General features: G+C 42.1%; 5 protein-coding genes and 1 non-coding gene across 13 annotated transcripts in view; 3 read left to right on the top strand and 3 right to left on the bottom strand.

Moving 5' to 3' along the window:
• nat10 (N-acetyltransferase 10) overlaps positions 1–8,680 on the top strand; it is a 14,109-nt gene extending 5,429 nt beyond the window's left edge. Inside the window, exons 11-29 of the mRNA XM_028958239.1 lie at positions 55–153; positions 515–651; positions 820–944; positions 1,847–1,997; positions 3,104–3,200; positions 3,291–3,407; positions 3,738–3,839; positions 3,927–4,001; positions 4,097–4,213; positions 4,311–4,444; positions 4,560–4,608; positions 4,754–4,850; positions 5,373–5,483; positions 5,566–5,738; positions 5,829–5,948; positions 7,156–7,254; positions 7,334–7,407; positions 7,567–7,647; positions 7,733–8,680. Coding sequence (XP_028814072.1) covers positions 55–153; positions 515–651; positions 820–944; positions 1,847–1,997; positions 3,104–3,200; positions 3,291–3,407; positions 3,738–3,839; positions 3,927–4,001; positions 4,097–4,213; positions 4,311–4,444; positions 4,560–4,608; positions 4,754–4,850; positions 5,373–5,483; positions 5,566–5,738; positions 5,829–5,948; positions 7,156–7,254; positions 7,334–7,407; positions 7,567–7,647; positions 7,733–7,835 — 2,061 coding nt within the window. The 3' untranslated portion in view covers positions 7,836–8,680. The remainder of the gene's footprint in view (positions 1–54; positions 154–514; positions 652–819; positions 945–1,846; positions 1,998–3,103; positions 3,201–3,290; positions 3,408–3,737; positions 3,840–3,926; positions 4,002–4,096; positions 4,214–4,310; positions 4,445–4,559; positions 4,609–4,753; positions 4,851–5,372; positions 5,484–5,565; positions 5,739–5,828; positions 5,949–7,155; positions 7,255–7,333; positions 7,408–7,566; positions 7,648–7,732) is intronic.
• Positions 3,609–3,680, bottom strand: trnaa-ugc (transfer RNA alanine (anticodon UGC)). Its single transcript has one exon. It is a non-coding gene; the product is annotated as a tRNA-Ala (tRNA).
• Positions 8,681–39,498: 30,818 nt separating the features above from the next.
• On the top strand, positions 39,499–41,425 carry LOC114767226 (homeobox protein DBX1-B-like). Its single transcript, XM_028958810.1, has 4 exons — positions 39,499–39,754; positions 39,844–39,945; positions 40,581–40,783; positions 40,879–41,425. The coding sequence occupies exons 1-4, from the start codon at positions 39,499–39,501 to the stop codon at positions 41,113–41,115; spliced, it is 798 nt and encodes a 265-aa protein (XP_028814643.1). The 3' UTR covers positions 41,116–41,425.
• A 437-nt stretch (positions 41,426–41,862) lies between these two features.
• On the bottom strand, positions 41,863–126,102 carry LOC114766573 (neuron navigator 2-like). Of its 5 annotated transcripts, none has more exons than XM_028957445.1 (40): positions 126,064–126,102; positions 124,614–124,893; positions 103,292–103,409; positions 102,357–102,409; positions 101,222–101,294; positions 100,072–100,291; positions 99,702–99,767; positions 99,160–99,290; positions 94,434–95,403; positions 94,250–94,350; positions 91,691–91,802; positions 90,545–90,895; positions 82,173–82,283; positions 69,126–69,255; positions 66,159–66,453; positions 65,267–65,840; positions 64,374–64,613; positions 63,318–63,371; positions 62,891–63,051; positions 60,893–61,060; positions 58,935–58,987; positions 58,148–58,171; positions 57,979–58,053; positions 56,599–56,682; positions 56,405–56,516; positions 56,137–56,294; positions 53,917–54,089; positions 53,480–53,560; positions 52,181–52,334; positions 50,175–50,316; positions 49,959–50,056; positions 49,781–49,876; positions 49,427–49,595; positions 48,916–49,151; positions 47,937–48,088; positions 47,720–47,791; positions 47,356–47,552; positions 46,250–46,368; positions 45,960–46,163; positions 41,863–43,652 (listed from the first exon to the last, which is right to left on the bottom strand). In XM_028957445.1, the coding sequence occupies exons 2-40, from the start codon at positions 124,644–124,646 to the stop codon at positions 43,539–43,541; spliced, it is 6,474 nt and encodes a 2,157-aa protein (XP_028813278.1). In that variant the 5' UTR covers positions 124,647–124,893; positions 126,064–126,102; the 3' UTR covers positions 41,863–43,538. The 5 variants fall into 5 exon arrangements, with proteins under 5 accessions (XP_028813278.1, XP_028813279.1, XP_028813283.1 ...); XM_028957446.1 differs by having other exon boundaries at positions 45,960–46,160; XM_028957450.1 differs by lacking the exon at positions 53,480–53,560.
• A 4,322-nt stretch (positions 126,103–130,424) lies between these two features.
• On the top strand, positions 130,425–133,961 carry sh2d7 (SH2 domain containing 7). Of its 2 annotated transcripts, XM_028958886.1 has the most exons (8): positions 130,425–130,593; positions 130,787–130,926; positions 131,397–131,539; positions 132,142–132,231; positions 132,324–132,489; positions 132,576–132,740; positions 132,826–133,443; positions 133,657–133,961. In XM_028958886.1, exons 1-8 carry the CDS (start codon positions 130,440–130,442, stop codon positions 133,699–133,701), a joined length of 1,521 nt encoding a protein of 506 aa, XP_028814719.1. In that variant the 5' UTR covers positions 130,425–130,439; the 3' UTR covers positions 133,702–133,961. The 2 variants fall into 2 exon arrangements, with proteins under 2 accessions (XP_028814719.1, XP_028814718.1); XM_028958885.1 differs by having other exon boundaries at positions 132,826–133,752.
• A 5,360-nt stretch (positions 133,962–139,321) lies between these two features.
• Positions 139,322–144,179, bottom strand: part of cib2 (calcium and integrin binding family member 2) — a 25,260-nt gene continuing 20,402 nt past the window's right edge. For all 3 annotated transcript variants that reach the window (XM_028959180.1, XM_028959179.1, XM_028959181.1), the window contains 3 exons: positions 143,842–143,989; positions 143,205–143,400; positions 139,322–140,235 (listed from right to left, as the gene is read on the bottom strand). In XM_028959180.1, the coding sequence (XP_028815013.1) occupies positions 140,214–140,235; positions 143,205–143,400; positions 143,842–143,989 (366 nt within the window). In that variant the 3' untranslated portion in view covers positions 139,322–140,213. The remainder of the gene's footprint in view (positions 140,236–143,204; positions 143,401–143,841; positions 143,990–144,179) is intronic.

Here is a 144,179-nt window from a genome sequence, read left to right as displayed (position 1 = left end):
TTTTTTTTTTTTTATTCATGGGTCTTCTGCTGTCGTCTGGCTCACTCATTACAGGAACATTTGGATTATGAAATCATTCAGTCTCTCAACCCAGAGTTTAATAAAGCTGTTGTCCGAGTCAACATCTTTAAAGAACACAGACAGACCATTCAGGTGAGTCGAGCTCAAAACCTTTTAATACAAATACTTTCATGAAGATGTCCGAAATTTGAATACTTTAATTAGAAGGGTTTTCTGGCTTGTTCATCTTATATTTGTATTACACTGTGTTTCGATAATGTTCGAATCAATGTTTGTGCAAAATGTCTGTTTATGCTATTTAGATTATTGGATTGTTGTTAAAATATTGAAGATTTTTGAAGCTGTAGTAGACAGTGTGCAACCATCATGGTTATAAATGAAACAATGACTTTATTTTATTTTAAAGCAGGAAGTAAAGAATGAAACTGATAAAAAATGCCTTAACTGCTGCACCTAAATGAACATATAAGAAAAATCCCCTCTTATTCTGTAGTATATCCACCCTGCTGATGCTGTGAAGTTGGGCCAGGCGGAGCTGTTGGTGATCGATGAAGCTGCAGCTATCCCCCTACCCCTGGTGAAGAACCTGTTGGGTCCCTATCTCGTATTCATGGCTTCCACTATTAATGGGTCAGTAGATGCCAAATGCCTCATAATTTCCCACAAATCTCTTTACAGGAATATGTTTAACAAAGCGCTACACAAGTTGATCAGTTGTGTGTATTATTTACAAGTGTGTAAATCGCAATTTTCGAGATTTTTCCTCTTACCCTTCACTTATTCTCTGTGTCTGTGCAGGTATGAAGGCACGGGTCGCTCTCTGTCCCTCAAACTCATCCAGCAGCTGAGGCAGCAGAGTGCTGACAGTCAGCAGAAGCTCTCAGCAGAGAACAGGAGCACCACCACAGCCAGGTTGGCAGCAGGTATTGTCATGGGGGACGCTGAAGATTTGTTCAGTCAAAAACTTACACAGCAGGAAGTAAAAAATTTATTTTATTTCATTTCTCCTATCTTGGTATATATGAAACCTAACTAGGCGTACATATTCCAGCATTATGTCTCATAATCCAGTATCATGTCTCAAAATCGAATTCTGTATTGCCAAGGTGCTTTTCATGTCTGCCCACTGCTCACCAAGGGTGATTGGTTGAAGACCAAAGACACTATTCGTTGTGTCACCGTGTGCTTTGCTGCAGTGACATAGTGACAATTACTTCACTTTCACTAGCGCAGAGGTTAAATTTATACTTCAATATGCATTTTAGGCCATATTGCAGGGCCACATAGATAATATGCATGTAAGTGTGTGTGTGTGTGTGTGTATATATGTACATATGTGTGTGGTCAGAGGCTGAGTGTTGAAAATTGCTTTTATCTGCTGACAAATTCTGGCAGATGCATAATTGAAATTTATTTTAGTTTGTTGTTTTGAAAGATGGGTTTGTGGGTGGGTGGGTGTGTGTGTATATGTACATATGTGTGTGTGGTCAGAGGCTGAGTGTTGAAAATTGCTTTTATCTGCTGACAAATTCTGGCAGATGCATAATTGAAATTTATTTTAGTTTGTTGTTTTGAAAGATGGGTTTGTGGGTGGGTGGGTGTGTGTGTATATGTACATATGTGTGTGTGGTCAGAGGCTGAGTGTTGAAAATTGCTTTTATCTGCTGACAAATTCTGGCAGATGCATAATTGAAATTTATTTTAGTTTGTTGTTTTGAAAGATGGGTTTGTATTATTCTGGGCTCAGAAAGGTAATTCATGATTAATTGTTTAAATCATACTCTTTTATGTACAGTGACAGCCGTTCTTTCTTTTCCCAATAAAGCCCGTACACTTCACGAGGTGTCCTTACATGAGTCCATCCGCTACGCTCCTGGTGATCCTGTGGAGAAGTGGCTGAATGACCTTCTGTGCCTGGACTGTTTGAGCATCCCACGCCTCATTTCCGGCTGCCCCCTGCCTCAGACATGTGACCTGTATCCTCACCTTTATCTACAGCAAATGATCACATTCAGTCATTCAAAAGGAACGACTGTGTTTACCTGCATTTCATTTGCACACCATTATATCAACACCTGAAACGTCCCTTATCATGACGATAAGATAAGATGATCCTGAGGGAATTTTGTGAGATTATGTACTATTAACATGAGTTCACCTAGCCTGCCTATGGTCCTGCAGTGGCCAGAAATGCCGAAAGGTGTAAAGTGCTTTGGTCATTCTACTTCGTCCTTCAGAGAGCATCACATCTTTTGATTCTGCAGAATTATGCATAAAGCGTGTCTCTCACCTAAACGTTGGGTCCTCCTGGTAGCCGGGGGAGAGGCTTCCCGCTGCAATTCCTGTTGAAAATTGTTGTAGTCTGCCGACAAATTGCGTGAACCAACGGAAGCAAAACTGGAATTTAAGTGTCAATACCAGTGCTAATTGATTTCGAGATTGTTAATAAATTACAATCCAAAACTGCCAAGATAAATCATGTACACTAGTGTCTGTCATTTCAAAATAATTTTTCCATGGAAAATAACTAAGTTGATTTGAATCGGGAAAAACTACACCAGTCATAATAAATATTCCTTTATGAAGTTTGAAATAATGATGTAGTTGAACCCACATTGAATTACACATTAAATTCAACCAGCGTGAAGGTCAGTTCTTTCAATCAGTGCAACTGTTTTCAACTGTACTAAAAAAAAATTCAAAATTGTTTTCCAATAAGGAATGAAGCTTTTGAAGATAAGACACCGATTGTCATTTCTAAATGACCCTAAACTTTTGAACAGTATTGTATTGCTAATCTGAATATTGTAAAAAGATCCTTGCTTCATTGTCTTTTTGTTCTCCTCCAAAACAACTTGGTGGATGGACTCCATTTTCTTTAGGGTTTTGCAACATGTGTTTTTAAGTTAAACCAGTTCATTTTGAGAAACCCTTTCATGGTGTGCATGTGGGTTACATTTGGATGAGATGAATGAATCAGCAGTTGCTGGACGTTTCTACACCCGAATCTCAGTAGAGTGTCTGGAATTGGCTCGTGCAGTGGCCTTCTTTTCCTGTTTTTCCTCAGCCTTGACCTCTGCAGATATTATGTGAATAGAGATACGCTGTTCTGCTACCACAAGGCTTCTGAGGCCTTCCTTCAGAGACTGATGGCGCTTTATGTGGCCTCCCACTATAAGGTGAAAGCAGAGAGCCTATGTTGCTTTGTTAATGTAGTAAGGATCTTTGAATCTGCATGTTAAACTTTTTGTTCTTTATTCCCCCTTCAGAATTCACCCAATGATCTTCAGATGCTGTCAGATGCCCCTGCCCACCACCTCTTCTGCCTACTCCCTCCTATGCCCCCTTCTCAGAATTCCCTGCCCGAGGTGCTAGCAGTAGTTCAGGTAAATTGAAGAACGTTTAAAGTGAAGTGATTGTCACATGTGATACACAGCAGCACAGCACAAGGTGCCCACAGTGAAATTTGTCCTGCATTTATCCCATCACCCTGAGTGAGCAGTGGGCAGCCATGACAGGTGCCCGAGGAGCAGTGTGTGGGGACGGTGCTTTGCTCAGGCCACCACTGCCCAAAAGAGAAATCACCATGGAGATGCTGGGGATTGAACCCGGGACCTCATACATGCAAAGCATGCGCTCTACCACTGAGCTACATGCCCACACGCCGCTTGTCTTGGTTTTCGCATGACATTTCTGTCTCGCTCACCTGTCCTCAGGTGTGTTTGGAGGGGGAAATCTCCCGCCAGTCCATTCTCAGCAGCCTGTCCCGTGGGAAGAAAGCCTCAGGGGACCTCATTCCCTGGACTGTGTCAGAACAGGTGAGGAAACACCACTGCCACTAGGTGGCACCCTGTGCAAAATGTGAGCTTGTGTGGCATCATGCGTCTCCTGCTGTCTTCCTCCAGTTCCAAGATCCTGATTTTGGTGGCCTTTCTGGATGCAGAGTTGTACGAATTGCAGTGAACCCAGACTATCAGGGGGTGAGCTGAATGAAAAAAATAATTAATAATATTATACATCGCATGCAGTACAGTGGCCTTATTCCACCCCCACCCTCCTCGTCTATTTGCTAAAGATGGGCTACGGGTCACGGGCTCTGCAGCTGCTCCAGCAGTATTACGAAGGACAGTTTCCCTTGCTGGACGAGGAGCAGCACAACAAAAGCCATGAGATCACCACAGTCAGCAGTGAGGTAAAAACTGCGCACACAATCACACACTTATAAAAGACAAGCTGTTAAAGAGAACGGCATCAGGAACGTGCGCTTGTGGCCGGATCTGGATGTGTAGGCTGTCGGTCTGCTCGAGGAAGCGGTCTCTCCTCGAAAAGACCTGCCGCCACTGCTGCTGAAGCCCAGTGAGAGACGAGCCGAGAGGCTGGACTACCTGGGGGTGTCCTATGGCCTCACCCCACAGCTGCTCAAGTGAGTCCTCTACCTTTTTTTCCCCCCTCTTTAACCCCATCTTTTATTCAGCATTTCATGCCTGGAAGCATGAATTCTAACGCTCCCAACAACTTAGTGTTCTCCTTCCTTTCAGATTCTGGAAGAAAGCTGGATTTGTTCCTGTTTACCTGAGACAAACGCCTGTAAGTTCAGACACTTTTTATGTTGCAATATCTGAAGGATGATCACATTCAGAATGAAAACACAATAATTAAGATACTATCAAATAGTTGTATTATATGGTCTGCTTGACATCTGTCTGATGTTGAGCCATGCTGTCATTCCTAGAACGACCTGACGGGGGAGCACTCCTGTGTGATGCTTAAGCAACTGCACGCAGAAGAGGAAACCGAGCAGAACCAGTGGCTTTTGGCATTTTGGAAAGGTGAGAATTATTGGCAAGGCTTCTAAAATCTGGACTTTTTGGAAAACCTGGAAAAGTCATTGAAATCACTAATGTATAATATGAAGTACATAGTTCCCATAAGACTGGCCAAGAAACGTTTTTTTCTATGTTTACAACTACAACATTTAAAACTGTCGCAGGTCTGTAGTATCTTTGCTGGCTTTATGTAGTGAACCACATCACGTTGCTTCCATATTCCAGCGCCTCCGCAGCCGCGTGTCTCCTTTTTATAAGTCGTGTAAATTACAGCTGATGGTCTTTGCCTGAAGATGATGGCTCCATCTTACTCGGCCTTTGGCTGCGCGAACTTGGAGGAAGAAACACTGTCGTTTAATTTAAGCTTTTCAGGCGTTTTGACTACTTCTTTTCACAGACATTTCAGAGTACATATGGTCATGACATTGAGTGTTGATCGGCACATCTTGTAATTTCTATTTTTCAGTCATATTTGACTGTCAGGGTCAGACATTATGAAAGAATGACACCCTTCATTCTGTGCAGACTTTCGGCGCCGCTTCGTGTCGTTGCTCTCGTACCAGTTCCACAACTTCTCCCCAGCTCTGGCTCTCAACATCCTCCAGAACAAGAGCGTCAAAGATGGACGGCCCCCCAGTACGCTTCTTCAATCATCTCCTGACATGTAGATATGCTGCTTGTATAGGAGTCACTGATGCTAACGTGCCACCATCTGTAGCCCTCAGCAGCGCTGAGCTGTCCGCACAGTTCAGCCCGTACGACCTGAAGCGCCTGGAGATGTACTCCTGCAGCATGGTGGACTACCACCTCATCATGGACCTGGTCCCGGCAGCGGCCCGCATGTACTTCCTCCAACAGCTGGGCGAGGTTTCTCTTTCAGCTGCTCAGTGTGTGAGTGTTTATAACGCACCTTCTGTCCCGCTTTCTATCGGGTTAGATGTTTGAGTTTACTTTCTTTTTTGTACCTTTTTGTTTCTCCAGGCTCTCTTGTTGGGTATTGGTCTGCAGCATAAGTCTGTGGACGAACTGGAGAAGGAAATTGAGCTGCCGAGCTCTCAGCTCATGGGTTTGTTTAACCGTCTGATCCGCAAGGTGGTGCAGGTGAGGGATTCTGTGCATGTCTTTTGTTTTTTTGAGGACTGGATTTTGTGTAAATGGGATAATCTTCTACCCGATCCAAATGCAAAATAAGCACATTGTGTTGAAGTCCCACAAAATAGTCTCATTGTCATATGACTATTACTGAATACAACGTACACATGCAGTATGTCTTTATGGGCTTTACTGCAAGTACAGATGTCGCCCCTCCAACTTAGACCCTCTTTGGACACAAAAGCAACTCCCTAGAAAACTCCCATGGAGGAAAAAAATGGAGGAAACCATGGGAAGGAGTGACTTTGCACGCTAGGAAGAATACTTTATTCTTCAGAAGCTTAGGTTAATTTAAAAAAAATCTTCTGCAGAAATGGCTGCTGTTGAATGGAATATCTGCAATAGTACGGAGGGGCCAGTTATCAACAAAAATTTGATAAAAATGGTTGAAATGTGTAATCGTTGATTTAATTCTTGTACTCGTATTGCAAGCTGTTATTGATTTGGTTTTTGAATATTTAACTTACTATAATGAGACTGTATTGTAGAAAGAAGGATATATAAAGCACAAGGAAAGTTCCTTGCATTTGATAATGCATAACAGCTCAACATTATTTGCTGGACAACTTAATATTTGGAAACCGCACATGGTTCTAAAAATCAATTCTGTTCTTTACATTTACAACATTTATCAGATGGCCTTATCCAGAGTGACTTGCAGTCAGTAGTTACAGGGACAGTCCCCCCTTGGAGACACTCAGGGTTAAGTGTCTTGCTCAGGAACACAATGGTAGTAAGTGGGTTTTGAACCTGTGACTGCTGGTTCATAGGCGAGTGTGTTACCCACTAGGCTACAACCACCCGTTACCTATAACAAGTGCAGTATCAGTAATCACAAGCTGTTTTGTGAGAGGGTGGTAGTAGCTTAGCATGTGACACACTCACCTATGAACCAGAAGTCACAGGTTCAAAACCCACTTACTACCAATGTGTCCCTGAGCAAGACAAACCTGAGTGTCCCTGGGGACTGTCCCTATAACTACTGATTGTAAGGCACTCTGGATAAGGGCTGATAAATGCTGTAAATGTAAATAGAAGGTGACTTTCTAAGTCGTGTTATAATGAAATTGGCAGTCTTTTTTTTTTTTTATAAAAATATTTGTATTTTGTGATATTAACATCAATTTTATTTTAAACCTTTTCTTCCATTATCTAGTTTTTTAACAGCCTGCAGGAGAAGGCTGTTGAGCAAGATATGATTGCTTCTAAAGAAGTTACCATGGAGCCAACTTCTCTGACATTAAAGGAAGATTTGGTATAAAACCTTCTGCACTAATGCGTGTATTTGTACGAGTGTAATGATGATAATTGTAAAAACTGAAATGTGTCCTCAGGATGAAGCTGCTAAAGAGTTCCAGGAAAGACACAAACAGGACATGGAGAAGATAAAGGGCATGGATCTCTCAGAGTACGTTTGAGGTGTAAAATGAGAACTGTGTGTGTAAAATATATGTGTATAACACCGTATTTTCGCGGTTGCATTTTTAGTTTATCCTATTCTGTAAATATGAAAATACCATTTGAACTCTTCAGATTCATTGTACTCAGCACTGACTGTGTTCTACAGATACATGATCCGGGGTGGTGATGAGGAATGGGACAATGTGCTGAAGAAAGCCGGTCACACAGCCATTGTGAGCATCAAGAGGTGAGAGAAAAAGGCTCAACGGTGATTGAATGATACCTGGTTTTAATTTTTTTTGATTTGCAACTGGTCATTTCTGTTCCCACAGTGACAAGAAAAGGAAACTTGATGGCACGAAGGAGCAACGCCCGGAGGGCAAGAAGTTCAAAAAGAACAAAGGCAAACATGGCAAATTTGGGAAGAAACCATAACAGCCCCTCATCAGTTTTGGCTTTTTTTATTGTCAGTTGTCCAAACACCTTTACATTAAAACATCTGTAAATGTTTCAGAATATTCTTTAGTTTTGCATTTTATGATATTTTTACCTCTGCTACATTATGTTAATCAAATAGAGAAAGAAGTGTCATTTATTTAAACTGGGGAACAACTCTCACATGATTTTTGTTTTTGGTCTTACCGGATTAACATATTACATATTAAAAGCTGTTCATGCATCTGCTTTTACTCTGTTTACTGTATGCTCGTGTTTGAATGCGGTTATGTCCACTTTTGTCCCACTCTGCCTGTTCTGTTCAGTGTAAACAGCGTCTGTATTTTTGTTGTCTAAGGCAGTAGGGTTGACTGTGATTTAAATATGGATTGTGTTATATTTTCTAATATCATTTTAGAATTGCTGTAATAGATACAGGGTTTTGTTGAAATAGTTCCGCCTCTCAGAGCTACAGATATTCTAACTACCCAACTGTCCTTTTCTTGGCATGAACTTATTTCTGACACCCAGGAAATTCAATTCAGTTTTGATCAGTGGCACCTTGGCAGCTTGGGATTCAAACCGGCAACTTTATGATTACGGGGCCGCTTCCTTAACCACTAGGCCACCCCTGCCATTAAATAATTTATACTCAATTGTAACTTCAACTATAGTATTCAACTATTTCAGGACATTTTTGAAGGTTCACTTCATTTCATTGCTGCTCACCATGAAATGCACTGACATAATTAAATTACATATTTAAATGAATTAGACCTTCATGTGACACCAGTGTCATTCTTATGGGAACAGCTCAAATACGTGAAATAAAAAAAAATAAATTATATGACTGAACAGTGAAATTCATTTGATTGTTTAGTGCAATTTGCAGAGTTCTGAAAATGCTATTTCAGGGTAAATCGACAAAGTAAACCTGTAAATCCAAAACTGTTACCTCATATTAAGACAAAATTAAAAGCACATAAGTGTAAAATCTAATAAATGTTGACAGCAAGGATATGAAATTCTACACTTTAAAATAAGTGGGGATGGTTCTAAAGTCTGATGGACTCATAAAAGAAGATGGCTTACGGATGGAGTTTTAAATTTGGAAAATCTCCACTGAAGAAGATCAGATGATTCACTTTTTTTTCCGTCCATTTGGATACAGGGAATAAATCTTATCATGTTTCAAATTAGTTCATGGTATTTTCAGTCTAGAACATGGTGTTTCCCCTGAGGAAAATATATCATGTCAGGTTAATCATTTTTTCCTTAAAAAATAAACACTTAACAGAATGTTCTATTTCTTGGCTGTGATTGGCCCATTCAAAAGTGTAGGACATTGTGGACTGCTCACAGAAGAACGTTGCCTTATTGTAATGTTCTTCACGGCAGCTACGCCGAGGGGAGAGGATTAGGAGTAGGCCCCTAATTATTTTGGCTTTAGTTCTGGATTAACCCTCTGTACTGTCGACTTCAATTCACACTAGCCATTTGATGAAATGTGAACTGACATAAATACCACGGCTCACTTTCAATCCGATTATGCAGTTAAATCACCCCGATCCTAACCCAAGCATAGGACGCAGCCCGCTCCCCTTTCTGCCACTCCTTCGAACAACTGACAGCCCCTCCCTGGAACACAGGGACCCACGCTACCTCCCCATAGACCCACGCTACACCCTTCACCCCACATGAATGGGCTCTATTCAGGGAGGTGACGCTCCCATTGCAACGTCTCAACCTAAATATTGTTTTATGAGCAACAAATAGGTGCCACAAAGGGAGGCGAAGAATGCTCTGCACCCCTTTTGCCGCTGGAATTTGCACAGCTCTCAGGGTAGGCTGAGAATGGGCTGCTGCCACAATGCTACAATGACTAGTCCCAGGTTCCGCCCCATTTAAAATATATATACAGAAGTGAAGCAGTAACAAGGGGAACACATTGGAAAGCGATTTGGGGGCATTACAAACTTCAAATGCATTTAGATCTGCATTAGGTCGTAGTTTGCAGCGCACAATAGCTTTTCAGTGGGGTGAAGCGTACAGCGTGTGACGTTAGTTTGATTTACATTCATAGAAAAAGAATTTCCTACTGAATGTGATCTATCCTTGGCCATTGCTTTTTTTAATTCAGAGTTGTCATGACACCGCATTTAAATATTTAATTCACGAACTAAAAATTCATCACCGAAGCTAAGAAGAAAGCTTTGTTTGATGCTCTGCTTTTAATGTTATTTAATTGGGGGGGTCGCAATAGGCCTTTCATTGTTCATTTAGGTGAACTCAGACTAATTTAGGCCTTCAGAGGAATGTGGGAAATTTGGGGACCAAGATGGTTTAAAATGATAAATGTTTCTTTAGAAATTCTGTATCTGTTATATGACAAAAAGTTATTCTATATGTTATTCTATAAATTGATTATGAAATATAAAATGTTATTTTGTGCAAATATAAAACAAAGGGGCTGTGCGAAAAGCAATACTTTATCAAAGTTGAAATGTAATACATAATTTAATGTTCTACAGCCAGCAGAGGGTGTTGTGGGGCTGTTTTACAACCTCCAGAAATTGCTCTATATTTATGCTAAATATTTGCTGAATTTATAAGGTCAGTGTTTCAAATGGGGTGGTCTCTGCTATGAACTTGCCTCTATGTTTATGTTCAAGATTTCTGAACTTCCCAGACACTTTATTGTGGCAGTGACACCACTTTTTTTTTTTTTTTCTTACAGGGACACAGCAAACCCCCCAACTATAACTTTAACACACAGCTGTATGGCCTGATGTTTAAAACGCCAACTCAACTCCAAAAGTGCTGCGATCAGGCCGTCATCCTAATCATATACGCTCCACCATGATCCTAACAAACAATTATGGCAAAAATGCCATAATTGTATTTGATGTACAAATATTTCAAACAACAAGGAATAAGCAAATCCCTAACAGCTGGAGGACGGAAGAAATGGAGGATATCCTTTTTAAAAACCTTTTAATCATTAGCATCGACACCAGGCATACTTTTAGAAATGGCGGTACTCAGCTTCCCCCTCCTGGTCACGGTGCAGACTCGGGCAGTGTTGCTGCCTCCCTCTAATTTCCCTCGTCCAGAAAAAGGAAAATGTCAGCCTATTGTTCTTGCCAGCAGGCATTAATTGCTGTGAGCGGTGGGGAAGAAGCTGTCAGCTGAGCTCCAATCGTTTGCCATGTTGCTTTTTTGTCAATCATTGATTACCGCATGGGACGTTCATGGCCTGTGAAGCTGACTGGTTGCTGATTGGGCCATGGTACTGATCTTTTCTGAGCTAAAAGGTCCAGTGTCCTTTGGGACACCTATACTTGTATATTTAATTTAACCTACATTTGTATGGCTTCATATAAATAAAATGATGATGTCTGGTGTTGTCACATCTGAGAGAAAATCATAATGCAATACATCATAATAAATAGGACTAAATGGGCACAGCCAACTGAAATCACTCTCAGGCGAGGTCTGAACTGAAAAAGGACCAGCAGAGACATACACATGAGACGAGTGAGAAGGGCATGTCAAGCCATGGGAGCTTATAATCAGAAACACGAGAATAGTTAGGACCCTCACATGAGGAGAGGTTTAGGGCTGACAGAAAAACAAAACCAGGATATGGTGCCACCTGGTGGGCCAGGGGTATTACAGGACTATGGTCTGGGAGGAGGAGCCTGCACTGAAGAGCAGATTATACAGGGTGGGCCATTTATATGGATACACCTTAATAAAATGGGAATGGTTGGTGATATTAACGTCCTGTTTGTGGCACATTAGTATATGTGAGGGGGCAAACTTTTCAAGATGGGTGGTGACCATAGTGACCATTTTGAAGTCGGCCATCTTGGATCCAACTTTTGTTTTTTCAATAGGAAGAGGGTCATGTGACACATCAAATTTATTGGTAATTTCACAAGAAAAACAATTGTGTGCTTGGTTTTAACATAACTTTATTCTTTCATGAGTTATTTACAAGTTTCTGACCACTTATGAAATGTGTTCAATGTCACCAACCATGCGGTGTATCCATATAAATGGCCCACCCTGTAGTTGTGGGTGGGAGGGTGGTTTAGCAAAGAGTCTATGTCTGGAGATTTCTTACTAGCATGAATACTCCTGGTTTAGTGGAGTCCCTGCCTCAGCAGGTCACGGCTGCTTTTTCACACACTGAAATGTGTCTTCTGCATTTAACCATGAAAGACGCCCGGGGAGCAGTGAGTGGGGATGGTACCTTAATCAAGGGGACCTTGGCATTTTAATTTTGAACCTGCTACATTTAAATTACAGGTCCGCTTCCTTTCCCGCTAGGTCACCACTGATCCAGTGGTGATTTATTCACTGCCTCTGTGAATAAAACGATTTATTCATATGTAGCGGTTCTTCCTCTGCGTTGTGTAATTTTTTTTATTTCTTTTCTTGAACCGTAATGACGAGACGAGACCCACGAGATTTTCCGTGCAAACTGTATTCTGTATAAAAGCAAGGTCACGCCAGAACATTGCGTCACAACTCGCGTCTCTCTGCACCTCTCTCTCTCACAGCTCATGCCATGTGTCTAAGAGGACTAAACATTAACATAAAGTATTTACAATATTGCATACCTGTATAAAAGCAAGGTCACGCCAGAACATCGCGTCATAACTCGCGTCTCTCTGCACCTCTCTCTACAATATACAGTAATAACAGAACATAAAAAAATATTCCCAAAATAACACACATGCAAAATATTCCGAATATGTACATAAATTAAAATAGAAGAAATAACTTTTTACACACAAACCCCACGCACCTCTCACAGCTCATGCCATGTGTCTAAGAGGACTAAACCGGGTCTCCAACCCACTAACCCAAGGGCACGGCCGCATCCAACCACTTTTCGGGGGGTGATCAAAGTTTTAGAACCCACATAACTTTTTATAATAATCATAAATTGAACAAACAAAAATACAGAAACATATTTGACATAACCAGAAACATTAACACATTTTAACATTCTACAATTAAACAAACACCCTGATTGTCGTTATAATTCCCTCACCCACATCAGAATACAGGTAAACAAAATAAAAGTCTTTAGAAAATAAGAAAATAAAAGACACAAAAAAAGAAATACACTTATAAATCTAGTGTAACCATTTAACTCCGGCACACACCTAGTGAACCAGAACTGATTACTTCATTGATGGTAACATGAAAGCATCACTCTGGATAAGTATAAATATTCAAAGTTTGAATTAAATTTCCCTTGTTTGTTTGTTTGTTTGTTTGTTTATTTATTTATCTATCTATCTCTGTTTTGTCCTGAATATATTTGCTTCTGTCATTGCCCAAGTTTGGTGACGCATTCGCAGACTTGCTTGGAGACTGAAGGTGAGGGGGAATGGATGCATCTTGGATATCATGGCTGGAAGAAGGGGTCGATAACATTTGGTCCGTAGAAGTACAAAAGTACAAAATAGTCTATAAAGATATTTCTTTCTGGGACTTGTCTGGGTTACTTTGGTCAATCCTCTAGGATCTGAACTGAAATGCATCCCTCCATTTATATGAGAAGATCTGTAATAAACTCCATTACTTTCACCTCAGCATGTTGATAGCGTGAGATGCTTCTTGGTAAATAGATTAATCAAATAATACCAGCTACATTATCAGGACAGAGAAAATGATTAATCTCCAAATTGCTATGAAGCACACCACCTCGCTAAAGTCTCTTAAACTGCGTCTCCACTGTTTGCCGATTCTAATTGTTCTTTTGTTCGTGTTGTGGATTGTCATAATGACGTCTTTGACTTTTTGAAATATTCTATGTTGCAAAATTGCACACAACAGTTTCCTGCAGACCCACCTCAGTGAGAATTCTGGATCTGTAGGTATCTGTAAGTGTGCATGCCAATCCTTGTCCATGTAAGTGTACGTGTACAGTAAAATTATACACTGTTCCAATGTGAGACGCTTTGTGTCAAAGGTGACAGGGGCAAGGAATCACTCCCTGAAAAGAGAGAAAACTTGAGAGGAAAGAGGAACAAACCCACCTCTGGTCAGCACAGGAAATAAGCAAGTCTTCCCCCACAGAATGAAGGGATCATGGTGGGTTATGGGTGACTAGTAGCTTACTACTACAAGTCTGGACCATTACCACGTAATGCTTTATAAAATTCATAGCTACATGTGTAGGTAGGTTTTTATTCTTATTCAGTGAAACAGCAGACCAAACAGAAAACAGTTACAGTAGTCCAGTCTGGATTTTCTGAATCCATTTTCTAATTCGTCTGCATCAGAGATGGAGAGAAAGTTCCTAACCCTAGCAATATTTCTTAGGTGGAAGTACGCCATCCTGAAAACATTTTGACTGTGACAGTCAACATTAAAGATCACAACCAAAAAGGTGACACGTTATCTGCATAAAAGTGAAAGTTTACCCCATGGCTACTAATTAATTGTTCAAGAGGCAATATGTACAATGAGGATAGCAAAGGGCCCAACACTGACTCCATATGAGTGATAAATAGGATTTGGGGGAGTGGTGGCCTAGCGGTTAAGGAAGCGGCCCTGTAATCAGAAGGTTACCAGCTCAAATCCCGATCCGCCAAGGTGCCACTGAGGTGCCACTGAGCAAAGCACCGTCCCCACACACTGCTCCCCGGGCGCCTGTCATGGCTGCCCACTGCTCACTCAGGGTGATGGGTTAAATGCAGAGGACAATTTTCACTGTGTGCACTGTGTGCTGTGCTGCTGTGTATCACAACTGAATTTGATTTGATTCAGGCTGATTTAACAGGATGTGATGAGCTATGGTGTCAAAAAGTACACTAAGGTCCACGAGAGCTAGAACAGAGATAAAATGAGATTATATAATAACCAACCTACACCTTTCACATATAAATGGGACACTAGTGCTGATTACGGTGGTGGCGTAACTAGCAACAGTAAATATTCGGAGTATATGAGAGTGTGTACCTATCTACGTATGTTATGTGGTCCCACAGCACAAAACAGCCTCCTCACAAGGCAGCAAACAAAACTACAAATGACAGTGTACAGCAAACAATCCCAGTGAGAATTGCCCAACATGAGTTTACCTCTTAATGCCAGTTCTTGAACACCTGTATTAGAGCACCAGCAGGGTTGGAGGGCTACTGTCAGACAAGGGCTAATCCCATAAGCCCCCCTCTGCATTTCCATATTCTTCATTAGCGCATTTAGACTTGAAGGAGGCAGTTTTTCTCACAGCTGGTGGTGGCCATTCCTGCACCTCAGCTGCCTGGGTGGCAGCAGAATGAGATGGGGGTCCAGAATGTGAGGTTTGTATGTATGTAAGGGATTAAAAGAATTAGTACTGGCAAGGAGCAATGCATTAATGTTCTCAACACAGGCTCAGGGTAATTGGAGTGGTTGAGAAGATGGCCGATCCATTGGATGGGTGTGTTTGCAGAATCGACTTGACCAGCTCTGCAACCCCCCTTCCTTCACCCACATGGACTTTTGTTAAAGTGTGTATGATGAGGGTGGCAGTGGTGATGTGAGTTCTCAGACACTTCATATACTTACCCAGCTAAAGCAAATTTCACTACAAAGTCAGCATGGCCAACTTAGAGAAGGGGGAGGTCCAGAGAAAACGTTCCTGATATTTTCAAGTGACACTTCAGCCAACTGCCCAATCAGACCACACAATTTGTTCTCAACAAGAGAGAGATATTTGAAATCAATAAAAAAAACCTCCAAAGCCCCATTCATGTTTTATTAAATCCCCACTTTTCAGAGCTCTGCATCAAATGAGCCAAAATCTGATACAAAGGCAATGGAAATGTCAGGAATTCTGAACAAGGACTGTAGATGCGAATGGGCTGTACAAAGATTCCCCGTTTACTTCTGTTTGGACAGCTGAGTGAGACCGTTACAACTGTGCTGCCACAATTCTTCAGATGTCATTACTCCACCTATCTTTTACAGCTTTTAAATAGCTTGTTTGGGTCAGATTGCTTTGTTCTTGTTAATTAATACTTTGTACTTGTTAATACAGAAGAAGAAAGTGGAACTTCACTGAAATCCCTGTGACCGTGACAGAATCTTCTAAACCTGTGATTGATATGAAATATATTAGTGTGCGGAGAAATTATACAGCAATAGGGTGAAAAACACAATAACCCAATGAGGACTAGACAAATAAGGCTACATTTATACACTTAATATCAGGTGAACACAATAAAGGCATCGGGAACACAAACTGTCAACACCAAATCCCTGGTCGGGAACACTATAATACACTATGTACACCTCTTTTTTTACACAACTGCTTGTCCAGATGGGACACTGGTTCCCCAGCCCCTTCAACCTTCTTTCTTCTGGTTTCTTCTCTGGCCTTCTGCCTTGTCCAGGCTAAAAGAAGTTGGGTTTGCCACACTATCTAAGTTTAAAAGTTAAGTGATTTTCACTTGTGATACACAGCAGCACACAGCACACACAGTGAAATTTGTCCTCTGCATTTAACCCATCACCATGCATGAGCAGTGGGCAGCCATGACAGGCGCCCACCCACAGGGGAGCAGTGGATGGGGACGGTGGGGACGGGATTCGAACCGGCAACCTTCTGATTACCGGGCCGCTTCCTTAACCGCTAGGCCACCACTGCTCTTGCATCAGGCATCGGGGCTGGGTCCTCTACCCCATTTAACACTCCATTAGCCCCATGAGAGTTCAGGCAGGGCACAGGAACACCCATCAACAACAACCCATCACCCTGCATGAGCAGTGGGCAGCCATGACAGGCACCCACCCATAGGGGAGCAGTGGATGGGGACGGTGCTTTGCTCAGTGGCACCTCACTGGATCGGGATTCGAACCGGCAACCTTCTGCCACCATTGCTCTTGCATCAGGCATCCGGGCTGGGTCCTCTACCCCATTTAACACTCCGTTAGCCCCATGAGAGCTCAAGCAGGGCAACCCAACTAGAAGGATTTGGATTTGCCTATACAAAATATAATTGGTATATTTAATTGCTTGTTAATGCATTGCCATCTGTAGACAATGCCCAACTGGAATGCTGGGTTCCAATACCTAATTTTCTGAAATTGTATTAAAAGATTTTAATGTTTTTCATGATTCCACTAGGCAGCAGGTCTATTCAGAACCACTGATTTGATCTGCACTGTGCTGATCTATTTTTTTCACAGACCTCCTGAATCCCTGTCAGCTTGCAACTCAGAAGGGGAAACATGACTGAGGAATCCATCTCTTCAATCCATCAGTAGGAGTGACGATGTGGATGCAGAACAGCAGGTGGTGTGACTGACTGGGCCTTGTTAGGATGCAGAGATGGAAGCTGGAGGAGGGCAGGGGGTATATGGGGGTGGTGGAAAGGGGTGGAGCTGTGACGGATGAAGGCATCAGCAGCAGCAGGCACCATCCAAAACAGTGAACCCCTCACATTTTTTTTTACGTTCACTCCAACTGTTCCCATTTATTGCCGTGCCGGTCCTTTCTTTCCTTACAATGCGCTGTTAACAAAACCGTTTACTAATCATGGGTGATACATTATCCACATGGGCTCGTCCCCAGTTTGCAGTCAGTCAGCCTTACAAAGGGCCATATGGACCACAGTGGGCACCTCTATTGTGTGACGTTTAACTCACAAAGACAAACTTGCGTTTTATACGCAAGATGGACTCATCTCAGGACATAGAAAATGATGCCAATATCATAAAGATGATCAAATCATTGCACGTTAAGACAAATTAGTATATAAGTCTCACTTACAATTGATGGTCTATGAGCTGACATACTTACTTAGTTAAAGCACCTTTGGTTTAATAACGGCATTTAGTTTTCCTAGCTAGGAGTCTATCATCATAGCATGTCTTATCTTTTCCTGCTGGGCCATTCCATAATTGTAGTTTTCTTCTGGTATAATTTTTTGTTGATTTAGATGTTTGCTTTGGGTCACTGTCATGTTGGAAGGTGAAACTTCTTTTCAAATTCAGCTTTCAATCAGATGTCTAAAGGCTTTGGGCCAAAATGGATTGGTATTTAGAACTGTTCATAATTCCCTCCACCTTGACTGCAGCCCCATTTCTAGTTGAAAAAGGAAAACCCAAGAGATACTGCCACCACCATGCTTCACTGTGGGTATAATGTCCTTTTGGTGATATGCGGTTTTTACACACAACATATCTTTTGGAATTTGGCCCAATGATTGAGGTGATGATACTCAGCCAGTAAATACAGTAAAAAAGAATTTCTCAGCAGTGTAAAGTGAAGAAATCTAAAAGCTCTTGCATACTTTCCAAAGGAAGAAGGAATGAAGGAAAAAGGAGACTTGATCATATTTTCCCCTTTTTTCAGAGCCAGAGACCTCAGCACCCTCACAATGGGGGCTTTGAGAAAGGAGGGAGCCTGGTGCTGGCCAAAGGTTAAACAGGGCTTCCCCTCATGATAAATCACTGCTTAATGAGGTGGCCATTGTTCCGCATTGTCGCTGTTCACTTTCAGGCCGTTACCTTCTGGTTGTAAAGCTGACACAGCTAATGAACTGGCATGCTTTGAACTGCGCCACAATATTGACTGGTTGCATGGAGCAGATGTCCCCTCAACTGGGGCAACTAGTAAATGTACATTTGATTAAGAAAGACAGTTTGGCACCCTGGAGGAGGAGGAAAGTGGACAGGGACAGGGCAAGTCTGGGGGTGTGTGGGCAGGGCACTCCAGAATTAATGGTGTCACTCGGGAAGTTCATTTTTAAACAAAACCCTGCTCAAAAAGACGGAGGTGCCAGTGGGGTCGCTTCTGCTTCATTCTAAGAAATCTGAAAATGAGTGAAAATGCACACATTGCCACTTGCAAACCAATGATTAGAATAAAATGAAATTAATACTGGTAAAATGAGATATACATATATAATAATAAAAAATATTTCACTGCAGTAGTAAATAGTACATAAAATCACAGACCTAAGCAGTTGAATCAGTCGTAAAGAGAATTTTGGTTTTTATTTGCTCAGATTTTAGTACTTCACCAGGAATCTGGATCACTGCATTATGTTTCTAATTTAAAATTCTTGTCCCAATTCAGGTTCATATAGAAAGATGGTTGTTAAAAATGATATAATGATTGTCCAGTTAAACAGCTGTGCGCGTATGTTTGTTTCACGGCTGAATGAAGTTGAGGATGTTCGTCAGCAGGGCGGCCTGGTGTCGAGCCAAAGCCCTGTGACCACCAGCGCAGGCTAATGCTGAGTCACACTGATTAGCATATAATTGGCCCTTTTGTATTTCACACAGGGAATTAGTCCAGTGTTTGCTCACATGTAAGCGGCTGGTCGACCAGTCATTCAAACATGACGTTTATGAATATTACTCTGGGGAGCCCATTTTATGCTTTTACTATTTTATCTTCAGGTGAGTCTTATCTTAAAAAGATCTTAATATAGATCTTTATTAAATTACATAATGACATATTTTATAAAATACAGTTTACTGTTAGGACTTTATTTACAAGTATATTTGCACATCTTGACCAGGATGATGGGCCTTTTTCTACCAGTAGAACTAAGAATAGCAGTCAACAGTGAAATATCAATGATTAAATATAAATAATATAAGATATATATGCTATACATCAAATTCATGCTAGCATGTTAATAAAAAACAAGAAATGATATTTTTTCCTTATAAGAGTAAAAATATAAAGAAGGAAATCTATTTTGATTATGATGTTTGGAGAAGATCCTCATTACCAGAGATCAGCTCACAAGTCAGTTATATTCATTAGCGGTTATATTAATTAGCAGTGTAGTGTGGTGTGATGAGAGGTCAGGCTGCACAGTGTGAAGCCACATGTTCATTAAATGAAGACACTTTGTAAAGACGGGTCATGTCTATTGGCCTGGTAGTTTCAGGAAAGAATGCACCATTCTGACCACTTGGTACACAATGACTTTCACTATTAACAGCAGCAGACAAGAATCCATCCCTTGGATCACCTATCTTATTATATTATAGTAAAAATTTTATTTAAAAAGAATTAATAAATTCAAAATATATTTTCTTTAATCAAATAACACATTTTTGGGCTTAAGCAATTCTAGTGCCGTGATAAACGTCATCCTAGCATCACGATAACATGATAGTTCCCAAATAAGTTCTCTAACTAAAATTCACAATATAGTACAATGACATACAAGGGTCCCCAAAAAATGCATTATTCCTTCACTGCTTCTCAATTAGTCATCATATATTGACCCAGCCATTTCCATGGTCAGCCTGTTGTAAATTTGTTGTTACATGGTGCGTCTGCCACGGTTCACACCACATTTGTTGCTTGCACTGCATTTGTGGGAGAGAGAGAGAGTGTGTGTGTGTGTGTGTGTGTGTGTGTGTGTGTGTGTGTTGGGTGGCTGGGGTGTGGATGGGTGGTGGTGGGGTTCTGATAAATGGTCAACAGGACCTATGCCAATTACAGCTCATTGTGCTGAACGACTTCGTGATTGACACTGGGACTTCCCTCTCCCCATAGTCCCCACTGAAGAGCGATGGCCACTGACAGCCAGCCGTCTTTCTACTAGCCCTTTCTACATACCTATATACACACACAAATATATATACTGGGGTTAATAAAAAAATGGCTGCCAGTCAGCGGCTGGCCATCACTCTACAGTATACAGGGTGGTAGAAGCATAGTGGGTAATACACTTGCCTGTGAACCAGAAAACCACAAAGTTCCAGGTTACTATCCCACTTACTACCATGGTGTCCCAGAGCAAGATGCTTAACCCTGAGTGTCTCCAGTGGTACTGTCCTTATAACTACTAATTGTAAGTCACTCTGGATAGTGGCGTTGCCATAAATGTTTGTGTGTGTGTATGTGTGTGTGTGTGTGTGTGTGTATATACTTTATAAACTTTTTTTTTTTAACTAAAGTAGACTAATCTACTTTACTAACAAAAGAAGCATATTAAGTGACGAACTCACAACAATTCTAACTAAATGACCTTTTAATGTCTCTTTCAGAAAAAAGTCATTTTATATGGAAGCTGCACTCTTTCCCCTCATCTGCACTCAATGAGCTATTCCTTCAGTCCTTTATTTTCCTCCAAGTGACGGCTGAATAAGCTCGCAAGGGAACGTGAGCATAATGACCCAGCAAAGCTGACAAAACCTAATTGGTCACGGAGGCCAGTGGCTAATGAGCTGAAAAAATGAGCCGAGGAGGTGTGTAATAACTGTATTTTTCTCCATTTCTTCCCCTTTCGTCACAGCCCTGTGTGGCATTTTTAACCAACTAAAATGGCACCAGATGCAACAGGGCTCAGACATTTTGACTTGAATTGGGAAACCATATGTTCAGATAAGTCATGGTTTCCCCTTTCCCACAGAATCTGTGAGGCAGAGCACCGGTGGCCGCAGGAAATGGCACTTTACTGCTGAGATGAGAATCAGTTTCACAAAAATAAATAATGCTTTTGATAAAAGCATTATTTTGATTTTTTTTTTTTTCATAACTTCCATTATTCCTTTTTGGTAATATCATTTTATGTATTGTTTATTACAAGTAAATAATTTCAATAAATTAATCTTAATTAAATTAAGTTAATTTAGTCCAGTACTACAATAACAGCTCCATATAAAATATAGCTAATTCCTATAATAGAGCTATATTTCAAAACAAAATAATAAAATATATGCTAAATATAATGTGGTTAGTGTGCAAGTGGTTAGTGAATTATTCCTGACTTGAAAAATGTGAATTTTAAGATTGAGATTTTTTTTTTGCAGTAAGTCTTTTGTAACCGAGTGACAAAATCTTAAAAAAAAAAAAAAAAAGGAGGTCTCAACAAAAGCATTGTTTTTGTAAGCCTGGCTGCTCAGCTCACAGTGATGTTGCCTCCAGTCAAGTGAAGTTATTATGCTCTCCTTCTTTAATATACTGCACTTCTTGCCCTCGTGAACCTGTTGAGAGGCACTGAAAGGGACAAGAAGAGTAACAGTGGCTTCTAAAAACAGTGGCTGACTACAGGGCCGAAAAGAGGAACTGTGGCTGTATTCAGTGCCTAAGATAACACCGCACAGAATGATAGACTCCTCGGGATTGTTTGTTCCCCTCAACCCATTGTTCTTTCTCCAGCCTGAAAGAGGCTCTTAGCTGCACTTGAGGGGGCTGTCACAGGTAGGAGAGCGAGAGAGATAATTCCCAGCCCATGCTTGATTGCCCCCTTATAGACACTCGCTCCCGGGGCCGTGAAAGGCCTTAGACGGCTGCGAATCAATGAGTTCCTACTCGCTTCCATAAACTTTTTCTCCCGCTGAATTTTCCGGGGATGTGAGCAGCTCCCAGGCTGGGTTCAGGCCTGGCTCTGAAAGAGAGCCTGTGCAAAATCAAAGCCCACCATCCCCCTGCCTTCCTCAGCCACTCCACCCCTCCCTGCATATATACAAAGAGCAAGAGCCTCAGATCTGAGTGCCGAGGCCCAGCACCCATCTCTGCAATTCTTCACCAGAACAGGTACACGAACATTTGCAGAGGACAAAATAGCACTAGAAAAAATATTAACAAATATTTCAATCAATAAATTGAGATGCAACAGTTACCAGTCATGACCAACTTCCCACAAAAGAGCAAGGACTTGATGTAACACTGGGTACATAAATAAGAGTGGAAATTTTCCTTGCATGTACATGCATTATCCATAACTGACCAGAAGAAAAACGAGCCTGGAATTTTCTTGTTTTGCTTCCTGTGAAACGTCACTTTCCTTCGTTTTCATTGTTGACACTTGTCCCCCTAGACACAGGACCATGCTGAGCTACAGATCGAGAGTGTCTCACAGCATTCTCTGGTCGAGGTTAACGATTAGCTTAGTGGAATAAAAGGTTAGTAGGCAGCACCAGGAATCCCCAGGCTAGTCAGCTTCAAAAGCAGTGGATCGACCAACAAAGCCAGACCAAACAAAAGAAAATTAATAGAATTCGCTTTTCTTTATGACATTCTGAGGATTGGTTTCTTGAAAATGCATGAGTGGTTATTTGTATCACTTCTTTATTATTCACTCATTAGTGAATACTCAATGGTTACACTCAATGGTAACATTGAGCACCAGAGAAGAAACAACGGCAGGACATTTTGGTTTAATGCTTCATTTAGACCATTGCAGATGGTAGAAAGCTCCACCTGTGCTCATATTTCGGTCCCTTCTGTGTCCTTGTAGCCAACAGAGCCTACACAGGCTCACGTCGAGACCCAGATGATGGACAGATTAGCCGGGACAGATGGAGGGGGTCACACTCCAACAACTCTACACACAACACATAAAAACAGTGTTTAAGTGGAGTTCATTCCTTCTGACAGACACTGCCAATCAAATGGGCCCTTGGTGCGCAACGACTAGCTGGTCCTCCCTTTCAAAACCAGCAGGAGAGAGAAAAGGCATTGTCTGATGAGGCAAACTCACCCTGGTTGGTGCACGCATGCCTTTAAAAAAAAAAAGACAGATATCAGTCACGCTCTTGTTTTTTGCTCTCACTTCTCACGTCATGAAGTCATTTTGGGATTTCAGCTGAGAGTAGGTCTTCACTTCTCCAAAGTTGGGAGTTTGGCTCTGTGTGAGTTGATCATGATGAATCACTATTAAAAGACTAAAGCTTGCTATAATGCTCATTTAAAACTTGTGGGACAAAGGCTCCAATTTTTTTTTAAAGATGCATAAATGGAAGGAAAATGCTTTACATGCTTTATATCCTCCTTGACTCTGTGAATTAATGTAGGGTTGTCATTGGTCAGATATAACAATAACAATGAACTTAAAATATTTACAAATCAATCACAGCAATTAACCAACTCATTTTTACAGCACTAAATGTAATCTAATAATATATAACAAAATTAAAATATATATGCTCTTTATTTTATATGTGAAGACTTCAAATATAAACCTCGCTGTAGTAAAAAGTACATTTACATAAGTGCTTTAATCCCTAATTTGGTTCACTAGGACCAGATATACCTTATACAATTGTAAAGTATATAAGAATTGTTATAAAATACTGCAAATAATCTTGCAGAATTTTCATATCATGGTTTTCATATAGTGTCTGAATTTGGCCTGCAGTCTATATAATTACATTTTATTTACTAGGTTAGGCTCTTTTTTAGGTCCCTTGTGGGTATCAGATGGTTGGCTTCTAACCTCCATGGGCGGTGTTTCAAGTCGAGCATTGAGTGACGGCACCCTCTCTCCTCTCTGCGATGAACTTGAACATAGAGAGCAGAGGCTAAGCAGCAGATCACAGGGCCCCTGTCCTCTAAAGCTACTGTTTATAAGTCTCATTATTACCCGGCCATTCAGAGGAGATGTCGGAGATTATGCCAGCACTCAAAGGAATATGAGCAGCGGCAGCTTTTCTATTCCTTTTGTAGTTGGCTTTGACCCTGTGAGTCAAGTCCTCAAGGGAAACAGGCTGACCATCAACATGGGGACAGGGATGTAGAAATGTGCATGATTAAGTTAATTATATTCAATCCTTGGGAAGCATGACTTGGATCTAGGCTCCATCTGTGAACCGTGTATGAAGACATTGATCTAAAATGAGAAGGAAACATGACTAAAATCTCAATTATATCAAGTACAGGATGGTGACTGAAGCTCCCAGTTAAGCTCAACTGATGTTGCAGTGATTGAAATTGTACTTCGAAATGCAATTGAGAGCGAGCAGCTGGCCTCTTCTAATGTAAAGTTGTCCATTAATTAATCTTTCTGTTTTTCTCAATAAATAGCCCTTTGCGCGCCTCTTTTTCTTTTCAGACAAGTCTTTCAACATATTTGTGTGCCAAACTATGGGAAGAAAGCTCTATAGAATAAGTGAAGTGTCTTAATTAAACTCCAGAGCCAGTAGTGGCCTCAGCCCCTCAGATTCCTTTCTTACGAGCTCAGAGTGATGCAGAAAGAGGCGAGAGGCGACTGATGAATTGCGCTTTAAAAGACCGCGTGTGTGCCGCCACTAATAGAACTTCCCATTAGATACAATGATGCTGAGAGGGTTCAAATTAAAACTGGCAGGACCCTTCCTCAACCCAAATCATCCCCTCTGATTATTTCTAGTGTAAGAAAGAGAAAAGGAGAATGCATGCAGCACATTTGAAGTGGTCCTTGAGGCAACAATTGTTGGTAATTATCAGACTTTTTTGTTGTTAAGCTGTTTAGATACAGGCATTTAGGTGGATTCTGAAGAATCTTGGGGACAACTGCTCCTCATTCTGCCCTGTTTATATTCTTAAGATCCAACCTAATCTGTAACACTATCTTACATCATTAAAACGGTTACATTATTAAGCAGTCAGCTGGGTGCCAGTCATGAAACCCCCCAAAATAATGTTGTTTTGATCATTTTAGACAATGTTCATATATAAAGGAGAGAAATCTATTGTTTCTCCAAGCTTCTCTCCCAATCCTCGTCCATAATCACACAAAAGAGGATGAAGAGCAGCAGCCCCAAAGCCCTGGACACAACACCTTCTGATTACTTATACATGACTTGGCCCTCACTCCATTATGTTCAGTGAGAGGATTCTTTTTTTTCTCACACAACTCTTTATCTTTTTCTTAGCCTGGGACGATGCCTGTGAATTCATTCACATCTTAAGTTGTCTTTTCAAATTTCAAATTCAAATTTTATTTGTCACGTACACAGTCATACACGGTATGATATGCAGTGAAATGCTTTTGCGACTGCTACAGACCTCAATATTGCAAGGATTTAAGTGGAACCAATATGCAAATATTGCAAACGTAACCAAATTAAAATGTTATGTTTTTAAACATAAAATATGTGTAACAGGTAGGGTGAAGGTGAGCAAATGTGTAAAGTAAAGTGAAAGTGAAAATTTGTGCATAATTCTGGGGGGGATTGAGTCCAGAAGTGATTGAAAGTGTTGGTGTGTATTAGAGTTCTGTCCTATGTAGTGCTGTTGTTGAGAGCTCGTATAGCCTGTGGGAAGAAGCTCCTCCTCAATCTCTCTGTGTTGGACTTCAGGGAGCAGAAGCACTTTCCTGATTGCAACAGAGATTTCCCAACAATGAACCCTTCAAAATATTTTTAATAAAACCATGAAAAATGTGGAGAAATGAGAGAATGGAAAGATAAGAGAAACTGTCAGTATGTAAATTAATGGCTTGTATAAGGCTGTGCTGTGACATTTTCTCTTGACGTTCAGAAAAAAGAAACAATTACTTTGGCTAAAATGGAGCTGGGAGGGTAGAGTCTTGCTATTCAAATGGTAGAAATCACATTTTAATGTCCATTAAAGAAAATTTACACATATGCCTAGACTGACTCTATTCCAGGGGCTAGACAATTTTTGGAGGATTAGCACAACAATATTTCTTATATAGCCCATAATCACATACAGTATGTCTAAATGGGCTATGCCCTACAGTAGACACCCCTTACACTTGACCATTCTGCAAACAAGGAAAAACTAAAAAAGTGCAGGGTTGGTGATGATTTGTCTTAGAAAAGAAAATAGTTCAAAAGGAGCAGGGGTAGGAAAGTCCAAAGTGCAGTATAGAGCATCTGTTCTGAGGTACTGGACAGTAGGTTTTGTCCAGTGTCATGGTGTACATTGTGTGTCCATTTAAATGCCACAGGTCCATTTAAAGATCTCTGAAACTTTAGCTGTTACCTCTGGTACGTTTCAAACTGGGTCATCTTGTCAAAAGCTCATTGCGAGATCCCTCTGGTGGTTTCTTAATTGGACTCTGGAGGTGGTCTGGGTTCTTGATTCAGTGCCTCGAAAAGTACAAACAGAAACAGCAGAAGGCTGGTACAGAAATATGTGGTTACCATGGTACACTAGTGTAATAGTGGCCTATTAGGCTGGCCTAACTAGGACAGCCTAATTAAGGTAAATTGAACACATGCTTGACAAGATGACTGTATTAAAGTGGACTTATAATTGACACTGGGATTTTAGTAGAAGGCCAGAATAGCCAGATTTAAACACTGAGACTGTGTCGGAATCCCGAACACTAACCAGCAGGCTGTTTCACAACTGCAGAGCTCTATAAGAAAAGGGCTTGTTACCAGCTGTAACATTGTTTTTTCCTTCCCTTTTTTTCCACGGCCAGTCAGTACCACAATTGATACATGAAAGCGTGTATGTGTATCTGTGCTGTCATTATTCATGGCCTTTTTTTATTATAAGATTTTTATTTGTATTATTTATTGGAGGGAAAGGGTAAAAGAATGCCTTTCATCTGCCATTACTGATACATACAACTATGTGTCATTGGCATAGCAGTGAATGTTAATACCTTGTTTGCGAATAACTGGATCTAAAGGTAACATGTATAAGGAAAAAAGCAGCGGACCTAAGACGGAACCATGTGGAACACCAAACTCCACTTTACTATGGGAAGATAAATCCCCATCAATGTCCACATACTGATACCGAGCAGTCAAATATGACCTGAACCAGGAGAGAGAGCTATTCCCTTAATCCCAACAACATTCTATTTATAACGTTGGGTGCTACTTGCTAAAGGAAACTTGTAGGATGTCATGAGATAATTTTAATTAATTTAGGGTTTTTAAAGAGGCTTAAGTGTTCTATCCAATGGTCTGATATACTAAGATTTCCCATAGAAATACTCAGAGCTGTTAGTTATGTTTCAAATCTTACCTCTGTTCATTAAAATGTTAGCATTAAAGAAGTTTGTTGCTACTATGATTACATAAGTATCCATGTCGGTCATATTCCTGGTTAGTTTGGGTACAGTATTAAACAGAAATCTGGGATTATTGTTATTCTTGTCATTAAGGGAGGAGAGATACGCTGATTGAGCCCAGCTTTCCTATAGTTACAGAATAGTTATAACGAAATGTGTCCTCTGCTTTTATTAATAAAACCCATTTTATTTTTTGAACACCACTCCAACAACCAGCGATTTATATTTGTTACAATTCTTGTTGCTATGCTGAGACTGGTGTAGTGGTCCAGAGCAGATCGTTTTAGCCAATTCATGCATCTACTAGAATATCTATGGTTATGTTTCACCAGCACTTTCAAATTTGCATAGATTTCGGGCGATCTGGCTCCAGGAAAACACGGGATTTTATTCGCTGGTGCCGCTATCCTCACGTTTCTAACTATGGAGTCATTAATGACTAGAGTCGGTGGCTGAGGAAGGAAAGCAGTTCTGAACGTAAGCCAGTGAGTGGTGCCCAGGTGCCGTCACCCAACTGCCCTACTGTCTGGAAGGCGCTTCTGGTACTAGCGCTGGGGTAGAGATAGTTACCAGCTGACAAGACTGGTGCGCATCTGGTGCTAGAAATAAATCTATAAAGACTTCTGATTCCCTAATCAGATGTATATTTCGGATGCGCTCCTCTAGCTCAACTATTTTCTCTGTCATTTCCAGACTGGAGATTACTGTGGATTTAATTCCTGGCTATTTGTACCCATTGTTATCTGTTTAATTCTGCCCTGGTTGTATCATGTCTTTACCATGCATGCTTTGATTTCTTGTTTGTAATAAATCCCCCTTTATGGGAGTCAAGCAATTGCGTCCTCCATGCTCAAGCCAGCACCTGCAACCATGACATAGCGAATAGTGACATAGTGAGTGAAGAAGAAGAAAAAAGGGAATTTGGCTTTCTTCTAGCTGCCAGGGCCAAGGCATGCTAGAGTCAAGGCCATGAAATTCCTCTTTATGTCAATGTTTAGACATGGAAATGTAAAGCATTCATTGCAAGCACAGCCATGAAAAATTGATGAAATTACAGTCTGTTCTGTGAAAAAGAAGGGGAAGTTGGCGTGGAACAAAAGGACGGCCCCTGTCAGCAGTCAGCCTGGTAGCTTTTGAACAGGTGAAGGGCCAAGAGGGTGTGTATCTGTCTATATGACCGTGGGTGTCTTGTGGTGGTTGTGATGGAGGTTTCAGGGTGGGGGGAGGTCGGCACGTGAATGTGGCTGGACAACAGGCCCCCCGCTGGGCCATGATAAAGAGGGTCACACACCCAGAACTGCCCGGACACTGACTGGGAGCGGAGTTCTTTTTTTTCTAAATGAAAACCTTTGGGTTTCCTCAAGTGTTACAGTTATGGCAAATTTTGGCAATCCAGCTCCTATCCAGTGGAAGGTGAATGACCAGTGAATGCGTTTATTCACCGAGACTCTTTTCAAAGAGTCTCAGTGTTATGTTCTGAGCGTCTCTTTTGTGTGTGTGGGTGTGTGTGACTGCTGTGGTTGTGAAATGATTTTTTTTGTGCTGTTTAGTAAAAGTCAATGCAAGATTAGCATGGAACTATAATCCACAAATCCGGTTTGTGTGATGACATTATAAGTTTTCAAACCATGCTTAAAGCTACTCATGAGGTGGCTATTCTTGAAAAGTAATGCTTGAATTAGCAATTATGCTTGATTATGTGATATTGTATTGTTGAAAATTAAATGGATTTTAAACAGAGTATATTTTTATTATCAATGCACCCAAGATTTTCAAGGTTTCTGTGTAAAGAGAGATTCACTTCATGCTGATAATATTTATTGATTAACACAGATAGGTTTTGGTCATTCTGAATGTAGAACTAAGAACTTATTCTTATTATTATACCTGTTGTATGAATACTCCAGGAAACCATTTTATTTTCCCTGATATGACCACTCCTGCAGTCAGGCCACCTCTCTCCTCCACTCCAAAAAGATCAGCTACCCCCTTCCTGTCACTTCCTCCTCATCACTCCTTTAAGGGCAACCAAAAACCACAAGGGCCCCTAAAACGTTATAAAAAAATGAAAGCTTAGCTTTTCCCGCCTGTTCCATTCATGTTCGTCTCCATGAATACAACAAGAAATCTGAAATGAAAGTTTTAATCTCTGCATTGCATTCAGCCACAGGAAGAACGAGGGGATTCCTTTTTAACAACTTCCCCCACCGGTGCTTTTGTGTCCCTGCTGCCTCTAATGGTCTTCAGATTTTGCTTAGCCACAGCAAGGGGACCGGGGGCTGCAAGGATTGCCTTTTGTAGCCATGGAGGATGATGGACACAGGAAGGAAGAAACAAAGCATGAAGACAAGCTCAGTCTAAAATATTTTTCAAAATTTTTTTTTTTTTTTTCCCTAATAGGGCCCTCCACACTTTGGAAGCTCCTGGACCCTCTGTGTACAGACCATCCTGCTTGCTGGAAGGAGGGATGGTTTCATGAGTGAGAATGAAAGCACAGGAAAGCAACAGGCACTGTGTGGAAATCTGTTCCCTATTGAGATACTGAGTGACTGAGAGAAGAGAAGAAAAAAAGAATGACTTCATGGGGCAGCTTGGCTGGACGTAGCTTCAGCCCGGCTTCTTTACTCTTGGGTGGGTTTTTGTGCAAAGCTTGATTGGAAGGCTTGTACACACGGACTATGTGTTCACCTTCAACCGAGTTCCTTTCCAAACTTCCCCAAGTTTTATTTTCAAACACCAGCCTCCATGTCAACTGTCTTCATTGCTTTCTTTACTAAGAAGACAAAATCAACCAATTCATCTAAATTAAATTACTGGTCCTGCCTGTTTTGGCAAACCTTTATCTAAGATTTGCAATTTCAAAAGTTCTAAAGGAGCACTTTCTGAAGCTTCCTCATGTGACAGAGCACTGAATGAGAAGAGGCTTTAAAAGACCCCCACTCTTCCTTTTTTTGTTGTTTTATTTAAGGGCCAACTCAGAGTCAAAAGGTCCCCATGGAGTGTATGGGACCTTGTGGCCTTCAGTCATGACCATCAGAGGGCAGAAGGAAAAATAGCAGAGGGCAAGAAGAGCTCTTCATTTTGTGATGCCCCTTCAACTTCAACTGGAATCATCATTCTTCAGACCACAGAGCAATAATTATTTACTCAATTACTCTGGATTTTGGGAAAAAAATTAAGATACCTCCTGAAATAATTTTAATTAAATTATAATTTTTTATAAATTATAATTTTTTGTATACACACACACATACAAGATATAACAAATGTGAGTATGTGTAAAATTACATTGGTTAATTATAGTGTTATCTCTCATTGAAACATGTATCCAGTGGACACATTGAATGAGACTTTGAAGTGGAGGAACAAGGATAGCAGCACAAGAGCAGCTTGTTAGCAGACTCCTCCATTTGCGTCCAGGGGTAGGAGGCCAATATTGCAGAGTGCTTCAGGAAGTGTGCACTGAAAGGTCTGAGCCACGGGACGGAGGCACCCCACAGCCTGCTGGATTCCACGCGAGCAGCAGGCACAGAGGCTGGCATTATGGAGATCCAAAGCCCGGCGCTCCCCCATTGCCGGCTCTGCCATGCCTTTCAACCCCACGGCCTGCCACACAGAAGAAGGAGATTAGGATTAATCTTGCATCCGACATGCTGATATTAACACCATTCCCCCTTTTGCACCCCTCCACTTGCTTGCTGTACATTCTGGTGCGGTGAAAAGAGTAGGGGTTGATTGGGGGAGGAAAGCCAAATCAAAGTCTGGGCCATGGATTACTCCCAGAGAAGAGAGAGGAGTTCAAAGGGCTCTCCTCTTTTTTTTTCTTTTTTTTTTAGGAGGGGTGTAAAATCGTTTTGGCACTAGACATGTGATACATGATCTGTTTGTGGACATCAGAGAAGACAAGGATCAGACATGGGTTCCTGCGTCTTGCACAGGCAATTTCTAGTCTGGCCAGACCTGATGCCATTCTAATCTACACTGGCTGTTATAAAAACCTATAGCATAAAAACATTTTTTTAACTTTACAAAATGCACATAAAAGCCTCAAGCCTCAAGAAAACCACTGGTCAGTGAGGCTAATTGGAAAAAAGGCTTCAAATTGCTGGGGAGCTTAATGATTGGATTCTAGAAGAAGGTCATGTGGCAGGTTAGAGAACAGAATAGAGACACAGCAAGTGATGCAGTGCCATGATCTGGGCATGCTGCAGTTTGTCAAGTAACGTTAGGTCCCAAAAGAATGACTATTGACTACCTGAATGACCTGGTTATTCCAGACCGTAACCCCATTAATCATTGGGATGTTCTCAAGAAGAATGTGCACTGCGGTCTGACGGTTCTATTATCTCTAAATAAATGCAGAAACTCATAAAAACAATGCCACAAAAATGCTTATTTATAATCCAATTAAATATTATGTTATATTTTTGGACCGACATTGTATAATTCACCTTTAAAAGCCTACATCCTTTACAAGACAGAACACCACTGAACAATTGGTCACATTTAAAGTTCATATTGCTCAGGCATTATACCTCACCAGATCGTCTCCTCCATTGTCTTACAGCAACACATTGGTCTTTCAGGGAAAGAAACGTCCAATGTCATCATCTGTATTTACTTTCCTTCTCCTTCAACACCCATTTCTTTATCCCTGTGAGAAAAAAAGTACACATATGCTTCACACTATTGCTTACCCAACACTCTCACAAAGGCTGGCCAACTGAACACAGAAAAACAACACACACACACACACACACACACACACACACACACACACACACACACACACACACACACACACACACACACACAGTCATTGCTGAAAAGGCAAAGGTTCTTTGCTGTTATGCAAATATATCAATCGGTGAACGCTTGAGTGAGAATTATATTTGAATTAAATGAGGCTTTGGGTTTTTACAACTTTGAATCAGTGGCCAAAGTCTCAATACTTGGCCCCCATGCCTCGGACATGCATATTATGCATTTGACGAAATGTGAACTGACATAAATACCGTGGCTCGCATTCAATCCGATTACTTGGCTAAATCACATCAATACTGGCCAGCCAACAGCCGGTGGCGTCCCCCTATTCATGTGGCCAACGAACAACCCCAGCTCCTCCTCGGTACACAAGCGCCCTTGCTGCCACCACCTAGCCCCCACGCTCAACCCATCAGTGGGACTCAATGGGGTGCTTTCGACAAGGTGCTTCCCTCAGCTTGGCAAGCCGTGGCCTGAAACAAAGCCTAAGATTGTTGTGATGGGCCTAGGACTCCCAGTGTTACTCAGCGCCCCATACAAGCAATTTAGATTAAATCTTCCCTCCATAGAGGCTGCGTTTTTGAGTGTGTGTGTATGCACACTGCATCTTGAAACCCATAATGGGCTTCCAAACTGTCCCTGTTACAACAATTGCAGGGTACAATGACCCAGGTTTGCATGACCCGGTGATGGCTTGTTAGGTATTGGCCTTTAATTTAAAGTGGTGTTGACAACCACAAAGATCTGAGCCCCTCCAACCCCCCACCCCCTTGAAAATCGCTGTGGAGTTTGAAGGGAATGCATTATAACCAGAGGCATTTAAAGACTTTTCTAAACAACCTGCCAGGTGCAGCCCTTGTGTGAAAGATCCACCGACCGTGAGACGTTGTGAGACCCAATGAAGTTGAAATGAGAATGCGATACATTCGCCAAATTGATGTCCTTTGAGCTTCCATGACCAATTAAAGACTAATTCACGCATTTGCAGTGTAGTTTTTTTAACTGCCTCAAAGATGATGAGGCAACAATCTTGTTGGGAAATGAGAACGCATTAAGGGGAACAAAACACACTTAAATGAGTCATTTTTAACCCCTCAGTGTGTTCTGGTGAATTTATGTGATGTGTTATGGTAGTCTTTATATGAATTAAACTGGAATGAAATTGGCATCTCTGGATTAGTCAAAGCCACAAATGGATTCAAGAATGCATAAGTTTTAGGTTAGGAAGGGTCAATTTGATAGGATTTTATAAAGGTTTATAAGCCTATACAGATAGTCCACTGCCTGCTGAGAAATTAGTAACTTGGTTTCACACTTTCACAGTCAAGTTCTGCGGCCAGCTCACGGAGCTGAGATGAAACCCTGATAAACATGTTTTTCCTTTTTTTTTTTTTACTTAAGCATAAGATTAAGCTGACCTTCCAAAAACACAAACTGATTCTTCCAAATACTAAGTAAACTCACACTGTTATACATACATAGAAGAAACATAGAAAAAATGTTAAATGGGAAAATTAAAGTGTAATTTTACACATAAGTGTATGTATGTGTGTGTGTATATACACACACATACACATATGTATATGTAATGGTATATATTCTGTGTTAAATTAAAGTGTAATGGGAAATAGATTTTTTTTCTATGTTTCTTCTACACACACACACACACACACACACACACACACACACACACACACACACACACATATATATATGTATATATAGTTTTATATATTAATTATTTTTATGCAAATATATGGAAACTGTAATTGGTTACATTACCTGTTACTGAATTTTTTTCCCATAACACCGTTATTATGATGCCATTATGATTATCACTGTAATACGTAATCCTCTTTATTTGTACCATAGTGAAATGATCACCTCGTGTTCAACTTTGCGCATGGCACAAAAATAATGTGGTTACAATAGGTACAATGTGACAACAATTAGATTTGTGCTTTGCACACTCCTCATCACAAGTTCAAGGACATTCACAGAGCTGTCTTTAAGACACTCCTTTCATATCTTTGCAGTGTGCTTAAGAGTCATTGTCCTGCAGAAAGATGAACCAAGTCTGAATTCAAGAGCACTCTGGAGCAGGTTTTCATCCAGGATGACTCTGTACATTGCTGCAGTCATCTTTCCCTCTATTCTGACCATTCTCCCAGTGAAAAACATCCCCACAGCATGATGCTGCCACCACCATGCTTCACTCTAGGAATGGTATTGGCCTGGCATTCACAGCAAAGATATCAATCTTTGTCTCATCAGACCAGAGAATTTTGTTTCTTGTGTTCTGAGAGTCCTTCATGTGCCTTTTGGCAAACTCCAGGTGGGCTGCCATGTACCTTTTATCAATGTACATGTACAATTTATTAATAATGACAATTTGAAATATATATAAAAAAAAAAACATCACATGCACATGCACAAAAGTATTCACAGCCTTTGCTATGAAGCTCAAACCTGAGCTCAGGAGCCTCCTGTTTCCCCTGAACATCCTTGAGATGTTTATGCAGCTTAATTGTGAAAAAAAAAAAGAAACGGTTGATTGGACATGATTGGAAAGGCACACACCTGCCTATATAAGGTCCCACAGTTGACAATTCATTTCAGAGCACAAACCAAGCATGAAGTCAAATTAATTGTCTGTAGACCTCCGAGACAGGATTGTCTCAAGGCAAACTTCTGGGGAAGGTTCCAGAAACATTTCTGCTTCTTTGAAGGTCCCATCTGGCCGTCTGGCCACTCTACCATTCAGGTCTGATTGGTGGATTGCTGCAGAGATGGTTGTCCTTCTAGAAGGTTATTTTCTGTCCAGAGTACCTCTAGAGCTCTGACAGAGTGACCATCGGGTCCTTGGTTATCTCCCTGACTAAGGCCGTTCTCCCCTGATCGGTCAGTTTAGGTGGCGGGCCAGTCCTGGTGGATTTGATCTTTTCCCACTTACGGATGATGGAGGCCACTGTGTTCATTGGGACCTACAAAGAAGCAGAAATGTTTCTGGAACCTTCCCCAGATTTGTGCCTTGAGACAATCCTGTCTCGGAGGTCTACAGACAATTCATTTGACTTCATGCTTGGTTTGTGCCCTGAAATGAATTGTCAACTGTGGGACCTTATATAGGCAGGTGTGTGCCTTTCCAAATCATGTCCAATCAACAGTTTCTTCTTTTTTTTCACAATTAAGCTGCATAAACATCTCAAGGATGATCAGGGGAAACAGGAGGCTCCTGAGCTCAGGTTTGAGCTTCATGACAAAGGCTGTGAATACTTATGTGCATGTTATTTCTTGTTTTTTTATTTTTAATATATTTCAAATTGTCATTATGAGGTGTTGTGTGTAGAATTCAAAGGAAACAGGAGGCTCCTGAGCTCAGGTTTGAGCTTCATGGCAAAGGCTGTGAATACTTATGTGCATGTGATTTCTTGTTTTTTTATTTTTAATATATTTCAAATTGTCATTATGAGGTGTTGTGTGTAGAATTCAAAGGAAAAAATTAATTTAATCCATTTTGGAATAAGGCTGTAACATAACAAAATGTGGAAAAAGTGATGCACTGTGAATACTTTCCGGAATTCATTGTATATATTGCTTTAGATATAATTTCAAGGTATCAAGGTATCGTGTATCTTGATATACATTACAGGCCAAAAGTTTGGACACACCTTCTCATTCAATATGTTTTCTTTATTTTCATGACCATTTATGTTGGTAGATTCTCACTGAAGGCATCACTGCTTTTCACACTCTTGGCATTCTCTTGATGAGCTTCAAGAGGTCGTCACCCGAAATGGTTTTCCAACTGTCTTGAAGGAGTTCCCAGAGGTGTTTAGCACTTGTTGGCCCCATTGCCTTCACTCTGCGGTCCAGCTCACCCCAAACCATCTCAATTGGGTTCAGGTCCTGTGACTGTGGTGGCCAGGTCTCCACTTTTTGTTAAGTACATAACTTCACATGTGTTCATTCATAGTTTTGATGCCTTCAGTGAGAATCTACCAATGTAAATGGTCATGAAAATAAAGAAAACACATTGAATGAGAAGGTGTGTCCAAACTTTTGGCCTGTACTGTATCTTAAAAATATCATATTTTTAGGCCATGTTGCCCAGCCCATATTGGCAGTATTTACAAGTTGCTTGCTCAATTCTCATCATTCATAATGCAATTAATTGTGTTCTGACAGCACTGGCAAAGGGATAGTTGATTAAAGCATGTTTGTAATTGCAGTACTTAATTGTCATTAAGTATTTTGTCATAAATTCAGATTATAAGACTTTCAATAATCTTGTATCACTTTACAATCAACTTGTGATTTGGTTGTTATCTTAGGTTCTTATCTTACCTCAGATTATCTCAGATGGCTTCACATGAGAGATGACACATAAAATGCATCACTGTTCAAAAATCAAGATCGGTTCAAAGAAAGCAATAATTAGAAAGCACCAAATAAAGGAGGTGGGAGTTCCTGGATCCTGTGGTCTTATTGGCTGTTGTTAATGGCAGGTAGTTTAAGATGCCTATGACTTAATAACATCTGCATATCAATCCTGCACTCTACATCAGGCAAAAAGTGATTTTAGGTTTAATTAATTTAATTGAACTGATGAGAAATTCCAGGAAATTTCTTGTTCAAAAATCTGTTGTAAATATAATGTTTCCTTGACTGCATTAGTGAAGAAGAGGAAAATAACTTGACATATATGACCGTGCCGTGATGACCCCTGCGGGGACTTGCATGCGGTCTGTGGGGACAGGTGCTTCTGTAGTGACACACTAAAGCGCTTTTGTCCGTGGTCGTGGCTTTCTTCGTTTGAACGGGGGGGGGGTTATGTTTAATGCAAAGTTAATATCGATTTAATGCTTGTCAGTGCTCCTCTGGATCTCGGGCCATCACTAATCCCCTCAGTGTTACGCAGAAACAGATGCTGAGCCAGACTGAAGGGGTCTGCTGCTGGATAGGCGGCTTAAGGTGTTAAAACGTCTGAGTTGTTTTTAAAAACTGGAGCTTATGAACTGAAAAAATAACTAATATCTGCCTATATATCTATCATAATTGACACTCGGGGTGATCAAGATTTATCTATGGTTTTTCTACATTTTAGTGAAGTTTGAACGGAAGAAATCGTTTAACAAAGTTAAATCTAAAAACAACTGGAGGGAACACCGGTGCAATGTTCCTGGTCATCGGTCAAGTCCGTTCTGCGCATGCGCGCGCGAGCTGGGGGCATTTATGTGGACGTAAGATTTTGCCAAGGCGTCTTTAATGGGCTTAGGCGAGAGCGGCGGCAGCTGCTTTCTCTCGGCTTGGTAAAGAGGAGGCCGTCGTCGGTATTAGTTGCGGTCAGCGAGGCGCGCCTGTATTTCCTGCTCGCCATCTGCCCGGCGGCTACAATAGGGGGATTTTGGGGCTGAGACGGGAGAATAAAACGTGCAGCAGGTTCTTTTTGTGCGTGTGTTTTTCTGAAGGTGCGGAGGTGTCTTAATAGGGACGCGGCGCTAAATCTAATATCCATTTGCCTTTGTTGAAGCACGAACAATTTCATGCCCCGTATCTTATGTTTATGCTATTAGCGGCCTGTTTTTTATCCACTTGGAACACTTGTTTAAGTTAAAACACAGCAGCCAACCAATAGCTTCATTTATTTAATCTAGGCCAGCGTGGTTTTCCCAGCGCAAGCTTAAATAGACATATTTTTATAGATATAATATACATATAATATTGTACAACCAATTTTGCTGAATCCAGAATTTATTTTTGAAAAAAACATTTTTAATTGAAACGCTAGAAAATTTGTAAGAGCTGTTATTTAGACGAAGTCTGAATTTTCACCTTTAGAAAAATGTGCGGTTCACGCATTCATCTGTTCCACTGCTTGGAGAAAAAATGTCCGAACAGAGGGACGTTTTCGTTTACCGGGTGTCCTGTTGTTACGCTGATGCATAATTTCATGGAGATTTATTTCTGTGCCATCATTTAGGGTCGCACGCGGGACCTTTTGTCGCCAACTGAAAACGCGTGAGGATGAGTGTGAAGGTGTCCACTTAGAAACGAACGAAAGAAAGAAAACCGCGCAGCAGTCAAACGCCATTAGTCACAGGTCTTAAGAGTCCTCACTTTCAACTCTTCCCCAGAGAAGCTGCATTGTCCGCGTCGGCGTCCGCGGCTTCTCCTCCTGCGCACCGCACGCATGAACGTGAACCCGCGTGTGGCGCCATATAACGGAGCAGGGCAAACAGGGAGGTTCATTTCGGCATATACATTATTCATTCATTTTAACTTGCTAGTATGTAAACATATATTATTTGGTGTGTTTGAATACTTCAAACTCTTGTTCATGTTTCTGAATAAATACTCGTTAATTACTTAAAGATGTAATAATAAAAGAATTATTATGCATCATCATAATAAATTGTATTGATGGTAACTTTTTGGAAATTGTTATTGTCAAAATAACCCAGTAGTCTCGATGAAGACCCCAAACGAACCAGAATATAGATCAAGATATTACTCAAAAAGTGGTAAATAAATAAATAACTTATGTCTTTAATTTTGACGTATATTTAGAGAAAAAAATGTCTAATCATTATTACCCAAAAGTGGTAAATAAATAAATAACTTATGTCTTTAATTTTGACGTACATTTAGAGGAAAAAAAGTCTAATCATTATTACCCAAAAGTGGTAAATAAATAAATTGCAATTATCTGTCTTTAATTTTGACGCACATTTAGAATTTGCTATAATAATTATAGCAAAAACGCGTAACTTTTTTGCGGTCCAGCAAAAGCAACATATCTGTCGCTCAGTGATTCCGGATCGGATCGGGTGGCCGATACTCGACATTTATTGCCTAAGCGTATATATTTGAAGAAGTTGGCTGATGGCGTCTAATCCAGCCATAAATTGCTGGATCTGACCAATCCCCGCGCTCGGGGCCGGGGGTAAAAGCGGCTCACGGGGAGAACTTTGTTGAACTTCATTGTTCGGGCTGTCACTTGTGAAAAGGCTTTGCTGCCGGCCCGCTATAAAACCCGAACACGCGAGGGCAGGGCCACAGCAGCGCGGTCACGGCGTCTCTTCTGGATCTTAAGCGCGTCGGGGCGACAAATCGGCTGGTTTTAATTTAATTGATTTTTTTCTTTTAAACTCGGTGCAATGATGTTCCCGAGCGTCGTCGCGCCTCCCGCGATCTACCCGCACCTTCCCCTGGCCCTGCCCTCCAGCTTCGGCGGCCGCTCCGGCTTCCTGGTGGAGGACCTGCTGCGGAGCTACGGCCACCGGACCGTCCCGTCCCCGCCGACGCCGCTCCTCGCCGAGCGGACCGCGCCGGACCGCGCCGCCTCGCCGCAGGCCGAGTCGAACTACCTGAAGTTCGGAGTAAACGCCATCCTGGCGCCGTCGCCGCGCAACGGTGAGTTTCATTATTATTTTTTATTATTATTATCATTTATGACGGAGGGGTTTATAATAATTGCACGGTTGCTTTTTTTTACGTCATAGCTTCGTCACCACCCTTGCTGCACGGCATGCAGGCGAAGCCCCTTCCTTTCACCTACGTCGACGCGTCATTCCACCCTTTCGTCCGGACGACCTATTTCCCAGGTGAGTTTTCGGCCTTTTCGGGGTCAAAAGCCACGCAGCAAACGTGGAATCAGTCTCGCCAATTGGACGCACTATTTAGCGGGCGCGCTGACTGCTGACATTGCGCGCCGCTCGGCCCCCTAATCTGCAAATTAGCCGGAATCGTCACGGTCCAAATTCGAAGGCGGGCACCGCCCCTCAAAGCCCGCTTTCAGCACCGTGACCGATCGGCCAGCTCCCTCCGGCCTGACGGGCATTTACCAGTCATGGACTAATTTCCCATTAGCGCCCATTCATGGGCCGCGATATTCTCAGGAGACCACATGGAGCGCGGCGCGGCGCGGCCCGGAGAGGCGGGGACCTCCGTTAAAAACGCGCCGACTCGACCTGCGACGGACGGGAAAAGTGGAACGAAGTCGACTTCCACGGCGCGTAGATTCACGTCGCCGCAATTCCCGAGTCGTGTTTCGCTCCGCGAGTGTAAATCTCTTTTTGTCGCGCTAATATACGGCCCTTTTTCAGCCAGTTCATTACGACACAATTAGCGCTCACGCTTCAATTAGCGCGCTGAAAGGGAAGCCCGCACTCGTTAGCATACCAATGGCGCCGGGTACAGATTTATTGTCGCCTCAGCCGCGCTGTTTCTGCCCCGACAGCGTCGTCCTCGGTGGTGCCGATCCCCGGCACGTTCTCCTGGCCGCTGGCGGCGAGGGGCAAGCCGAGGAGGGGGATGCTGCGCCGGGCCGTCTTCTCCGACGTGCAGCGCAAGGCCCTGGAGAAGATGTTCCAGAAGCAGAAGTACATCAGCAAGCCGGACAGGAAGAAACTGGCGGCCAAACTCGGCCTGAAGGACTCACAGGTAACAACCAAGTTCGTCGCTCACCGGCGCATTAAACACCGTTCTTGTCGGGGTCGTGAGTGAATAAATAGTAACTGTCGCCGTTTCTACGTCAGGTGAAGATTTGGTTCCAGAACCGGAGGATGAAATGGCGGAACTGCAAAGAGCGGGAGCTGCTCTCCTCGGGCGGGTGCCGCGAGCAGACGCTGCCCACCAAGCTGAACCCGAACCCCGACCTCAGCGACGTGGGCGCCAAGTCTCGCGAGGACCAAATCCCGCGAGACTTCTTCGGCGCCCCCAGCAAGCACTCCGACTACTCGGACTCGGAAGACGAGGAGATCACGGTGTCTTAAGCCTTCCGCCGCCATGAGACAGAGACAGAGCAGCCAAGTCATGGCCTTTTATATAAAATATGTCGATATTATCTCCATACAAGAGGCTGTATCCGTTCAGCGGTTTTCCAGAAGGTTCCTTCGTTTCTGTCCGGAGACTCGTTAGAGGGTGCATCTTCTTTTGATGTTATCTTGCTGCGTTTTCGCAGCCTTGCTCTTTGTTCATTTTTTTAAAGAATAATATTTTGTATGGAATTGTTATACCATATATTATTATTGCTCATCGCAGTGCTTTTGCAGTAGATGTGGTGCCTATAAAATCAGAGATATGTAGATGTGTAAATTAAAGACATATATTTTGTTTGACAATGTGTTTTTATGTAAATGTATATAATTAAAATATTTTTTAAAAATCAAAGATATAAATGTAAGTTGTGTGGAATCACTCCTTTAATTCTCCCTCTGTTTCACATGCCTACACACACACCAGTTAAAACCTAGTCACCAGATCTCAATAAAGTGTTCTGATTCTACAGAACAATCAGAAGGTTGCCAGTTCGAATCCAAGCCAAGGTGCCACTAAGCTCCCCGGGCGCCTGTCATGGTTGTCCACTGCTCACTAAGGATGATGGGGGACACGTCTTGTAGGACACACATTTCGCTGTGCTGCAGTGAATCACAATGACAATCATTTCACTTTCACTTAAATATCTGTGACATTATTAACAATAATCAAAGAATGAGATCAGAAGCATGAATCTACAAGAATGACAAGGGACAGAGACCGATTTTATTCATAAGGGTGCAGTTTGTGCTTCATATTATTATTACGACATTGAAGACAAGTAAAATTGTAGACAAAATAAGTCCTGCAAATTCTGACATCAAATATTTACATATGTACTTTACAGAGCAAGTACAAAGGAAAAATCTTGAACAAAACCTTGTACATCACGTCAATGTATAAGCATTGAAATTGTGCAGCATGAATGGAAAAGGACTTCCTGTAAGGGTTTGATCATGCTTGCATTATGTGATAACAGTGCATTTGTGGACTTGATTAAAGAAAACACCAAAAACGAGTCATGTGCTCTGTTTACACCAAATAACTGGGATGGAGCCTCAAATGTTGGGAACACAGACTAGCTGACTTCTATTCAAATGTTAAAGTGTAATGCTAAAATTGCATAGACTAAGAACTCTTCAAGTGAAGTTCTAAAAAGGAGATTGGAGGCGTTGAGAACATGGCCAAAGGCCATCATACGAGTGCAAGCCAATCTTAAGACACTTCATGCAACAAGGAAGAGAATGCAGTCGCTGGGGATTCCATTTACACTTAATGCAAATAGCTACTGGGCTAATTCTCCCCAGTGAACTGCTAGACACGCCAGCATTCAGTTCAAAAGCAATGCAAAAGTGCTTCTTCCACACATAAAAAAACTTCAGCGACAGAAGCCTTTTGCCTCTTCTGTCAAATGTCCTGGATAAACGCACTTGGACGCTGAACAAGGTGCAAAGACGCAAGGGCTCAGCTGTCACTCTTTACGGCCATATGACACCACACTACCGCTCTTCAGTTCTGGCCCAGGCTACTGCCAAAACACAGACAGCGGTGAACGCAGAGGGCAGAGAAAAAGACATAAATCCTCTGTAGCGAGCTTCTAATTCCACTCGATGGCTTCAGAGAGACGAAGATCTCAGCAGTCGTGACCTTCTCCCCTGATTCTCTGCTGTCAGTTGCTCAAATGCCTGCTTTTGCAACAGAATAAGGACAGCAGAGCCTCAGATGTTACAGTAACAAACGGGCACAATGGATGCTTGTCATTGGTGTTTCTATGAAAAGGCAATCTTGATGCACTGCTGCTGAGTGCAAAAGAGTGATGTTCTACTCCTTTTGAAGGATATGTTCAAGGAAATGTAGAACCACCACAAAATGTCAAAGCCCTGCCGTTATTTTCACACCACAAGTGCAAATCACAATAAGGCATTATTAGTAAGTTCAGCACCATTTGGATGTTCAGCATGGGTTGGTTTTCCGTAGAGGGTATATTGGAATATTGATATTGCTTCAATAAGGAAATGAACACTAAAGCCCAAAATATATTATTATAACACTTCTTGCCATAGATGTAAACTCAACGACTTGCTTAATTGTCAGAAGACCAAATATTGCTTTTTATTCTCCACAAAATCAGTAGCGCCATCTACTGGTCCCTGAGAATCCCTGAAATGCTGGTCAAAACAAAAGTGAAAAATTCTGCATTGCTCTGTTTTACAGGTTAAAATCTTGACATGGAGCCTGACCAAATGTTCGTCACTACAGTTAATACTGCTTAAAACACAGTCCTATATTTCTGTAGTTTGGCTTGAATGGGCTGCTTTCCTAAACTCAGGAGTGACCAGCACCCCTAATATCAAACAACATTAGTCTAGTACAATAAACATCACAGTGTAGACTCCAGAGAAGTTTCTGCAACATCATCGTCCTGACTGTTGCTATTGGAACTCTGGGAGCCGGCACAGTGGGCTGCCTCCTTGAGCCGCATCAGCATGTCCATCTGTGGAAGGGCAAAAGGCACATTTCCTTTCAGTCATTAGCATTTGGACAGAGTCTGAGAGGATTCAAATGTGAACAAACAATTCAAGGCACGGACTTTACTAAAACTGCATTTTTCACAGATGCTCGACTGGATTGGGAAATTAAATGAAAGTGAAGTGATTTGTGCTTTGCTCAGTGGCACCTTAGTGGGATTCGAACCAAGAGCCCCATCCCCACACACTGCTCCCAGGGTGCCTACTCGCCACTAGGCGAGTAGGCACTCGCCACTAGGCATTCGCCTATAAACCAGAAGACCCAGGTTCATATCCCACTTACTACCATTATGTCCCTGAGCAAGACACTTAACCCTAAATTTCTCCAGGGAGACTGTCCCTGTAACTACTGATTGTAAGTCGTCTGATAAATGCTGTAAATGTAAATGTTAATCACTTTCACTTTATCACAACCAGCTTTAACTTCAGCAATTTGGGCTACAGGATCGGACAATGTGAAAACCCCCCCACTGGCCATGTTCTCAAAGGATCCATGGCTCTCCATGACCCTATTGCCAGTTCACTGGTTTTCATCCTTGGACCAGTTTTTAGGAGATCCTGACCACTGCAGAATGGGAACAGCGCTGAAGTTCTGGAGAGTTCTGAAGTTAATCAATTTGATTCACATCACTTTCCAGGGAGTGCAGAATTATTAGGCAAGTTGTATTTTTGAGGAATAATTTTATTATTGAACAACAACAACCATGTTCTCAATGAACCCAAAAAAACTCATTAATATCAAAGCTGAATGTTTTTGGAAGTAGTTTTTAGTTTATTTTTATTTTTAGCTATTTTAGGGGGATATCTGTGTGTGCAGGTGACTATTACTGTGCATAATTATTAGGCAACTTAACAAAAAACAAATATATACCCATTTCAATTATTTATTTTTACCAGTGAAACCAATATAACATCTCCACATTCACAAATATACATTTCTGACATTCAAAAACAAAACAAAAACAAATCAGCGACCAATATAGCCACCTTTCTTTGCAAGGACACTCAAAAGCCTGCCATCCATGGATTCTGTCAGTGTTTTGATCTGTTCACCATCAACATTGCGTGCAGCAGCAACCACAGCCTCCCAGACACTGTTCAGAGAGGTGTACTGTTTTCCCTCCTTGTAAATCACACATTTGATGATGGACCACAGATTCTCAATGGGGTTCAGATCAGGTGAACAAGGAGGCCATGTCTTTAGTTTTTCTTCTTTTATACCCTTTCTTGCCAGCCACGCTGTGGAGTACTTGGACGGGTGTGATGAAGCATTGTCCTGCATGAAAATAATGTTTTTCTTGAAGGATGCAGACTTCTTCCTGTACCACTGCTTGAAGGTGTCTTCCAGAAACTGGCAGTAGGACTGGGAGTTGAGCTTGACTCCATCCTCAACCCGAAAAGGCCCCACAAGCTCATCTTTGATGATACCAGCCCAAACCAGTACTCCACCTCCACCTTGCTGGCGTCTGAGTCGGACTGGAGCTCTCTGCCCTTTACCAATCCAGCCACGGGCCCATCCATCTGGCCCATCAAGACTCACTCTCATTTCATCAGTCCATAAAACCTTAGAAAAATCAGTCTTGAGATATTTCTTGGCCCAGTCTTGACGTTTCAGCTTGTGTGTCTTGTTCAGTGGTGGTCGTCTTTCAGCCTTTCTTACCTTGGCCATGTCTCTGAGTATTGCACACCTTGTGCTTTTGGGCACTCCAGTGATGTTGCAGCTCTGAAATATGGCCAAACTGGTGGCAAGTGGCATCTTGGCAGCTGCACGCTTGACTTTTCTCAGTTCATGGGCAGTTATTTTGCGCCTTGGTTTTTCCACACGCTTCTTGCGACCCTGTTGACTATTTTGAATGAAACGCTTGATTGTTCGATGATCACGCTTCAGAAGCTTTGCAATTTTAAGAGTGCTGCATCCCTCTGCAAGATATCTCACTATTTTTGACTTTTCTGAGCCTGTCAAGTCCTTCTTTTGACCCATTTTGCCAAAGGAAAGGAAGTTGCCTAATAATTATGCACACCTGATATAGGGTGTTGATGTCATTAGACCACACCCCTTCTCATTACAATGATGCACATCACCTAATATGCTTAATTGGTAGTAGGCTTTCGGGCCTATACAGCTTGGAGAAAGACAACATGCATGAAGAGGATGATGTGGACAAAATACTCATTTGCCTAATAATTCTGCACTCCCTGTATCATATGTTGTGTTATGGCTGATCAGTGTATTTGGCAGCAATTTCATTTGAATGATTTAAATGCCAGATTACCAGAGGGTCTCCATATGTCTCTCCCTGTTCGGGCTGCTTGCTGACGCAGTTGTCCCGGGCGAGTGCATAGCCATGAAAGCCCACATCCTCTGGCCTCAGCTGCAGTAGAGAAGGCCAGTCGTGGCGCTGGGGACAGGCTGCCCACGGGAAACTTTCTATCACCCACTTGGCAGGATCTTCCCAGGCAGCTCTCCGTCCATACTGCTGAATGATGAAAGAATAACATGCTCAATGTAGGACCTCTAAAACACTGCCAAACGTGTCCAACATCAGAAACAAGCTGTTGGTACCTGCAGACCCTCTCGTACAGCTTCTAGGACATAGGGAATAATGGAGTAATTCCACAAGTCTGTAAACCACACCCGAGCACCATCCACATCCATGGGGCAGGACAGGAAGAGGCGTGGCCCTAGAAGAGGGAATTTTAAATGGAATTTACCAACAAGACACAGAGTAGCTGTTCCTTAAATTCAGTCTCCAGTTCTTATACAGTCATACTGAAAAGCTTGGGAATGGCTCTTAAGTTTTTGGCTATTGTTTATTTTTCGGCTGTGCTTTCAAAGTAGCATTTTTACATGTGTCATGCCTTATGGAAACAGCAGTATTTCAGCCATGACATTAGGTTTATTGGATTAACAGAACATATATTTGATATGCTTCATAACATAATTAGACCTACACAGAGTTTACATCAATTCTCTTTTTGAACTCTTGTTTTGTTTGAATATCCAACTGTTGAGTGACTTCAACTTTGTGACTGATGCTTGAACATAATCCTGAATAATTTGTTTATTATTGGGTTTAATTTATCAGACCCCTAAACGTTAACAAGGGCCCCGGTCCCTGAACTACACACAGCCACACAACATTATGGAAACACCACCAAATTTTACAGTTAGCAGCAGGTGTTTTTCTTTGAATGCAGTGTCCATGCAAAGCAATTTTTATCATGACCAAATAACTCTAAATTTCTGTTTAATCAGTCAAAATCACTTTGTTCCAAATGAATCTAGCTTGTCTAAACAAGTTTTTACATACAACAAGCAACACTCTGTGAGGCTAAAAAGGGCCATACAGATGTTCTTTGGGCAAACCGTTGCATTAAACCCAGTCAAACCAGTCAACCAGTCAAACCAGTCAATTTTTCACATTGATTTAATTGAATCCAACTGAATATTGGTTCACCAGATAATCCTAGGGAATGAAAGACAGACCACTATAATCATTTTTGCTGAAGGTTGAATACAATGTTTTGCAGGCTGGGTTGGGTGTCCATTCATCTGACTGTTGATATGTATTTTAGTCCAGCATCAAAGCTCATTAGTTAGAAGTAAGACTTCCAGTGACCTCATGGTCACAAATATGCTGAGTGGCTTTGCAGGAGTACAATCCTCACCAATGGTGACATCAGAGGAGCCATGTGTCTCCAGGAAGTGGTTGAGGTGATGCCAGACACTGGGGATCCAGTCTATGATCCGCACCAGCTCTGCACTTCGTACCCGGCTGCTGATCTCCGTCTCCATAAGCTTCCTCCGCAGGAACCGTCCCAGAAGGCCCTTCAGTGGCTCTTGGTGGTTTCCACACAGCACCCACCTTTAAAACAGATGAACAAATCAATGTATTGGAATCAGGTCAGCAAAAAGTTCAGTGTTCGTGTTCACTAACACAAATGTAACAATGCTGTCTTGGGGAAACAAACCAACTAATCTCTATATATTATTTTTTTTACATACAAATAATAATTATGTTGTAAACAATACCTGAAATTATGATGAAGTTGGAGACTGGATGTGGAAACGGTTGTATGGTTCATTGTGCCTATGATGTAGGGGCTGAGATAATGAGAAAAAAAATATGACAAGACCTGGTGAACGCAATCAATCATTTTAATTCTAATATTTATGAAAACAGCAGCTAACAAAATAGAATATGATCTAGAAATACATCATAAATGACCTGAAAGATGTTGACACCTACCAGCGCTGGTGCTTGCAGTTGAGCAGGCCACTGAAGATCTCGCCGAGGGAGCTGGAATGCTGCAGGTTGTCCAAGATAAGCACCACGGGCAGGTTCATTGCCTGACTGCTGCTGCACTGGTCAGCCAAGTTGGACAGGTACTGGTGTAGCTCCTGAATGAGATTTTAGTCATTGACATAGATCATTTTGCTAACCTGCGTGAATACAAGTGACATGACTTAAGATTATTCCATTTAAAGGCCCCCTATTATGAATTTTTTTTTGCTTTTATATAGGTCTTAGTGGTCCCCTAATACTTTTGCGTAAAAAGATAAGGGAGGAGAGAGGGGGACATTTACATTTACATTTACGGCATTTATCAGACGCCCTTATCCAGAGCGACTTACAATCAGTAGTTACAGGGGACAGTCCCCCTGGAGAAATTTAGGGTTAAGTGTCTTGCTCAGGGACACAATGGTAGTAAGCAGGATTTGAACCCGGGTCTTCTGGTTCACAGGCGAGTGTGTTACCCACTAGGCTACTACTAAGAGATCGGCCTATAGAAGTGTGTGGGAATCGAATAAAAAAAAATTTAAAATTAAACCACTGCTTCTTCAGTATCTCATATGATGGAACTTAAAAAATTGCGCTCATTTTACATCCAATCACCATGCAACTGCAGTTCTTCACACATTTTCAAGCCATGATGGTCAGTGGAGATGTTTAAGGGGAGGGGTGGGAAATTCTCTGGCCCGAAAAGAAACTGGAGGTAACATAAGGTGGGAAATTCAAGATCCGACCCTCTGAGCTGCTGCTCTCTGAACGGTGAAGGAGAATGCCCTTTTTTACACCTATTGCCATTTTTAGCCACTGAAGGACCATAGACAGGCTAGGGGAACTCATATTAATGTTAAATAATCTCACAAAGTGAAAATCTCATAGTATGGGACCTTTAAACTAAGTTCAGTTGTGTGACTGTTTAAGCTACTACAACACAAACCTTGCTGGATTTTTGGTTGACGTTAAAAGTAGCAATGACGCCATCTGTGAGCTGTCTACCCTCGTGCAGCACCACATGTTCGGCTAGACGGATGGCCAGAAAGCTCTTTCCGGTGCCACTGGGGCCAGAGAGGATGATACGGCGGTGATCCTGCAGCTGGGACACGTACCGCTGCAGCAGTGGCTTCGGAATGAGGGTCTCAAACACAAGACTGTCAGGGCTGTTCTCCTCCACGCCTAGAGGGGGAGACAAAGAGCAACACATGAGCTTTTTGATCATTCATTAGAGCAGCCCAACCCTGGTCCTGGAGGAACGTCTGCCAAAGAGTCTTCATTCCAGCTCTACCTAAATTTGGCTCAGGTGGCTAAATGGCCTAAATTTGGCTAAATGACCTAATAAAGAGTGGAGCAGATTGTGAAGAACAAAAACTTCCTGGCAGGTGATCCTCCAGGACCAGGGTTGGGAAAAACTGCATTAGAGAGTATCAGTGAATAGCACTTTCTCCACCCACCTTTGAGCTTGACAGTGATGGTATCACTGTGCCCAACAAGGTACCCACAGGGCAGGAGCTCGGGCATTTCTGCCCCATTGGTGCGATGGATCTCCCCAATGCTGTACCCCAGTACGCTGTCTGAGTTCAGACCCAACTGGCTGACTGGGTCCACATGGATGATATACTCCTGGAGCACAAAAACTATTTAAATAAATGCATACACAAACATGTATTTATATTACTTCTCTTTTAGTCCATGTAAACAAAATCAAAACTCACAGTTCTATGGGTGTGTGGGTTGTATATTTAAAGGGTTTCTTTAGTGCAAAATGCATACTGTTATTTTTTAGGTTATGGTTTGGAATGGCGTACTTTGAAGAGGCGTCGAACGACTCCATCAAGCACATCCCATTTAGTTTTCCCACTGACACCAATGGAGCCAATTAGAAACTGTCTAGGTCTTCCCTCCTGTGCAGTGAGACAAAACCACAATTAATCTATAAGACTGTCAGAAATATATATGAATAAAATCCGTGCATATCAGTCAGACCTCCTTCCACTTTGTCTCATCCTCCAGATTTACAACAATCTTCACACGTCGGTCCTCCTTCCTGGATCCTCCATCCACACTGTCTTCAAGAAGCATGTCTGGGGGGACAGAGACACACTCATAGTATATAGCTATGCATTTACTTGTTAATGGGACTAATCAGCTGCTTTTTACTTCCGGTAAACCAGTAGGCCACACACGCATATGCACAGGTACCTAAACTGGTGGACTCGCTGCTGTTGAGGCACTGTGCTGAGCTGAGTGCAGGCGAGGGGCTGAGGGAGGAGCTCCTACTGCAGCTGCCCTGCGTCTCCATCTTCAGACGGCTGTTCTCTGACTTCAGCTGCTCTACTTCTCCCTACATACACAAAAATATCACCTTTGTGCTCTTCCTCTTTCACAACAATGTCCAAGAGGAACTGCAATTGGGACTGGATGATACACTTTCATCAGCATATTTTTTAATTCATTTTTGAAAGAGAAACAAAAGGAAATCGGCATCACATGCACAAATACAATAAAAATAATATTCCTGCTGATGCTGATATGCTAAAAGGAATTGAAAAATTCACCATTCAGAAGTAATGGAAAAATAATGATACTGTTTTACACATTCATTTCAAAAAACAATTTTAAGATTGATTTTAGAAATACTCTGAAGGCATTTTTTTTTATGGCAATCTATTAAATGTCCAACCACCACTACAAATATTTTGCCCAGCTCTGCTCATGCTACTGTGACGCCCCGGGGCCATGGGGCTGTCACAACAGGTGCCCATTCACCTGATTAGGGAGTCCTGGTACCAACTGGGCTTAATGGATCGGGACTCTCATAAAACCGGAACTCACGCCTGCGACATTCCAGTGGAAGCTGTTACTTTTTCAGTTCCTGGCAATTGGCACATGTCTGCGGGGTTTTTTTTTTCCCCTTTGTTTTGGCCCTCGTACCGTCTTTCCTTTGTTGTTGTAGCCAGTGAGCAGGGTGGGACAGGCCTGGGTCCGCCTCCAGAGGGGCGAAGCGCCACAGAGCCCCCTGGGTGGCATGAGGATCCAGCCAGAACTGGCAGGAGGAGGGCCTGCTCGTCCCAACGGATACAGAAGGGGCTGGCGAAGCCCCTACACTGCCAGAATGGGCGTGCCGGGGCTGCATGTCAGCAGAAAGCACAGCCCTGCAGGTGGATAAGTGGTCGCCGGAGGGTCCAGGACCACCTCCATCTGCACTGCACAGGGAGGGGAGCTGGAGACACCAGCAGAGACGTGCAGTGGCAGGGGCTGCACGTCACCAGAAGGCACCACCCTGGGGTGCAGTAAGTGGTCGCCGGAGGGTCCGGGAGGAGGCAGGAAGCGTCAGAGGGGACGTGCAGTGACAGGTCCTGCACATACCCGAAAGTTTCGGACCTCATTATTGTGTTCAGGTTGCTGGAGGGGCCGTTGCCGCAATACTGTGATGTCTGATGTCTGGGGGCCAGCCAGAGGGACCGAGTCCTCCGGTGGAAGGCAGGACCACTACCGTGATTGAGTTTGGGCGTGATTGAGTCTGTCCCCGTAAATACTGATTGTAAGTTGCTCTGGATACAGGAGTCTGATAAATTATGTAAATGTGAATGGGAGATATGAACAGTCAGGCAAATTTTCATGATCTTGTGTCTCAAAAATTGTTGTACAAATTTTGAAAAAAAAAAAAAACAGTTAAACTCAAGTAAACCTCAACTTAAACTACAGTGTTTCTTAGTCAAAGTTGGCGCAGCCCAAGCCCGCATAAATTAGGCACCATCATCTTCGGGCATAGATCATCAATTTACATGACTTTTAAAAGGAGACACGCGGCTGCGAGGTGCTGGAATATGGAAGCAACGTGATGTGGTTCACTACGTAAAGCCAGCAAAGATACTACAGACCTGCGCTAGTTTTAAACGTTTCATGCGCAGTCTTTGCATTCTTACAATGTACTTTATGTTATACATTTATGTGTCAATCAGATTTCAATGACTTTTCCATAACTTTATATGTTTCATATTCCAAAACTTCTCAAGACTTGGAAATTTCTCTTATTCCATAACTTATGAAGTACCTGAACAGTATTTCTAAAATCAAGTGAATTTTTTTGGGCCCTTTCACTTCTTATCAATCATTAATAACACTTTCCTGACTTTCACTACTACTTTACAGAGTACTGTACGTGTGGAGATTGAGTGTATTTACAAGATTAATGTATGACTGACCTGCATGCGGTTCATGGACTCCCTGAGCTGGTCCAGCTGGTGTGCAGAGCTCAGGGCCTCCAGCCTGATGTCGGTCAGCTTCATCTCCTTGTCCCGGAGTTCACTGCGCAGCTGCATCACCTTCTCAGTTTCACTGTCCGGACCCTCCAAGATGCTTCAGACGGAGGTTTGGAATCAGACTTCTCTTATAACAATAACAACACTCAAATCTCATTTTATCTGTGGATTATATGTGTATTTAGAGGGCACTTGGGGCTGAAAAACCACTACTGATCAGTGTTAGTTTGTGACTAGAGATCTGAAAGGGTCCCCAACAATAACCTGGCAAAACTGTAATGTGTCAAACCCTTAACACTCCAAACATTCTTATGTAGTTATTGTATTAATCAAATATATTTACTGAATAATAAAAAGGAACTGGTGCTAAGTTTTTAAGTTAAGCTGTCTAATAATATGGCTTATCAGGGGACACATAAAATTTTGCCCATAGGGAACAAGACATCGCCATAACATAGTTAGAGAAACCGAGCAAACAAATAATAAAATGGACAAATGAAAAAAATGTGCGACAATTGTCATAAAAACGTCTGTAAGCAATTTTGTCAACTTGCACAATGCACTTCCATGATTTAAAGTCCAAAACATCCTTACATTTTAGAAATACCTTGGTTTATTTCCATCAAACTATTGAGTTTAAGTCAGAGGAAAACAAAAATGTTAGAACTGGTTAATCTCAAATCCTTTTTAACTGCATTAGCTTGCTTACTTTCTTACTAGTCTTACTTTATTTTATTTATCTTATATCTTTTATGACCGTTATATAATACCAGCTCAGGATGCATTTCACTTTGAGTTGTACTGATAGAAATATGCTTGAATGGAAATTGCTTACAGAAGGTTTAAACGTGGGTCCGGTTATATCACATGTCTAATCAGTCTATCTTGGTACAGTTTGATGAAGACCAGAGCAATTACATACTGTGTAAAGAAGGAGCTACAGAAAGATTAATAATTAATAAGATTAATAATCAAGTCATATATCCAATAAAGCACAAGGGCACAACCATGTTCCTTGTGATGTACTCTTCTATGGGCCTTGGATTCAACTCTAATCAGAACCCAGAGACCTGATTAATAATATCAGCTAGTCACTTGAGTCTTTGTCACCAGGAACATGGTGGGCCACCCCTGCAACAAACCCCCAGCAAAATTTGGCCAGGCTTACATACATCATCACCTGAAGGGAAATTATGGGTTTTCTTTTGTACTATTATTTAGAGGGTTTTAGAGCATGGTTACCAGGCCAGAGAACCGGTCCGCATGAGGGCAGTGTTACTCCCCCAGCCTCGCACACTGACAGGCAGGGGAGAGAGGAGGGGGCTACAGACATGCAGGTAGACAAGGAGAGTGGAGTCAGGTCACACACAGATTCCTCTCTGGAATTTTGCTCAAACCTTCATTATCTCTCTATCTCTCTCAAACACACACACACACACACTCATTGTCTCATGTTTGAGATCAAGTAGTCTGGGAAGATTCTGTTCTTTTACTCGAGCATGGGCTCCCTCTAGTGGTCCTGACCGTGACTCTCTGAGATAATTGTTGATCGACCTGCTGCGTATTTAAATGCAGTGGAGTCATTAATACAGAATAGTTTATTTCCTCTGCCTGCGGTGAGCATTTTGATGCAGTACTGCTGTTATTATTGTCACTTTAGGTGATGTGATGACACTTACAGGGAGTTGGAGTGGGAGGCACGCAGCAGGGTGGCGGTCGCAGCAGAGCCACTGTAGGACAGCTTTGGAGAGGAGGGCAGAGAAGAGTCTGTCATCTCCTCAATGTCAGAGTGGGACGATGCAGACTTGGGCGACTTCTTCTTGGTGAAGGCCTGCTTAAAGGAGCTCCGCAGCTGCATCCAGAAAAATACACAGAGGGAAAAATATTAATAAGGTGAAAGTGAAGTGATTGTCATTGTGATACACTGCACAGCACACGGTGCACACCACGAAATGTGTCCTCTGCTTTTAAACCATCGCCCTTAGTGAGCAGTGGCCAGTCATGAAAGGTGCCCGGGGAGCAGTGTGTCGGGACAGAGCTTTGCTCAGTGGTGCCTTGGTAGATCGGGATTTGAACCGGCAACCTTCTGATTACGGGGCCACATCCTCAACCGCTGCCAATAATAATTTTGAATGCACAAATTCAAATTAAAAAGAAGAAATTAAAATATATGATCTATAAATGTAGCGTTCCATTTGAACAGCAATATTTGCTGTATTTTTACTTGCTATTCATTTACTAGTGCTGTCTCTCTCTGTCCTCTTGTTGTCTACACATTTTGTTTGCCTCAAATGTTTTTCTTGCACTGCCTGTGTCCCATTTGCACTTTATGTAGTCAGTTTGTCGATGTCGCACACGTGCACTTATGTATGTCAGTACGTAACCTTGTTTAAATGTTACATGCAGCACCAGGTTCTGGAGAAATGTTCGTTTCACTCTGTACTGTGTTACATGTATGTGGTAATAGAGCTCATCTGAACTTGATTAATAGTATGTGATTAAAAAAGAAAATGCACACTGTGTCAAACACAATTTTAAGATTAAGGCACACGTCCAGGAACCTACAGATCTCCATGAAAACAGAATGTTAAGGGGGCCAGGAAAGGGGCAGAAACCACACAGCAAACCAAAAAAAAAAAAAGTTAGGCACTGCAAAGTGTTCAGAGAGCACATAACAGAATACGGAATCAGTAACGTTATATTAGCTGACAAACAGAAAGCTTTATGTGGCACAAAAAAAATATATTGATGAAGTCCGGGGTCTTGCCATTTTATTTTTGTCAGCACACAGATAATTCACATCACCCACTGAACCTAAATAGTTAAACCAACATCCATTAGTTTATAGAACCGGGCCTTCTGATTCAGGGGAAAAATAAATAAATAAATAAATAAATAAATGAACGAACCACTCCATTCTCAAACACAACTAAATAGGAACTAAGAATGAATCTGAAGAGGAAGCCTACATAGTCACCATTGCGGTCCCCTTGAATCTTAGCTCCCACACACACCACGACCTGGTGGGACACAGGAAGAGGAAGAGACACTCCAGGATTAAAGTGCAGTCGACACGTCAGTACATCCAGCCAGGAGCGCTTTTGCTAATGATTAACCTGCAGGGGGTGCTACAGCTGCATTGCGACGTGAGGTTCGTCATGTGCAATTCTAGATCTAGCATCTAAATAAGTGCGGCCAAACTCTTCACCTTTCCTCCTGTGCACGATGACTGGGTGCAGTCCGAAATGGTGGCAGGCAGGAGGATGACAAAGACAGGGAGAGGACATTGGATGAAATTACACAGAAGTGTGTGGGTAAACCACAAAGTCAGCTACCCATCAGGCTGCTGTATATCTCTTGAGCTTGTGATCAGTGCCAAAGGCGATACAGACAAGACTCAAAGCAAAAGAAAGAAAAGAGGGGACACTGGGTAAATTAAGAATGACAGAAGACTGAGGATGCTGTTTTATAAGTGGCACTACCACAGGGACATGTTTGCTGGTTGTAAGCTCAAAGGCGTCCAAAGGTTTTACACAAACAAGAAAGAACCAACTGGTAGTTATCAATATCTTGAAGAGAAACTAACTATGGTTTTGTTTTGTGTGTAATTATTTTAAAATCTGAGATGCCCACACATTCTACCTGAAAAAAATCAAACATCTTTCTAGGTAACAGAAACCTTTGTTGAAATGTTGTTTCTCTTCTTAAAGATGCAAAAATGTATTCTCATCAAAAAATGCAAAACTGTCACATCTTCCAGGAGGATACAAACATCGGTGGTGGTGAGGGGTTTTCACCAAACATAAAACTGTAATTTGAACTGAGATGGTAATAATAATAATAATGAAATATAGATAGGTTTTGAATTATTACTGGCCAGGGAATGGAAGAACACCCACCCAGTTTTTCTTCTTCTTCTTGTTCTTGGCGTCAAGCTCCAGGTTGCTGCCCACGCTGGAGTGGCTGGTGGCACTGGTGATGCTGGAGACGCTGTCGGAGGAGTGCTGCCTGCAGATGCGCAGATCCTCCTGTGACGGCGATGAGACTTTACCTGCATCTACAGTCACACAACGTACCACTGGTGAGAACCCTGTCTTTCCCGAAATTCATCCCAAGTCTGTTTAAGCATGTAATGGGCACAGAATGAAGACAGTGATGACCTCTGACCTTTGCAGCTTGGTTCAGTTGAACTGGTCAAGTAATCGGTGGCTTCCTGTGCTGCTGTGCTCTGTTTCTTTAGCAGTTCAATGGTCTTCCTCAGTTCACTGAGCTCGGAGTCCTGAAAACACACTTCACCTTTATAACCGGTTTCCTAGAGCTGACCACCTCACTAAAATGTCATGCTTCCATTTTCTTCAGACCTTCTGCTCTGCGCTCATAGTCAGGCTCTGCAGTCGTATGGTCATGTTGCCCAGACTCTTTTCAAAAGCCGCCACCAGGTGAGCCTGTATTCAGACACACAAATGGGATTTAGTATCTTTCACCAGGCAGGGACTGTAGATATGATGTAAAATACAACACAAAGAGGCAAACAATGTCAGAATATCTAACAATGGACATATGCCAACTTCACACAGGCAGCGCTAGAGCTGTTAAACTTGGCCTGATCTTGGGTCGGGTACATTTTTTCATAATTTTAGTCGTGTCGTGTTGGGTCGGGTTGTGTCGAGCTCGAACAGTAAATAATCATTCAGCAAACATGAACTTCTGGTTTATAGTAACAATTATTTTCATGCGATTCGCTGCTGTAAATTTGTTTCAGTGATTGGTAAAATAGTTTTGCATCTTGTACATTTGATTCAAAAGTCTTTCCTTTCCCTCGTAGTCTAGTGCTCGTAGCGTGCAAAAAGCTGTACTTGCTGTACTTGTTGGTCAGATGCACAATGAAAGTGAAGTGATTGTCACATGTGATACACATCAGCACAGCACACGGTGCACACAGTGAAATTTGTACTCTGCATTTATCCCATCACCCTGAGTGAGCAATGGGCAGCCATGACAGGCACCCGGGGAGCAGTGTGTGGGGGTGCTTTGCTCAGTGGCACCTCAGTGGCACCTTGGCGGATCGGGATTCGAACCGGCAACCTACTGATTACAGGGCCACTTCCTTAACCGCTAGGCCACCACTGCCCTCACAGGGCCACTTCCTTAACCGCTAGGCCACCACTGCCCTCAATGTGTGACTCTTTGTCTGGTCACCTGAAAACAGAAGAGCCAGCGAAACCATCCTCCATGTGGGTGACTTCAGTTGGGTCAACATCTCTGTACAACACCAGAGGTCAGAAAACTCAATCCCACACCCAAAGCCCTTTTCCCTCATGCGGAAACCTCTAGCTATGTTGGCAAAAAAAACTTTTTTTTGAGAAGAAATAGTTTTTGTGGAACTGCTTTATCCCACCTGTTTGCATTCAGAGCAAATAGGGTTGTAGTAGCGGGTGGTGGGTAACACACTCCCCTATGAACCAGAAGACCCAGGTTCAAATCCCACTTACTACCATTGTGTCCCTGAGCAAGACACTTAACACTGAGTGTCTCTAGGGGGACTGTCCCTGTAACTACTGATTGTCGCTCTGGATAAGGCCGTCTGATAAATGCTGTAAATGTAAATGTAAATGCAAATAATTCCTTGTAAAGAGGTTTTGTAGTTGAAAGTCGTGATCAAAGTCTCCAAGCACACAGCTGCATTTACCATCTTGATCAATCTACAGGCATGTAAGGAGGCATGAGGGAACTCCACTCACGTTAGCTGACAGCTGAGTAGTCAGAGCTGAGACTTTTTCCTGCGAAGCATCCAACTCTCTCCTCAGTTTTCGAATCTAAAGAGTCCCAAAACATAAATAAATACACAACTACCGTGAAGAACCTATATTGCAATATGACAAAGGTATTTTTAGAAATGAAACATCGTACCTCTGACTGGGATTTTTCTTCAGGCTGAGAAAGTGAGAGCAACAGAGAGAAAGTATTTTTTACAAAAACTGACAAATATAAACACAATCTGGTGTCTCAGTTGAGCCTGTTAAACAGCTTCAGGACACTTTGTCACAGCATGGGCCAATGAATTTGGTGTTTTGACTACGGTCATAGAGCTGCTGTCCATGTCACTTGTAGTGGCTTTTTCACTACCAGTAAAAAAAAAAAAAAGTTGACACACCTACTTAATGGAGGTGACAACAATTGGAGTATAAATATATCAAGTTATACTTTATATATTGAGTATGTTTCATTAACTTCTTCACCGTCAAGGCTGCTTTGCACACTATTGGCACCTCATAATCTGTGTCATGACATTATCATTAACATAAGTGGAAAAAAATGGGTGTTTAACATAGAAAGTCTTTCAGATGGAAAACCGCCCTTGTTGTCTAACTTAAGGTGGTTGAGAGAAGTTCATCATATGAAAAAGTTCACTGCTTAGAAAAGATAAAAAAGATTTTTAAAAATCTTTAAAATAGTGAGGGAAAACTGCTGACTCGTAGTAATAATGATAATAATCTACAATTCACTGGTTAACTGGACCCACACCATAGTAGGTTTTCTTTCTTTTATCACCAAAATATACATCCAATGTTTTGCATGAGCTTCAGTTTTTTATGTGACTGCACAGGTTGAGATTGTGCTTTGAACACCAAACTTTGGAGCTGTCAGATAAAAACACACACAGTTCAAACAAACCTTGGCAATCTGACCTACTCACCGTAGAATAGACAGAGGAGGTGCTGGAGACCAAAGACAGAGAGGAGCCGTGAACTAGAGACAAAGCCAAATCAAATGACAGTGTTAAGACCTCAACTATCAGAGTGAATCTCTTGTGACGCGACCAGCGAGCCCCGACACGTACACATGGTGGAGATGGAGGCCACATCTTTTATATTGAGATGTGGGTGAATTTTACCTCAGAGAAGCCCCCGGATGAGTGTTCACTCACACTTGCCCTAACTTGAAGTCAACTTCTCACAACAGTTGGTGGCTTTATTGTGGCATAAACACTGGCTCGAAAAACAACTTTACACGTTACTCAGGTCTTACTCATCATGTGACCAATGTCTGCTTTCTAACGCAAGAACCTGATAGAGATCAGATAGTGTGACACTGCACTGACTGGATCTCTCATAATGGTCACATGACAGGAGACACATAGTGCCAAGGATATATTCCACCACTGGCTGTTCTGTAAATTAATATGGCATTCTGTCAAAATAGGAAGTCAATGTAGCCGACAAGAGTCTAATAAAACTGATATCTCCACTGCAAGCCCCAACACCATCGAGAGGGCAAACAAGACTTAATCACAGATTTTGGAAGAAAGTCAGTGGGAAAAGCAATTAATCATCCAGCCATGGGTACAAGAGTGTGAGAAGAACATGAAACAATGCTCTTCTTTGTGCTTCAGCGCAGCCAAACTCATTTGTATGACGAAACAGACACTGTTAAAGTGTCTTGTGCTGACAGGTTGTCATTTGGGAGAGAAATACTTGTACTGAAGATGTTTATGTGGTTTATAATGTCCTTCCATGATGATTTGGCTGATAAATGCTTATGGTGCATTTTTTAAGCTGAATTTTGAGTTTCACTATCAGTAGTCAGGAGACAGATATACACTTTCTCATATAGTAGACGCTTTAACATATATAAGTTGGGAATTGGACTTTTTGTGGTGTATTCCTGAGGCATTATTAAAAGCACATCAGATATGGATTCAATAGTTCTATTGAATAGGATTTCGATAGAAATCAAAGGCAAACAGAAATGGAGGGAGAGCAAGTTGAAGTTCAACATGATTCATGAAACAGGAGTATCTGTGCCAACACAGACATGTTGATAAAATCTGGCAGCTGAACCCAATCGTAATTTGCATGGTGTAAATGGAACGGAAGCTGGCAAAGAAGAGGAATTTGACCCCATTACAACCGAGGTACTCCTGAATGAAATATAATATTTGAAAAAATAATGGCAGCCATAGGAATGTCTGTAATAATGTAACTAATGGAATTAACTATGCACTGAGTAATCTTACAATTAGGTAAGTTGATAAAGGAAGCTCATTAATCATATATAACCCATAGCTGACTAACATCCTGGCTGACTAACATCATTTACAAGTAACTATTATTTACAACAAACTAATTAATTCTCTGTCACAGCTTGATTTCCTCTGCTGCAGGAAGTGTGTCTGCGATCTGAGGACAGCCGTGGACGTCTGCGCATTGTGCGCTCCTGTCGAAATGACATAATTAGCCATCTGATATTGTTATCCCGATAACGTACTTGACCTTACACTAGTGAACAAGCCAAATGGACTACATCGATTAAAGCATTTTGAAAATATGTTTTAATAAGTCAATATTATAAGTTCCAGCAATATCTCCTCCTGCCACTGTTCCACTGTTTCCTCCTGCCACTGTTCCAGGTCGGAGCCAGCTGTTCCACATTTGTTCCAGTATTCAGTCCTATGTTTCTCTGTTTGCCTTTAGCTTGGTGTTCATTCCTGTAACACCATTATCCAGAGTGACTTAAAATCTCGCAGGCACAGACTCCGGGTTACAATGGTAGTAAGTGGAGTTTGAACCTGTGTAATGGTTACCTGAAAGTTAACTTGTTGAACATTCAGCACAACATGTGGGACACACTGCAGTTGAAATTGTAGTTTCTTACCTTCCTCCAGGCCATCCCGGAAGGACCCGGAGCTACTCATGGTTCGGCTCTTCTCCTCCAAAGACACAGAGGAGTTCCTCACTCTGGAATCGCTGTACGGGTCGTACGAAGTGTCCTGATTGGCCATGTCATTGTTGGTGCGCAGGGCTGCTGCAGGTGGACTGCTCGCTGTGGACGAAACAAACAGCAGAGGGGTCAGGGCTAAGTCCCTGTGTGCATAAGTGTGTAGCATGAGTTTGAGAATTGCTACAAATGGAGTATTTGTTATCTGGCACCATGCAGAATGTTATGTATGAAATTGCGTTTGCATAAATTGACTGGTAATGTGGATGACTGTCTCACAATAACAAATCATAATATGTAGGAATGTTGCTCAGTGACACCACTTCAGCTTTCAACACCTGAAATCCCTACGGGTCTCACTGAGAGCTCAGATCTCAGGGACTTGACACCACACTTCTGTTTGGATGTGAAATTTCCTCATAGCTGGCATCTCTTTAATGACTATAGCAGAATGACTGCATGCTCAGTCTTTTTCAACCCCACCAATGACAGTAATGTAATCCTCATTGTGTCAGGACATTCAGTAGAATATTCTACAGGGCATGGTCTTCAGAAGGACCCAACCTTCAATGAAACTGCTGACTGTATGAGGGAGAAGTCACACCCTAGCCTACTGACTGGAATTCCTAAAAACAACTGAAAAAGACCAACTGTCATCTCTGAATACTATTAGGTTCCTAAAGATGTACTAAACAAGGCAGGATCATCAAGGTCTGCTCTTGCAAGATGAAAGTTAATAACATGGGATGCACTTGGGAAGGCAGGTAACTGCAACACTCCGCTCCATCATCTTCAGGAGTTGGGAGCGAGCATCACAGAATGTGTGTGCAAAATATATTTTAGATACAGTTGCAAGAAACAGTATGTGAACCCTTTGGAATTATATGGAATTCTGCATGAACCAACCATAAACTGTTTCAGTTCAGCAATATTCTGGGCCTGTCTGGCATGTACCGCTTCTTTCTTGAGGTCATACCACAGCATCTCAACCGTGTTGAGGTCAGGACTCCAAAAGGTGTACTGTCTTTTGCCCAAGTCTTTCTGTCGCTGATTTTCTTCTATTCTTTGGGTTCTTGTCCTGTTGCATCACCCATCTTCTGTTGAGCTTCAGTTTGTGGACAAATGTCCCTGAGTGATCCAATAACATTTCTTGTGAATTCATTTTTGCCCATTTTGCCCAGACACACCAAAGCAGCCAATCCACCATACTCCACAGTTGGGATGAGGTTTTGATGTCAGTGTGCTGTGTTTTTTTGGCAGCAGTGGCTTCCTGGTATGAGCCGAAGCAGCCTGTGTTTCTTTGCTGTTGTGACTTAGAGGAAGATCAGATCACATTTTTATGACAAATTGGTTAGGAATTGGTTAAGAATTCCATATAATTCAAAAGGGTTAAAATACCTTTTTCTTGCAGCTGTATATTTAAATAATAATGTAAAGTATTCAGACCCCCTTAAACACAGAATTGTTGATGTTTTATTAACAAAGAAAAACTGAAATATGACATGGTCCTAAGTATTCAGACCCTTTCCTGTGACACTCGTATATTTAACTCAGGTGCTGTCCGTTCCTTCTCCTTGAGATGGTTCTACACCTTCATTTGAGTCCAGCTGTGTTTGATCATACTGATTGGACAGCAGCACAGCAGATGGTGACACACAGTGGGCAGCCATGAAAGGCGCACAACCCTTCGGTTATGAGGCCACTACCAATCACGAGTCTGCTTCCTTACCCGCAAGGCCATCACCGCCACCACTGGTGAGTGCTTATGCTGGATTTAAAGTGCATTTGGGATACACTTACACTGATCCTGTTGATTGTTTTTTACCATGAATGGGCACAGACTATGTGATATCTATTGCAAAACCATGTCACACATTGCACCTTTAACTATATTTAACTTGAGCAGTTAGGAGACCTGCTTGTGGCAGTTCTTACCCAGTTGTGTGAAGGTGAAGCGTGTGCTAGATGGGGAGGTGAGGGTGGTGCTTGGTGAGAAGGGCGAGCTGCTGACGAACTCCTGCAGACCAGCAGCAGAATGGGAGCGCAGCCAATCACGAGCGTCCTCCTGACTACGCAGCTGTGGCGGGTGGGCATACCTGCAGAGGAAAAAAAAAGGGTGACCATAAAGGTGCAGGTGACCACACACACAGTACACAAGACACATCATCAATGCCATAACTACTGCCAAACAGCATTTATTAAAATAAATGTCTTCACTAGCCCAAGCAACTATTTTACACAATAAGACAAAAACATGAAGATAAACCTTTTACTGCTGTACAACATGAAGCCAATAAATAGTGATTTACTACACTCTGGGCAGCAAAAGCGAACATAAAGTTCACAGTTTTACAGAGTTTACCTGTCCTGTCTCTGGGGCAGAGTGTTGGGGCTAGCGGTTGGGGAGGATAAAGGACTTGGGTTTGAATGGGGGGTAGACACAACAAAAGGAAAAGAGGAAAAAAAGAAAGAAGAGGAAAAGATCTTCACTTGTGATAGAGATACATGCACTCATACTGACCTTAAAAAGGCCTCTTGAGAGAACAATGTGTAGGAAGACTAAACTTAGAGGCTCAACAGCGATGAAGGATGGAGATGGTGAAACATGAGGGAGATCTTAGCAGTTTGCAGGATATGCAGTACAGCTACATTTTAGATGATAGTTGTGGAAGTACTAATCTATGAACCTGCTTCACATTAGTAGAGTGACCAGATGTTGGACATGTCCTCTTTGTGAGACCATGGAAATCGCAACAATCGGTTTAGAATTGACCAACCAAAACATTTGTCACGTCCTGGGCATCCTACACTTCAGTCCACTTCCACTCACACAGTGTGGGTTGGATTCCCTCTTGCTCACGCTTGTCAAAGTACACTAGCATCCTATACTTTTCCCCAACCCCTCTTCATGCTAGCACCACCCCACTCACACTAAGGTGTCCTCTTTTTTTTAAAACAATCTGGTCACCCTAAATTACAGGTTACTCCAGCTTCATAGCTGAGCTACACCTACTTATCTCATGCACTGAAACATTGAGAGGCCATGTCTCACTATGTAACTACACAAAATGCACTTTGTGCCATGATGATGCCAGTTAGAATTGACAAGGAACTACAAGATAATATATGTATTTACATCCGTCATACTTAAAGAATATATATGATGAGCTCTTACAGGAGACTTTCTATATTTAATATAAAACAAAACAGTTTTGTTCTGAATTGTTATGCGAACGGTATCTACAGATTGGGTCCTAGTGAACCAATGATGGATATTTAATACACTTATATAAGTCACTCTGTATAAGATGTAAATGTAAATATGATGAGATTATCTCCTGTTGCTGTTTTTTTTCCATACAACGCCCAGGGTTCAGAAGGAAAGAGCTTTAAACAGTCCTACTGGTGGAAGTCTCACCTCTCAGCCAGACTGTGTTTGATGGTGCCACCGGTTCTATTAATGCAAGCGACTAATGCTTCCTCCGTCATCTCCCCATTGCCACTCTTCTGAGCAGGCTTGGACAACGTGGAGCTCCACGACGAAGCTGAGTTTGCTGAGGAGCCTGAGGTGGCGTGAGGGTTGGAGATGACTGTGGAGTACTTCATGGTGTCTGTGCTGGTGAAGGATGCCTGCTTGTTGGCCTTTCCTCCAAACAGCCTACAAGAACAAGTTAGAGAAAAGTATGTTATTCATTCACACATGTAGAACCAGTAACAAATTAATAACTGCCTGACTCACTGTCCTAACTCAGAGATTTAAAGTTAAAGATTGTTAAGAGAGTTTAATAAATTACTTGAATGAATAAAGAATGTTTAACGGACGTTTGACCTGCTGATGGATGTGAAACAGTGTCAAAGAGAGGTTGGTAGTAGCACATTTACCTTTGAACCAGGTGACCACAAAGTCCCAGGTTCAAACCCCACTTACTACCATTGTGTCCCTGAGCAAGACACTTAACACTGAGTCTCCAGGGGGACTATCTTACAATCAGTGACTACCGACTGTAAGACCTGGACAAAATAAATTATATGAATGCTGTTGGGTTAAAACAGGCCCATGATCTGGCAGTAATGTCAGTTTGTCTCATGGTCAGCAATGAAAGGATGAGGGTCATTACTCCACACCAGACACTTGCCTCTCAGTCTAGTCTGTACTCAGTCAAATTGATTTTAACTAACTGGACCGGAGAGGGCAACACACAAACCAAACTGATGACCAAAATCCTTAATTGAGAGGAGAACACTGTTTGTAGCCAGAAATTAAGCCCTGGTCACAGGGAGAATACGTTCATATGTGGAGCTTGAGCTCACCTGCGTAAAGTTGGAGAGGACAACTCTGAATATTTCCCCCCCTCCTGCCTCCCCTGTCCAGTTTGAGCTGCGTTGTCGTTACTTTTTCCACTGTCAGGGTCAGAAGACACGCCCTTCTCTCTGTCGGTCTGGTTAATAATGCTGCTGCCATTGGGGGCCTTCATGTTGCTGCTGCTACTTCGGCCCTTGGGCAGCATGGCAGTTCTGAGGGCTGTCTCTGTGCCGGAGGTGCTGGAGGAACGTGCTGTTGACCTGCTGGGTCGTGGTAGGCTGCGGTACTGAAGAGAACTACGACTCACGCCACTGCTACCAGCGCTGGACGGCAGGAAGGCATCGTCCACGCTGCTCTGCCGGCACAAGATACCAGAACGGCCCCCCTGAAGAGCCATAGATTTGGGTATCTTGCCCAGGGTGGCCGAGCCACTGGTGATTACGGCCCCACTGGCCGTGACCTGCTTCCTGAAGCCGAAAGTGCTGCACGTGGAGGTCAGTGGTGGTTTCTTGGAGTCGTGCATTCCATTGGAGCAGGGTGATAGCCGACCTTTCTCTGACACTTTGGCATCATCTGTCTTGCCTGAGAGGGTTGAAAACAAAACAACAGAAGTTCATATAATATGCCACATTCCATTTAACATACAAAACCTTTCAGCTCCGCCCAGTAGCAAAAGATAGGGCTGTCACAACTTGCCTGAACACTGAAAAAAGCTTAATTATCATGGTGATCAGGAGTCTCTAACACACCTTCTGAGTCTCTGCAGAGAACAAGTCTTATTAACCCATAAAAAGATCTGATTAAGACTGAGGAGATTTCAATCGCCCTTTCAGTATCAATGTTTTGTCACGTTTCGACTTATTAAAGCAACAAAGAGAGACAGAGATAAAAGGTGGCTACCTGTGCCACTGGCTCTAAGCATGCCACAACCCGTTGCCATGGAAGCCTTCGCTCGCGGGGAGGTGATGCCCACTTGTGCCGTCATGCCTCTCCTCCAGGAGCCTGTATGAGAGATGGTGGCCGGCATGTTCTTGCGACTGGCAGAGCTCTTATCCGACTCATCTGAGACGTCAGAGGGGTGGCGGCGCCACTTGCCAGAGGTGGTGTCCATTTTGACTGCGCCGTCCGAGCCAGTATCAGAGCATCTGCGCTCATCTATAGACCACCCCACAAACAAGTGCTTCTCCGTATCTGTCTGGAGCACAACAACAAGGAACAAAATAGACCCATAAAGCACAGATAGAATTCTTTAACCATTTAATCATCATCCCTGCAGTTTTGCAGCCATTTGCTCCTCAGTGTTCCTGTGTGCCCCAAAACCACAATGATTCAGATATGATCAAAGTATCTGGTAAAAATTTATGGCAACTGCAAATTCCAGATTAACTACAGAGCCCGATATTTGACAGCTATCATGGACTTCCACATTATGGATTATTTAAACCTGAAAACACAAATATCATTAAAGATTGCATTTGAACTTTGTGTCCAATCTTAGCACAGAGCACTGTGCTTAATGCCAGTTTGAGAATAATGCCTTTAGACCTGAAATAAGATAATTCTATCTCATTTCTTGATGAATTTCCTTATCAGTTGATTATGGTTATAATGATAATTCTACATTGTTCAATTCATACAGTGAAACTTCACCAAACTGCTCAATGGTAAATCAGAGCACAAACTCAACAGTAGTGAGTTTGTTTTATTAAAATGCCATTGACTTGACCCACTAGATTACGTGGAATTTGGAGGGTCATTAGATCAGGGTAACAGCACCTATCAAGAATATATCAGTGCTCACCAGATTGTGAGAGCAATGACGGGCCAAGGGTCTCGGACTCATCCAACAGCTTCCAGACCTGGCCAACATTACATCACCACCCTGACTCAGAACAGTTCATTGTTCAGCCGCTACTGAAAATACTCATAAAAAATTATGGCCCGGCAAGGAATTTTAATGGCCTCTCCTGTTATTGACCCCCCCGATCCAAAACATTGTTATCTCTGTGCTGATATAATAAATCCAAAGAGAGCACTTTCGTGTGGAGTTGAGAGGGCATAAAAAAATTCTATAAAAGGCAACGTGGTTTGAGGGAGCGAGAGGGCGGTGAGGGCTAGATGTGACAGATAACTGGCTCGCGGTGCTGCTTTTGGGTTCCTGACCTCTCTCTGTGTGTTTGAGTTGAAATGATTTTGTTGGTGCTGGAGGGCACAGCTTCAAACAGTTGGGATTGTGATAAATGGACGGTGGAATAGTCTCTTACCGTTTCTAAGAGAGACAGAGAATGAGAAATGAAGAAAGGCTTAAAGAAAGGAAGATAAAGTGAAAGACTGACAAAAAAGCCACAGAAAGGTGAAATGTGGTTAGAATATTCTTTATATACAGTATATCTGTGTAAATTTTATGTATACATGTTTGAATTCATTTTTATATGTTTTTTATATGTGTTTATGTGTGAAATGGGACTGATCGTTGCAATATTATATTTAAAAAAAAAAAATATATATATATATATATATAAGAGAATAATATGTAATATATAAGAGAAAGAAAATACAGAAAGAAACACAGTTCCTTGTCTGGCATTTATCATGGAAAAGTGCTGATGTGTAATCTCAGAGTGAGGGACATGTCATCATCACTGCTGTAGGTAGCTTTTGCGCCCACAGGGTGAGAGGTGGCGCTGCTGGGGGTGGAAGCCGAGCCCATTATCTCAGCATACGATGACCCTCCGTGCTGCTCACAGAGGCTTGTAAAACAGACCGGGCTTGGTTTGAGTCACCGGGCAACTCCCACCCAGCAGACACATGGCTATGATAAGGTCCATGGTGAAGAACTGATCTAATGAAAGCCCCGTCCCTCACCAGAGTTTTGCTGACTCCTCATAATGGTAAAACAAAGGAAAGTTGAAACAGATGGGTGAGATGGGAGACTTTTTCTTCTTAAAGGTCCCATGACCGTATTAATTAATATTAATTTGAGTTCCCCTAGCCTGTCTATGCTTCTGCAGTGGCTAGAAATTGTGATATGTATAAAGAGCACTTTTGCCATTCTGCATCACCGTTCAGAGAGCGGAAGCTCGGACGGTCAGATCTGGAATTTGTCCCCTTAAGAAGTCATAAGGGGAAAGGTTACCTCCACCGACCATCATGTCTTGAAAATGTGCAGTTGCATATGTATATTTTTTGATTCCATCACGCAAGACTCTGAAGAACCAATGGATTCATTTAATTTTTTCCTGTTAAACATTCTAGTTGGTGAATGGTATTGATGACGTCCACGAATCCATTTCCACGAATGCCTGCTCACTTCTATAGGCCGCTCTCCTCGTTGTCCTGCCTCTCTCCTCCTCATTAGCATTTAAAGCCACACACACCCGAAAAGGCGCGTCCTGAGAATCTTACTGTGGGACTGGCTAAAAGTAGCTGTAATTCTGCACCACTGCTGAATTTTGGAAAGAGACTTCAGATTTAGTATTAGGGGACTACTAATACCTATATAAAAGCAATTTTTTTTTTCATGTCAGGGGACATTTAAAGTGTCAACTCAACCCTACATCTGAATCATCCTGCCTGGTCCTTTAGAAGCTGATGGGCTATATACCTGCTTCCTCTGTGGTTGGATCAGCAGAATATGGAGGTTTTGGAAGATGATGGATATAGGAGCTGGCATCTTTGGTAGGTAGGGGTGGTGGAAGTTGAGGCGTATGAGGATGTGGGTTATGGGTTTAAGACCACAGTGGCTTTGGAGAACTTCCAAAATTCATACAAAAGTTAAGAACAGTGAAAGAAGTGGCAAATGAGGATTGGAAAGTTGATAAGTTGAGTAGAGAACGTTGGAACATTATGATTATGAAACTGACTCACCTGCTGGTCAGTGTCCTGGCGCGGGGTTGAAGGCGTGTTGATGAAGGAGCTGAGAGAAGAGCTAGTATTGAGCTCATCTGTGTCTAGCGTGTCACTGATGCCACTGCTGACTGAACTGCTGTCGTCCCAACTTCACATAAAAAAAGTTAATTACAAATGGACATTAAGAACCAATCATTCAATAACTCAGAAAAAAAGACTGGTGCCATAATGTAAGAAACCTGGGGACATGTCAAATCCTGGGATTCCTTTACTGTCATTTTCAAGCAAACCGAAATTAAATATCACTTCTTCTATGTTAACAATCCAAATAATAAATAAAATGTGAATAATAAAAACACCAAAAATTATAAATTAATTATAAAAAGCTGAGCATCAAAAGCAACATTCACACTGTACACAGTACACGTACACGAAAAAACCCCAACATATTTATGACACTCCAAGAAAGGATAAAGTTACGAGCTCTTTAGGAACACGTCTAAAAACCAACACATCTAAAGGATCATGTGACAAGTATAGGCCACAGCTGACGATGCCAGGTGTGGCCAATCAGGACCTCTTTTAAAAGCTGGGGATTTCCGCCCCTTCAGGAGCGGCAACATTGTAGTGAACTGGACCTGGCAACTTGGTGTTAGTCTTGAGTTCTGGTAATCACCACACGCCTGCAGGCTAGTTTATGTTGTCCCCCTTTATTTCCCTTTTATTTCTTCTTTCCCCCGTCAGCTCACCGGCGTGACAAGTATACTCTGCTACACTGGTGCACTACACAATATACTGCAACAAGAGTGTAGCTACTGGTTAATACAGTAAATTTGGATTACTGAGGTAAATGACTTAATCTGTTCCTGAAGAAAAACAGAGAAGACACTGAGAAGAGCAGTAGGATGAAAGTATTGAGACAGCAGAGGTTGGAAGAAAGATGCAAAGCGCTGGTAAATGCTGGACCAAACGCATCCCACACTCGCAGGTCGTTTTGGCTGAGCGACAGGCACTTTGGAGAGCTGGTGCATTCCCCTCATACCTACAACCTTACAGGCTCCTCCTGGCCCTGCTCTGAACTGGCTGTAATTACAGCACTGTCTGTCTCTCCAGGGAGGTGAGTGCACCCTGTGGCCTTGGGCTGGAAGGGAGGCGGCTGATCTGGCTGATCATTTGGAATGGTTGAGGGTTCGAGAGAGGACACCGCTAACCCTACGCCGCGGTTCTGACAGTTTCTCCACAATTACTACCAGCATGAAGTGCATGGAAAAGGTGAAAGTGTGGTCAGTTCACATTGCAAACAAGCCCAATATCCCTAATCCAAACCCACACCTTTGTCTAGTACTAGTCTGAACTTCTGAATGGTGCAAGTCCCATGGTCCTATCAGCACCGGTTGTCATCTTCCAATGCAGAAATGAGTCCCGCCTCCCGCTAAAGCAAAGACAAGCACAGCTAACTTGTACGTTACACATCAAAAAGCAGGAAGCGGATCATTAACATTTTGAGGAGTGTACCCATGACTAACATGACTAATGCTGACTAATTCCCTGAGGAATTGCATCACCGGTAGCCAAAAACAGGTCCAACGAATTTTCAAACTGTGCCCTGTGCCTCTGCTCAGTTAGCAGTAACACATGGGGCGTGTTCACATCAAGTACATTCAGGACTTATAGAAAACAAGTGACATAAACCTCAAATATGTGTGTAGGTATCAAATACCTCAAAAGGGTAGTTATAAGAAGTAATGCCAACAGGTAGTCACACACTCTGTGGGGTATATTGGGTAGTGCTTAAGGAAGCAGCCCCGTAGTCAGAAGTTTGCCGGTTCGAATCCCCAAACCGACAAGGTGCCACTGAGCAATGCCCCGTCCCAACACACTGCTCCCCTGGCACCTTTCATGGTTGCCCACTGCTCACTGTGGGTGATGGTTAAAAGCAGAGGACACATTTCGTTGTGTGCACCGTGTGCTGTGCTGCATTTCACTTTGATGTTGCTTCCCTTTTCCCTTCATATTGATGAGTCTTTATTTAAGAAGTAGTGCATTGGATGATGGTAACACACTTGACCTATGAACAAGAACATTTTTCGGCATTTATCAGATGCCCTTTTCTAGAGCGACTTACAATCAGTAGTTACAAGAAGAGTTCCCCTGGAGACACGTAAGGTTAAGTGTCTTGTGCTACCCTCTAGGCTAATACCACCCTACAGAAGACCCAGGTTCAAACTGCATTTACTACCATTGTATCCCTGAGCAAGGCACTTAACCCGGAGTTGCTCCAGGAGGACTGTCTCACTCTCTGGTCTGCTAAATGTCGTAAATATAAATTCTTCACTAAAAGCAAACATTATGTAACTGCATCTTTGGTAGCAGACGTCGTCCCAAGATCCACATTTTATTATGAGGACCGAAACTGGAGGGAAGGAGACAGGATCTTGCACTCAGTGTTACCATATTTGCCAGTTTTGGGATTAAGGTCTTGGTTGAAACAATCAGGAATATGGGACGTGTCATTACAGATCAGCAAAAAGAGAACTTCCTACAATCACAGTTCATATGAGGGTTACGAGTTCTAAAATTAAATAGATAAATACACAAATAATTAAATTATATAAAATGATAAAGAATGACTGGAATACTTTAACATTAAATACATCGCATGTGTCATATTTCATATTTTAACTCAAAGTAAGAGGGCGGGACTAAATTCTTCTTAAATGCACAGTGTCCCCTGTTCATTCAATGGATTTCCAACTTACAGGCCAGCTGAGTGTAAATGATACAAATGTGATGATGAGCTAGACGTCAGAATGAGGAATTTTTTCTGTTTTCAGCCTTGTTTCCTATAAAGAGGCAAGACAGATTACAATCACAGGCAAATCTGGCAACAACCATGAAACAGAACAACCGCTGCTGATATGTGCTGATATTTAAGATGCCCTTTGCTTACTGGCTCAGAAGTAGTGCTGTGTACGGTCAACAGATTGGGCGCATCACTGATAATAGAAACTTGTTGCCAATTACTTCCACACATCCCCTCCTTCAACAATTACTCTTTTCAGTCCTCCCTCTTGGGGATGAAAGGCAGGGGCCAGCGCTGTGGGTGTCGGATGGGACTGTGGCCACGACGCAGAATCACCAGGTCTCGGTTCATCTCTTTGAAAGGCGAGCCTCAATCTCTCAACAGTAAGCAGCCAGTGGCAGGGCTTTCAGCAAAGGTCCACTCAACTGTGGATCATTTTGGCCAGACAACTAGTCAGCTGAGACGTAAAAAGTGCAAAAAGCACTTTGTCCCTCTGCCGGCAAGAACAATGAAGAGGAACACCGCGAGCCACAACAGAACCTGAGACTGAGGAACACAAAGGGACTACAGAGTTCAGCACTGTAGAGTGTCCCACTCACAGTGGCTTGAAACAGGTTTGGAGGGAGGAAGCTGATGGGGGCAGGGTGTTTATGTAAAAACAATGAAAGCCTGAGGGCCAGAGTCACTCACACACACACACACACACACACACACACACAGTGAGTGCAGGATGGTTCTCTATCATCATCATATAAAAACAAAAAATCCCTTAAAGTTAGCTTGAAGCACATTTGGGAAAAACATACACAGAATTATATCATAAATCACTGTTATTCGTATACGTATAAAATCAACGTATAAATCACAAGTTATTTTTTATGTTACAACTGGAATCAATATTGGATGACAGAGTCTTGATACTTCACCAAAATTATGCTGTAATATTTTATAACAATGAGTAATAAGGACTTATGAGGAAGAGTTACGCCATTGGAATATTCGTAGCTTGCAAAGTGGAAATAAGTGTTACTTTATGCAAAATATTTCATCACTGAAACTGGTGAAACTATGGCACACAAATAAATTCTTACGTTCACCTACAAATTTCACCCTAGTCTTATGACACACTCCTACCTACGCACACCAATATGAAATCAGTCCTGGGAACCATCTTATCCAAACCTGCTCTGGTACGGTCCTGAGCCAAACTCATTCAGAAAAGCCTCTGTGAGGTGTGTGCATCTGCGATGTTGCTGTCTGCGAGCTGCAGAGCTCACAAGTTGCTCTGTCATTACAGTCAGAATTGTGCAAAATGCATCCGCACACACATCTTACACACAAACAAGATCAGAGTGAACTGAGCAGCCGTTACCCGTCACCCTGACACAGAAACCACGTCAGTGCATGCAGAGCACATGCAGAGTGAATAGGAGCACAAATCTGTGTGTGTCTAAGCAAGTTAACGTATTATGAGTGAGTGAGAGTGCTGTGTGTGTGTGTGTCTCAGTCTACTGTGAGCCCTCCTGTGAACGTGTGTGTACCTCAGAGACCCGGCTCTTCCTCGAGCTGTGCTGGAGCTGGAGGGGGGCTGTGGAAGGCCGGCCTGTCCGACTGGGAGCTTCATGGGTGCCTCCTCGCTCTGCCTGGGTCTCATCTATTCTCACGCGGGCAGTACAAGCGAAGGTATCGGCCAACTCCACGGCAACAGCCAACCACGGCAGTCAAGGGGCGGTGCCTCACCTCAACCGCTCCTCCCCCAGCTCCTTTCTCTAGGAGTTCTCTGTAATTTGATCTAGGATCAGATTACAGAATCCACTCTGTGGGCAGGTTGGACACATAAGAGAACCATCTGATCAAAAACAGTGGAGAAAAAAAAATATGCCGGTCACTAAGAAGTGGCTTGAACAAATGCCAGGGGAAACACAGGTCAGATCAAGTTAAAGTGTGCTCAAGAAACGTGATGTCGTGAAGTGTGGTGTCAACTTTAACACCCTGTGAACATATTCTGCAAACACACATAAGTACTTTTTTCTTTTTTATTTATTCCACTTACTTAAGATTAAAGGCTACTTTATTGTCACCAGCCCTTTATTTCAATTTTACTGTGCTGTCCTTTTATCCGTTGCAATATTTTCCAAAATTTCACTGCCAGGAGTCTCATCTGCACTTTATAAAAAAAGTAAAGTAAAGTGATGGTCACTTGTGATACACAGCAGCACAGCACAAGGTGCACACAGTGAAATTTGTACTCTGCATTTAACCCATCACCCTGAGTGAGCAGTGGGCGGCCATGACAGGCGCCCGGGGAGCAGTGTGTGGGGACGGTACTTTGCTCGGTGGCACATCAGTGGCACCTTGGCGGATCAGTATTCGAACCAGCAACCTTCTAATTACGGGGCTGCGTCCTTAACCGCTATGTCTTTCCTTGTATTGTTAATTGTCACACCACGGTCTCGAAAGAAAAAAATATTTGAGCAAGGTGTAGAAATGAGATGTTCATGTCTGTCCATCACACTGTTTTTCCATTAAATTATTATTTATAGGCCAGAAGTCATGTTGGTGGACTCTACTGAACCAATCTAATTTGTAGAATCTATAGCAGATTATTCTCTCTTTCTTTTTGTTCCTGATTTTTTCCAGGTCACGGAATAAGGTCAGTGGGTCAAATGTCAAAGAGGAAAAATGCCCAGCCAAACTTACAACTTAGCAATTTTTTTTATTCATGCTGCATTCTTTAAAAGAAACTACAGGACAATCAACTTTAACACAAACATGAATTTGCAGACGTCTTTTTTATTTTTAGGGCCTGGCGAGGTTTTTGGGGTGGCCTGAACGGAGAGAGGCTGCATTCCGCCACCCGCATCCCATCTCACCACTAGGCCGTGGGTAATGACAAGTTGGCCAGGGAGCTAGAGGAGTGCCAAGAATTTTGTTCTGTTCTGCTGCTGCTCCACTTCCCTGACCTGGCAACACAGGGCAGAATTGAGGCAAAAGATTTAACTGAACTGAACTGTGTGTTAAATCAGGGATTTGAAATAAAAACGTTATGTTCTATTCAGTTTTTTTTTTTTTTTTTTTTAAGTGGTATCTGCCAAAAATGCTGTTTTCACTTCCTATGTTGCTTAGAAATGCATCTATGATGTTCTGTGCTTTGATAGAATTATGTTTTGAATAAAATGAAAAGAATGATTCTGGTTCTGTGTGGCTTGGTGACACCATCGTTAAATGCTAATGTCCCTTTGAAGAATAAAATAAAGTAAATAAGTCAGTGTGGTAACTGAGAGGATGCTGTCAGAATGGTGATCAGAGTCAACTCTTCATGCAGGCACCCGCCATGCAGAAAATACACGGACTCGTGGTTCATTGTGCTAGTTTGGTTCCCAGTCTCGCTGCATGCTGGAGGGTGAGATGTGTGAGGAGAGTCTCTCAGATCCAGCTGGGTTCATTTCAGCTATTTCACTGAGGGATCTACATGTTACATAATCTCTCCACCACACACACAATGTCTTACATTGTTACTTCTTCATGACTATTTAGCGGTAATTGTGCAATACACAACTGCTACTACACGATTAGGGGATGCAACTAAACCAACCAACTGTAACAGATACTGACAGTCAGAGCATTTTGAGAATTAGTATTTCACCTTGGTTTTTATTTTTTATGTAGGGTGCAGAAATGGGTTCATATGTAAAAGTACATGTTCACCCGCTTCAGCAGACCAAGCCTCCAGACAGTGTTGATGGGCCATCTCAGCTCTCTTCACGGGGACATTAGCATGTGAATTGGCCAGCGGGTGCTACTGCTCTCCAGTGTAATTATGTCAATCACCTCGGCGAAGGGTTTAAAGCACTTCCAGCCCAGACAGGAGTACATCACATTCGATCTCTGAACACAAGGAGATCCAGACTACCAGCAAACCAGCACATCATGTTCTATTCATTTTCATTTACCGCATTTTAGCATTTTCCAGTTTCTTTTTGAGATATTTTATTTAGCACATTTTAACAACATGAAACTGAAAGTGAAGTGATTGTCATTGTGAAACACTTCAGCACAGCACATGGTGCACACAACAAAATGTGTCCTCTGCTTTTAACCATCACCCTTGGTGAGCAGTGGGCAACCATGACAGGCGCCTAAGGAGCAGTGTGTGGGGATGGTGCTTTGCTCAGTGGCACCTTGGCAGATCGGGATTTGAACTGGCAACCTTCTGATTACACTTCCTTAACCGCTAGGCCACCACTGCCCCAATGCTGTACAATGCTGTCAAATGATGACAAATAAAGAATATTGACAATCACATATATGCACAAGCACACACAAACACAGAGTGACAACTCACTGACTCATGAACAGGCACAGAGACACACAGATACACACACATGCTTTCATATGTATACATGCACAGGCTTGCATTGACATGCTTATGCACATAATATGCATGCACACACACACACACAGACTAACATGCATGCAGGCCCAATTACACACGAAAGCAGGGCACACATCTGCCATAAAACGTTCAAAGTAACACTCTGATCACACTTTCATTAAAAAAGTACACTCAAGAGAAACAGTTTTCAAAGCAGTTATGCCTTTAATCCCACTTTCTCATTCACATAGCCCCCCCCTTCCTCCCAAGCACACACACACACACACACCAAAGTAATCCCCTCCCAATCCTGAACACTATCATTAGACAGATCTTGTGTGTGCCCACATTGTCACCGCACTGCAGTAATGAACACACTGATGGACGCTGGGGAAGGAAGCACCCGGCGGGGATGTGCTGATAAGAGGATAAGAGGGGGGTGCCGCGCTTCCTGTCCATCAGCAACCCACACCAACAGACACAACAGGATGGAGGGCCATGAGAAGGTGGGCTGAGTGAAAGTTCAGGCACAACTCAACCCTAGAGGAGCTCAACCCTTTCTGAAACAGATGAACGTCCATGGGAAGCAGCTGATCACGAGACCCCGTGCTGATCATCTGAGACACTTTAAGCCAATAACAATTCTAAGAGCAGTTTTCCTGTGGCTCCAGACAGAGACCCAGATCTGTTTCATATGGTGTATCTCTGTCTCTCACTGTCACGCAGTCCTGATGAACTCTATCCATCCATTGGTTGCTTGTCATATGTATATTGAAGAGGAGTTACTGTAACTATTCACACAGCACTTTCTGGTGGTGTGTAATTATATATTTCTTAAACCTTTAACAATGTGTTTAAAATGAGAAGAGTCTGTAGCTCACATGCACCCACTTCCCCATTCTGATCATCTTCCAAATGTAAATACTTCACACACACAGGCATACAGCAGCATCCAACTCCACCCTGGTCCTCCAGTTTGCTCACGTTGCTCTCTAGCCGTGATCTCTGTTACAGACGTCTCAGGACCAAACCATCGAACACACTCTGTCTCAGTGAATGAAATGTGGGAAACTGGACTGATGTTTAGCATTACACCAGCATTTCCATCTACAGAGGAACAGAGAGCAATAGATGTTCTGTGAACTGGATTCCACAATAACGACAATGCAACAAGCAACATTTAAAAACTACAGCGCACAATATCAGCATTACAGCAGAGAGAACACACTCTCGCAAAGAGAGCAAACACACCACCTAGGTACACACACCTTAGGCAAACATGAGCAGCGTTTCTCTTTTGCTCTCACACCTATTGAAACATCAGACTCTTAAAAAAAAATGACTTAATGCAGACACACACAGTACTGAGAGAGACTCCACACTCTGTCCTTCCCTTCCTTCATCTCCCTGGCCACCTCTCTCTCCCTCTCTCTCTCTGTTGTGTCTGTGGAGTGGTATCAGAGTGGATCTGAGGAGATCCCATCATGACCAGTCACACACACATTCACATGCACAATACTGTCTTTACAATCCGTGTCTGTCTGTGTGTGTGTGCCTATAGGCCGATATAGTAGTGATAAAAGAGAACCTGACACAGGGATTCCCGTTCTCTTCTCCATATGTGTGAGTGAGTGTAGGACAGCGGGGACCCTCACTAAAACCCCCTACCTTACATATCAGCAGCAGAGAAGAGGAGCCACAAAATTGAACAACAAAACCACCACATTCATACAATCTCAAACAAATCAAACAAAGCAACATACAGCAATATGAATATTATCAATTGCAGAAATAATTGATACTAAATGAATAATAAAACTTAGGCAAACTGTAAATAATAACAAAACAACAAAGGCAGAACAGCCTTTTATTGGCTGCTCAGTCTCAGTCACACTCAACAGACAACATGAGAACTGGTGTCTACACCACAGACGCTCATGCATACACCACAACTGCGGCTTTCTCTGGATACAAGACGCCACAGTAACTTTCTCTTGAATAATAATGTTTTTTTGCATTGTGTGTGTGAACCCGACCTGGTCTCTACTTTCAGAGCTAAACCGCAGTCCCTAAATCCCTGTCCTCTTGGAAGATGTGCGATCACATTTCAGAAGCTGGTCACAATATGGAGCAGATCAGACCGGAACAGAACTGTCTCCACAGCCTCAACCTAAAATTGTGTGTGTGTGTTTGTGTGGAATACCAGAGTGCTTTACATCACTCCTGCACTGTACTCGGGTTTGTGTTACAGAACAGCTGGTGTGAGAGCAGGTATTACTTACAGGTTATTATTTCTATATTTTCTGTCTTAATGCAGAACAAAAAGCAACACAAAACCAAAGGACAGACAGAGATGGGGGTGGGGGGTGGAAAATGCACCCTGAGGGGGGGATGTGTCCAGACTGGTGGGATGTTACAGAGGGAAGAGTGGGAAGTGCTGAATGCAACAGAACCCAGCAGCTCCCCCGAGGCCAACGTTCATAACTTGATGTTACATGCCAGAGACCTCTGAACTCCCAGACTAAACATACACACACACACACACACTAAGGCACCCGGGCGCTGCTTCATCTGGGCATCATCAGGAACAACGAAAACAACAGGGAGCTGTAGGGAGATCTGACAGTCCACAGCTGGCATTTCAGAGGAGAATGTTCTTTAAATTATACCTGATGTGGAGTTCCTGACAGATTCCAAATGTTCCTACTGGGTAGATGGGATTGTGGGTAGTTCATAGCCATGCCTGCCTTTCTTGGGCAGGGGTGGCCTAGTGGGTAAGGAAGTGGCAGAGGTCGTGTATTGTCACCGTGTCGTTTCTCCATATACAAGTACACAGACAGATGAGATTGTTAAGCTTGTGGGAGTCAGTGTGAAAAAACACACAACACAAAAACATGACAAAGGACATTGTGCACCAACCTATAATATAATGCAGGTTGAGACAAACTAGACAAACCAGACAGACAGGTAGAAGCAATACAATAATATATCAGTGTAAGAGTATACTTAATATATAAAGTGTATAATATGATAATATTCTTTTTTGTAATAATAATTTGAAATGATATGATAATGTGATGAATAATACTGCAGCAGCACAACGTGCGTATCACAGGGTTCAATACTTCAGTTAAAAGTGCTGTTCAGTTTGTTTTGTTCTGTTTGCAGAAAAGTGGCTATGTGTGAGTTCTGTAGATGCTTTAAGGCCTCCGAGGTTGTTGAGCTGATGTGGATGATCCTGGGGGCAGCATGGTATTGAAAGTGAAAGTGATTGTTATTGTCATGCACAGCAAGTACAGCACATGTTGACAAAATGAAATGTGTCCTCTGCATTTTACCATCGCCCGGGGAGCAGTGTGTGGGGACGGTACTTTGCTCAGTGGCACCTTAGTGGCACCTTGGCAGTTAAACTGGCAACCATCCAATTATGGGTCTGCTTCCTTGCTTGCTAGGCCACCACTGTCCCAATAGTTACAGGGACAGTCCCCCTGGAGACACTCAGGGTTAAGTGTCTTCCTCAGGGATTAAACCTGGGTCTCCTGGTTCAGAGGCAAGTGTGTCAATCACTAGGCTACTACCACTCTAATAGTCTGCTACTACTATTGAGGATGGCTGGAGGGTGGAAAGTCCATGTGAGAGGTGTGAGCGGTCCTCCACAATGCTGCAGGCCTTGCAGATGCTACATTTGTGGAATGAATCCAGTAGTATGGAGAGAGGCATCCCTATTATATTCTCAGCTGTCTACACTGAGGAACGTGGTAGCTTTTACAAACTCCACCACTGAACTGTTGATTGGGCAGTACATGAAGTCAACAATGATCTCCTTTGTCTCCTTATCAACATTTAGAGACATATTGTTGTTCTGACACCATGCAAACAACCATTCCACCTCCTCTCTGTACCAAGACTCATCCTCCCTTCCTATCAGTCCCAGCTAGGGTTGCAGGGATTAAACCAGTTTGACTGCTGTGTGAATTAATAGTGGTTGAGACTTCAAGATCACCAAAAAAATCTGAAAAAAAAAACAAATAAGTGCGACTCACATGGACAAAGAGAACCACACACAAAACCCCCCCCCAAATGGATCAGAGACAACTAACAATGGGACTACTCCACCTAGGAAATGCTTGAAGTATCCTGTGTGGGAATATCTCAGGACCGTTTACAGAGCTCACAGAAATCATATTGTGGACACATAACCACAATTTATGGTAGTCTAAAACCGATTTCAGTCTGAACACAGCATGCCATGTGCTTTGCTCTGAAACCTTATATTTTCCGAGGTGCAAGCTCAGCATGTGCCACTTGGCGGCCTTGTATGTTTACAGCATTTGTAGTCTTGTAGCCTTGCACACACCGTAGTAAAGGGAGGTCACCAGGGATCAAGCATAACAGGGAGGTTTATAGAGTGCTAAAGCTGCCAAAATTCACCACTTAAGAGGTGCATTTTCTAAAACAGGGGCATAAAATACGTATTTTTACAATAATTTGTTGTAAAAGATGGCATTCAAACTGCCAGAAGCGTTACAGCATTTTATTGCGTAAGCCATTATTTAGTGTTGTAGGCCACTAAAGTTTGCTTCCTATTTGAACTTGAACTGATTTTTGAACAGTTAACACTCTGTTTGTGCAATTTTTATGTAAAAAAAATTAAAAATCTAAAAAAAAAAAAAAAATCTAAAGAAAAAAATCTAATCTAAGATTTTAGTGAAGATACATGGCTGGGTTCTGAGTTATCATCAGTTTTTACAGATTCATTAGTCCCACCTATCTTGTGTTATCTTACAATGAAGCCATGAAAACCTGTAAGGTTTCCTTGGTAGAACAATGTTTTATATCACTGTTTTATACAGTGTTTAATATTTGTTTTTTATGTTTAATCACTGTTTTATACAGCCATGTGTTCCTTTCTCAGTGCTCATGCATCTTCTGTAAAGAATAAAATGACGTGTACACGACAGTATCTCTGCCTTGACTGTCAACCGTTGGCAGAGCTGGTCTAATGGGACAGGGTGGCTCTGTTGTTCATGAACATGAAGGATGAACAGCGAATCACTGGAGCAGGTGGGATCTATAAACCCCCACTGGATCACTGAAGAGAACACCCACATCCACATCCAAATCATGAATTTAATGAACCTGACTCACCAGCAAAACCAAAGAGGACAAAGTCTAATGATAAATCAGTCAGAATTAGAAAACTTTATTAATCCCGAAGAAAATTATTTTAAAAAAGAAAGAAAAACAAGGGTGGAGGTGGTCAAGGTGTTATTCAGAGTAAAACACCACCATGTACAATTGTTTTGTCCTGTAATGCAACATCAGACATTGTTAATCACTATGGTAGCTAGAAATGGCTGTTAAATGAATAAAACGTCTGCATAAAGAGAAGGCCATTTAAAGGGAATGCTGTGTTCATTAACGGAAAATTTGTCATTATTAATGATCTTTGATTATAAAACTGTTTTGCTATGAGAATTTGACTGCATCACTATTTCAAAATTTGTCAAATTTGTTTAATTTATTTAGCAAAAAAAATTAAATGGTAGTATACAGGATTACAAAACTAAATACTGTTTTGGATAATGAAAATAAATAATGAAAGAAAAAGAATCTATAAAGGTCAGATCACACTTCTCCCTGCATCACTCTGCGTTAAGTCGACAGCTCATTCTCACACTTGAGCAGGATTGCAGATCCTCCTTTGCTCAAGGATAACTATACAACCCCCAACAGGTCAAGTGATGTGCCCCTCCACACACACACAGGCTGCTGGGGTTAAGCGTTGCACTGACATTTGTGACTGACATTTTGCTCCACGTAGAGTTTGGAAAGACAGGCAGACAGTGAAGGAAAGGGAAGGAGAGAGTGAGACATGCTGCCATACCTGTCTGTGTCGGCCTGGCTGGCTCTACTCCCGTGAAGGGTCTGTCGGACCACTGCCATCCCCGTGTCTGGCGACTGCTTCAATACACTCAGCCCCCCATCTGTGGTGTAGCTGTCACCAGACACACATACACAAATAAGACTCGGCTCATTCATTTAGGGGCTCTGTTCTACAGCAGTAAATGGCAAGTTTTTTTTTTCAGTTTTTTTGGTATAAATTAAATATGCATTCATTTATGCATTAAAATGTGGCAAACTGAGATTAAAAATGACATGGGTGAACCTGCAGAGAATCATGGTCAAAAACAGCAAAAACATTTAAATCATGCCAGCAACATTGAAAAAGCTTTTTTTTTATTTGTATTAAATACTGTATAAATTTGACAGGTTGCAGCTGTTTCTTATTTAAACACAAATCCCAGTTTTTCAGTAATTTATACAGGGAGTGTAGAATTATTAGGCAAATGAGTATTTTGTCCACATCATCCTCTTCATGCATGTTGTCTTACTCCAAGCTGTATAGGCTCGAAAGCCTACTACCAATTAAGCTTATTAGGTGATGTGCATCTCTGTAATGAGAAGGGATGTGGTCTAATGACATCAACACCCTATATCAGGTGTGCATAATTATTAGGCAACTTCCTTTCCTTTGGCAAAATGGGTCAAAAGAAGGACTTGACAGGCTCAGAAAAGTCAAAAATAGTGAGATATCTTGCAGAGGGATGCAGCACTCTTAAAATTGCACAGCTTCTGAAGCGTGATCATCGAACAATCAAGCGTTTCATTCAAAATAGTCAACAGGGTCGCAAGAAGCGTGTGGAAAAACCAAGGCACAAAATAACTGCCTATGAGAAAAGTCAAGCGTGCAGCTGCCAAGATGCCACTTGCCACCAGTTTGGCCATATTTCAGAGCTGCAACATCACTGGAGTGCCCAAAAGCACAAGGTGTGCAATACTCAGAGACATGGCCAAGGTAAGAAAGGCTGAAAGACGACCACCACTGAACAAGACACACAAGCTGAAACGTCAAGACTGGGCCAAGAAATATCTCAAGACTGATTTTTCTAAGGTTTTATGGACTGATGAAATGAGAGTGAGTCTTGATGGGCCAGATGGATGGGCCTGTGGCTGGATTGGTAATGTATAATGTGTATTTGTGAATGTGGAGATGTTATATTGGTTTCACTGGTAAAAATAAATAATTGAAATGGGTATATATTTGTTTTTTGTTAAGTTGCCTAATAATTATGCACAGTAATAGTCACCTGCACACACATATATCCCCCTAAAATAGCTAAAAATAAAAACAAACTAAAAACTACTTCCAAAAACATTCAGCTTTGATATTAATAAGTTTTTTGGGTTCATTGAGAACATGGTTGTTGTTGTTGTTGTTAAATAATAAAATTATTCCTCAAAAATACAACTTGCCTAATAATTCTGCACTCCCTGTATAATACAAAGTGCAGACAAGTTAATCACTTTTAGGCTATTTTACTTGGTTGACATGCACTATTATTTGTAATATTTGAAAACATTAATTAGAATAATTAATAACAATTACGTGTAGTGTATTAGTTGTACTGAGGATGCTATGAAAACTGATAATAAGGATGTACATTTTCTCTGGGTTGTAGGCGCAGGGTGTCCTCAGGATTCAGCTGTCAGCAGCTTAAACAAACGTTCTCATTTGCTCTCAGTCAACTTCAGACATTTCTCAATATTGACCCACATACGTTCCTCATTTAAAGCCTCATTGTGATTCTGCTTTCCACATACTGGGCAGGCAACAGCTTAAGAGATTAGAGGTGATTAGAGCATTCCTGCCCCAACACACAGACACACAATAAGGCCTTCTTCTGTACCACAGTAAACCCACATAGGTCCTGTCCTTACCCTGCTCATACGCAGGAGGTCATGTCGGGTTTTAAAGAGGGCCCGCGTGCCGTGGGAAAGGTCAAACTCCTTGTGTAAACTTCAGTCTGGTTCAACAAGATTAATAAAATGCAGTAAAGAGGCATTTTTTACAGTCGCAACACCAGGCACACATGTCACACGGGAAACAGGCTGAATGGGTTCTGCTGATGCAAGAACAGGTTCTAACACCCAACGTTAACACCTGAAGTTATGCAGAGCGTTTTGCCATTAAGAATGCTTCCATGATGGTTTCATGATAATAAATGGGGAACAATATAATGAAGTCAACATTGCACTAATGTACTACAATGTATAAACACAGTAAATAAATATTTTACAATTATATCCGTTTAGTCTATTTTATGATGATTTTAGACAATATTAATAGTTTAACCGTAACTCATAATTTACATTTTTATAAATGGTTGGCTGTAGCATAAAAAGGTTCAGTCAAATTCAATAAATGGCAGTACAATGCTTCTGATGTTCAAAAAAAAAATCCACATACCTTTTGGAAGGAAGCATTGATACTAAAGCCACTTAAAGTACACACAACTTAACTCCGTTTGAGTTAACTGCAGTTTCATTGTGTGCAAACTCCTCCTACTAACTTCATTCTCCATGTATTCCAGTGTGTCTCTGTGTATCAGTGTGTGTGTGCAGGAGGTTCAGTATGAGATCTGAGATGTAACCAACACCTGTGCGAGAGGTTGGGGACGTGCTTCTCGAGTCTGGCCAATGGGCTGGCCTCATCTCCACATATGAATTCTGAGAGCGTGGGCCACAGAGGGACAGACAGACTGTCTGTGTGTGTTTAGCTTTGTGTGCACAAACGATGACACAATAGGGTAGTCTTTATACCCGAGGACCTGTGTCAATAATGACCTGGTAAAGTGGTATGAACCACCCTTCTGCTTAGCATGACATGAAAAACAATCAGAGAGGCTTTAAAAATGTACTTAGTCAATTTCAACAATGTCATCTATTAAACAGAGCTGTGTTTACTCTTTGTGGCCATTGCGACTTCACTGGTGCTGAATAAAAACCAATGCATGTGGTGTTACATGCCAGTAAAGTTTGAATCACTTCAGATATCCTGGAATAGTGAGAGACAGAAAGCAAGGAGAAAGTAGGACAAGCCAAAGACAGACCCATGGACAGGTCCGGTGAGGTGAGGGACAGGAACTAAGCTGATCTGGGCTGGGCATGACTGGATTGGTAAAGGATTTACCCCTCAATATTCTCCTCACCATGAGCCTTGGTGACAATTAAATATAAATGAACCTCCCGGGGAGGCAGGGTTAAATCACACTTTGAATGACAGCTTTCACAGAGGATAAAGTCATTCTGATGTCCAAACGGGGACTGTTCTAGACAGGCATCTCTAGTGACAATCCCTCAGAGGGCAAACTAAAAAATATATACTCCTTTTTACCATAACATTTACCATAGTTGGATGGGTTACATAAAATATATTCAAACTCAACAATAACACATCCCACTATTGCTAATATTAACAAAAGTAAAAAAGGGTTTGCATAGTTGAAAAAGGATTAACAGCATTAACTTTCGCTTTGTGAGCTGCTGGGGTGGAAAGTGAATAATTTAGCTTCGCATCAGTGATTGCATCAGTCCATGAAACTGTTCAGTGCAGAGCTGAATGCTGGGGTGGGGCTTGTGTCTGAGTCCCCCAGTCACTCTTTGCAACAGACAGTAAGGCTGTTATCAGGCCTAAAAAGTTGGGCCTCAGTCTGACCCAACCAGCATCACCTGACAACGGAGGCAGAGATTCGCAAATCAAATTGACGTTTCATTAAAAAAAATTACGTTTAATTAATTAACAACTTTTACCAATCACTGAAACAAATTTACAAGCAGCATATCATTTGGGAAGGATAGGTACTACAGGCTGAAAGTTTGTGTATACTGACCAATCATTTACTACGAGAGCTTGACCCAACCCGACAAAACTGGGCCAAGATTTACAACAGACAGGCTGACAGTGGGGCTTGTGGGATAGAGAAGGAAACATCTTCCCCAATGAGTCCCCCAATGACTGTTCAAATATGGAAAAATTAGATTTGCTTCTTCCTCTAAGCCTCACGCCCATTTTGCTCTTCCCTGCCTACTGAGAAACTTGACACCGGCTCATTTGCATACTAACAGCAATATGATGTTTAGCTGGGGGGAGGGTTAGTGGGGATCTGCTCTAAAACAGAGCACAGCTGGAAAGAGTGAACAAGAGGGGAAACCAGTCGTCTAATTTGTGCCTTATCCAGTACAGCAGCTTTTCCAGCTACTGTAGTAAATCTTGTTCATATTCAATTTGCGGGTAATCTATTATTTTCTTTCTCACATTGTAAATGCTTGATTTAAGGGGGCAGGGCATTTGTTTAAGGGGCGCTGCCCACTCTTGCCCAAGCTTACAGTCGGCGCAGTGTCCATATAAGTCATCAATCTCAAAAATAACATAAATAACACATAAAATTCATACAGACCCAAAAGACAGCTACACATATTTTAAAACACTTCCTGTAAAAAATAATTACAGTCAATTACAGTCCGGGGATTATGTCTGATTGCTGTTCAACCAGCTGAACAGGTTAACTTTACACTGGAAGACAACAAACTAAATGCAAGATTTATGATAAACACACCTTTACTGCCCAAAGCGCAAGTTTCAACAAGTGATGTTGGGCCAGAACATGCAGTGAAATGATGCAAGTTAAGCAGTTTTGTCGTTTAGTAAATGTCTGTACAGAGACAGAGACTTACTCAGAGGCTGATGGGTGATTCCAGGGTCAGATATTTTTAATAGACAGGGTCATGATTAAAGTCAAATTTAAAAAAAAAAAGTTCAAATGAAATATAAAGTAGAATAACGATGTTAATAAACTAAGAAACAACAACCAGAAACAAATGAATCATGAAACAATCTTAACAATCTGATTCTTTGAAGCCCAGTTTAAAACAAGAAATTGAAAGTGAACGTATTGGTACATCAAACTGGTGCATGTGGGAACATAACTAGTAAAAAGGGTGGGGCATGTTCGAAGAATATTTCTGAGGAACAGTACAAAAAAGGAGACACAAGGGGCACATCCAAAGGCCTAGCTCTACTCTTCCTCGTGTGAAAAAACAGAACTACATGCCCCTGAAGCATCTCCAATCTGTCCCAAAAACATCTAGGGTCCCAAGCCACAAATATTTCCCATGACCCCCTGACTCCCAGCATTCTAGCCCAGACAGTGCTACCCGACTGCCCTCGGCTCAAACTGGCAAAAAAAATTTATTAAAACGGTATTATTTCTTTATATCAAAGGTCCAGCATCAATCAATTAAACAGATTGTTTATATACAAGTGATGTGTTAGGGATTCATATATACAGACAATGCTATTTTGAGTTCTCATGCCTACTTTAATCTTGAAGCAGCCAGAAGTTCAGCCAGAAGGTTCATCAGTTCAGTGCTGGTCACGCTGCCAGAAACCACTGCAGTTACAGCTAAATGGTGTTCAGAGTCCAGTCCATGAGACCAAAAGCCTGGCTCGGCTCCCGACGCACGACACAAAGAAGAAGGCAAACTGTAGCGCCTGGGCCGGCGCGGTCATGACAGATTACAGGCTGCTAGTGCAGGGTTAGCCGGTTGCGGCACCAAAGGGAAATTCTCCACTGGGGCGTGGGCAGCCGCGCTAATTAATCACGCCGAACAGCAGAGACAGCATCAGTCGGTGTAAAACACACAACATTTTGACATCCGATGAACAGCCAAAAAGCCTTCGAGATGGAGGGCTGTAAACCAAATTACTTTTACTGGTTTCCAACAAGGTCTTGCTGCTTGGGTTGAAAAACAAGTCTTTTTCTGATTCTTTTTTTTTTATTCTTGTCCTGTGGTTATTCAATAAAAATATCTGCATAAATGTGGGGAGGCCCATCCTCAGCAATAATTCCAGTGGAATGTTGTTTTCATTAATGTAAGTCAGTCACTTAAAAAAATCATTGATTATAAGAAAACACTTTGCTTACCTGCAAACAGTTGTACTTTTTAAATTAAATAGATGATTAGATGAATCCGCAAATGTGGGTTTCACTACCTCATTATCTGTCTTCAGTGACTATTTCTTATTCATTTTTGTTTCAAGGAATTGCTACATGGTGATGGGGCAGCTCACTGAGAGACCTGGCTGCCACAGAAGTGGACCAAAAAGTTAGGGTGGTAGTAGCCTAGTGGGTAACACACTCACCTATGAACCAGAAGACCCGGGTTCAAATCCCACTTACTACCATTGTGTACCTGAGATAGACACTTAACCCTAAGTGGCTCCAGGGGGGACTGTCCCTGTAACTACTGATTGTAAGTCGCTCTGGATAAGGGTGTCTGATAAATGCTGTAAATGTAAAACATGTTCACATGTGCGTATTCTGCCTGTAGCCTGTACTTTCTCATGTAGCATTTTCTCATCACTTTGCACCAGCCCATAATTTTATCAAACATTGGCCAGGGACAGTGGTGGCCTAGCGGGAAAGGAAAGTGGACCTGTAATCCGTAGTTTGCCGGTTTGAATCCCGAACCGCCAAGGTGTCCCTGAGAAAAGTACCACCCCCAAACACTGCTCCCGAGAGCCTTTCATGGCTGATGGGAACACAGAGAACACATTTCTTTACTTTACTTTACTTTATTTTGCTGACACTTTTATCCAAAGCGACTTACAGGAGAAAGGCACATTTTGTTGTGTCACCGTGTGCTGCAGTGTTTGACAAATCACTTCACTATCACTAATTTAGATTGTAAATAATGCACATGTCTGTGATTATTTATTTATCATATATATTTCATTGTTGCTGTAATTACAGAAGTTACTTGAGAAACGACGCCACCTTGAGGACACTGCAGGAACAAAACTCAACCAATGCAGAAGGATGGAATTTTAATCACACATTCAGCTTAAGAAATAATCAGGAATGATAAGTAGAGGGAAAATGTGATGCAGGGAGGTAATGAGAAGCTCATGCCCAGGTTTTCTGCAGAAGGAAGCAGGAACAAATCCATGTTCTAAACTTTCCTAGATAATGGACTGATGAAAGAAAGTCCAGATGAAGCTGATCTCCTGTAGGTGTCAGGTATTGGCCTTGTTTTACTGGTACTGGTGCTGAATATGGAGAACAGTTGAAAAACCTCTTCAGAACATTTAGGTTTCATGGCCAAGGTGCAAGAATTTCTTTTAAAAAAGATTCACACTCATTAGCTTTATACCAATGAACTGTGATCTTTGCAGAGGGGGCTGGTCCTTCCTGATTCATTTACATTTACAGCATTTATCAGACGCCCTTATCCAGAGCGACTTACAATCAGTAGTTACAGGGTCAGTCATGCTGGAGACACTCAGGGTTAAGTGTCTGGCTTGGGGACACAATGGTAGAAACTGGGATTTGAACCTGGGTCCTCAGGTTCATATGTGAGCATGTTACCCACCAGGCTACTTCCAACCAATCACACACAAGTTTCACACAAGATACTTCCATTCCAGAGCTTCCCAAACACATCCTTAGTGGTTACTGGTTAAAGACACAGCTGGGACACATCTCAACATGCTTTGTTAAATTGTTGAATTGCCTGAAAGGGGGATCTGTCCTTACTCTGAGTAAAATAGTAAATTATATCTTTCTGTAGTTTTGTTACATTTGTTTCAGTTTCTTAGTTTGTCAATCACTGAACAAACGAGGTATCATAATAAATATTTATTCAAACTCAACTATATCCATATATATTTATATATAGTGTGAATATACTCACTAATTTAGATTTTTGACTCAAAAAGTTTTTCAAAAGGCATCACATGGATCAAGCTAATCAGCTTTTACAGTTATTCTTAACTGATAATTGGCTTAAAAATATATATGACCATGTCGCCTCTAAAAATATGCATAATATTTCAATATTACTACAAAAAAAGTCCTGAATTTGTGCAATAACCCTGTGCAAATTAAATTCTATTTCTCTATTTCTTCTATTTAAAAAATCTATGGATAATTTTGGTCAGGGTGCCAGAATACTTTTTCGTTAGCACTTAGTAAAAACCTGTGCAACTCAGTTGTGTTGGTTTACATTTAATAAATTTAAATAAAGCTGAACGTTCAACTGTTTGTAATTATCATAATGGCTTGGTGTATAATTTGTTTATAACATTCTAGTCCACCAACACATGTGAAAGCTTTAATTAAGTTGTTTGAAGTGTTTTTTTTTTTTTTACAAATAGTAGAATGATGGGAGCTGCAATGAGTAGACTGATGGGAGCTGCAATGAGTGGACTGATGCGAAAAAAACTGACTCATAATTGACTAGCAGTAAACAAGATGTAGCATCTGACTTCTAGTGTAAAAGTGTAAAAAAAAAAGTGTAAAAAAGTGTAAAAGTGTAATCTCTTGATTAAATATCTGTGGCTATTTGCCGTCTTACCCGCTGGTGTTAGTGCCGTTGTCAGTCTTGTTAATGGCTTTACTCAGCAAGTCACCATCACTCATGTATCCAGTTGTCTCTCCCTCCAAAGCCATGTCAGTCAGGTGGAGCATACTGTTGGCAGTTGTAGTCTGGCGGTGAAGGTGGCAGCGGCTGGGCACGAAGCGGTTAGAGCCTCCGCCTGCCCGTTGTGTAAACCCATCTCTCCCAGAGGAGGGCGCATCTCCCGCCTGCAATCGTGGGCTGGCAGAGCCTTGTCGCCATGGCAACATTGAAGTGGACCGTGCCACCACGTTGTCCCTCCCGCTGACCTCTGTGGTTATGCTGCTGTCGAAGGTCGTCTCCAGGGTGCTAAGTAAGTGGTGAAGGAGGGGGCATCAGACAGTGGTCCCCGCAAATGTGGCAGACACTAAAAACAACCCCCGCTGGCACAGCCAGACATGGGCAACTCTGAGCTGGGCACAGGCTGTCAATCAAACTCTAAAGACACTCATCGGGGGAGTCATGAGCTAAAAGGCCTCCATACAAATCGCTGTCTCCATCTCACACACATCCGCACAAAAGTCTCACAAAGAAACACACTCATTATAACATAATTCACACGCACAGAACTTCTTATCCCATGAAAATCCTACTGATTACAAAGTGCAATTTTTTTCTTGGTCCACCAGAAGGAGACACGCATATGAAAGGAAAGTCTGTAATGTCTTCCTGTGGTGGAGGTCTTTGAGATTTTGGTATCACATATGACCGATATTGTATTATGGGGTTAAGTACCTCTATACAACAAGATCTTGCTATGCCTAAACAACCATCTACACAAAACAGACACAGCTGAGGCTGTCAACAGGGTTCAAGTAAAACTATTTACGACAAGACATGTTCCACACTAAACTTACACAGGTCACATCCACTCCATATCATTCCAGTCCCCACAAAGAAATAGTAACAAAGCAAAAGGTTCACACTCTTGATTTCTCTCATCCACCTTAAGCTGGACAATGGGGACGATTTTCATCAGTCCTATGGTGACAACTTGATGGCTGCTTTTCCTTCACTCGTGTTAATGATCATCTCATGAAGCTGCTCACGGTTATGGAAGTAACCTTTGACTGATTCAGGACCCTCAACAAAGACAAGACCCACCTGTGGGTGCTGATCTGCGTCCCGCGCAGACTGGTCATGGTCTCCTCCAAGTTCTGCCGCAGATCTGCTATGTTCCGCACGGTCCGCAGACGCCTGACCTCCGGGTCCTCACCTGAGACGGCCACAGGGAGAGGGAGAGAACAAGCTGGAGGTTTCTACAGGCGTGTCACAACACACAGCAAGCCCTCAGAAAAATGCAACAGCACCTCCACACCTCACCTCCAGCAGGCACAGGACCAGCAGCCAATGGGAGTGAGCAGCACTGGTGCTAATTAGCAATCTATATGAGGTCAGGCTATGTCGGGTGGGAGTGGCTGTGTCTTCTCCTGTCACCCCAACGACCATCCACAAATCTTTCTGGTTTTCTCCACACCCACCCTCCTTCCCCCTCTCCCTCTCCCTCTCTGAAAAGCACAGCGCTGGAGGAGAGGCGGGATTTAGTGGATTGAATTTGGTTTGGCAGATCCCAGCGTGTGTTTGGGAGTTTTAGATGGTTACACACACACCGACCCGACAATGAGAGCAGGCAGAGGATGCCTCAGTACTGTGATGCGAAAAGTTGAGAAATGAATTAGAAGTCACTTTAATGATAATAGAACATAGACTTGGTCACCAATAGAGCATCAATTAACTATGCAAATTAACACAGAGTGAATAATGAAGGAAGAGGAATAACGATAGTAAAAAAGACAGAATCCAATGACAATTACAATGAAGAGCAAACAAGAACAGAGAAAATAAAGGGAAGAGAGCAAAAGGCAGAAGTTAAAAATGGAAAAAGAAGATAAAGAAAAGAAAAGACAGAGTGTTGAAAGAAGCAAGCACCATCCTTATAGAAAGAGTGGGAGAGAGCAGAGGAAAGTGAGAGGGAGAAAGGGGAAAAACATTCCAGACAGGCTGTCGGAGCACAAACAAGCTCTTTCAGTGCCCAAAGCTGCCCTTTACGACAGCAACAGCACTAAATCCCCTCCAGCAGCCACCAACAAGACCCTTAAAGCCCAACCTCTCCACTCACAGCACCGTTTTCATGTTTCATCCAGCGGGCAGGTGGGGAATTATGGCACAGAAACCTCAAAAAGTGTCATCACACAACTACACACGGACGGGGTAGTGGTGGCCTAGTGGTAAGGAAGCGGCCCCATAATCAGAAGGTTGCCTGTTTGAATCCCCAACCGCCAAGATGCCACCTTGCAAAGCACCGTCCCCACACACTGCTCCCCGGGCGCCTTTCATGGCTGCCCACTGCTCACCAAGGGTGATGAGTTGTGTCGCCATGTGCAGTGCTTGCTGTGCTTCACAATGACAATCACTTTCACTTCACTTCACTTCAAATTACACCCACCTAAATCAGTAAAACCATGGTGAACTCAGAGGGTACTGACATCAGAGAATACTGTCAGCAATTATGTTGTGCTTCACTAACACGGACTGAACGGATTACATTTTTTATAGGTCTTTAAAACATTTTCTTTCTGTGCATTGATTCAGAATCTTATGCTCATGCTAAAATGATTATTAATGATTATCTCACTTTTGTGCAAACACTCCCAGGCCAACACCACCAGACCCACATACACAAAAAAAGTAATCTGTAATCTGTACAAAGACCCATAATAACATACAGAAGCGCACACACACACACACAGTCCATCTTACTCTCACATTCCTTCGGCATGTCCTGCATGGTCAGTAGGAACTGCTCATTGATGTGGGTGATGCCACCCATGACGCTGGGTAAAGCCACCTGGATACCTCCCTGCCGGGTGCCAACCCCCATCTTGCTTTTACAACTCCACTTGAAACCTTGACTAGAAGTCAAGAACACCCAATTCCCTTCTGAAGTGCTCTATGAAGTGCGGCTATGGCTGGGCCTTGTCTGCCCAAACCACTTCTGTATGTCTGTAGCCCCCAGACTGGGCCGAGTAAGTTTGTAAGTTTGCTCTTGGTTCTACCAGGCTTGGCTGCCTCCTTTCCAGCCTGTCCTCTCTTCCGCTGTGTTTCCCTCTATATCTTCAATGTCTCATTTCAGTCAGTTACAGTCTATTTGGAAAGGAGAAAGGAGCACATCTCCTCAAGAAATATGTTTGCCTTTCAGTGTGCCGCCATGGAAAAAGGAGTGAAAAAGCAAAAGACACAGAGAGAGAGATGGAAAGGGAGCGGGGAAAATTAGACACACCTACCCCTGTCGAGAGAGTTTTTCACAACACACAGAGCACTGACAGTCTACAAAATGGGAACTGTCCAACCAAAACCCAAGCCAGTCACACACAAACACACACACTTTTGTGAGTATTTGGCAACTCTCATCCACAGCCTTTAACATGCATATGAGCCTTTTTCTCCGCCATTCAACCTGGTCCTATTTGGGAGCTATTACCCCCTCTCTCTCTCTTTCTATCCTCCTCTGTCTCTTTACCTTGACTGCAGAGAACCTCAATTGCCAACAGGACCTCAGTGAATGCCAAAATGTCAGCTAGAAACAGACTGGTCAAGCTGTGATGTAAATATTGTGGTTATTTAGAATTGGAAACATGCAGCCATCAAATAAAATAATATTACCTGTGATTTCATCCAAAGAGAGCTTGCTAAAATTGTGTATTTCTTGATGTCCTTCCACAGACTCTTCAAGAACTTCTGTTTTGTCAAGGTCTATATGGGATCTAAAACAAAAGAATATGGCAACAGTGCATGAAGGATGTCCATTAGGACATTAGTCTAAAATGTGTCTCCCTCCGACCCTTACCTGAACCTGAAGGGGGCGACAGTGGCTGTGTTTGGATGGCTGTAGTGCTGTTGAGGATGAGGTAGCTGGACACTGACAGTGTTGCTGGCAGGACACTTTTGTGTATTGCCATGACTGGCCAGCAGGAGACCTGCTCTTTCATTGCTGTGGATTGTGAAGGAGGAGGAGGCCAGACTAGGGTTGGTGATGTCTACCTGGCTTTTGTGGACCGACAGAGTTGGCTTGGAACTGTGTCCTTTATCCCCATCTCTGACAGCAGGGGGCGTTGCTGGGATTTTACCTGACCCCATAGCCTTAATACTGGGTTTGGGAATGCCACTATGGCCTGTAGAGGAAACATCTTTTTTAGCATGAACGGTCCCCTTTGTACCTTTGGGTACGGAATTGCTCTTCTTGGCCTCTAGAGACGGAGCTCCAAGATCTAAACTCATTTCTTCCCTGAGGTGCAGCTTTTCTCGGGCAGATGCATGAATAGGTGGTCCTTCATGGCCTTTGTCTTTGTCCTTCACTGTGATCTTGGATTTCTCCTTGTCCTTCTCACTGGCCCTTGGAGAACTCTTTTTGGGCATAAGAGCTCGACCAAGGGTGCGCTGGGCGATGCCTTTCAGGGCATGTTTAGGACTGCTGCTGGGAGTTTTTTTGGCTCCGTCCTCCACTAGTTCTTCCTCCAGATTAACCAGCTCTGTCTCGACAATTGTTTCATCACCCTCATTTTGAGGCCCTCCAGTTACTTTGCTGGACCCTTTACTATTAAAGAGCTTGAGTTTCTCCATCATGGACTTCTGAGCAATGACCTTAGGAGGCACCTCCAAGGTGGTGGGGTTACAAGTCGGCTTGACTGACAACACCGTGTAGGTGGCACTGTGTTTGCCACTCAGGGACTTACTTCGCCAGGGCTTCGAGCTCCTACTGCTGGGCTGAGGAACACTTCTGCTGTCTGACATGATTGGAGATGTTGTACTACATCTGTCTGAGAAAGAATAAGACCAAATGAAAAGTGAGATTACGTAATTATAATTACCTAATAAATACATAAAATTGAACTATTACTTGTTTTCATTGTCCTTGTATATTTTTTTATTCACCAAAAAAACTCTTACAACAACGGTGCAGCATCTACCGAAATCCCCTCTACAGTGACATCTCTAACAACAAGACATGGCTGGAGAAGAATGACATGTTTAACTCACAGTGGAGGGGAACTAAATTCCAAACAGGGGGGTTACAGCGCCACTTACCAGGATTTGGGACAGAGTGATTCAGTTTTTGAGAAAAGCAATGTAGTGTGGATGGGGCCTTAGAACCAGGGCCTTCTTCAGGCCATGAGGAGGTTATGTGCAAGGAAGACAATAGTTTAGGGTTAGGAAACGCCTTTAGTTTTGTGTGTGGGGGGAGCATGGAGCCCAAAATGCCTTCTTTCAAAGGCACAAAATTGGTTGCAGCACCACTGTCTAGAACATCTGATTCACATAAATTATTGGTGAGCTACAACGGTATACAAGTACACAGAGAGATGAGATTGCAAAGCTCTGGAGATTCACAGAGTGCAAAAAGACATAGTGCAAATGGAATAACACACAACACAAAAAACATGACAAAGGACATTGTGGACCAACCCATAAAATAGTGCAGGTCGAGACAAACTAGACAAACCAGGCAAACAAGTAGCAGCAATGACAGTATATCAGTTTGTGGATGTATTTAGTATTTAGTGTCTGTGGTATATGAACTTTGAGCAGTACGGTGCTCTCTAGTGGAGGAGGCACTAACGGACTGTTTCTTATCATGTGTTTTTTTCTCCAGAGTTTTCATGGGACAGACAGAGAAACCCTGCCATTCACCCTGAGCTAGTAGAGCTATTTTGCATATATGTTCATTTGACAGTTGGACGCTTAAAGTTGAAAAAACTCCAACTGAAAACTGAAAATTCAAACGTATGCTTGTGGGGTTTGTGTATGTATGTGTATGTTTGCACTCGTGTGCGTGTTTAGAGAGTGGTCAGCCCAGCACTGTGCAAACCTGTCCTCACACAACTGCCTGCCCTCTCACACAACAAATAGCCACTGTCCCAAGCCACTGTCCCAAAATCTGCTGATGCACTTGCAGTCACGTGTAGCTGAAAATGCACTATTGAGGCTTTATATTTGTCAAACCGTGTCAAAAAATGTTGTTTCTAGAGTATTCTGTACTTAGGTTAAAGTAGAGAGACACAAGGTAAACTTTTACTTCATTTTAAGTATAAGTCCTCACTATAAAATACCGTGTTAAATGAAAGTACAAAACTAGTTGCATTCAAGGGTATACTTATGTACCAAAAGCAAATGTACAGTGATTCATTATGGTTCTAATGTTCTATTATTAACTTTGAAAGTAAGCCCTTGCTTATTCAACTAATTTTAATTGATTACGTCTACTGCGTTTGTCTCTACTAACAGCAAAATATTTAGACATATAACTGCATTAGATGTAATTAGAAGTGTTGGTCAGTGTTAGAAGCAGTGATCATCACACAGTGAGTCGAGGAAAACGCTCACCACTTCAGAAGAAGACAAGAGATCTCTGACAGCCCTGAACCATTCAGACTCAGTCAACAATTATTCAGTAACTCCATCATGAACCTGAATGTAACTATTTTACAACCCCTCTCAGAACCCTGTAACAGGCAGCTCTCTCGTAACCTACCTCCATCACTCTTTGATTCAGCGTCCCTCAAGCCTCTCCTCATTATGCACAGAGTATGCACTAGTTAGATCTGCATGACACTACACACCCAGTCACTGCACACTATTTTCTTATTTTTTGCTCTTTTTGTTCTGGGGAAACAAAGATTCTACATTCTACATACCTCTAGTATAATCTATTGATGTTCCTCAAAACTGCAGCTGGGTAGAATCCACAGCCTCAAAACAGACACAACACAAATGTGTGCATCTGGAAACCCATAGCCTTGTTTTATTTTGGACACCATATTTAGTCTTGTTATTATTCATCAACAATATTACATGATATATCATCACATGACCAGCATTTATGTCTCATCTCAATCATGTCAAAAAGGTTCATTGACAAAGATATTTTGTCATACATTTTCGTTGACAAAAAACAACACCATGCTATATTCAGAAGAAAAGAAATCTGAGAAATAAACAAAAAACAGATACATTAACCAAAATGTCTGCTGCCATGGCTACAGGAGAGGGGTCATTTTCTCCTTGCCTGAGTATGGACCTCTAGTATGAAACTCTAGAGTTCCACAAGATCACAGCCCGAATGAAAAGAGGCTGAGACTGTGCTATGATACTCGTTCAATCTTGCCCTGTCAAGCACTCCTGGCCTCACAGGGTTAAATGTGCCTCCCACACACACACACACACACACACACAACAATAACTGATCATTTATAATTTACAGCACATGTTAAATTCCTACATTGAGACTGTGGGAGTTGTTGCACAGTTTGACCTGTGGATGGCAGAGTTGTTTCTTGGTAGGGTTTCTGTCCTTCCGCAAAACGACGGAAGAAAGAAAAAAGCAAACTTTTTGTAATAACATTTCTTGAATGAAGACAATTTATATCTAAAGGACACTGGTGCGAACATTTTTAATGACTGGAACTTCACATTTTTTGAGATTAACACAGACCCGTAATTGGAAGGTTGCTGCTTCGAATCCCACAAAGGTGCCACTGAGCACAGCAACACCGCTCCCCAAGCACCTTTCATGGCTGCTCACTGCTCACTAAGGTGATGGGTTAAATACAGAGGACACATTTAATTGTGTGCACTGTGTGCTGTGCTTGCTGTGGATCATAATGACAATCACTTCACTTTCACTTTTTTTCCCCGTCCCAAAAGAGAGAGTAATGGCAGCGATACGTCACATTGCCATGAGTGCTGGACACAGTAACCAGAGGCTACAGGCTGCAGTTTGCTACTGTCCCACCCAAATTCAACAGGATAATGAACTCATACACCCATGGAGGGTTTGCTGGCATCCACCAGGACCAGTTACTGAGCAAAAGTGCTATAAGGTTGCTGCCACCCAAGGTGACTCAGGACGACATTTACTTGACCCCAAAAGGGGGGTCTCGATGAACTTGCCCTATCCTGGACCTGCGTAGCCTGAAGGCACATATGAGGAAGTTCTGAATGCTGATGCACTCATGCACCCTAGTGATTGGTTCTTGTAAATTTAAAATATGTTTGTTTCCACATCCCGATATGTCCTTCCCATGTTTGCATGTTTTCATCAGGACGGACAATATGACCACAGTCACTCATACACGGTCAACATACACAAGCTAGCATATAGACTGATCGTGTAGAGCAGCCGTCACTCCCATGAGTTGTGCATTGTCACAGTGTAAACTTTTTTTTACTCTCGAGTCTCTCCATGACCGAGAAGCATGTGGGGAGGTCTTTCACCGCTTAGGGCTGTCAGCCACCCGTGGGGCTACATGCACCGTCCACAAGTTGGATGGCGATATCATGACCACTATTTTTGTGGCATTTTTGTTGTGTGGTAGTTGTTGATATAAATGTTAAGTTCCACTCATAACCTTGGAGGTGCAAGGTCAGATATGTACAAAAACTCTGTGAACAACATTATACTTTTCATTTGTAACATAAATGCAACAAATCACTGAGGTCTGGCAAACTGTCCAGCTGAGAGATGAGATGTCACACTGTAACTGTAACTATGTCCCCAACTACACCTCTTAACTCACCTCTGTTACGGCCTGCAGGACTCAGGGACGGCTTAGACTTGTCAAAGTGGTTGAAGCTTTGGCTGCGACGGCTGCTGGAGCCTCGAGGGGTGGGTTCGCCACACGAGACCCTCACACTGGGGCCTGGGAGTCTGGGAGAGGAAAGAATTATCATAAACCTTTGATATTTCACCTAAACCTTCTATATTTGTTAATAATAATGTCTGTGTTTCCCAAAGGAAGGCAGCTGACATGGAGCTATTCTGTTGTTTAAACATTCAACCTAATAAGAACCTATTACAATTCAACATTCCCAGATTTGCCATTTTTCTCCTGCAAGGAAGCCTTGTACACTTTTCTGCTGGTGATGGAGGTAAATTCATCAGGGCTGCCACACCAGCAGAGGTCGCAAACGCAAGCCTTTGGAACAGAAAGAGGCCTGCTTCGGGAACTAAAGGATGAAAGGGTATGGTCACATGCAGAGTGAAGGACTGAGGAGTTTTTCAAAAGGCTTTTGAAAGGAGAGATCGAAAGGGAGGTGTGAAGCAGAGAATGGAGCTGACCTAGAGCTCTTTTTCTGAGCAACAGAGAGCTTGAATGCCTTGTGAGCCGTGGCCTTGGATGGATGACTGTGTAGTAAAGAGCCAGAGGGAAGCGAGAGAAAAAGTGAATGGAAAAGAGAGATTTTAATACTCATACCCAGTGAATTTAAGACAAACAGAATGACAACATGATGCATTAATAATTAATTTATTCATATTAAACACATTTGTTTGCTTCCTGTGTGGGTCAGGAATTGAAATTCATCCTAGTGGGTGAAAATCTCTACATTAAGATGAAAATGAACAGTGAAGGATTTTTTTTTTGTGAGGGTCATAATTAATGTGCATGGTCCCTTACAACCCATTATTTGTGCACTTCCATAGTGTTTACCTGGACAGCATGTCGGCTTGAGTTTTTGCTGGCGGTGTGGCAGAGTTCTGGAGGCCGTGAATGGGGCAGACAACACCATGAGGGGGCTGCAGAGCAGACGGAGGGGACTGCCGGACAGGGCTGCTCCTCTGCTGGGCTTCCTTTTGTGCGTGCTGCTGCTTGTAGCGCGACAGGCTGAAGAACAGGCCGAGGATGGCCTTCAGATTCCCATCACGGATCTCTGCGTGTGAGCAAAACACATGCAAGTACGAGGAGGATAAGCTTGACAGCACAATGGCGCAGCGGTGGCCTAGCGGGTAAGGAAGCGGACTTGTAAGGGTTGCGGGATCAAATCCCAAACCGCCACTGAGACCCACTTGATAAAGGGTACCGTCCCCACACACTGCTCCCCAGGCGCCTGTCATGGCTGCCCACTTCTCACCAAGGGTGATGGGTTAAATGCATAGTACACATTTCATTTGTGCATCATGTGCTGTGCTGCAGCATATCACAATGACAAAAACAATCACTCTCACAGTCACAATAAAACACGGATGATAAAATAACCTCAAAATGGCAGGTTTGTACTGGACATGCCCGAATTTGGAAAAACTCTGGAGGGAGGTTTTTAAAACCTTGTCGTACATACTGAAATGCAACCTTGAACCAGACCCTCTGATCACTCCTTTTGGTATCACTGAAGAGGAAGATAAGCGTCTAACTCCAGCTAAACAGTGTTTGTTATCTTTTGCGACACTCCAGGTCAGGCATTCTCTTTTATTCAAGTGGAAGGATTCCACGTCACCCACTCATGCCCAGTAGCCATATTATGTCCTGTTTGTCCCTGGAGAAGATTCACTACTCAATCCGTTATTCGGACTTAGACCTTTATAAGGGGGTGTTTACATTACATGTTTACCCTGTTATATCCCTGTTCAAAATCAAAAAAAATATTGGTGAACTAAAAAATATGGCAGGTTTGTCTGCCCTCTAAAAGAAATGAAATAATGAAGTACAAAGGGAAAAAAAGAAATAGCACAAACCCTTGAGACTAAATGAAACAGATTCAATCAGACAAGTACATGAAATTCTTAAAATGTTTGGTTTAGACAAATAAAATTTTACCACCAAACCACCTCCAACCTACAGCCAGTTCTGTCACTTGACTCACCTTCAGCGCAGAGACCCTTGATGTTCACCCCTTTGGCTGCCAGGAAACTGAGACAGGTATCAATGTTCTCAATCTGTAAGGGAAGCAACAGACACTCAGCATACAATACAAGATTTTGCAAGCTTTTTGGTGATTGTTGCAACAACTTTTGGGGGAAATAATGCAGACTGTGTTGCTTCAGATTTTTTGTAATGAAAAATAGTGTGACAGAGAAGTATTTTCTTCACTTTGTGTTATAATTCTATTACAAACAGAAGGTGGTCTATACATTTGGTAGTAGTGTATGGTTAAACAAAAAAATGAAGACCTTTGACTGGCCTTCTCCAAATGTCCACTCTTGGGCTGTGAAAAGTGAACATGGCATCACTTGTGGGGTGCTTGACTAATGAAAGTTTAAGTGGGGTATAGTGGACACAGATGCTACTCCACTGGGTACTGTGCCTTAAAGCAGTTTCCTGTGATATCACTAATGAGTTAAAATATTACATTTTAAAATATAATATAACCTATGTGAAGAACATAGTGTTCCTCCATACATTTTTGCACATAGAGCATTTCTACTTGGAAGTCATGCATTAGCTGGTGGAATGAACTACCCTTTAGCCTTAGGGCAGTGGTGGCCTAGCGGTTAAGGAAGCGGCCCTTTAATCAGAAGGTTGCAGGTTCGATTCCCGATCCGCCAAGGTGCCACTGAGGTGCCACTGAGCAAAGCACCGTCCCCACACACTGCTCCCCGGGCGCTTGTCATGGCTGCCCACTGCTCACTCAGGGTGATGGGTTAAATGCAGAGGACAAATTTCACTGTGTGCATTGTGTGCTGTGCTGCTGTGTATCACATGTGACAATCACTTGACAATTAACAATTAACTCGAGGTCAGAACAGCACAGTTGCTGAGTATTTTCAAATGGCAGCTTAAGACCTTCCTCTTTAGAGTAACTTTCTTACAGTCTGACTTAAGTACAAAAAACTACAACCGACTGAAAATTATTGTATTCATAGTTGGGGGTCCTTGTGAACCAGAACTGATTACTTCATTGATGGTAACATGAAAGCACGTTGTAAGTCGCTCTGGATGAGGGTGTCTGTCAAATGCCACAAACGTAATGTAAATACATTAAGTGCCATATTACCTACCATTTGCAGGCGACTTTTTGGGTATCCATTGATATCCTTAACCTTCTCATTAGCTGGAAGAAGAAAAGACAACAATTGACCACCATGTTCTTCCAAACCCTTCTGACTTTAAACACACCATCAGCTTTCATAACAATGAAAAAGGTCTATGAAATCCCACCCACATGTAGATAGCACCGGTACTGCCGGTATGTTTTACTGACGCCCAGTTTAGCTCCCTCTGTTATTCAATTCCCATCCATTCATTAGAGTTAAAAATACAGGAACAGCGGGAGATAATTGCAGGTTTTTACTACTGAACCTCTCCCTCAACCCAGAGCTTAAGGGTAACATGCAGAATGCAGAATATGTTGAATTTTTCAAAGAAATATTATACCAATTGTTTATTATATTTCTTTGTCATTAAATACACATTATTTTTCTCTTGCAAATTGAGTTGGCCTTGAATAACAGCATGAAGATCAGAGGGTTTCCTTTATTACTATAAGTAGAGTGTTGATTATTCTAGCCATGTGAAATATTATGCCAACTATGCCAGAAAAGTCTTCCTGGAAAAAAATGTATACTTTTACAATAAGCACTTTACAATGGCAATCACAGTCATGATAAAACAGGATGTATATTGTTTTATTCTCCAAATTAACAAGGTAATACTACTAATAATAAAATGAATAATAATAATAACCATTGGTGAAATTAAGGAAGAGAATATTATTAATTATTTTGTTTATTAACTTACATTTCAGAGATTATCATAAATGTAACCTTTTGCTGATATGGTTGTTCATATCAAATGTTCAACGTATTGCACAATCAGGCACAAAGTTGGTGTGCAATGTGCAAAATGTGTTTCGCTTGATAAATTCATTATGTGAGCAACAATACAAGTTAGACTGATATAAAATACTGAAAAGAGACAAATGGGGAGCTCTTACCCACAACCTGGATGACCTCCGCCAGCAGCACCCCATCAGACACATCCTTCTGCAGGTCTCTGATGAGGCGTGTGTGGCCCGACTTGGCCAGGTAGTGGTTGGCCCAGTCCGTGTAAATCTGCTCCAGAAAAAGACAGAAAAAAAGGCAGACACTCCAGTCAGCTCATGCCGAGGGGAAAGGAAACTAGGACTGTATGAGGTCAGACTGGAAAAGTACAAGCACAACTTGTGTTTCCACGAGCTGCCATGTTCCTCTCCCTCTTGGCAAATTCAGGCCACTGAGCACGGGATAAGTTAAGTGTTGAAGGAGGTGGAGAGAGTGAGAGAGGGAGAAGGAGGCTGCCTCAGTGAGACACGTTGTAAAAAGACCAATCGCAGTTAGTCTAGTGGTGGGTAAACTGCATACTGTATTAAAGCATGTCTGTAATCTATGACATTTGATAAAAGTTAAAAGTTTATAGAGATAGAAATACTCCACACTAATGATGACATCACAATTAGAACCAAACCGAACCAGACCCGAAAAGTACAGCTTTTTAAAAGCCTGACTTTATTATAGTGCACGCTATGAGTGCTAGACTTACGATGGGCATACACTGTGCAATTTTTCGTGGTTGTTTTCTTGTCATGGGGTAAGATCCAGCTGAAACTGTACCAATAACGCCGAGCAACTGCAATGACCTGGAAGAATGCTACTTGATACACTGATCTGAAACTTGCAATTCAACTGCATTAATATATGAATACTGGCACTTCTACTCAATTTACTGAGTAATAAATCTTAATTGATTTTGATAGAAAAAGGGAATTAATTTAATCTTCAAGATGCCACAAGTTTGCACTTCTACAAACAAGGTTTCAGACATGAAATGTCTGTGTGTGTACTAGGCGGCAGTAGTCTCTCCTCTGAGCCTGCACGTTAGCCAGTGAAGATCAGTCTAACACAGACACCCCCCTCCAATTGTTCAAGGAATACTGTACTACCAGTGGTGAATATGAGGATGGTAGTAGCCTAGTGGGTAACACACTCGCCTATGAACCAGAAGACCCAGGTTTAAATCCCACTTACTGACATTGTGTCCCTGAGCAAGACACTTAACCCTAAGTTGCTCCAGGGGTGACTGTCCCTGTAACTACTGATTGTAGGTCACTCTGGATAAGGACATCTGATAAATTCCGTAAATGTAAATGAATATCAATACAGTCATTATAAGCCAATTAACAATCCTTAACAGTCAAACATATGCTATTTTTTATCTACATCAACTAAACAATAGTATAATGACAGAATAGTGAAATAAGGCTGTTTTAAACTTCTACTTTTTGTATATTGTCTATTTACTGCATTTATTATTGTTATCTAGTTTTTGATGTACCAACTGAGTATGGCTGAGCAAGCCAGTTGTCCAATGGTCCTGCTGCAAATGGAAAATAAAAAATGTTAACCCTTAAACTGGAGAATTATCCCCAATATTTTCCTCTATGACCAGCATTAAAACTACTGTAGCCTTGGCCCATTTAACTACACACACAAAAAATACATATTTAAAAAAAACATCATCACCTGGTGTCATGGTCAGAACTGGGGGGGTCCATGGTTCAGTCCAGAGTTTAACAAAGCAAATAGGTATTGGATAATTACTGGATGGATGGTGATGTTTCAACAAGTTACTTAACCCAAGTTAATGCAAGTTTTTTTATTGCATAAATCAGACTATAAGAAAGTTACAAGTTATTCTCTAAAGAGGAAGGTCTTAAGATGTAGTTTGAAAATACCCAGCGGCTGTGACACTTCTAGACAGAAGAGTCTAGAAGTGTGTAGATCCCAGTGGAGGGACCAGGCGAGCAGTACTGCAGGGTCGGAGAATGCGGGCTCTGAGGTAGGATGGTGCTACCCCAACTACTGGGAGCCAGTGGAGGGAGCGTAGCAGAGGGGTGGTGTTGGATCATTTGGGAAGGTTGAAAACAAGTCATGCTGCTGCATTCTGTATTAGCTGTAGCATCTTTCAGAGCTAGACCTGCTAGAAGAGAGTTACAATAATCCATTTGTGAGATTACTAGGGACTGTACATGTATCTGGGTTGCCTGTGTTGATATATAAGAGTGGATCCGTCTGATATTTTAGAGAAGAAATGTACAAGAGTGGGAAAGATTGGTGATGTGAGTTGAGAAGAAGAGTTGGTTGTCTATAGTTACTCCAAGGTAAGTATCAGGCAAACTTTATGATGAAGGTGGAGTCTGAGGTAGCTACGCAGTCATGTGTGAACAGTGAGAACAGTAGGCGGTTTAAGACTGTAGAGATCCAGTGCAGAGAGAAATAGATGATTTAGATACATGTTTTCCCACCGTCACTGACTGTGGCCTGTCACTTTGTCACTGACTGTGGCCTGAAATTTGGTGACCCAGTGGCAAAGTGATGGACTGAGTCCCCAGATCCTTCAGCTTGATGAAGAGCTTTGATGGGATTATGGCATTAAATGCTGAACTGTAATCCACGAACATCATTCTGACATGATTCCCCCTACAGGTGAGATAGGGATGTGTGCAGCAGATGGAAAAAATTAGTCCGATGTGCAGACTGTAGTTTGCACTTCATCACAACTGAGGTCAGTGCTACTGGGCGTTAACAGCAGGCTGTTGTTCCTTAGGTACAGGGACAATAATGGGATGTTGGAAACGTTTGTGGACAACTGCCTGAGATAGGTTGAAGGTTGAAGAACTCTGGTTCTCACTGGTGCGAGCTGGTCAGCGCAGGCTCTCAGGACCAGAACTGTGATGGCATCTGGACCTGCTGCTTTCCTGGTGTTCACTCTCTTGAAGGCGTTCATCACAGCATGCTCTGTAATGATGAGAGCATTTCCCTCTCCGGTGCTCTCCATATGTGCATAGCAAATTCCACCGGCTGCAGCATCGAAGCGAGCATAAAACGTGTTCAGCTCATCAGCCAGTGAAGCATCAGCTCTCACTGTTGAAGATGATGGTTGTTAATGATCCGTCATTGTCCTCAGTCCTTTCCACTGGCTCCTAGAGTCACACTATTGTAGCTGCTGTAGTTTCTCCCCGTAGCTCCGCTTGGCCTGTCTGCGCACCTGATAGGATGCAGCCTTTTATTGGTCCATGTTCCTGGAGGCAAGACTCGTCTTGTAGGTGGCGGGGCGCAATCTCAGAGCGTTGCGGATGGTTTTATCCACCCACGGCTTCTGGTTAGGGAAACGTTCCAATGATAGATAGTTTTCTCTCTTGTATCATCAGCTAGTGGGTGGTAGTAGCCTAGTGGTTAACACACTCGCCTATGAACCAGAAGACCCAGGTTTAGGGCTGGGGGGAAAATCGATAGTTTAAAATAGGGCTGCACGATTTGGGGAAAAAGACACATTGCGATTATTGAGATCAATATTGCGATATGCGATTGCGATATGATAAAGGACACTTGCTTGTATATCAATGAAAAAAGTCACATACTAATAGTGAAATGTTTCATTTCAAAGTGAAACATACAAACTACTTATAACAACCTAAAATGCCCAGTTCAAAATACAATTTTCTACCAAATTAAATAAATCACAAAAAACTCTTTACATTACTGTCGAACGACAAACCCTGGTAAGGCTAAACAACTATTTTGATTATATTTGGCCATTATAAAATCCCGTATTATAGTTCTTACATTTAACCAAAACGTTGTTTGGAGGCTGACTTGATCACAGGGATGCATAGCTTTGCTAGCATAGCTAAGGTTAAGATTTGTAAACTGAGGTGAATTTCTTTAGGAAACCTTCAAAGTTTGAGAAAGTTAACTAAACAGCTAAGAACAGTCTAAATAGTTAATGCCTACGCTTAACCAAAACGTTGTTTGGAGGCTGACTTAAACACAGGAATGCATAGCTTCGCTAGCTTAGCCTATCTTAGCTAAGGTTAAGACTTAGAAATAAAAACAGGATTTTATAATGGTCAAATATATTCAAAACAATTGTCCTGCCTTACCTATGAAATGTAATCCCCCGGGATCTGGTTTGGAGCGTACAGCGGTTTGTACAGCCCCAAGCAGCACAAGAGTGAGGCATTTTTATGCACTTCTCTCCATAGACATGTATATGCTTCACGCCACAGCAGAGCCTTTCGCAATATGGCGGCGACGTTGACGTATGATGCAGCGTCATGTGGCGTCTAACCATACGTCTCCGAATTGAAAGTCATGTGACCAAATACGTCACATCCGACTGAAGTGAAACTTCAGTCTGCTCGCAAACTTTGAGAGAATGGATCGGATATGTCGCCGATCCAATCCATGTACTAATCATTTAAATCGCAGCTTTTTGCGTTCATGTAATCGCACAGACTGACATCGCGATTACGATTGCGATTAGATTAATCGTGCAGCACTAGTTTAAAACTCTTTTTATTTTGCAAACTCAAGTTTTTTGCCACAATAGCCGATGTAGCGCTGCCTCACCTGTACAATACATACAGCTGTTGCACTTTTGCTTAAACCTGGGTTAAAGCTTGAAATTGTTGAATGACAGAGCCTCATTTACTTTTGGGGGGGGGATTCTACGCATTTTAACTCTTGAGGACAATCACAGCAATAAAGTTGCACTTTTGACACTATATCTGATGTCTGCAGCCATTTTTTAAGTGCATTGGGGGGAAAAAACGAAAATCAAATCGAAACTCGAATTTTTTTAGGCAAAATCACCCAGCCCTACCCAGGTTCAAATCCCACTTACTACCATTGTGTCCCTGAGCAAGACACTTAACCCTAAATTGATCCAGGGAGACTGTCCCTGTAACTACTGACTGTAAGTCGCTCTGGATAAGGGCGTCTGATAAATGCCGTAAATGTAATACAAAGGACGAATCCCACAACCGCTTCTGTAAACATGACGTCATCAGCACTGCAATGAAATGTCCCACTCTGCCTCTTCAGCGAGTCTTGCAGCACGGCCACTGATCGATCTGTCCAGCATGTGACCTCCCTCATTACCAGCGCTTCCTGTGTAACTCTCATAATGCAACTCTGGACCAAAGAAACGTTGCAGAAGCTCATCAAAACAATGCCACAGCAAATGTTAGCCGTAATAAGTGCACAAATTGTGGATATAATTTAAACAGAAGGCCATTTTATTAAAAGTATATTACATCTAAATATTATCTTGGAAATGACCATTCACTCTACATCTAGACCTACTGGGCATGTGGTGGTGGTAACCCAGTGCGTAAAACACTTAACCCCGAGTTCCTCTGTGGAAGTGTTCTTGTAGCTACTGATGTTGCTACAGTCTTCAAAGCACTTTGGACTTGGACATCTGCTAAAATAATTTATGAGACGTGTCTCAATTCAGGGTCTCCATCCACCTAAGGCTGCAATTTGATGACTGAACGCTCCACAATAAGGCTCGCCAAGTTTGGAAGGTCCTTCAAAATGCAGCCGTTGAATCTCCCACGTCTCACATTACAGCTGCTGACGCAACTTGGAAAATAACCATAGGCCAGACCATCTCAAGGCTGTAGCTTTCCATGGATGTGGTCTATGAAGGCTTCATCATGTTCTGTGGGACTACCCCTGATCTTGTCACACAGAAATACTAAAGCGTGTCCCTCCCACACACTTGTGAGACATGCATCTGTAATAACAGCTCAGATCAGAGCTGTGGTGGGCGGTGTTCTCTGTGGACTGCGGTGAGCTGGTGGCTCTTGGCTCTGCAACCAATACACCTGTGTGTGTGATTCTAGTGGGCAGGGAAGGTGTGTTAAAGAGAATGAAACCCACAAATGAAGCTTTTAAAATCTACTACATGCTTGTATAAGACTGACCTTTCCAGACCTTTTACACTTCACAAGAACCTATTAATGTAGACACTGGTCTTGACCATCTAACTGGCTGCACTCAACTCTCCACCGAAAGCACCAGACAGATGACTGCAGGATGTTCCTCCAGAAGAGAGTAAAGACCTGCATGCTTGGAACAGAAATACATAGACCAGACCACAGAGCAGACTCTGCGCAGACTAAATTAATCCTAACATTAAAAAAAACAACACTCAAATAGATTTTCCAGCGGACTGTGTGAGAAACTGGGATGAACTGGACACATTTTACACTAAAAACAACATTATTTTACATTAAGGCCCAGTTTCCTCCCTAGTCTTTCGATGGTTTGGTGGTCAGTGAACACACATGGTAGTAGTAGCGCAAAGGCCTCCATCTGGGTGAACCACCACGATGGTCTCTAATGACAGAGCCAGAGAGGCTTTCATCTGAGTTCCTCTCTTTCCTCCTCAGCCGAGCTTCAGCTGGGCTTCCATGCAGACCACTGGACCACAGCAGGCAAACGCAGCTCAGCAACTACACTACTGCGAATCGACAGCCAGGTCTAAATTTGTTCTGACCTTTCCGTAAAAAAAAAAAAAAAAAATACAACAACAGGTGACAAGTGACAATGTAAAATAACGTATTTAGGCCTAAATCACACGTGCGTATTCATGGCACTGAGTTATTGTTAATGTCAGGCTACATGCTACTATAATGCAACGTTTGTTCTTGTTATGTGTATGACTTGCAGCAAGCATCACACACTATTCTTTTTTTCTTCACAAGGTTTCCTGACTTGACTTGAGCTCCATTAGCTTATATTTATTTCAGGCATGCAAATCCAAATGCAAGGAAGGTTCTGCTTTATAACATACTACATGTTCTGCATGCAATACATGCTGCACCTGAACAAAAAATAACACGTGCTGACATAAAGATTCTAACACAACCAGTATTTAGCAATCCACATAAACACATATTCTTCTTATAACCTTGGAACACATGAGAGCCAGAACAACTATTTATCAATTATCATTTCTGTCACTAATACTTGCAATAGCATGTACCAGAGATGGAACTTACTTAAATGATAATTTCCTAATGAATATTTAATGTAATCAATAATTTTCTGAAAAATACCAACACTATTCAAAAGCTGTGTTATTAAATTAAATCTCAAAATTCTACCTAAAAACTGCAAGAGGCTAAAACTACTAGCAAGATTTTGTGGAAACCAATACATCTATACGTAATTTAATCATTAATTAAATTTCAGTCATTAATTTGACTTAACATTTCACACTGCAATTGCTGTTGTTGACACTGTTTTACATTAAAAACAGCAACTTCGTACACTTAAAAATATCTGGTATACAACCAATCTACTGCTGAGTGAAAACCCTGACAGAAAGTTGCATGATTTGTGAAGTAAGGCAGCACACGCAGAGTGTCCTGTTGTAGCAGGATATAAAACACACACCGGCCAGCCTGCCATTCTGCAGCACATTTAATCCCCCTGCCCGACACACAAGACGTACTTGAAGCCAACTCTAGCGCCGTGGAAGATTTACAGTCTGACAAATATTCACATAGTGAGTGACGAGCTCTGACCTGAGGGTCAAGTTTGGGCGTTGGGCTCTTTTTCGGAAGGGTCCTCTTGGCGGGCATGTGGAGCAGGACGCGGCTCCTGGCATGGTGCTGGGGAATGGGCAGTCCACACTTCATCCTGGAGGCGACTAGAATGGCCGGCATCTTCCCCTTCTGCTCAGCTTCGCTTTTCAAGTGTTTCCAAAAACCACAATTTACACACGCCCATGCATGCACTGCCTTCCCAAGGAGTATCAGAAGAGCCGCCGGGACTGGCTCAGCAGCTGTGTGACCCACACACACACACACACACACACCAGTGTCAGAATAGAAGCTTTGCTTAAAAAGCTTTTATTAGGACATCAAGCCAAATCCTGTTATTCCTCTCTGTGTTGGTCTCTCGTGACTCACAGCGAGATGCAAGTTTGGATCCTCAACCTGTTCCATTTGAATCTGGCCACACGTTCCACCAGGGTACAACTTCACATTCTCTTTCATCTCAGGCTGAGAGGAATACCATCTCCACAGGTAGGCTACTCGGTGCAGGAGATGAGGAGAAATGGAGAAAAGGCGTGTTCCTGACAAGGTCCATTGGAGGATTAAGGTGCTGCCGGCAGCAGGTGACTGTTATAAGCCAATAGCCTAAACACCACCACCCTTCTTCTCCTCCATCTATTCTGACAGCAGGAGGTGATTGGTCTCATTATCTCTCCTCTGTACTGTACATGTGCCAGGCTCAAGGCACTATCTGTCATCAGACAAGCATGCCGCTCTAATTGGTCACATTCCTAGGATCATGAAAAAAGAGAAAAAAGAAAAGTGGCCATGCTTCATATTCTGCTGTAAAAAAAATACACAGAGCCACCAGGATCAGTCTTCAAACTGGCAACGTTTTGATGATGCTTCTCATAATTTTGTCTCAAGAAATGATAAAAAAAAATAGAGAAAGGTGTTATTGTTGTTTTCTCTGATGTGGTTGTAAACATGTTTCAGTCAATTAAACATGACCAAAATCAGGGAAGAAGCGAAGAAGAAGAATGATGAAGAAAGATGTAGTTTGGTCTATTTTATTTATTTCAAATGATGCGCCCTAACATGCTGTGAACCACTGAGTGCTATGAAACATTTTCATCAGGCTCCGTCCGGACGAGATTCACAGTTCATCCTTCACGGTTCATCTCCATCTTTATGACTCTCAATAGGATTAATTTAGCATCACTGTCATAGGTCAGTCCTCACACTAGAAGAAAACAAAACTTGTACATTAAATGTATGTATCATGTAAACAAATGCAGCTATTGAGGACATAATTGCACGTCAACTAATCATTGTCTGAAAGTTGAGTCATGGCAACTGGACTTCTTTCTTTAATTTAGATAGGTTTCAAACAAAAGCAGGGGAGGGGGTGGGTTTCACTTAACAAGCCTATTCAAGGTGGGAGTGAGGTGAAACATTTACATTTAAGGCATTTGGCAGACGCCAAGGATCCAACCAGTCACCAATCTGGAGGCTAAACTTCCCTGAGATTGACACAGTTCTGTAGTTGCAGAATGAAATGTCTCTACCTTAAAGAAAGAAGTCCAGTTGCCAGGACTCAACTTTCAGATAATTTCACCTGGATGACTGAGAGTCTTCACAGCCTACTAATCATGTACATGTTTCATTCATTCTGAACCAAGAGTGAACAACTTAAACTAATCGTGTGGTTTTAAAAGTACTTAAATCTAACTTCAACATAAAAAGGATTATTAATCCTTACTGCTCTACTTCACAGATTATTAAAAAAAAAAAAAGCTAAAAAAAGCTAAAAAAACTCAAGACAGAGGATATGGAGTGGATGTCCCATGAATTTCACCCAAAGGTCAGGCTGTGGAATGCTTCCAGTATTCCAGTGTGCTAAAATATAGCAAAATATAGCAAAGGATCAAAGGTGAGGCTATCTGTCTGAGAGCTAAAGCTTGGCTGAAATTGGGTCATGCAACAATGACCCCAGGAACACAAGCAAGTCTACAACCGAGTAGCTGAAAAAGAAAATGCCTTGAGATCATTGAAATGCTGTGGTGAGACTAGGGGGGGGAAAAAATAAACATACACACACAGTATATAAATTCTTCTTGTTATTTCTGCTAAAGGTGATTCTACCAGCTTCTGTTTTTCCACATATGGTTTCTCTGTTTGCCTTTATTTTAGTTTAGTAATGTGTTTTAGTATACTTGAGGATAAATTGTAATTATTTTAGAAACGCAAGATATTTATTGTGTCCTGATACATTAAAACTCCATTTTACTCCAGTTTACATTAGTTTTAAAAAAAATATATCTAGAGGTTAAAATAACTGGAGAAAACCAAAATGATCAGCACAACTAAAGGAGTGTAAATCCTGCAATTAAAGAAATTAAAGAAGACAAACACTATTTCTTACGGTATTACATGTAACTCTGTAGCTTTAATTGACATAACCATTACATAAAGTGGTGATAAGACATTACAGAAATAGACATTCATGCTTTTAAGTCACTATGCAACCTGTCCACTGAGGATCATGCCCAGGTGACAAAAAATCTCTACTCACAGTCAGGATCCTTCTTATCTGCATAATCCCATCATCCAGATCCCTGTGCTCAGGTCAGGTTCAATTATTGGTTTACTCTCTGCCCATTACACCCATTCTGTCATTCTGTCTGTCAGGTGGAATGAAGTTGATAACAAGACCACAAGACCAAAATAAATTAAGAGTTTCAGGGTCAAAGTTGATTTCCAAAGTCAAATTGCCAATATTCATCCTATATAACTACTATGGAATAAGTCAGCAGATCCATGACTGTCATGACGTCTGGTCGTAACATCAAGTCGGATACTGCATGTGCAGAAAAAAAAGTAAATAATAAAGTGAAGTGATTGTCACATGTGATACACAGCAGCACAGCACACGGTGCACACAGTGAAATATGTCCTCTGCATTTAACCCATCACCCTGAGTGAGCAGTGGGCAGCCATGGCAGGCGCCCGGGGAGCAGTGTGTGGGGACGGTGCTTTGCTCAGTGGCACCTCGGTGGCACCTTGGCAGACCGGGATTCGAACCGGCAATCTTCTGATTACGGGGCCGCTTCCTTAACCGCTAGGCCACCACTGCCTGTTCCAGATGGTCACTGTCTCTGTGCTGAGGACTGACTCCTCCATTCATTACCCTCAATATGCTGCTGTCTATTCAACTTTCAGGGACTAAAACTCTAGGAACACCCCATTGTATGGCACAGCCTGTCAACCACTGGTGTCACTCCAGCAAGTCTCTACATCCTGAGACCTTTTAAAGAAAAAAATAGGATCAAAAAATTGAATCATGGTTTATTTGACAAAAATTGTGACTGCGATTTCATTTGCCATTTTTCGCTATAGTATGTGTTAGTTAGTTAAATGTGTAAAATAACTAGACATTGGAATATGAACTGCACTATACTGCGCTGTATTAGTATAGCGAGCGTTTAAGTGGGTGTAGGCTTTAACTTAGGACACATCTGATTGGTGAGCATGATTCACACAAGGAACATCAGTGCATCATGATTGGACTCTCCTACCCTGCAGGCTAAAGTAACTTTCAGACTGAACACAACATGCCCCCACTACATGGAGTGCCACTGTACACAGATCAAGTAGCCATAGTCACAACCTATGTTTTAACAAGAATTTTTTTTAATTCTAGGCTTATCACCAATCAATTTCATTATGATCAGTATATAATCACATCAGATTGTATAATCACAGTTAGTGCTATGTATAAAACCACATTTATTCAAACCATGGTATTGGCCACCTTCAGCAGTAAACACTCTCAAAGGATGTCACACGAAAACGCTTTTCTCCAAAAACGGTCCGAACACTGTTTTAACCTCCCCTCCACACCTATAAGTTGTGCTCCTGTCAAGCAGGGGACTACCCAATCCATGTTGGTATAAGGGTATACAGACCAAGTTTGTATTGGCATACAGGTCCTTCAGTCTTTGTTACGTCCCTGGATGTATGCTCCCACGTGTTCTGTGTGGCTGGCCGTGTTTTTGTGTCCTGTGTCTTTTAGGTTGACTTCGTGGGAGGAGTTGAAGCCTACCAGCTGCACCTGCCTATTGGTCACCACTACCTATATAAAGAGACTTCGGATGGTGTTCGGGAGGTCCCCAGGGTCTGCTAGGCCCTTACTCTTTTGGGAGGTCCCCAGGGTCCACGGAGATCTGCAAGGAGCTCCGTTGGGGATCTCATTCGTGATTCTTATTGCTTTGTGTGATAGACCCTTTAATCAGTTGGCAACATTCAAATCGGAGACAGGCAAGGATAATCTGGAAGAATGGTCGAAAACATGGGAGTCAGCATGTGGCTTGGTTTATAAGCCCTTTCGTGCTCGGGACGAGATGGGATGAAATGAGATGTTATTATTATTATGTAGTATTTACGTGATGTCACTTCCTCAGTACAAATTTGCAGAATTTTTAGATTTCAGTGATCGGTAAGATGGCTGATATATTTTAGACACATTTTCTGTACAGTCAAGTTGTGGTTAAAACAAATAATACAAATGTGGCCAGAGGTATTTAAACTGAGGTATTTAAAGACATTACTGTAACGTTACTTTTTGATTTAGAAAGTTCAAACCAACTGTGGTTAATATGTTATTTTTAGCGTTAGCAAGATGCAGATGTTGGCTTTAGACGTTTTAGACGAGAAAATTTTAGTCCATAAGCATAGACACTAGGCAATTTGTCCAAAACATCCTTATTAATAAGACATCTGATAAGAGTATGTAGGTAACGGGAAGACAATGTAGGCATTTTAGCAAGCTAAAGCTAAGTAGGGGGCAGTGGTGGCCTAGTGGTTAAGGAAGCAGCCCCGTAATCATAAGGTTGCCATCCCGGTCCGCCAAGGTGCCACTGATGTGCCTCTGAGCAAAGCACCGTCCCCACACACTGCTCCATGGGCGCCTGTCATGGCTGCCCACTGCTCACTCAGGGTGATGGGTTAAATGCAGAGGACAAATTTCACTGTGTGCACTGTGTATCACAAGTGACAATCACTTCACTTTGTTTAAGTAGCAAACTGAGAACGACAGGTCAGAGTTGTTGTGAATCCTGCCGATGTAAACTTTTAAGCTTTCATCACTGCATGATTAAATATACGTCTAAGGGGTAGTGTGAGTCTGGCTTGCTAGGCTAGTTACCATTCATGTAGAGGTATGCTTTGGCTACAGCTCATGTAAATACTAACTGTGAAATAATGTGAAATATGTTTGTGAATTATTCAGAGCATGGTGCATTTTGATTGGCATCACATATGGGCTTGTTACACTAATCAGATACACAACCATTGTGTTAGACGTAGACAATTGTTATTGGTCTCTTTTGACATTGTATTCAGTACTTCATGTAATACAAGTGTATCCAAACAGAAGATTATAACATAGTGTATAACCCATGACCCTGACCGAGACTCTGAAAGTTTATTTGATAAACTAACAGTTTAAAGGAGCTGACTGGCCCTTGAATAAAGATACAGTGCAATAAGAGAATGACAGATGCCAAGTTCAATCTCTCATCTGTAAAGTACAATGTGAAGGCAGAAGCAGATCTGTGTAGTATTAGCCTTCTTTTGAAACACGTCAGACGGAACCTTGGCCGCAGTGTGTACTCTATGGTGTGAAAATCCCATTATTAGATTACACTCTGGGTGCCCATTCAGCAAACAATCCCTTTAAGGGTTTAAATGGCCGGCTGGCTCGTCCACAATGGGTCAGTGAGTCAGGAGTCCCATTGCCTCCTTGTACATCTGCTCTGTGATCGCTATATTGGTTGAACCCTGACAATCAGTTGAGTGGCTATAATGCCTGCATGAAACATTTAACAAGTCACTGGAGACACAGAAAGAAATAGACACAAACAAGGGTAACTGGGATTATCACTTGGGCGCATTTAGTAAATTCAGGTAGTCAGATGACCTCATTCTTTCTGCAATCTCCTTAGATGTTAGGTTTAGATTTTCCAATAATTTTGCCACTTCTGTAACAGATTAACATATTTTCCATAACCATAGGATGCGTTTTCCAACATGGTTGTGTAAGAAATGAGAAGCTACTTACTCCATCAGTTTGGGTTAAATAACTTTTACAAGATGAAACATAATGAGTAATTAACCAATGGGAGGATAATGTATGGATCTTATGTATTTTTTATATCAGGCATAGAAAATGAAGACGGAACATAGAAAAACACAGGACGTATACCAGAGTAAAATTACCTTTCTTTCAAGTGTACTTTGTCCACCACTGACTGCTTGTTATATATTCTTGTCCACATCAGCATGAATTTGCTGAATTGATGTCCTACCTTCTGCACTTATGGTTATAAAGGATTTGCAACTTGCATCAGGAGAATACAATGAATGCAATTTCTTCAGGGGTCACATGCTGGTGTGGTGGTTATCAACACCTCCAAGGTCATGAGTCTGAATCCTGACTCAGGTTTTGTGTGTAAAGTTTGCATGATCTTCCCTTGTTGGTGCAAGAGTGAGTATGAGAGCAAAATCAGTCTTAAGCAGATCGGCTGTGAAGCAATATTATTTCACTACAATCATCAGTGCCATACAATACAGGACACATCACCATTTTAACCTTTTCGTCTTTCCTGTTATACTGTCACAAAAAGAGACATCAAGGCTGAGCTGGAAGAAATCCAATGTAACTGCTACACACATTAAGCCAACTTTCATGATTGGTGCAATTTCCAGCTCAAACTGTCCATGAAAACCAAAGGGAATATAGTGTGGGTGTGTTCACCACAGTCTCAGCACTGTCACAAATATCTTGGTCACTCATGAACACAGCTTTGAATGGAAAACATAACTGGAATATTAAAGACAGCATCTTGAGCAGGAGGTTGAGCAGGATTCATGCATGAACCAGACAATTACAGCACCAGCACATATGTCTATGTTTTTTAGGAGCATTACATCCCACTCAGATTTTCTTATGAAGGAAAAAAAAGACTTCCAAATTCCAAACAGATTATTAACACCTATTGCAAGACAACACCTTTAGCAATTTTGACTCAGCAGACAAAATAACCAAAGATAAGAAAGACCTATTCCAAAGCTAGTTGCTGGACCATGGGCCAGGGGTCTTATATCTATTAACATGGCTTTGTCATCAAGCACAACATATTCAGTTGTGATTCTATTGGTGAAAGCAGTTAATGATCAGACAAACAGATTATATAATTAATAATCGATAACAATAAAAGTACTTATGGTACTTGTTCCAAAGAATATCAGTTAAGGGAGTGAATGTGTGAACAGAAATAAGCCATCTAATATATATGATTTATGAGTTGGTCAGAGCTCAAATTATCTACTCTTCAACTGCCAAGATCCATAAGTTTGACATGAGTTGTGAGAATGGAAAGCAATTTAAACAAACAGCAGGAAACAGTTGAAATCCCACAGACGTCAAATGTTGTGCCAGCATTTAAGTTGTGCCAAAAAAGTAAAACAAAAGTCCTAAAGAAAAATGGATTGTATGGATTTGTTTCTAAAAAACATAGATAGTTGGACCTGCTTGACTCAAGAGTCAAGTCAACTTTAAATAAATATATGAATTGAGACGTTTAATGTCATTCATCCTCCTCACAGCTCACTCTGCTGTGGATGGAACTGCATTTTCAGCGCCCTCTGCTGCCTGTCATGAGTCCTGCAACAGGAAGTATTTTTGTAAACAGGTGCAGATAAAACCACATGCAACCTTGGACACTAGTATTTTTTTTTTGCTGTAAGCTATTAAAAAAAATAGAGATTTATGAATCGTATTTTGGGTGATTGTTTATGTGAACACTGAGGCTGAAAAAGTGAAAGTGAAGTGATTGGCATTATGATGCACAGCAAGCACAGCACACAGTAACACAATAAAATGTGGTCCCCGTGATCAAGGTACCTTGCCCACAAACTGCCTTTCATTGCTGCCCACTGCTCACTAAGGGTTTAAAGGCAGAGGACACTTTTCATTGTGTCAACGTGTGTTGTGCTATGTATCACTTTAAGTACAACTTAATTAAAACATGTTCAAACACTAAATCATTGCTGTACGTTATTTTAAATTGTTGCTTTTGAAGATGAAAATAAAATGAAAGTAAACTAAAGATATAGTCTGGTCACATGAACATCCAAGACACTATGCAACAGGTTGTAATTTTTAGTTTCTGGTATGAGTAAACCTGTGCATTTTATAAGACATTTTATAAGGGCAAGGGCCACAAGTAACATTTGGACTTCAACATGCCATTGAACATTGATCACTGAGTAACTAACATGAACACTGCAAGTATAGTGCAATATATACTTCACTAACCACTAACCAGTACTATAATCTCCAACCAAACCTCTGAGGTAGGTGGGTGACAAAGCATGTCAACATCCATATGAATGCAGCACCCACAGCAGAACATTGCCAAAGCATCACACTGCCACCAGCTTGCCTGATGCCATATCATTCTCAGGTAAGTGATGCACACAAACAAAAGCATCTATAAAAAAAGCATTCAAGTCACCATTGAAGGTGTGTTCAACAGTGCACAGAGGTCAGCATGATCACACTGAATGTTGAGGATGATTGCAGACCATGAGCTTTCCACCTCTATAATACAATAACTTAGCATGACCATCATAAAATCCCTCTTAGAGCCACAATTTGTTGAGTTAAGGAGTTAAGGAAAGTCACTCTCTAAGCCCGGCAGAGTGGACGAGACGCGTCCAAATAACCACCAACTCCTCATTTGGCAAGAGCAGGTGACTGCATTGAATGAGACAACTTGGCAAATCAACTTGGAAAGAAACCCACTAGATGTGACAGAGAATTCAGCTTCTTCCAGCACACAAGACTACCTTCCCTTTTATTTCCAGGAGCCTGAGCACACAAGTTGGCCAAATGGAATAAAAGTGACAGCTGAACACTGTGCACTCTAGATCTAAGAAGCAGATTATAACCAGCAGCACCTACAGTGTAATGGTTTTTATAAGCAATATGAAACCAGTATCTGTAAACTTACACAGCATTATAATAATATAATAATATAATATTAGAATATAATACAGTGCTGCCCAAACCTTTCCTTTGCCTTAAAATTCCACTGGGATTTACATTGAATTACATGGGGCTCTCAAAATGTCATTAATAAATATTTAATGCACCTGTGTTTTTTTTTTTACTTCCTCTATGTTGACGCATCTTTAGCATTTCCATCATTCTCAAATGGAGCTGCACAGCTGCCGATTCACTCAAACTCAGGTGCAACCCACCTGCATTGTCTCTGCGACGTGCCTGGGTCTGGACACGTCTTTTTTCAGCCAAAATATTTAGATGCACGCAGGACCATGTGACATATTGCTTTTAAGATGCCTGCAGCACGTTGGGAACCGGTAGCTTAGCAAGATGTAAAAATGTTGATGGAGTATCCTGCTGGGACAGGCAGGGCTGCAGAGGAGCAGTCCGGTCAAATGAGCATCACTTCAATTTTCTCACATCGGCCCAGCACAGCCACCGCCCCAGGGTAGGGCTAGAGCCCCAGTGTGTGTTGGAGCGAGAGAGAGACATTTAGAAGGAGATGGGAGAAAACTGAAAACTGTGCCAAAAAAATTACAAAACGTTGTGATTCTGATGCTCCTTCACACAGCATCACCATTATAGAAAGATGATGGCTTTATAAAACATACTCAATTCTTGTATTGTACACTCAAACAACCAATTGCCAAGGAAGTCACTCATTATCCATACCCGTTTAATTCATTTTCCACTAGCTACCTCATAAAAAAAACATAAATGAATTTGTTTCAGTTACCTATTTCTCAACAATATGGCGTTAAGAGTCAACATTTGCACATTTCTGATGGGTTTTGTCCTTTTGACAGACCAAACCTTGTCACTGTTCTGTACAACAAAATAATCCTGTGAATGTATTGCTCTCAGAAGTGTATGGTTGCCATAGACTTGACAAGTCATTTTGCAAATGAAATCATTAAATCAGTTCTTCATAGTTTTGGATGTATTTTATTGTAATCCAGTGCTGACCAGAGGAGAATGGGTTCCCCTTGCTGAGTCTTGGTTCCTCTCAAGGTTTTCTTCCAGTTAGAGGGAGCTTTGTCCTTGCCACTGTTGCCTCTGCCTTGCTCAACTGGGGCTTTGAGCACTGTTCTATTTGTTAAGCGCTTTGTGACGATGTACAGTGTAAAAAGCGGCATATAAATAGATACTGATTGATTGATTGTTGGAGTTAATCACACTTCTCTATTCATTGTACTTTTTATTCTTCTCTGTCTTTAATAATCCTTACAGGGTCACCAAGAGGTCCCAAGAAAATGGTTGTCAGATTTATCACTTGCTGGTCTCAGACGGACTGATCATTAATGCACGCTCCCTTCTTCCATGGCAGACTACTTGACTAAAACCAATAGCACCCTGTGTATTACCAATAACAAAGTAAAATTGCAATGTACAAAGTCACAAAAAATTGCTTTCTACAAAACTAGAAATGAATATTCAATGAATATTTTTTGTTGGTGTGTTGTTATTTCTGGCATTTTTATCGGTGAGTTCAAAAAGGGAGAAGCCCAGTGATTGACAGATTCTGTTTCTTTCTTGTTTTATTCGTTTATTTTTGTAAATCCTAAAACGTTAAACTAGAGGCTGGGTCCCCAACACCTCCACTGTTTACATTTACAGCATTTACCAGATGCTCTTATCCAGAGCGACTTACAATCAGGGTTAAGTGTCTTGCTCAGGGACACAATGGTAGTAAGTGGGATTAGAACCTAGGTCTTCTGGTTCATAGTCGAGTGTGTTACCCACTAGGCCTCTACCACCCACTGTTGTCAGCTTCAGCACCGGGATGGTGCAGGGGTGCGTGCTCAGCCCCGCTCCTCTGTACCCACTACACATACGGGGTGGTAGTAGCCTAGTGGGTAACACACTTGCCTATGAACCAGAAGACCCGGGTTCAAATCCCGCTTACTACCATTGTGTCCCTGAGCAAGACACTTAACCCTAAGTTGCTCCAGGGGGACTGTCCCCTGTAACTACTGGTTGTAAGTCGCTCTGGATAAGGGCGTCTGATAAATGCCTTAAATGTAAATGTAATATGACTGCATCCCCTCACACCCCAGCAACATGATCATCAAATTCGCACATGACACGACACTTGTTGGACTTGGGCAAAGAAGGTGAGCTGGCATACAGGGAGGAGGCTGTGGTGCAGGAGTGGTGCAGGGTCAACAACCTGCTCCTAAACACCACAAAAATGTATGGTTAGTCACCCCACCTAGTATCAAAGATATAAACTTGACCCCTTCAACCAAGGGTTTTGGGATATTCCCCTGACTGCTTCCCTGGTAAAGACTCTGCTCTCCAGGGGTACTTTCAGTCCTCAGATCGTGAACTCCAGTGTGATACGCCTGGTGAGAACCCGTAACGAACCAAAAGAAGACCAAACGTGATCACTTGATTTGAGAACTTTGGGTAAATTTCAATGTGACAGTTCCTTATGATTAATGCACACCACATCCTCTGTACGCTTGTTATGTGCTTTTGATATCTCCAGTCCATCAGCCATATTGTTTTCAAGATCTAACCGCACTACATCATCAAAATGCATGCTTTACATAAACTGATGAATGCAGGTAATATAATATAAAACAGCCAACCCGCGTAAATTTAATTCCATCATGTCTGTCCACACACAGTCCACAACAGCGGATCTGCTTCCTGTATTTACTTTGATTGTTCCCATTCCAATACATCGGCCAATACATCAGCAGACCAATTTGTGGCAGAAGGTTTGCTGGTTTGAATTCCACTCCGCCAAGAGCCACTGAGCAAATCACTGTCTCCACACACTTTTCATGGCTGCCCCCTGCTCACCAAGGGTGATGAGTTAAAAGCAGAGGACACATTTCTTTCACTTTCTGAGAAAAAGTTCTTGAGTTATTTGAAGCAAAGCATTTTGGTTAACTTGGATTTTGCCCTGTGTGAAAGGAAACTGAACCAAGAGGAGAATAATACAATGTTCAAAAGTCGGACCAAGATTCAGACCGAAGCATTATGCTCAAAAGGTGTTGCATGTTGTTTACTGAACCACCGAGGTGCCCAGTGATTTTAATATTCCTTTATATACATTGCTTAAATAATTAATCAACATATGAATGATCGGCAGAACTTGTCACTGACAGGAAAAGTGGTTGCCCCTCCCATTTCAGGACTTGCTGCAGTTGGTCAGGTCGAGGTTCAAGAATGTTACGTCATCAGACAGGACACACTGCCTGGAAGCCACCACCCTCACACTTCTACTGTCTTTTCACTTGGTGATGCAAAATGTGGTTTTCAGTTCATTATGCAGGTCTCCCCAATGACAGGAATTTTATGTTGAGGTCAAACGTGAAGCACTTTTATTTTACAAAAGTAAGAATGTTTAATATTGTGAAATAGTTCTTTGCATGAAATCCACATATTATTTACCTGTAAATGGTTTATGTTCTTTTTCCCCACCCACTCCATAACCACACAGTGGTAAATCACAAAGTTAATATTTAGGTGAGTAAATACATTTATAATGGAAAACATTCAGTAGAATTCAGAAGAATTAAAATGGAAAAAAAAATTAAAATCGGAAATTAAAACGGATTTCATAGGGCCATGCAGAGATTATTACTAGGTGACATTGTATCCAATGAAGAGTGTGATAACTATGGACAATGCAGCCTACTGCTTTCTAAAGGCCGGTGAAGGGATTATATTCAGTGCCAGTGGCCTCTGGTTAATTCAGTTGACAGGCACTTTGAAAAGTAAGGCCGTGTCCTGCATACTCAGCTCTGCTCGGTCACGGAGAGAGAAAACATTTCTCTAGACATTGGCTTCCCCATGTTCCTCTGTGTTAAGCAAGCATAACGCCAGACAAATGGGTCTGAGAAATGAATGGAAGGATTTCACATTATTTCATATGGAAGATACTGCGCACCTCCTGTAACTATCTAGTTAGATTTACAAAGAATGGCATAAACTATGTAGGACTATGCATAAGAGACTAGGTGTAGTACTATTTTACATATTCTACTGGATAGTACTTAACACCAGGCACAAAAATAAAAGCCCTGTGTCATTTCAGAATTTTTGTATTTATTAAGTATTAACCTTGTCAATAATAAACACTGCACACCTTACAATCCAGTTGAGTGCAGACCACTTCATATCGGTCAGTGGGACACACTGGAGCCCCACACATATGGATTTAGACATGCCTGGTTTACACCAAAAAGTATACAGTGGAAGCCAATTATCAGTCAGATGTTACATTTCTGTGCTCAAAATATTGTGCTTGAACAGCAATTAAATAAACCAAACACTATAATTCTAACCAACTACCTTCAAAATGAATACCGCCTCATTTGTTATATGTAGTTCCAAAATTAAAAAAATCATTACTGATATGGTTTCATCTACTAATAAGACTCTCTATTGATTTTTTAATATTTTTTTTTAAGAGTCTCTCTTAAAACACACATGAAAGCATTTCAACATCCACAGGCAATACCATCAACTGAACCCTCAACTATGTCTGACAGCAGTGGTGGTGAGGAACATTTCCCAGTGGCCTGGCCTGCCATGACTATTCAGATCGCCAAGTGTCAGCAAACACAGCAAATAATGAGTCGCAGCCACTGGACTGAATTTGTGTCCCAGTCTGTATAAAATATGCTGTTCCAGATTATAAACGGTATCTGAACAGTGATTGACAGAGGCTGTCCAATCAGCATACTGCATGATCTGAATGCTAGAGTCAAATCAAAAGCATCTGAACAATGACAGGGACATGGTCCTCACAAAGTGGCTCCAAAGTGAAGGTGGGCTCACCCGTTTCTGGTCACTCAGCGCATGTGTCACCATCCTCCTCCTCGAGGGTCGTGGCTGCTGTCGATGGCTGTCTTTGTTGTAATCTCACCGTGCCACGCCTGTAAAGTTCCAGGTCAAAAATTCCTTCAGGTAGCAGATAAAATCACAGACCGGGTCAACTTTTAAGTTTAAGTGTAAGTAACTGAAGTGTAAGTATAGGAACAAGGTTAGCTGATACTCAAGTATTCTGAGAGGTCTTCTTCTTGGATGTGCACTGCCTGTCCAGAAAAAAAGCCACCACCTGGATTTAACAAAGCATATGGGTATGAGCAGCCCATTCTTACACAACCATGTCAGAAGACACACCCTGTGGTCGTGAAAAGGATGCTAACCAATTTCAGAAGTGGGGAAATTATTAGCATAAAAGAAGATTACTGAGTCTACTAAAATTGGGTAAAACTCCATCTTCACGGAAGAAATCAGGTCAAGAAAAATCTTGAATGATCATGATCAGTGATCACCAAAAAGTAGAATTGTTAAAAATCAACAACTGAACTTTAAGAAAACCACTGATTAGTGATGTTAATTAGAAAAAAGGTTTCAATGTGCTGGGAAGCGTGAAAGATTCGACTGTGGAGCAGTGGAAGAAGGTCATGTGGTCTGATGAGTCCAGATTTCTCCTGTTCCAGTGTGATGGTGCATCAGGGTAAGAATGAAATGATCTGGGGTTGCAGTTGGTCAGGTTCACAACATTATGTCCCAAAAGAAGGTCAGCTGACTACCTGAATCTGATGATCAGGTAATTCCATCAGTGAATTTCTTCTACTCTGATGTAACAGCCATATTCCAAAATGACAATGGCAGGATACATCAGGCTTACATTGTGAATCCAGACCTTAACCCCACTGAGAATATTTGTAATGTGTTGGGGGAAAAAAACTGCACCACTGAACGACCGATCCCATCATCTGTACAAGAGTTGTCAAATACTTCATGCAACTCTGGACAGAAACAGAAGCTCATATGAACAATGCCACAGAAAATGCATGCCATAATCAAGGCTAAAGGCTGTCAGACAAAAACATATTGTTGTAAGAGTGTGTGCCATTTTTTAAAAGGCAACGTATTAGAATCCCTGCTTCATGATGGTTCAGGTCATAATGTCCAGTGACGTCACACGTTACAATTTAGGCGTAAATGCATCGTATAACACACAAGTATCATCTAAAAGCAAGAAGTAATCTGCAGTTCGAAACAAAATAACACAACATCTCAAGGTTAAATATGGTTTAATAACAATAACAACGAGAACGTGGTGTTACCATCTAAAAATAAATTTCCTCACAAAAGTTGCCAAAGAAAAGTGGTGAAAAGTTCAGCGACTAACATGTTTTATAGCAGCGTGTGGATATTATAATTCTGCCTAAATTGAAAAATGCTTCTGTGTAAAAATCATCAGGACCCTACTCACCCCGGACAGCCAGCCCTCCTCTTCAAACCAGGCGACGCAGGAGCCAAGAAGGGACCCGGCTGCATGTACGCCGCCCCTGACGTCACTCTCACGTCACGTGCACGCTCAGCCACAACAGGCGACAAGTTATTCAGGCTAATGCGAATGGAATGGTTTTTTTTTTTACTGATTTATAGTAACACGTGTTTATATACATTATTACAATGTTAATGTTTTGGTCTGACTGGAGTGAGTTATTTTCAATTACGGTAACTGCTAGTCAGTTAGCTGACGAGATCTCACTGTAAAATAGACTAGGTTTGTCAACCGGCCCGAACTGTCCGGGACATCCCGAAATATGGGTGATTCGTCCCTTTCGGGGAAGCTCCCATATTCCAATCACAGCCTCGTCGGCCAATAATAGACTACTGTAAGCATCCATATAGATCCTGCTATATGGAGCGCTGATTACACAAAAACTACAGATCCCATAATGCAGTGCTTCAGTTGCCTTGCCGAACCGGATCTTTACACTGCAGCTGACTCTGTACAGGACATTTACAGCATTTATCAGACGCCCTTATCCAGAGCGACTTACAATCGGTAGGTTGGAGCGTCTCCCTGGAGCAATCTCCAGCAACTCAACTGTAAAACTCCTGAAGTTTGCAGATGACACCTGGAGCAATTTAGGGTTAGGTGTCTTGCTCAGGGACTCGAACCCGGGAGTGGGATTCGAACCCGGGTCTTCTGGTTCATAGGCGAGTGTGTTACCCACTAGGCTACTACCACCCTCAGGAGCAGCTGCTCTGCAAGAAACTCCCTCATTTTGTGGCTGAGAAACTTGTTGCACTTTATATCATTGCCCGCCATGCCCTGCCCTGCAGCCTATGAGGTTGGAAAGAATGCAACACCATTTAGATGGCCATTTTAAAAATGCTGTAATTTTTTAAGCAAATATAAAGTGGATTAATACAATATGACTAGGGTGACTTCATAATTAATGTTCGACTATGCACTGGACTATGTTAAAGCACACAAAAAAAAAAGAACACGGTTAGTCAAACATCTTTAAGACAGTTTGCAAAGTTTTCCCCATGACACAGTTATCTTACAGGCAGAAATAATACTGCAAGTTCTTGTGAAGTTACTGTGTAAACAACGAACTGGCCATGGCTTTTCTGTTCCAGTTCATGTACAAAGGAATATAACAGGCAACATTCATCATGTGAAATGTGAACTGGAGGAATGCTGGCAATAACAGCGGACTGCCTTTTAATCAGTGTGAACACCTCTCAAAGGTGGAACTCAAATTTTTTGGAAATGTGCTAAAAAGACAAGAAGCAGCACATGCAGCTTGCGTCCCATTTCCTGTGTTGGTGGAATTTGATGCCTCAGATAAGAAGATTACACTGAGGGTGTCAAGAAGCTAATATGAGTTTGTAGTAAACATCTCAAACTACAGACAATAAATAATTAAAAGTTAAGTAATTGTCATTGTGAAACACTGCAGCACAACACATGATGACACAATGAAATGTTTCCTCTGCATACTGTTGTTGTTCTGACTCCGCATAATTTATGTTCTAGTCAGAATGAGTTAAAAACAATTTAATCTGTGAATTGCATAGAGAAGAATGGTCTATTAAACTGTTTTGACCTCACCACAAATTATACAAAAGACCTCTGATCATTGGTCAAGGATGCACTCCAGGGTGTGACCTATCGTGGAGATAAATGTAGGGCTGATATCCAGAAGTGTTGTTCTCCTCCTGTCTAAGCCCTGCCTCATGTGAGCACTCGCTCCAACCTGCCACAGATGACTTCTCAGGGCTCAAGTTTGAAGACTTGGATTGTCGTAGTCATTCACTTATGACAGGGAGTGATTACCAGTGGCAACCATATATATATCAAGGTTCCAATCATCTCAGGGCCACGTCAATGTTTTTAAAGTGAGATGGTAAGTGACTATGAGAACGTTTCAATGCTTGTTCCAACTCATTGCCTCCAGGGGGCGCAAAAGCACAACAAGCTTATCCAGGCCTCCACTTTCTGCTGGGTTAGGCAATAAACATGCTTGTTTCCAACTGTAGCCCAGTGAACAAAAACCTGTGGTGCATCAAGGCTTTGTGCCCTGTTTAAACACATGCTGAGTATTTCATGAGTGAGGCACCTTAACAGCCTTGTCAATCTGTGTAAACCTGCTTCACATTAAGCTTTAGGTTAATTTAGTGACTTTCCTGAAAAGCAAATAATGCCAAAAATGGATGCATGCAATTGGTTTAAAAATAAATGAAATACCAATAATCTAACCCTAACAAAATCAAAGAGGATCCGTCAAATCTCTGGCACTAATCTGCACGAATGAACTACATTCAAAGCATTTGGGCAGCGCAGTGGGTTGTACATTGTATGATTGAATGATTTCAAAAATAGAAAAAGCATTCTAATGCTTTACTTTTCATCCCAACAACATGTTCCATTACTGAACGTCTGCTCTGCATGTTACCATAGAAACAACCAACGGATTTTAATTAAAGTGGGGTTGGAAAGGGGCGCTTGATGCCATTCCAAGACAAGTGTGAGAACACATCATGTGCTGCACCATGCATACATCACTGTCCAGTTGCTGAGAGGATGAATATGGAAGGATATTTATGCCCTCCTTTAGCCAGCTTAGGTTTGGATCACCTTTATACGCAGATACAAATAAGGAATGTGTGGGTTGCCACAGTTACATGGAACGTTGTTTATTTCATAGACGAAATCCTGTGGAGGAAAGCACATTGGTTTCCTGTGCCGAAGAGCCATCTGTAAACCACACCAAACACAAGACTTGACGTCAGCCTGTGCTCGATGTGTTTCAATGAATGCCGTTCATTCACCATACAGTCATCAGCCAATGATAGACAAAAACAAGATGTAAAAATTGTGTTCCATTATGTGCCTTTTATAGCATTATGGAGTAAAACCACATTTCTTGTGTATTTGTTTCTCTTTGGCTGATTTTAACTTATCTTGATACATGTTGACAGTTGGATTTAACATCTGTTGTTACTAAATGAGTGGTTAAACATGTTTTAAAAGACATACATTTAAATCCATCTTACAAAATGTGTAAACTACTATTGTACTTGAATATAAATTTGGTTTTGAATAAAATGGTCGAACAGACTATTCCAAGTCAGATGACTCTTTGTTTTATGTATGATTAGGGTTATGTATAAGAAAATTTTATTTGCTCAGGTCAAAAGTACATGTTGGCAGCAGACATGTAACCTTTAGAAATGTCATCTTATGTGCCAGACTGAACTCCCCACACACTTTTTGTGTTTAAAAGGTCAAGGTGTCCTACTTTTTCTTCAGATGTCCAAAACTGTCTGATGTTCTACCCACATCTGGGCACATGCAGGAAAATTAAAGCAAATTCAATGTAAATTACCCAGTTATAATTTGCACTCAGATCATCACTCATCTGCATTTTTATTCAACTGAGCAAAAAATGAACAACCCTTGTTCATAGGGGGTTTGTAATATTCATGTAATGTTGGAACATAATATAATTATCACAGCAGTGCCCACAGTTCCGAACACTGACGATGATTAAAAAAAATCTTTGTATACTAATTTCTGGCATGAATTCACAAACAGGCAAGAAATTTCCAAATGAAGTCACACACATGTAAAACTGTAACACATTAAATCTATCTGAGGTAGAAAAATCTAAGTACAGGGTACAGTGACTGGCAGGACAGTGGGTGAGAGTAGCCCCCTCAGTGACCAAGTATGTCTGATGAAGTCATGAAGACTTCCCACTGCTACAGGAACAGATGGGCGTGTGGTACCAATCACCATGGTTAGATCTGAAATGATTGTAGAACATATTGTACTCTCCTGAAATTAAACAACAAAATTCACATTTTAAAATGTACACTTTAAATGCATATCCATAAAATAGACGTTAAAATACATAAAATAGACGTTAAAAGTTATTTGTCCTGTATTCATGACTGTGTTGTGAGATGTACAATGATAGATCATGAGTCATATTCTGACGGGAACCCTAGAGCATTACAGTTAAAATCATAATGAAGGGGAGGATTTTGTGATTCACAATATAGACAAAGGAAAGGGGACTTATGCTTCCCACTTCTAACATGCTTCCATTGTCAGAGAATCTCACAGGTTCTTTGTCTGGCAACCGCTGTACCGTGCTGTCAGAAACCGTTGTTTTTTTCCCTCCGTCACGTTCCATTTACTCTCAGGAAACTCAACCATTGTGAAAGCCCTCCAGCTCTATCACTCTCTCTCTCTATAGATGCCTGCAGAATGTAACCCTCTTGCACAACCCCCCCACACACACATACGTTTCCGAGGCTGTGGAACATTGTGTAATGTAAATGTCATCAGCATATATCAGACCTTTCGCTGTGTGCAAGGAGTCAGAAGACCTAACCTCCACTCACAGGCAGCCCCTGGGTGAGGACACCCTTACTTTAGGCTGGGGAAACATGAGACTGAGGTCAAAACATCCGCAGCACAGCTCATCTCCAGGTATGGTCCTCTCACATATCATATCTCACAGATGTATGCGGGAAACGTGGGAAATTACACAATGTCACACTGTCCAATGTTACACAGGCTTTAAATGAACGTGAGTTTAATGCATTTTATATATTAGGCACATCAATTACATTTTATCATGTTTCATTTGATTTGTTAGAATGATTTGTTTCTACATTTTTAGACTCATCATGGCACCGTGGCTTCTGCATTAAACAGTTAAAGACCAGCTCACAACCCTGTTACCTGACGGCCGGGAGGTCTACGGACCAAGGAAGGACAAACGTGCATAGATTCCAGGCCTGTCTGATGTTCCGGCTGAAGGTAAAAAGAATGCGCTTGTAGCATTTGCATGTGGAACGATAGCACACATTTGAAATGTGACCCACTTATAAACCGTCAAACATTCATATCAGTGAATATATAGATGTATAGTTTAAAATTGCTACATATGCTACAGGTAGTAGCCATTAGATATCCTGGTGTTTTGTGACTGTTTTGTGTGACGCTTGTGACCCACTGGCTATGTTTAATGGGCTCTGGGCTGATGAGATGCCACAAACTGAAGGTACAGACTGTGATAGTAAAATTTGGCTCTTGCCTCCGGCCGGCTCTGGGCAGATAAACTTAAACAATGGCATTTTTGAGGCGACTATGCGCGTCGGGTGACGATAGCTGGAAAATAGGCAAATCAGCCTGCCGGCACAGGTCTGCCGGCTACTATTTGGCTGAATGCTGAGCTTGACGGTGCCTGACTCAAGCCCTGGCCTTTTCCCGCCTGTTTGTTCGTCCAGGATCGTGTGAAGATGGCCCTAACTGACAGCACAGAGGACAGGCTGAAAGATCTGGCCTTGAAGTGGTTCACGGAGACACAGGCTCCCCTCATCCTCCACAACGGCAACTTTCCCGAATGGTTCCAGGGCTTCATCTCCAGAAAGTAAGACATTATCGCTGGTACGATGGTAGTAGAAACCTAGCAGCTTACTTGCCTATCAAGGTTTAAAATCTGACTTACTACCATGTGCCTGAGAAAGACATGTGACCCTGGGTTGTTACAGAGCGACTGTCCTTGTAATGAGTGTCTGGAAGTCACTGAATGAAATGTAACGTAATACTGCCTTCAGCTCGTGTGAATGGTCAGTGAGTATTAACTGACAGATGAAGTTCAAGTTCAAGCGAAGGACGCTGGCATTATAACAATACGTAATTATCGGGCAAACATTTGGCTAGTCTGTATCGATAAATATAACCATATAACTGATCCACAGCAGTTTTTATTTGTTCATGCATTTCCTGGTGTAATTACAGAACGCGCTCTAGCAGCGGGGACCTAAATTATTCATTGAATCAGCCGCAGTAGAACTCTGCTGTAAAACACAGCTACTCCCATTTGAGAATTCTGCCAGTTTTATGCATTGAAAGTTACACTTTAGAACGTAGGGAAGAAGCTGGCTATCAGAATGAATGATGAATGATGGTCGAGGTAGAAGGAAAAGCTATTTTTGGGCTTTTTGATTTCCATGGTTCTCGCCCTAACAGGGACGCAGAAGATCACCTGCGAGATAAAGAGCTCGGCTGTTTCCTCATCCGCCTGAGCGAAAAAGCGGTCGGATACATTCTCTCCTACAAGTGAGTCACAGTCACCTAACATTAATTTTTGGTGGTCAAATTCAGAAAAAAATGATTAATTTATGAATGAGGAATTTTTTTTTTTCCCCCAGGGGTCGCGACCGTTGTCGCCACTTTGTCATCAACCAGAGCAAGGATGGACAGTTTTTTATAACCGGGGATACAGAGATGCATGACACCCTGACTAGCCTGGTGGAGTATTACCAGAAAAGCCCCATCGAGCCCTTCGGGGAGTTCCTGTCAAGCTCATGCTTCGAGGTGAGCTCTCGATCTCATCTAATAATAAAACCACCATTGGCTATGGCACAATTAACAATTAAAGGCCTTTTTGCTTTGAAATTCAGTCTTTGAACAGTGAGATCTACGATGTTATCCAGCGCCCAGGACTCTGTGTGAATGCTATGAAGGGCAAGTGGGACAGCCGCAAAAACCCGTCCCCGCCTCCTGAGACACTACCTGTCTTACCGTCCAAGAGCAGCAGAAAACCACAGCCGATCTCCCAGTCTCAGGTAACAGAGTCACTTTTGGCTAATGGTAACATATCTTAATGGTGATAATTCTTTGACTTAATGCATGAATGTATGAATGGTGCAGGCTGCTCCTCCTGTGCCAAGGCGTGGTATACCTGCAAAGACCTTTTCCATGGAGGGTGAGAAGCCCCAGCAGGAGAGGACATGCTACGCCCTGCTGGAGCAGCCCAAACCCAGTCAAAGAACACAGCAGCCGGAGGATGACCACAGAGGTTCTCAGTCACAGACCACACCCAACATTGTCTACTCTGAGCTCTGCCTCATGGACGGCAGGAGCAAGTCTCTGCCTCTGCTGGATGAGACGGGTGTGGAGTCTTACCGGCTGGGCGTGGCCTCTCCGAGTCCGCCAGGCATCTCCCCTAACCAGGCGCTCAGAGCCGGACACACGCGGTCACTGCTGGGCCCGAGGTTCTCTGACACAAAGCAAACAGCTCCTGGGATGGCGAGCAGCCACAGCCTGGAGAAACTCTGCAACAACCACCTCTACCACTTGGCCGGAGCATCTTCCAGCCTTGCGCGCACTGAGTGGGCCCTTCCAAACAGCCTCATCCCGGACAACACTTACGAACAGATCCCTGACTCGGAACACAACTGCATGAGTGAAGGGCATTCAATCTACAGTAACACATACGAGTCCCTGGAGGAACTGAAATCCGGGAAATCTGCATCCGCCGCCACCAAGGTGAGGAATCAGAAGGAACGTCTTCAAGCCATTAAAATAACTGAATGAAAACAATCTTTCTGGCTTTCTGATACTTTACTGATTGCAGCGTCTATTGCACAAAAATATTCAAATGAGCTGCACAGTGGCAGAAATCCAGAGAGAAAGACTAGTTTGTTATTAACTGTGATATGTGAGATATAATAACTGACTTCGTGTTTTTGTCTTCCCCAGTCTGATAAATGGAGCTGGCGCTTCGCAGAACACAAGAAAAAATAGGAAAGGGTGCCCACACACCAGTAGAGTTACACTAACACAGCCATTCGTCCTGCAACACATAAAGTAGATTTATTACATGTGGCACTCTGTACGAAAGGGGTGATATTAGTAGGAATGTGCCTTGATTTTTATGAATATTTTATTAACTGTGAACTCAATGCATTTCTAACTTTTATCCGTGTTCATGTTACTAACACTGCAATTTTGTCTTTTTGTATTTATTTGATGAAAATAAAAATAAATATTTTTTTTACATTTCAAGTGGCATATTTTTGTGGGGTTTTTTTGCAACAAAAAATTAGGAGAGCTTTCATATTCTAATATTTATATTAAATATGTATGTATTTAAGTATTTATTTATTGTGCTCATTTTTGGGGTGTTTATCAGCCCAGTAATAAAGTGGTAGGATGTTAGTATCACCTTTTCACCGTCCCCACACACTGCTCCCCGGGCGCCTTTCGTGGGTGCCCACTGCTCACTAAGGTTAAAAGCAGAGGACACATTTTGCTGTGTCACCGTCTGCTGTGCTGTGTTTCACAATGACTATTGCTTCACTTTCAATCTCTATCATCAGAGAAAATGACTTTACCCTATTCCTCAGCAGTCCAATCCCTGTACTTTTTACAGAATATCAGTCTGTCTTTGATGTTTTTCTTGGAGAGATGTAGCTTCTTTGCTGCCGTTCTTTACACCAGGACATCCTCCAAAAGTCTCTACCTCACTGTGTGTGTGCAGATGCACTGACACCTGCCTGCTGCCATTCATGAGCAAGCTCTGCACTGGTGGCCCCCTGATCCCGCGGCTGTATCACCTCTAGGAGACGATTATGACGCTTGCTGGACTTCCTTGGGCGCCCTGAAGCCTTCTTCACAACACTTGAACCTCTTTAGGTGCAATCTATCCTTGCCTGTCAAACCCTTTTTATGCAACGCAGTGATGACTGTTCGTGTTTTCTTGCAAGTAACCATGGTTAACAGAGGAAGAACAATGATTTCAAGATCCAGTCTGCTATTCTAACTCAATCAGCAGGACAGAATCTTGTGCTCAACACTCTAACTTGTGGTAACAAGAGGATCACTGAGATGATCTGGCAGGGCTGAAATGCAGTGGAAATGCAGAGGGACAATTCATTTTCATGGCAAAGAGGGACTTTGCAATTCATCTGATCACTCTTCATAACATTCTGGAGTATATGCAAACTGCCATAATAAAAACGGAAGCAGCAAACAGCAAGGCACGAGGCCGTCACAACTAAAATGGAGGCATAACATATCCGCAGCCCTGTGGCACAGTTCCTTGAGACAATACAGAATACCCTGGACTTGAAAAATGAAAAATATATAAATAGTTGATTGCTTTCTGAACTGCTGCAGAGAATGGAGAAAATGCCATGTCCCTTGCAGTTGCCCTTACAGTGGACACCACTCAAAGTTCCATATCAATGATCCTATAGGTGAAGGTTACCAATTTAAACTTTAGGTCACTTTCAGTGCTATGCCGTAAAATGAAAATGCAGGGTATGCATACCAAGAAACATGACAAAGTGCCTAAACTTTGCCCTGCAATGGATCAAATTAAATTAAATATGTTGTATGGGTTTCATGTTGTGTGTCCCTTCAAAGGATTTGATGTAAAGGCAATAAAATTGCACTTTAATCTGTCATGTTATGCAACTGTTCTGTCACCTTCAAACCAAGTCCCCCTCTTTTACAGTGAACTCTGTTATTAATCAGAGCAGCGGATCTGAAGTGGTTAAAGTTTACGGCCCTCTAAATTACCTTACCTTCCTATTAGAGACCATCTGTGGTCTTCCAGTATGGTCAGGGGCCTCCACAGCTGTCAGACTGGGACCCTATCTACTGTCACCAGGACGATCAAATCCTATGTGTCACTCAGGGGTGTGTCTGTAGGTCAGGCGTGCTGTTTTTTTCCAATGAATACTAAGTTGTTTTCATACATTGTGGCTCCTGAACTCATCTCTGGACACTGAATGCATTGCTGGAACTCACCCAGGATGGGGTGCCTGCCCAACGCAGGTCTCACACACGCACACACACACATGGACAATTTAGAGTCATATTTCTGCAGGAAAAATGCATAATCATATTAGCTGGTGTCACCAACTTGACCAACACAAAAAGTTGAAGTTGAGCTGGTCAAAGCTGGTATGACCAGTGCAAAATTATACCTTAAGATGGTCAAATTAGCTGTGTCACCATCTTAACTGGCACAAATGAACTTAAATGAATCACATGGATTCAACCTAATGTTTTCAAACATTTTCAATAAAATTAAAAGAAAATATTTTGATCATGTCAAAATATCATGTTTAATTTTAAGAACTATCTAAGAACACACTAAAATGTATGGTTTGAAATACCACAAAGGAATTAGGACAGCCTAAATCAAATGAATCACATGGAACCAATGTCCATTATTCAATTAGTTAAACCAAATAATTTTTTTCCAGTGAGTCTTATGCTGGTTTTTCAGCAGGAACCATAGCCTAGAAACATTTGAATATTTAGAATAGTCCTTTTTGCTTTCTGTGTTTTTTCTCATGTGGTGACACATCATGGCGTGGTACAGTGGGCCTACATGGAAATATATAGGTTATATGGGTGTTCTGAACCCTTCGTGGAGAATCTGATCCAGCCTGTCAGCACTCAGTGACTCACACACACCCGAGTGTGTTCTGCAGCCATGCCCCTGTAAATCCGAGTGCCTGCTTTCACAGCACGTGCTGACACAGACTATTTAGGATCCCGTGGCTCTGAGGTGAACCTAAAATGCAGTGCCCCCTGCAGGATTCATTCTGACCTTTATAGTGTTTTTGTCAATGTGATACACAGACCAACACAAAAAAGGTGTCCTCTGCATTTAACCCATCAACCATAATGAGCAGTGGGTGGGGACGGTACCTTGATGATTGGGGATTTGAACCCACAACTCTTCGGTTACGGGTCTGCTTCCCACTAGGCCACCACTGCCTATCACTTATTTTGTGAAATGAAAATTTTATCTGCCATTGTCACAACCGCGCCGGCACCCTCCCACCTCCCCTGAGTATTAAAGTCAGTGTCTGCATGTCATGTTGCATGTAGTCCATGGTGTGCACTTGATGTACTTCCAGGTTGTGGGTTCCTATTCAAGTTCCCTTCCTAGGTCCCTTCGATCCTCACAGGTGAGATGAGTGTCAGGTCCGGCTTGCTGTGTCTAATCCGCTCTCTCGTGCATAAGCACTGCAGAGCCGCAGACCACTTCCCAAGGTGTCTCCCAATTCTGTTACCTTAAAAATCTGGTCTATGCCTTTTTAGTGTTGCGTGTAACTTTCACACAGGGATGTGTACAGCCCGTGTAGGTGGAAGACGTCCAGTTTACTGGGCCTTGTTGACCTAACACTGACGTAGGACTGGTAGCAGGTGACAGAGGACAGCAGCCTCACGCAACCCTGACAGAGGTACAGCAGAGCCACGTGCGGCAGCTTGATTTTTCATCGTTTTTTGGACTGTTCAATAAACCCTGTTTATTTTTTTTGCATCCCTTGGCGTCCATCGTTTATTCCCCGCCTCGGGCGTGACAGGCATATTGTAAATACAGACTTAATATTGTTGGTCACCTGCATGGTACATAATGTTTGTTTAAATTGTTATTAATTCTGACATCATGCACACACTGCATTGTAAGAATTTACTGAATAATTAACTGGATGATTTAAAAAATAAATAAAATCAGAAATGCAAAAAGCATGATGTGAGCTCTAGCTTGCAACAGAAAGCACTTCTGAAACTACACATTTAATTTATGTGCATCTGAAGATTTACAGCATACTTTCTGTCTCCCTACAGAGGAAACAGTATACGAGTTATATGATTTTGCACAAATTTGGGTGGCAAAAAGGTTGTGGGACAAGATTTTCATGAAAAGAGAGTCTATAAAGATGCCAGTACAGACTCGCTCTGTATTTGTGGCATGCCACATACATAAATTAGAGGGGCATCAGAGATGGCAGATTTAGGCAAATAAGAGCAGTGCTGCAGTCTCACAAAGCAACAGGCCAGTTTGGAAATGCTGACTGGTCCGAACAAAGGGCTTCTGTCGTCGTTTCCTCTTTGTGGCCTGACCAAGGCTCCGGCACCGTCATGCGGGGCCTATTTGTTTTCCAGTAAGACAGAAATAAGTCAATAAACTAATTACATACGAAAGATCCTCTCACCCATGTAACCACAGGGGACTGCAGAGTGCCAGCCTGTCCTAAAAGTGCAATCGATTCTTCTTCTTTTTTTTTTTTAATAAAAGCTACATTCCTGCATTACACGCGCTTTGTTTACTCCGTGTTGGATGGTCTCACAGCTTCGGATTGGCAATTAAGGGCCAGTCAAGGCCACCACTCGGGGACCAGGAGAGCGGCTGACGCCCACTGAATCGCGCTCGGCAGGGGTAATCAATGCTCTAATGGCTACTTTACGACCAGGCGGTTCGGGCGGATGTATCAAGCTCAACCAGAAGCTGCCCTGTTGAGGTTTAAATCAGCAGCTGCTCGCTTGCGAGGCCCGTAATTAATGAAGCCGCATAATCAGCAATCCATTTCCCCGGGATTTTTTTTTAAACGCTGCTGCGCTCATAAAGGGAGCCGGAGGTAACAGGACGAAAAATTAACAGCATTATTAGCGCACGGTGCTTTCTCTAATGGCTGAGAATCACAGAAGGATTTCTCCTTTCACTCCTTTATCATGCCAGATAACCAGCAGTTATGTAACAAAGGAATAAAAAAAACTTGCATTTGTTTACCAGGAAAGGAGAAGCATTAATCTGTCCAGTTTTAAATAAAGCAGATTTGGACAGATAATCTGTCCAAAATAAAGCAGATTTGTAATCATCATATTGTACATAGCAGTTTTATATATAAGTCTTTAAAATCGTCAAGGGTTCAAATCTCAGCACTCAAAACACGGCTTGACATCCAATCCCCCGAAAAAAAAAATGCCGCTTTCCTTCTGTTGTGTCTATTACAAAAAAATATAAAAATCTGTGGCTCAATCCTCAGAAGCGCGTGACCCCGTTAATCACTGGCCCCAACTAATATGGCCAAGGACAGTTCCCCTAGCTTCTCCCGGCCGAGATTTACAGAGTCCTCCATGTGCAAAGCCTAATCACTCCACCCGAATGCTGAGGCAGCACCCTCCTAACGATCTCATTCTGTTTAAAAAGTCATTACAGGTTATACGACAGGATGTGCACTGGCATAATCGCTCCCATCTTTACTGTGGTGGCCCTTAAGTAGCTAACGCTGGGGGCTGGTGAGGGCAAGAATGCTGCGGAGAATGATCCGGAATATAATCGCGTTCATAACGCAGATTTTCACTCCAGGATGGATGCACAGAAAGGGGAGGTGGATTTTCCCCGTAGGAGCGGCAGTCGAACGATTTCCGTTTACATGATGAATTCAGCGCGTGGGGAAAAAAATCTTCTGCCCACACCGACGTGCTGTAAACACGCGACATTCGCCTCTACCACTTGCAGACAAATGTGACGGACAAATGTTCATTTAAGAACGAGACACTCTTGGTCAACAATCCACAGAAAACGTATTTATTCCAAGTTAAGTCAAATGCCCTCTATCACACTGATGGGGGGGGGGTATTTTTGTTGAGAGACCATTGACGCTAACAACTTTTCAGATAGTCAAGGGGATTCAGAAGGTAAAAAATATATGGAGTGTGAACAAGGGGGCCTGACAAAACGCTCTGGAGATGACGGAGCCCTTCTTTCAACTGGAGAACTGTTAGATATGATTGTCGTTATGCTCCAGTTCTTAAAGCAATAATAGTCTAAGGGATGAAGAAAGCAATTTGTAGCATGGGGTGAGTGAGGGGAACAAATCCAATTCATGCATTTCATGGCGAAAGATTGCATAGCTGTTAAAAAACGTGTGTCCATTGTGACCTTGACACCAGTGCTGTGCTTTTCAGGCCTCCCTCCCACCAGCCATCAGGGACATTTCAAGTCTTGCTTAATCTGATCAATAAGACAGGAGTGGTCAGTCCATCCATCAAGTTCATACATCCATTTGTGTGTCACATAATATGAGGAAATAAATAACCAAACCAATAAAACCCACACATTGGCATGTTCCTAACATACAATCCACATAGACTAGGATTAATCTCAGAATCCAAAACAATCTTCCATATATCTTCTCTTGGTCCAGTCCTGGAGATTCCACTGGGGGTAAAAAATAGTCATGCATTTTCTCGTCTGTACTCCTTCTAAGTAAAGTGTGCTTGACTGAAAAATGAAAAGCAGAAGAATAAAATTACTAAAACAAAAAAATCCAGTCCGACTCTTCATAGTTCAGTGAAGAGGCTGAGCAAAGTAGATTAGAGCCCTCCAATTGTGTAGAAGACAGGCACTACACTCTGTTCTGAATGTATTCAAGGTATTCATGTCCCGAGTTCATGGTCAGGGTCCCAGCTGAGCATCAGTTCATCAATACATCGTTGAAGCCCTCTCAGATTCTTATATGGAAGGTGCTGCACGAAAGGAGAAGACAGAGGTTAAGGCACAGAATGGCACAAAATGCATTGCTACACGCTACACAATGATGTCACAGAAAAACTTTTCAGCAGAAGTTCACTTCACAGAAATTCTGCAATCATCTGGCATAGGTGATAATAACTCTGCTTGAAAGGCTCCATATGTCCTTCTACAGTACATTTACACTGAACTATTACAAAGTCGTAAAACTTGGTTCACCCAGATGGTTCTTTATAGAACTTCAAATAATGGATGCGGAATTTATTTTGAAATGATGTGGAAAGGCCACATGTAAGTGGTGAATTATCAAATTTTGTTTCAAACAAAAGTACCACACAGAAGTGAACATTAGATCAAATGCAGTTTAGCAGTATATCAAGGCAGTGGCCAATGCATCCGAAAAATAAATGAATTCTACACCTTGTGATGGGTCTCCTACTTTCCTGGCCTCCCCTGCACCCGTTCATTAAACATCATCCTTAAGGCTCATTAGCAGAAACGGATGTGTTTGTGTTCCCTATTTCATGAGAAGGAGGTGCACTAATGTGCCCGAACGCTCTCCCAACGTAATTCTCACACCCTCGGCTGTGTCCTGTTTTATGAGCCCATGGCAGATTGCTTTCCCTGTATGGGCTGCTTTCTCCACCGCCATTACTTGTCCCTCCGCCTTGTATATGACACTGACTTTGTTGTTATGGCAATTTCCGGCAGAGTGTAGAGGTTAGGCAGAAACATAAAAGCACATGCAGTAAGTAGGGACACAATTCAGCAGGGCATTGTAAGGTATTACCATTTACAGCATGCTGCAAGATAACAAATACACTACAGTAAATTGCATAAAGTAAATTACTAATCCTCATGCATTTTAAATAAATTTGCTAGGCACTTATTTGAGAAGGAAGCACAAACAAGCTGTTTGTGGAACTTGGTAATGCAGAGATTTTTAGTGCCAGGGACCCTTTAGGGGATTTTTTTCAGAACCCACCCCTAATAACATTATACATATATATTATACATTATATAACATCACTCGAACCAGCAAAAACAAAAGTAACCTGTTTCAAATGACCTTATTGAAAATGTTAATAAATAATAAACAGAAAAAATAGTTACATGGGTGAAATTATGTTTGATGTAGTTTTTGCATTTGTCCTCATTTGCAAACAATTAAGGGACACAGATTAGATTGAGGTCTGGAGACTGACTTCATTGCCCAGGTGGTGTGTTTGGGATCATTGTCATGCTGGAAGATCCAGCCACGTTTCATCTTTGGTGCTCTCACTGATGGAAGGAAGCTTTTGCCCAAAATCCCACACCCCAAAAATCTCTCCTCCTGTCCCCTTTACAGAAAAACAACATAATATTTCCAGCCCCATGATTCACAGTGGGTTTGGTGTTCTTGGGATGCTCAAAACTCTTCTTCCCCCTGCAAACACGACTTCTATATTGGTCTATATTGGTTTATAAAAATATTAAATATACAAAAATATTATATATAAAAAATAATTACAGAAATTACAAAAAATTTATATACATGTGACTAACTGAGTAAGGTTTTTATATACAATGTATGTGGGTTGCGCATTATTGCAAATTGTTCCAAAAGTAAAGATGTTGTACAGTATCCAAATATTGCACAGTATTTCAATGGCAAATAAATATTAATATTGCACAGCTGGAGGATAGACGAAAGGAAGTCCGGTGGTTCGGGGGTTATGTGTATATGTGAGTTTAGAGTGATTGTGGCTTTTGTGAAAAAACTGATCTTGAGTCGGTTTGTCCTTGTTGTGATGCACCTGCAGCGTCTCACTGAGGGAAACCGGTCAAACAGATCAAAGCCAGGGTGGGAGCTGTCCTTGAAAATGTTTTTCGCTCTTATGAGGCATCAGGAGATGTAGATGTCCATCAGGGAGGGGACAGGCCAGCCAATGATCTTCTGTGATGCCTTTACTACTCTCTGAAGCCTCTGAGTCTCTGAGTCCAGGTTGGGCTTCTGAGGAGCATTCTTGATGACTGCTGTGATGTTGCTTGTCCAAGAGATGTCAGCGGAGATAAGGACACAGAAAAAAAACAGAAGGTACGGACCCTCTCCACACATTCGCCATTTATAGCGGGGGGCTAAGTTGGTTCTGTGCCTGCTGAAGTAGACAATGATCTCCTCTGGTTTTTCTTTTTGCTATTCAGAGCTAGTTAGTTTTGTGAACACCAGGCTGTTAACTTCAGAACCAGGTTCAAGTCCTGCTTACTACCATTGTGTCCCTGAGATAGACATTTAACCCTGAGTTGCTCCAGGGGGGGACTGTCCCTGTAACTACTGATTGTAAGTCATTCTGGATAAGGGTGTCTGATAAATGCTGTAAATGTAATGAACTGATTGTCATTGTGAAACACTGCACACAACGAAATGTGTCCTCTGCTTTTAATACATCACCCTTGGTGACTAGTGGGCAGCCATGACTGGCACCCAGGGAGCAGTGTGTGTGCGGATTCGAACCGGCAATCTTACGATTATGGGGTCGCTTCCTTAACTGCTAGGCTACCACTGCCCCAAAAGAGGCATTCTGAAGAATCAATCTTAGTGTTCAAGCACTAAGACGGCAGAATAAATGGTAAATCCAGAAGAATGGTCGTACAAAAGGCCGTTCGGTATGAGGTGTAAGCTATTTAATTTTAAAAAGCTAGCAGCAGCAAAGTGTAAAAAAACACAATGTTGAGATTCAAGAAGGCAAACGGTCTTTAAAGACTACAATGACCCAACCCGCACGCCCCCCTACGGTCCGAGGGTTGGGGCTGGGAACATGACACTAGCTCAAACATGCCAAAATCTTCCATTGCAGTGGCCAAAAAATGACATAGCTTCATTATGCAAATAGGAAATAAAAATGTGATTAAGGAACCAACCAGCTTCAAATCTGGAAAATTAGCAAGGCAATGATTTCTCAAATGTGTAATTGTAACTTCCAACCTTAAAAAATCTGGAGCCCTGGATATCATGTTTTCAAAGTCGGCAAAGGAGAGCTTGTTGTCTCCATCCAGGTCAGACTCCTCTATGGCCTTCTCACACACAAGGTTGACCTCCTCGGGGGTCAGCTCCTCCTTTGTCAACTTGTTCAATGTCTTCTCCAGGTCCTCTTTACAGATGAAGTTGTCCACATTGAAATCTGCAAACACCAGAACAAATAAAGATGTTAATTTACAGTTCTGAAAAGCAAGAAGAGTTCATATACAGACATTGTTCTCCTCACAATACCACAATACGCCTCAGGTGTAGATTTAGAGAATATAGCCCATCTTTTGCCCTAAACACCTTGTGTTGGGCACCTATGACTATCTGGTCATAAACTGACCAGTGATTGTTCTAGTAAATGGTGACTGATACGCCGTCTTGGCTTCAACAATGTTGCTTTTCATTTTAAACAGAAACACCAGGTAGGGTTCATGTGGCTGGTCAGTAGGCTACCTGAAAGCTCACAGGGCTTTGAATGAATTTGTAAGAATAATGGCGAATAATTTATCATGAATAAGGGCCTGTAATGAGGCAGATATAGGTAGTGACTAACCATTTTATATATGGCCAATTAAAAGCGATAAAACTACTGTACCGTAGATTTTGAAAGCATAAATGGCCTTCAGCTCTCTTGGAGCCATTTCGCTCAGGACGGAGAACATGTCCACAAAGTCGTTGAAACTGAGGTTCCCCAGGCCATCCTCTGAAAAGGACTCTACAATTCTGTTTCGGAACGGATTTTCCTGAAACGCAATAGCAGACAGAGAGAGGGAAATAAACAGATCAGATACGGGTGGAAAAGGGTTAAGACATACTAACACTGGGAGTGTGCTCTGCACTCGGAGATGTGCAGGTGTAGGCCGTGTGGAAATACCTTTTTCTGAGTGTGAGACGATTAAAAGTATGAAGGGTTGACTCCCTTTCTGAACACCA

This window comes from Denticeps clupeoides, chromosome 17 (genome assembly GCF_900700375.1).
Source record: "Denticeps clupeoides chromosome 17, fDenClu1.1, whole genome shotgun sequence".
Classification (NCBI taxonomy): domain Eukaryota; kingdom Metazoa; phylum Chordata; class Actinopteri; order Clupeiformes; family Denticipitidae; genus Denticeps; species Denticeps clupeoides.
The sequence above is the reverse complement of the archived record's forward strand: the minus strand, read 5'-3'. Positions and strand labels throughout refer to the sequence as shown.

What these genes read in the sequence shown, in the direction of transcription:
- LOC114767226 (XM_028958810.1), top strand. Translation starts at nt 39,499, where the DNA reads ATGATGTTCCCGAGCGTCGTCGCGCCTCCCGCGATCTACCCGCACCTT. An exon ending in GGCGCCGTCGCCGCGCAACG is followed by an intron (nt 39,755 to 39,843) that starts GTGAGTTTCATT and finishes TTTACGTCATAG; the next exon opens with CTTCGTCACCACCCTTGCTG. An exon ending in TCGGCCTGAAGGACTCACAG is followed by an intron (nt 40,784 to 40,878) that starts GTAACAACCAAG and finishes TTTCTACGTCAG; the next exon opens with GTGAAGATTTGGTTCCAGAA.
- LOC114766573 (XM_028957445.1), bottom strand. Translation starts at nt 124,646, where the DNA reads ATGGTGACACATGCGCTGAGTGACCAGAAACGG. An exon ending in TCCTCTCCAACTTTACGCAG is followed by an intron (nt 64,614 to 65,266) that starts GTGAGCTCAAGC and finishes TTGTTCTTGTAG; the next exon opens with GCTGTTTGGAGGAAAGGCCA. An exon ending in CTCCTCTGATGTCACCATTG is followed by an intron (nt 46,369 to 47,355) that starts GTGAGGATTGTA and finishes TCCCTCTTCTAG; the next exon opens with GGCCACGCCTCTTCCTGTCC.
- sh2d7 (XM_028958885.1), top strand. Translation starts at nt 130,440, where the DNA reads ATGTCATCAGCATATATCAGACCTTTCGCTGTGTGCAAGGAGTCAGAA. An exon ending in GTCTGATGTTCCGGCTGAAG is followed by an intron (nt 130,927 to 131,396) that starts GTAAAAAGAATG and finishes TTGTTCGTCCAG; the next exon opens with GATCGTGTGAAGATGGCCCT. An exon ending in AGCCGATCTCCCAGTCTCAG is followed by an intron (nt 132,741 to 132,825) that starts GTAACAGAGTCA and finishes TGAATGGTGCAG; the next exon opens with GCTGCTCCTCCTGTGCCAAG.